This window comes from Xiphias gladius, chromosome 6 (assembly GCF_016859285.1).
Source record: "Xiphias gladius isolate SHS-SW01 ecotype Sanya breed wild chromosome 6, ASM1685928v1, whole genome shotgun sequence".
In the NCBI taxonomy this organism is placed as follows: domain Eukaryota; kingdom Metazoa; phylum Chordata; class Actinopteri; order Istiophoriformes; family Xiphiidae; genus Xiphias; species Xiphias gladius.
Window position 1 is genome coordinate 20,594,047 of NC_053405.1, and position 106,087 is coordinate 20,700,133.

Genomic DNA, 106,087 nt, shown 5'->3' on the forward strand with positions numbered 1-106,087 from the left:
CTGCATCTAGAAGTAAAAATAGCAGAAGTGCTATCTGATCATTGCTGGAAATGTTACAGCAGTTTCAGACAAAAGGTGCCATTGATGTTCAAAGGCAAATGTAGGCTCAGCCAAACAAAGCTGGCTGAGTGACAATGTAATGAAATGGAGATAATCTTCGACGGGGCATAAATAGTGTGCTGATTAGACTGTAGGTTTTCAGATGATTTTCATGGCAACATGCACATGCAAATGCTCTTCCTATCATATGACACACATGAGATGTGACTTGTGAATTTGATCAATATTTTTGTAAAAATGAGCTTTCACCTTAATGACATGATTTTAAAGTGAAATCTTCTTTGAACATTGTTTTTCTTGATCGATGTGCTCTCTGTGAGAACCGGCCATTACTATAGCAAAATTAGACGTAAATTCTCACACGCTGAATACAAATGAGAAGTTTGAGTTTGAAGGGTTTGGTTTCTCACCTGATTAGCGTTGATAATATAACCCCATTTTCATTTCTTGTTTTCAAACGTTTCAAATATAAGCAGACCTTTAATGGCACCAGAAAGCAACAATAATTTGTATGTTGTTGTTTTATAGTTAGAACGGAAAAGTTTGACATTTTTATAATACGCTTATTTGCTTTCTTACAAAGAGTAATTTAAGAAGATATCTCATATCTTTACGCTAAATATGCAGCCTGAGGCTGCAAATTTTAGCTGAGATTTGCATAAGCACTGGAAGCACGGAGAAATAGCTCTATCCAAAGGTAACAAAATCTGCTTACCAGAACCTTTAAAGCTTATGAATTAACATTTTATATTTTGTCTGTATAATTTTAATAAAAACTGGTTTAAGGGGGGGTTATGTGCAGAACTATTTCTTGGATGGGCACAGTAGCTTCCATGGCCATAGCTGGATTTTGTCTCCAGGATAGCTGTTATACTGTTTCCAATCTTTAAACAGTGGTCACACCGCAAAGTAATATTCTCTTGTCCAATGCGAGATAGTTGGGGCCAAAAGCTTGTTAACATAGTGAACTGCTGTAGCTGGCAAACTAACTGTTAACTAGCTAGCTAGTCAGGCCAGCCTGGCATCTCATTCAGTAAAAAGTTAATGAAGGGGGAAAATAAATCTGTCAAAGCAAAAAAATTTTGCTGAATGACCGATAGCAAGCTTGTTAGCTCATTAGCTACCATTTATATTCATGAATGGTGCAACACAGCTAGCTATAAAAGCTTCCTCCATTTTGGACTCTACAGCTCTTTATCCGGTCAAAGGTCAGTACAGTAAAGGTGGCTTGCTATTGGTCGAAAGCGTAAATTCATGTGTCAAAGTTCACCAAAGTTGAACTCTACACATAACATTCAGACCAATAAGTTTCTCCTCCTCTGGTCGCGGCGATTCCAATGGAATTCATGGATTTAGTTTAAGATTTTGCCGTGTTAAATCCTGCTGTGTCAAGGCTTTTAACTGCCAGTGGATTTTTTCGTTCGATGCTACCATTTTTACGTGACAGTGTGTGTGTTACTGACTCAGTCAACTGAGTGACCCTAATACTGAACCTCCTAACGTCTAAATGGTAAAGCAAATAAGTCCAATGTCTCCTTCCACTAGGCACCGTCCCAGCATGTCTCTCCTCTTCCCTCATCTCTTTGAGGCCTCTCTACTGTGAAGTGCTCTCAGGATCTCACATACTTAACACATATCACATTTCATTTATTTCTAATTCATTTCTGACAATATATGACCTCTGCCTGAAGAAAAAGTTCTGTACTAGATGACCTGAGCTCAGCACCCAGGAGGGGTCATGGGTGGATGAATGGATGGATTGGTGGATGTTGAGGGTATAAGTAGCTCAGTCAAAAGCTGTTACTCATGCCAGAGGGAGAGTTGAATGGCTATGAATTAGCTTTAAAATACCGATGCTGCAATACATACAATTGTGCCGCTTATCGCAGGGTTACTGCGGAAAGGCAGGTTAAGGAGCAAAAACACTTAATGTCTGTTTTTGTTGGGATGGCATGCGTGTTGTTGGGGGTAAACTACCGCTGACTTTGGCTGAGGGGGTAAACATGATATTGAAGATGTCCTTACAGCAAATTGCAGTTGCTGTGTACCTTGATGGGTCTACCTCACTTTCCCAGGTGATTCCAAGGATGTCTGCTGTTAGACCTCAGAGCTGCAACGGTCCAACCTGCAGTAATGGAGAGGAAATAGTCAGATAGCTTCCATTATGAGACCTCTCCAGAGATTAACGTCTTTTTGATGATGATTTTGCATATGGGAAATACAGTATACAGTGCAAAGGTGATGGAGGTGGGGAAAGGCGTGGAATATAACTTACACGTTGTGTAATGCTATCACTCCTGTGCATCTCCTACCTATTTAAAGTTTTCTTTTCCACTTTCACTCCACGTATCCATTTTTTATGCCTGGCAGATGGATCTACCTCTGAATATGCTGATGTCATTTAAACAGCAAGATTTATAAGGGTCCTTGTTTTACAGTCATTTTTAAGTGAACATGTATGAAATGCCTACCAAAATAAAACCCTTAAGTTCTTAAGTCCTTTGCAGTGTAATTTTAAAGTCTCTGGATTTGCATAAAATGTAATATAATGTAAATTCAATCATAATGTTCAAGGCAGTCAGGTTTAGATTGGATATTTATTTTTAATGTGACTATTGTTGATTGTGGTCTTGGGTTGTCTGTTTGGTTCTGTATTTTAACATGCCTCCATATGTTATGGCACAATACAAGAAGAGAAGAGATTATCATAACTACTTCACAGTATACTACAATATCATGATGCTATATTAGATTTTAAGTTGTATTAAAGTTAAATTCCCTGTTATTTATTAATTTTTGATTGAAATACACATTATGCAGGTTTAAACAATCTAACAAAACAATCTTAACTCAAGGTCGACTTACTAGCTTTTTCTAGAGCTTTAAAATGCATCTTACAATCTTCATTAGTAGATGGAGTTTGTTCAGTTGTTACTTGCTGATAAAGAATGTGGAATACAGTTGACAGCACTGGAAATTTGCCAGTACCTAGACCTTGAGTTGGCTCAAGGTCTAGGTACTGGCAAAAAGCAAAAAGCTAGTATGTGGACCATGAGTTAACATTGTTTTGTCAAGCTACACTTTCCAAGGTCAAGAATGTCAAGGTCAGGGAGGTCAAGAATCTGGAAGCAAGGTTTTTAAAAATTGCCTAAATGTGACATAATGAGCATTTTTATCACTTGATAGTTTAATTTCCTCAGCCAATAGTGTACAGACAATTCATGAACATCAGTTTATGAAAAAAAATAATGTTTATTTTAAACTTCCGCTGGGTTTTGGGTTGTGATCCAAACATTAAATAAATCCGCCACGGCAGGTCAGTTCAGATCACTCAGCTTCAGTAAACATCTGCCATCAGGGTAGAGAGCGTGACACAGACACAGGTTGACTTTCAGCACCCTGGTGGTGAATTCACTTGATTAATAGTCGTACTTTTCTTTACTGCTCCTCCACTCTGGAAGAGTCTGGGTAACATCTCGCCATTTTGCTGTCACGTTTGCTGTGTTTTCAAGAATTTCTTTGATTTGAATTATTCATTTTATTGAATTGAAAGTTGGAAATGAAGAAGCAGTGTAACTAAGTGATGCCAGGTGGTTGTTTTTCTGTGTGGAGTTACGTTGTTCATCCAGCTGGACATGCGTGAAGTGGAGGCTCTAACTTGCTCATAAGTGTGAATGTGACTTTCCACCTGTGATATATTCAGGGCCACTCAGGGGTGTTTCCCGGCCTCACACCCAAAGCATGCTGGGATAGGCTCCAGCCCACTCTAACCAGAAATAGAAACAAACTTGTAAAAATCATGTACAGTAATGAATGAATGAATCCGTCAGTAAAAATGGTTCCTTTCAAAATCCTTAAGGTGATGAATATTTGGCATGGCAGGCATATAAATATAGAATATGGCTTGTTTTCCATTTCAAACACCCTACTAGACCTCGAATGACATGTTTGCTGATATGATAAAATGTGAATGTACTGTATGTCACTGAATGATGCCACACCTTCAGAAGTAAGTATATCACATTTAGCATACACAGTAGTGTGGGGCTTTTAGGGAGCTCTTTATTCCGACCACAGGACCATCAGAAAGTGGACACTATAGAAGTGCTGGTTGCTATCTGCCAGGCATGCCAGAGCTGGAAGCCACTCTTCGATAGCTGGACCACTCACTCTCACTGAGAGCACTTTGATTTCTTTGCCAGGCTCCCGGGCTCTCCTGGCCTATCTCCTGCCCCTTGGCCACATGAGTGGTCAGCACTCAGCAGCACAGACAGTCCTGGTAGGGAGCAAATGGGGCCAGAGCTCTCTGACAGCAGGGGAGAGGAAGCAGGAGGCAGCACAGTGAGGAGGGAGCACTGGTGTTTGGGAGAGAGAGAGAGAGAAAGAGACAGGTGGTACAGTGTTGGCAGGTGTGTGTGTGTGTGTGTGTGTTTGTGTGTCTGTCAGGTATGTCAGTATGAGTTTCCTTTGTCTGACCTTTATACCGACTGACAGGCAGGGATGGGTTGATTAACAACCATCAAACACATACAGTACAAGCACATCTGCTGCCTGATGCAGGGGTGCTTCAGTGAACTGGAGCTCCTTAAAAAGAAAAGGTGCTGGTGTCATTTTTTTTCAAGAGTGCCTTCCTTTAGATGTTTAAATCGTGTTTGAATTGAATGCCTGTCCTTTTTTAAAGTAAACATATTAATTTAAGAGATAACTTTGTGTGGGTATGGACTTCTATGGTGGCATTATCGGCAGAAAGTACTAAACCTACAGAGGCCTCTTTAATCCTCTGCACTGAAACCTTGGCAAAAACCCACACAGTCGTGTCTGAAGTCTTTTCAGGTTACTCTTTGGGGACCATCTGTCCCAAATGTGCAGGAAAAATCCTGCAAGATCAGCCACATAAAAACAGAGTTGCATTCTCTCAAACACCTTACCAGGAGTCAGTGGTAAAGTTCTGTTTTCTGTCGTTTTCGAATTATTCTCATGTTTCATTGGGGTGTTTATGATTTTTTTTGAAAATCCAAACTTTTAAAGGTTGAAAACTCAAACTTACTAAATATTAAATGCACAAGGGAAAAAAAAACATTTTCCAACAAATCCCCTGATTTCATTCTTTGCACATTTATTCAATTTTGATTATGATTCCAATTTTAGTTATCGTTGGAGAAATGATTAATTGTGTGATTGATTTTAATTCTAATTCGAATCAATCAAAAAAATGTTTGTCCACTTGTGGCATATTATTTGAACAAAAAAGATATTGGGGCACGCTGAAAGCAAAAATCACCTTTATTTTCAGCAGATTTCAGCTAAACTCAAAAACAGTTTATTGTCATATATGACAAGCTACTTTGCTATTCTTAAGTGTTTCCTGTTCCATCAAGTGCCCACTAATCAATCAGTAAGCAAACATCTCTTCATATCCTCTGTGCTCTGGGTAATAAGGTTTTTTGTGGAAAAGCTTCAGTCAGATGTAACAATTAAAACTTCTAAAGGAGCTAGCTTTTGTTAGGAGGGAAGAATGATTCGAAAACAGGTGCAAATTGGGAAGTGAGATAAAAATCTTATGTTACCATCCAGATGGTTAAAAGAGTCTTTGAGGATTCTAACAATACCTTCAGTAAGTGTTTTTAAACAACCTTCTGGGTTTTGCGGGTTTATCGCCAGTAAATTGTTTTTTAGATAGACCGATGGTTACCTCTGTGACCTGACTGTATGCTAATAAATGAGGGGCACAAACTGGGACTGGACTAAATGCAGAGGTGCATCTGACAGGTGCTTAGTGCGGTTTGTGTGAACATGAATGTTCCAAAATGTCGCAAGGTAAATGACACCTGTTGTACAGAGATCCACTCAAGTGGGGAATGGTTTGCTAGCTCGTGCTATCTAACCAGCGAGGCAGCAGGAAGTGTAGTAGATCTAGACTTCACATTCATGAATCATTAACCGTAATCAGAAGGCACATTTCTACAGGAACCTGGATAAATGGCCTAATGGATGGATAACCGTCAGATTACTGTATATAAGAAATAACCAGTTGCATTTTAAAATATAAACAACTGCAACTGCAACTTTTTTAAAGTAAGCTTTGAAAAATGCCATATTTTAAAATGAAAGCATTCAGATATTTAACATATAAATCCAATATTTCACGCAAGAAATATTGCAATCCATTACTGAAGTTTTATCTATTTTTGATCACCAAGTAGGTAATCAAATAATATTGAATCAGTAAGAATGTAAAAAATTAACAACACAGATCCAGAGGCCATCGTAACCTTGACACATGTACAACATCATGACTAACAGAAGGGAGAGGCATTCACCATCACATGCCTTTATTGCAATAAGAAGTTCTGCTTCTATTAAGAATATGCATATTCATTAACTGATGATCTCTTTGTGCTTTTCCAACATGCTAACCCAAAACGAATGACCTAAACATGAAGCAGTGGAAGCATACTGTATTCAAATACAGTTTATTGGTTTTCCTTTTTTTTTTTTTTAACATGTATTGCAGTGGGATATAATCGACGATGATGTTTGCATTGTGAGGATTGCATTTATTTTTACAGCCACACACACAGAGAATATAATACATGTATGTGGAGACTACAATATTTGCTAGGCACTAGGTATGCACAGTACATGATAATGGGATGTGACAACTGTAGAGTGGCTCAATAAAAGAAAATCAGGTCCCTGACACAGAAATGCTTGCACTGCACTGTAAGTGTGTGATTTGACAGAGAGTGACTGCCTGATATCGTCTGTTTGCTTCGAGGGAATTCACGGTTACTGGTGACGATCTCAGTGTATGTTAGCTAGCCTACGTTTGTCTGTAGTATTGATTGGTTTGGGTATTGGCTTTGTACGCAGTCTCTGTATTATTGAATGGTATGACTCACACTAAAAGGTCTGGGATCTAAGAAAGAAGGTATAAGAAAGAGTTAAGCCAACAAAAAGCAGGGGTGTAAGGGAAATAACAAATAAATGCTGACTGATTGCTTTTTGGTAATGAATCGTATTGTATCCTGTAAAATACAGAAACAGCTAGTGTAAAAAAGTGCATTATATATTGTTTTAGTGTTGGTGTAGTAGGTATTGGCCAATAAGAGAGAAAAACTCTGAACTCATTAGTATAAATGTACATATGTAACCAAGTTACAGACACAAAATCACATCCTTGCTCAATTCAAATGAACAGCCCTTGTAAGTAAACATTTTAAACACTCTGAATCTCCATGCTTTACTGTCACTGGTGAACCCAAAGACACATCTGAATAAAAATTGGAATGGAAAATAGTGTTGACTCTGGAGAAGCTGTAGCATTGAAGACAGGAGAAATGAAGAAGAAAGTCTTTTGAAAACAGCATTTTAAAAGCACACAACTTGGCAAATACAGATGCTTGTGTTGATGCTGCTGCTGCTGCGACTATGTGTGTGTGTGTGTGTGTGGCACAGATGTCATCCTTACCAAAGCCTGTAGGGTGTACTGAAAAAGTTGAACAGCTGAGTTGTTGTAGCATTTACATAACACTAAACATGTTTGTAAAGTTGCAAAAAAAAAAAAGGGAAAAGGGCATTTACAAAGTTCTGGGCAACATGCTATTTAGGTAGCAGAGATAACAGCATAGAAAGAGAAATAAATCAGAAAGCAGCATTGGCCAAAGGTACAGGATTTGCAAATGGACTCAGGTTTGAGATTAGATAAAAAATAATTAAACAAATAAAACATACACAAGAGAAGAAACCATGCAGACCTCACAGCAACTGGCACAGGATTATATACAGTCTGTGGGTGGTACTGTGAGTGACTGTAGAAAAAGAAGTGATACAGTTCCTGTAATGCAAATAGTTTTGTTCGGCTTTAATTATTATGTTCAAGTAATATCGGTTCATACCAGAATATAATATGCATTTTGTCATAGATTAAAAAGATGTTCCTTTTTCAAACTTTTTTTGGTTTTATTTTGTATGTCTACAGTTACGGTAAACTAGGCTAAATAAATAAGTAGTCTGGTTTACATGATGCACACTGTTTATACGTAGAAATAACAACCATGTCAATCTAGTCACTGTCACTGAAAAGTGTGTTTTAAAACCGGATACCTGCTCAAGTTCTTCCAAAAACAGACTAATCCTCATTAAAGTTTTGGAAATCAATTTAAGACGAGAAATATTGCATCTCCATTAACACCTCAAGAATACAACAGAACATCATTTGCATATAGTGACCACACACTCTTTTTCAAACAGTTATTGCTTTGTACGCTAAACTTCACTTTCAGACAAGGAGTATAGTGTATTACTCTCTAATTTCTACGTTTTGTCAGAGTTCAGTCTGTGATGTGTCATTCATATCTTAACATCCTGAAATATTTGCATACAACAAATCTCAGGCCTTGAAACTTTGGTTTCACTCTTTTCAGCTTTTATTAAAATTACGGGGTTGATTTTGCACCATTGATCTTGAGTTATTAATATTTGATTGTGATTTGAATTCAGCTCTTGACCCGTTTCTGTCCCCTCTCTTTCTCCTTTCACTGTCTTCCTTTACTGTGTGCTTTCCAAAAAAATGTCTATAAACTAATTTTGTCACTAAATGAATTTGCTGTCCTGAGACAGTGCCCCCAGGACACAATGTGAAGTTCAGTAAAACACTATTCTCATAACAAGCCTCTATATTAATTAATTTTTTCAGTATCCAAATAAGTTCCACAGGGCATAATTTGGGTATTAGAAGAAAAACAAACAGACCTCAAAAACACAGTATAAAAATACTTTGAAACCTTCAACTTTGTCCCATTTGGAACTCTCAAGGTAGAGGATAACAATGCAAGGACTGAAACTAAACAAAATGAAATTGAAAAATGCTCATAGAAGAGGAACTCATTATTGGCACTGTATTATGAAATCCAATAGAAGGAGAATAGTAACAGTCCGAAACAGACCCAAGGGATTCCAATTTCCACTCTCATTACCCAGTAATGGTTCAGGTATTACTGAGATGGGGTGAATAGAATGTCAGGTCTGGGAGAAACGGTTCCCTTCCTAATGCTTTTGGACACAAATCAGCAGCATCTGATGAACTCTTATTGAGGCATTAATGACAGAGGCACGCTGCAATATACATCCTGCAAAGTATCTGCACTGTCCTTGGCTGTTGATCTAAACTGTAGTGTTTAGAGTAGGGTTGAGCTTCACGGGAGTTTCATTATCTCTATGAATTGACTTTGGCATAGTGACGCATTTCCCAAACTGCGGCTGCAGGAAATTTGAGATTCAGGGTTAGAGAAGAATGGATTTACATTTTGATAATGTGAGTTTGAATGATTTTACATTTTAACTGGTATAAAACTCTTTATAATTAACTGGCAGTGAATTATAATTTCTAAGATACTATATCATACTTTCACAAAGTGCGGGATACTACTACTCACATGACAACAGACCATAAACCACTACTTCAGAAATCAAATCTGCTGTCATTTACTCAGTTATATTTTTTTATTAGATCCTGTTTCTCATGAATTTTAAAGCTGCATTAATCAATTGTTGGCCACTTCAGGGCAGAACTCCTAAAGAGGCTAACAGAGAAGCAGCCCTGACAAATTATCACCTTGACAGTCATCACAGAAAAAGTGTTAGCAAAAAACTGCAAACTTCCATATCCAGCAGACATGAGTAACATTATCATCCCATTAGGAGTAATTTTGCTTTCCACCTGACAGACCAATTACCCTGGTTTGGTGTCTATCAACTCCTGAGAAAAATATCTGGCTTAAGCTTTAGCTTGCTAAATGTTTAGCTTTCAACATCTGTTAGTTGCAAACTTCATCTTTCTGCTGTTGTTGCTGTGCAGGTCGCAGGTAACTCATTATAATTTACAGTAGCTTTTTTTTCGCTGAAAACTGCCGCTTGTTGAGGCTGGAAACAGTTGTGACGAGAACTGAACTGTACCATAAATTTGACCAAAACACTGAGCTAAAAGAGGCTAAAAATCTCCATAGAGGAGTACAGTTGAATGATAGTTCTCTATCGGTTCATCATTCCCTTCGCATTGCATTTAGTCAATTGATTTACTGTTAATATAAAAGATATTGATTAATGCAGCTTTTACATTAAACAAACATGCAGACATTTCCTGTAGAAATTGATTGGCTTGGCTGGAACAAGACAATTTGTCCCACAGCTGTAATTTCAGTTTGACGGATATTCATCGTCTGTGATCTGAAGATCCAAGAGCCTCACATATGTATCTGTGGGGACTATCAGAGGCAGGGAAGACTTACAAACAAGGTCAACTAGATTCTGACAGTGCCAGTTTGATTTATAAATATATTTGTTCATCCATTCATATCAATAATCTGGGGGGAAATATGGCTTAAAACACTGGAATAAAGATAGTCAAAGAAGAGTGTTTTTTATATTGTCCAGTTTTGTGCTTACAAATTTGATCTAATGATCTTCTTGAATGGAAAAAATGCCAGGAAAACACCAATTTTTTATGAAACAACAATTATTATGCGTTTGTGAGGAGATTGTCTTTTACAGCCAGCCAAATGACAAAATATGGTAGATACAGTTGTTAAATCCCATTAAAGTGCCAACTTCTGATATCAGAAGCAGGTCCCTGATTTTCTTTTAGTCCCACCCAACCCCATGTTTGCATTAAATGAGTTGAATGGAAGGGGAAGTGACGTAGATATGTCCGTATGTTGTTGACTATGTTGTGAAATGCAATAAATAAAGGAGGGGGAGATGGGCAGATGCTACTTTACCTCTGCTGTTCTGTGCATCTACTATGTCTGTGAGTAGAAACATTTCAATGCTGCAGATTCAAAAGTCACCATACAGACTTTATTATGTTAGAACAGTCTCCCTTCAGAGTCTCCTTGCTGCCACTCACTCAACATTCATACATTCGGATAGTCAAACTGGAGTGGGTAGAGAGGAGAGGAACTGTAGGAGGGAGAACAGAAATCCTCCCATGTTCCTGCAGTCAAGCCCCTCATTGAGTCACTCCCCCAAAGAGTTTAATTAAGATCACAAATTTGAGGACAGCCTGGATCTGACTTTGATATGGTCTGTCTCAGGAAGGCTCACTATAGAGTCCTTCTTGGGTTGTCCCGAGTCCCCCAGACCTGTTCCCACACCCCCTGCTGCCAGCCCTGCACCAGCTCCAAAACCCTGCACAGAACCAGGCAGGGATGCTACAGGGAAGGCCCCCACAGACATTTGGTGGGGCAGTACCACCCTATGTGGTAAAGCGCTCCGAATGCCTGTGTGACCTGATGGGGTCTGAGGGGGTCCAATGGAAGTGGAGGACACTCGTGTAGACTGGGGTGGACTAGGGGCACCTGCTTGCACCCCCTCATGAGGCAGTGAGGGCTGAGAGGCTGACAGGGCCCTGGCGTCTTGGCTCAGACTGCCCATTTGCAAGGAATGGGTGCTCTTATGTGTGCTGGGCTGGTGTGCAGGACTGGCTATGTGCTGCTGGGCTAGAGAAAGCTGGGAGCCTGAGGTGGGACCAGCCAGGGCACTGGACCCATACTGGAATGATCGTCCTACAACTGCCAGAGGGCTTTGGACAGGGGGGCTGGACAGGACTGGAGCAAAGGCACCAGAAGCAAGGAGCTGAGACTGCAGGGGAGAGGCTGAGACAGGGCTGGACACACTTTGCATCACCTGGAATCTCCTCACCATCCTCGGGGACTGCAGGTTCCCCACTCCCACTGAGTTCCCTTGCATGGGGGGACAAAAGTTCATGGCTACGGCCTGCTGCAGGGTGGCAATTGCTGAATTCTGAGGCTGGGTGGAGGAACCTGGAGGGGTAAAGATCCCACCATGTAGAGGAGGTGTCATGGACATTGCCCGTGGTCGTGGTACATCCACTTGCTGAACCATCTCCCGATCATATTTAACTATCTCCTGGATCATCTCATTCTCCCGGTTGTTGAAAACACCCGAGTTCAGATCATGCTGAACTTTGTGCATCAGGATTGAGTTCTTCTTACCTACATTGACAGAGACAAAAAGGAGCACTGTTGCTGAAGTAGATTCCAATAGTGCTGAAAAAACAGACTTAGTTTTACAAGTAAAGTTTGGTTCCCTTGCATTCTGCTACTTTATTTTTAGTCAATTTGTACTAAACATAGAAATAACAACCTTATTGTTTACCATCATTCTTTTTTATACTATTCCTGGCCATGCTGGATACTGTGCCCTATGCATAATATATATTTATGTCATATACAAAATCCTTCACTAATAAACACATATACACAAAGAGAAGGACATAAAGAGCATCTTATCTTTTGAACTGAATCCCTGTCATGGGGATAGGCAGCCACCTCAGCACTGACGGTGTGGCAGAGAGCATGTCTATTGTCAAAACATTTGCGTATTTGTGCTTCTATGTCTATGTATGAAATATCTGTATGTGACAAGGTGATGCATGTATGTGTGTGTGGTCATCTGTTTGTGTGTGTGTACTTGCACATGCCTGGTACTCAGCATACACTGGCCATCCAGGAGAAAATAATAGTTACCTATGTACATGGGTGTGGCCATCTAACAGGTCTCACTATTGCTTAAGCTCAGTAGAGTAGCCCTTACTTCAGAAGTGTATGGGCAACTGACGTGAGGCAGAATAGAGACATAACCATATTTGCCTTGACTGTGGTTAATAACATGCTTGAGTAGTTGCTGTATTTGAGGTTGATGGCATAACCCAGGCATGAGATAGGCTGCAAATCTAGAGCCAGGCGGAGTGAGGCTCTGAAAGCAGATGCGCATTTGAGCAAAGAGTTTGGGTCTACCCACAGTCACATTACTACTGCAGAGAGCAACACGAGGGAGGCTCATGAGGGGGGCTCATGAGAAAGGGCATAACCATAATCAGTAAAACCCACTGCTTCACTCTCACATCTCCAAAGCATTGCCCACAGAGGCATGTTTGAGACATCATAGCAGGGAAGAGTGTGGGAGAGTCCTCACATCTGTCCTCACATGGTTTATCACTGACTGTGCCAGCCGAAGAAAGTGGTGTGTGTGTCACAAAGCGTTGAGATTCAAACTCACTGGGATGTCTCTGCTGTCAGGTTAAGTAAGATGAGTTTGTCAGAGGCTGTTGTGTCTGAAACCTGCTGAGAGTTGAATTTACAAGTTCGTGCTCTCTGACGTAATGAACAAGAACGGTGATGGAGGAGGTAAACAGAGACATATCTCTCGTTGAAGAAGAGAAATAGGGAAAGTCTATTTGGGAACCAGCCTCATTTTGCAGCTGTTTTTTAATTCAGTTAAGGACAAAAGTAGAAATCCCAAACTAGGTGGGGTGCCTAGTGTTAGACACATACAGTATAACATTGCCACAACCGAATCAGGCTGCGATTCAGATGGTGAAGTAGGACATGTAGGAGAAAAAAAACTGTTCCTTTAAGGATGCTGTAATTTGTTGGTTAACACCCCTTTTCATCCAATTTTTACTGGACTTTCTGCAGGATGGATGGGGTCAGCACACAGCTCATATGAGGGCTGAAATTTTGCAATATCTGGAGAAGCCAGCCATTGATGATAATGATGATGCTAAAGGCCAGTCACATGGTCACTTTCTGCTCAACAAATGCTGTCGGGGAAGAAGGTTGGGACCAAAGACGAGATTTCCGCTGTATCCAGATGATCCAACATCTGTTGTACCTTGGGGACAAAGAGGGACTCATGGGACCCACGTAACAAAGAGGTGAAGAAGGCTGGTCATGAACTTGTTCCTCTCTAACACAGTCAGCCACCTCACCAGAAGGAGAGGTATGGAGGAGGCAGATGCTAACTGTATTGACTCTTGTGCCTTCCTAGCATGTTGCATGGGTTCCATCTGTGTACCAAAAACACAGAGACAGTTTGGCAGTCTAGGCTTGGTAACGAGATTGTCTCTCAGGGTTTGGAGGGAGGTGGCTAAGAAAAACCCATCTGCTGTGTTGAACCCTAGAAAAGCACGGATGTAACTTTGAAGGAATTCTTCCATGAAGAGCGCCACTAGGACTTCCTCAATGGTATGGTAGGGGCTGTTTTCTTTTTATAATTCCTGGGTGAATGATCAATGTCAAAAAGATGGTACAAGTGACACGTGAGGGTGATAATAACTCGCAGATGGCACATTAGGGTAAGCTGAAAGAAAAGGGGACAGGGCAAGCAACAAAAGCACGATAGGGAGATAGGAATACAGGTTGTTTCAGGTGCCAATGTGGAGCTTCATTGAGGGTCTCATAGCTCTGTAACGGTCAAAGCCCATAAGAAATTGAAGCAGTTGATAAGCTGAAGCTGCCTCTCTAGCAGACCCAACACAAGCACCCACAGATATAACACATCCGCTATAATTACCAAGTAATTACAGATTCATCTGCTGATCTTAGGCGACAAAAGAATGATAAAAACACTGTATAGAATAATGATAAAAGTAAATTTACCCTCCATCCTCTTGTTTTTAACAGGTGAGCCTATATAATATGATGTATTAAGGGTATGAGGACAGCTGGCGAGGGATTAGCCCCTGTCTCTGTAGAAATGGCTCATAGGTCAGAGACTATTTTTAAGAAAATATATGGATAGCTGTAGCAAGCCTGGTTCCATCAATAATGTGAGTAACTATGGTCTGTCAGGCTGAACTGATCCAAAATAAGCACTCCTGGTCAAAGATGTGACAGAACAGAAAAGTGACTTTTGTTCATTTTTTCAGAGCTTGTTTACATTTCAAATTCTTAACACGGCTTCCGATAGTCCTCTGTGTGTTTGATCCAGATGCTTTTTCTGACAAAGACTGTTGATAAAGCCAAACAAAAGAACAGATTATAAGTGATTAATATTTAGCAAGTGCACATGGATTCCAGTGGGAGTATTTGGTTGGTGGTTAGGTCTTGAAGCAGACTGGTCAGTCTCCCTCCAAATACGTGAGCTGACTGACTGAAGGCTGCTCATGTGTGGAATCTGGCTGCTATGGCAACAGCTGGCAGGTGGCAGATGCAGGGCTTTTGCAAACATGTGAAATATGGTCATGTTGACAGGGGGATGTGACATCAGCAGCACTGCTGACTTTAGTGGGCATAAATGGCAGGGGAAAGTTGTTTGCATTGTGAAGAAAAATTACATGATTCTGTTTACTCACTAAAAATTTTCTCCCAGGGCTCCGGTAAGACAGAGCAATCTCTGTGTATATTTGTGTGTGTTTGTGTGTTTGTGTGTGTGCGTGTGTGCTCGGCATTCAAACCGAGGATGTTCAGACAGAGTTATTGCTGAGCAATCATTTTAACAAATCAGAAAACTAATCTAGAGAGAACAGAAGTACAAAAATCCAAGTGATTTTGCTCAGCAGATTCTGTCATATTTAAAGTGTCACATACAGTATGCCAAATGACAATGACTTTTTTTTTTTGACATTTTCACCTTCGATTCCTTTCCTCCAACCCGCACATCGCCCCTGTTAGCATCATTAATACATCACATCACACCTGTCAGATAGTGCAGTATTTTGACCGAGACATCATGTTGATGAATGCATACATTTCCCTTATGCTTCATTTTGTCTTATGAATGACTCATATGCTTAAGAAGACACCATAGCTCCGGCTTGTATCTGGGAGGTGTAATGCTAATTATCTAAGACTAAATCTCCATGACACATTTCATACATTAGGTCTTTATAGAAAGATTAATTTGTTCCATTTTCATATTTTATTCCAAAGATTCCATAAAGGACTTAAAAATAAAATCCTCATGGACTCACACAACATTGTTGACTGGGCAAAGAATTGATGACTTGTCATTCTGTGAAACTAAAACAAATCTCCATGGTTTTATCTGTGGAAAAATGTATCTGGCATTATGTTGAAAAAAAAAATCAACCAAATAATGAGATAATTGCTGATAATAATAATGTTACTTAGTGTAAGACGGACATGTTCTATGGTAACTCTGGTAGAGTTTACAAATCTTTCTCTTGGCGGACTTACCTATCCTGTCCAATCTGTCAATGGCAACCGTCTCAAAGGCCCTCCTCATCATGGGATACTCTTCCAGCACCTCGTTGAAATTGTCCACAGAGAGAGAGTACAGGCGACAGTAGGTGTCCGCTCGCACACTGGCCGTCCGCCTCCCTCGGGTCAGCAGACAGATCTCTGGTGGGGTGAAAGAAGAACCCACACAAGAGACGGACGGTTCGATCAAAAAATGGCAGACTCACAGACTTCAGGTTGACAGACAGTGACAGAGAAAAGAACAAAGTTTCTATAAATAAGGAGAGATTTGTTGAGGAGTCTGAAATGGATGCCCAGCCACAATTAGGTTACAAAATAAAACTCAGATGTTAAAATTTGTCTGGGTTGTACAAAACTCAAGGCCTTGAGCAAATGTGTGATCAGAACGAAACTGGTTTATGTGCGCAGTTGCCTTGTGTGGTCAGTATGACCACTGACAGTAATACTGAGCACTTCCTCCAGCACTGGCACCGCACTGACAGCTATGTGAAGGAAGTACACTCTATATTTGGAGATGTGCAGCTAAGCTTAAGTACATTCAGTTGTTCCCTTCCCCTAGTATCTTCTCTTCTCTAGCTTTCCTCTGCTATGGGCTGGGGCTGACTGTTGTCCTGACAACCATATGCTCTCCTTTTCCCCCGCCTGAAAGGTCGACCTCCTCTGACTCTCTGTGGGAAAGGGAGAAAATAACAAAACATGAGGAGACTCCATTAAGAACAGGCATAGGGGCACTGCACTGGAATGGAATGTAACAGTCTGTTCATGATCATTGGGTCTTGGGGGGGGGGGTCCAAGTAAAATTGCAAATACGTCAGCGTCACTGAAAAGGAACAACAGTTACAAGCATTATATGGATAGCTTGAAATTTTGGTTATTTGCTTATTTGCTTTTTTGCTGAGAGTTAGATGAGGAGATTAATACAACTCCAATGACTATCCATTCAACATGAAGCTACTGCTAGCAGACAGTTAACTTAGCTTAGCACAAAGACTGGAAACAGAAATAAATAGCTAGCCTGGCTCTCTCCAAATTTTAAAAAATGCCTACTAGTGGCTCTAAAACTTGCAAAAACACAATAACAAGACTCAACATAAGATTTTTTGCACATCAGTTTTTGAACAGATTACAAAAATCAGAAATAACATGTTATTTGGTAAGCTTTTGGAGATGCTGGTAGGCAGGTATTTTTTTAGGCTAGCTGTTTCCAGTCTTTATGCAAAGCTGGTTGTAGCTTCACATTTATTGTACAGACAAGAGTGGTATCGATCTTCTTGTCTAACTCTCAGCAAAAAAGTGAATAAGTATATTTCCCAAAATGTCAACGTCTTTTTATTTTAAAAAAATAGTACAATTAGCCATACTGATAGGATCCAGGCCACAGCTGCTAGACATTTTCAGTGTGTCTTCCCTCACAATATAAACAAATATACTGTTTCTATACTATAGATGCATACTATACATACAGTACATTCACTTAAACCCACATAAATTCACTGACTATGAGTCAGGACACAATAGTTTTTTATTCAGAGGTTATTTAAGTGTGACCTTGAGTTTGACCATGTTTTCCAACCTATCTGATAAAGGATTTCTATTTCCTCGGTAGATTAATGATAATAACCTAATTGTAATATTCCAAGAAAACATTCTGAGATTTGAGTCATATATATATGAGAAAAAAACTTGAATATTTTCTTACATCTTGAATTTCTTTTTTTTTAAATTTACAATTGCCCTAATACACTGTCGTAGTTCTAAGATGTTCAATCACAGCGCAAAAACACATTTTCCACCAAAATACCAACAACTGTATGTTAGTGGTAATGTCTTTGCTGCACAATCTCCCACCTGTTTTTTCAACAAACAAGACAAACATAAACCAACATTTTATGATCCCATAAATTTGATTAGTAAAGAATTGTGACCAAAATATGTACCGAGTGGGCCACTCTGTAGTTCAGTGCATTTCATTGGACAAACTGAGATCCTATTTCCAAATTATCTCAGACTTACTTTTAACATTTTTTCCTTCATAGACCTAGGGTCAATAATTAGGTTCAACCACGGGCCAGTTATTACAGTATCGTTCGATGGGGAGAACAAATAATTTATTTGAGAATAACTGATTGTTCGTTTCATTTTTTCTGTTTATAAGTGAGGACCAACAGATTCACAGAAGTTTATTATGTTAATACATGTGAATGTATCTTCTATTTTCCACCACCAGACTGGAGATGTAAATGATAGGCTATCCACACAAAATAAAATAAGTGGCCTGCTTTATGGCTGAATGAAAGATGTTGTATTTGTTGTTGGTTTTGTTTGAGGCCCACAACCTGCTATTTGCTGACCAGTTTGAGTCTTCACACCTTATGGAGGTTTTGTGTTCACAGATTTGTTGTATGTCTTTAACAATGTGGGCCCAGGATGTGTAAGTGGTAATACAAGATACTGATTGAGGGGTCAGACCAGGAAACACTGTATCATCTCCACTTTGACAATATACTATCAAGAGAAAAAAAAAAAGTTCACTTCTTGTTACCAATAAAAAGATGTCGGCATTTTTCCGTGTTTGAACTTATTAAACAAAAAAATATAATGATAGTATTTCCCCATAGTGCTTTTACCATAACTTCATGAATGTTCATAATTATTCAGATGGGAGATGTAAAGTGCCATCGAGAGCTTTGTTAGAACCTTGATGATCTAGAATACCTGATGAGAATGTTCAGTGTTCCATTCCATCCCATGATCGCATCATTACTGTAGAACTCTGACACAATAATGAACATCCCGGCTGGAACCTGTCGCTGCAGAAAAACTTTCTCATTTGACCTTGAGAAACATTATTCATCGCTGTGCCTCTCTAGGCCTACCTACTTTTATTCATTTCTTCATTCTAATTTCTTCATTTTGTCTAAAGCTTCAGTACATTTCCATACAGTTTGTTGAGTTAATGTATCACATTTTCAACAATTTCTCATGTCCAGTAAGTCACATTGAGAAATACAGTGCTTCTAATGTACTTTTGGTAAAAATACAAATTGAAAAGGATGACAGTATGATTGCTGTAGGGTTTCTTGGGCAAAAATGTGCCTAAACTATGCCTTTTTTTCTCTCAAAATGCCAAACTAGATTACTCTTACTGTCAGTGTCTCTAATCAATCGGTTAAAAAAGGAAAAAAAAGGGTGACATTTGCCTTGTAACTTAACCAACTAAGCATGTGTGTAAGACCTGATTAAAAACCTTGACCCAAACATTATCCTGAAGTTTCACCAAAATTATCTACAGTAAACCAAACCTAACCCTAAACAAACTCAACTGAAAGTGAAAATAGATGCGGCAGCATTTCTGTGGTAGCACAGTAGCAATGAGAAAGAAATGTTGCTGATCAAATTAGTCTTAATGCCCTAGCAGAGCACTGGGTCGGCACGGTTTACTCTGTGAACGAAGAGGGTCAAAAGTAAAATATAATTTGGATGACCTGATTAAAAAAGCCCTTTCTCTAATGGTGACAACCTTAATCAACTGCGTTCACTCTTCTAGAAAAACTTCTACCTCTGGCCATCAAATCTCCCAAAAGCAGTACACCATAAAATAACACACCCCTGTCCACATACTTTTGACTACTACCTTTTAGTTCAAATTAAGGGGAATCTTAATGCTACAGCATACAATATATTGTAGACAATAATGTGTTTCCAACTTTGTGGCAATGGAGACAACATTACCTGTTTCAACATGGCCTCATGCACAGGTAATTATTTATCCTAGTTTGATGTAGATGAACTGGACAGGACTACAAAAATAATTATAATAAAGGCAATATGCCGTAATATCCTCACAGAATGACTTGCACCTGCAAAACTCTTTCCCAGTGCAATGCCCTTTATCAAACACCAATCACTAACCACTCCAAGAACATATTACTGTGAATTTGTGTATGCACATGAGGATGGACCAAGTGTATTGTCTCTGTTAACTTTCCAGATAGAAAAATAAAGATAACTTTCACTGTTAAACTCATAAGACAGAGGATAAACCTTTTGTGTTTATACTGTGGCCTTTTCTCTGAAATCTCCTTCAGGACAAACTTTACAATTTTTGCATCACTTATGGTAAAGTTGTCTCTTCATTTTTTTATCCAACGAAGTTTTCTCGTGTGAATTTATTATTATTATTATTATTTTTATTATTATTATTAACAAAAGTTATTTTCTATCTTAACTAATGCACCCGATTTCATAAAGGTGGTCAAACACAGTGGATAGCCGTGCATAATGGCACTGTGCTCTGGCGTGTTAATTCTCAAAGCAGAAGCTGCAGATTTATCATAACATACTGGAAACATAGTGGAATGACATCTTGACTACAAAAAAAAACTTTATTAAGTTGAGTTTTGTCCAGTTATGTTTAAAAAAATGAAGGTTAACATTTTAGATGCTCCAGTTTTGTGAAAGTTTTGGAAAAACTCCCTGCAAAATGCCCCAGACGTCCTTTCATAAAGTGTCTCTCGGGATCTTCCTGGTTATACATAACACAAGCATTTGCATATTTCTAGGATCATTACTGTGCAGTGGTAAGTGCTGGGGGAGGATAATAATCCTAATGAAACCACTGGGGCTGCATTAAAAAGCTGTTCAAAATCACTCTGTAACCATATGTAGCTTGTGGATAGGGCAATTGTCATCCTAAAATATGATGAAAACTATAGAGAAATCCAGGGTGGGTATATTAAATTTTAGCAGTTATTTGAATATTCCTTGCACTACTTGGGATCATGACTGCTTTAACCTTTTCCTGTAGCCTGGTTGGCAGTGTTTCCTGTTCCCATTAGTTCAACTAGTGCAGTGCCCATCAAGCTCTCTCAATTCAAAAGAAAAACATGGTTACCATGGTAACAGTAAGTGCGGTTTAGAATACATATAGTAATCGTCATTGATCTTCTCGAAAACCACTCATCCAGTCAACACTGCACTTCCCTGGGTCCTCAGCAATACATTCGCTAAGTTTGAAGTCGATTTGATGTGCAGTTTATAGTTTGATATATATAATGTCCAAAATTCTCTTTTACGGGTTTATTGACAGATACAGGATTTTCACAGGGAAGCTCCTCCTGTTTTTAGTACTTAAATGGACACATCCTTTCCTATATCCTTGTCTACAGCTAGTTAGCTTAGTTTGTTTAACTGTCATCTCGAAGTTAGCATAACGACCCCTGGTGGTGACAACCATTACTTCCTCAATTAATGGGAGTGGCTGCCCGCGGAACGCTAATTTTGTATTGTCACAAGCTTTGTGTTTTGGAATGAGTACCGAGCCTAAGCAGCCAAAGAAGAAGGCTGCAGCCTTCCGCTGTCCTCCAGGGTGCAGCTTCTCTTTACACAACAAGGACCAGCACAAAGCATGTCCCGTCTGTCTATGCATTGTCCACGGAGTTTTCGGTCGAAGTCCCTGCTGGTAACTGGGCTGACCACATGGAGTATGTTGAGGGGTTAGCCGAGTTTCAGCCTTTGGCCTTCGAGAGCCAGCCACCGTCTGAGCTGGCCGCATACCATGACGATGATGACTTGCTGGACATTGGCTTTGGACATTCATGGTTTGTCGGAGGATGACAAGGACGTTCTGTCTTTTTTAACCCTTGTCAGCTCAAGTGGAGGGAACAATCCTGCAAATCACGATGGTATGCCACCTCCAGTTTCTTAACTGCACGGCGGCATACTGAGAAGAACGATGTGTCGTCCTGACTAACTGACGCATATTCCAGTCTGTCGCATATTCAGACCCAAGTGTGGTGAAAATGATCCACAGTGCCAGGCCCACTAGAGGCCTATATGCCTATAAATGGCGGGGTTGATCAGTGATGTCTTGATCGAAATGTATTCCCATTTCAGTACTCTATTGTTGACACTTTGATGTTCCTTCAGGAGCTGCTGGATAAGGGTCTTTCAATTTCCACGATTAAAGTCTATTTAGCAGCTGTATCTACCTGTCATGTTGGCTTTGATGGAGTGACACTAGGCGCTCACCCTCTCGCCATGCGTTTTTAAAAAGGGGGTCTGCCAGCTGAGACCTCATCCTCCCAAGCATCCCCACAGGACTTGATTTTGTTGATTGAGGCTCTATATGGTTCCCCATTTGAGCCTACTGAGTATGTGGATATGAAATTTCTTTCATACAAAAACTACACTGCTTCTTGCATAAACCTCCTTAAAGCGAGTGGGTGACCTGCATGCTTTGTCTGTGCATCCCTCTTGTACCCAATTCACTTCAGATGGCTCCAAGGTTACATTACACGCAAATGTGGCTATCTCTCTGGTTTACAACAGCAGAGGCCTTGAATAACAAGGGCACAATCGACCAGGGGCATGGCAATGTCGTGGGCATTGTTTAAAGGGCTAGCTGTGAGTGATATCTGTGCTGCAGCTAGTAGGTCATCACCGCCCACTTATGTTCGGTTTTATCGTTTGGATGTGACGACCCTGTGGTAGCTCATGCTGCCCTTTCTCCTAAGTCTGCAATGCACTAGAGTGCTGGAGGTTCGACCCCGGTTTGGTGGCTGCCTTGCGAGGCGTGAATACATGTCCCATACTTATGTTATATGTATTATACCAAGTGAATCAACTGAAAAGGAACAAAATGTAACTTCTGTTCCCTGAAGGAGAGGAACATGGTACAAAATTTTGGTTGCCCCGCTCTGCAGCTGGGCTCATTGAAGAGCGGCTATCGAACTTAAGGATGACCTTGTTGATGGATGTATATATGTGTAGGCGGGGCCTCACATACACAGTCACTGGTCGCCTGCCCTAAGGCGTGAATAGAGGTGTCTTCAGTTAGGCCATGCGGGGGCGTGATATCCAATACTTTATGTGTTGTACCTCATTCCTCTCCTTCAGGGAACAGAAGTTAAAGTCGTAACATTTGTTTTCTTGTCATGGGAAGTACAACTAAGACTGTCAAAATAGCTGCATAATGTCTTCTGTGGCTCTGCACAAACTTTGTCAAGCTTGACAAAATAACTCTGATAATGTCACCAGGGTCATCATGGGCATATGAGTGATGGGTGGGCATCTGCTAGCCACAAAGGATCTAATGAAAGATTGTATTGAGTTGCGTAATGGGAAAAGTAGTATCTATTGTTTCTTAATCTTAACCCATGCTGCAGTCTCAAAGTCCGGACTCGTCGACTCCGCTGCTTCAATTTGGATCATTCTTTTCTTAATCTGTCTCCAATAAGCACCTCAACTTTATGTCTTACTAAATTGTTGGAGTGCCCTTTTAACTTCCTAAACCCTTCCATCTGTACTTGCATCCACTATAAATAGTTTGAATGATAAGAAACAAAAGTGACTTTGAGGGACATATTGTGAAAGCTTTGGCAGTTCCGACAAGCTACAAGGGCTTCACCACAAACCTATTCAGACTGTATGAATATGCAATTATGCTAAACTTTGCAATATTTCGTACACATCCAATTTAGGATTAGATAAGATGCATTTACAGCCATAGAAAAAATGACAAAGCTCTTTCTTATTTTAAATGTATTAATGTGATAATGGAGCCAATCCAGCCAAGGTTTGCCAATGAGTAATGTGTACAAAAATGTGGACTGATATGACAATAGTAATGGGCCAAGAAATGTAAACAGGTGATAATGCCTATCCAACAGTAAATAGTCTAACTCCAACTGTCTAACAGGAAATCCTGATGTCGATGCTTGTATCAAACCTGAGATCCTATGTCTCCATTAACTAAAACTAAAAATAGCTAAATCCTATAAAAATAAACTCACGTGTTTGGCTTGACATCACTAGCTACTTGCTGCTACCTACTGATTCAGAGATTCTACCACAAATACAAACTCCTGTGGTAGTTAAACCATGCTCTCCCTCCAATCAAAATCCACTGCTAGTTTTGTGTCTGCAGGGAGACCTGTGATTTCCTCCCTGGTGGCAGGGATGGCCTTGAATAGTCTGTACTTGGCATTACAAATAGCTCCGTCATCACTGCTCTGCTGTGCTAATCAGCGTGTGTTGTGCATGTGTGTGCCGTGCATCTGTGCCACTCCTACAGTGCACTGGGCTGCTGGCACTTAAAAATTACTGCCAGTGAACTCTGGACTGCTGCAGAGGGCACTGGATTTTGAAAATGCAGCCCAAACCATCAACCGGGACCTAAAAAAGTGCGTTTGTGTTTGTGCACGACTGTGTGGGTTTATGGGTGGCGATGGTGGCAGGAGCACCACATGTTTTTCTAAACAGACTCAGAGGAACAACAGCCTGAGAAAGTGGGACAGAAGTGGCTGTAAGGCAAGACTGCACAAGAAGTCCAAGTAAAATGTCAGGGTGCATTTTTTTTTCTTTATTTGCTTGTTGCTACGATTCTCATTAAAATAGTAAACACAATCTGTGATTTTACTGCAGTGGATTCTGATGAGATTTATGAGGTAAATAACACTTGCCTGGAAGCATGGAATAGAACAAAATAGAATAGAATAGAATAGAATAGAATAGAATAGAACAGAATAGAATAGAGAGGTAAATAACAGTGGATTTAAAATAAACAAGTCAGAACAGACCAAAGTAGAATGGAATAGAGAAGTAACTGATGATCCTACAGTCACAGAGACAGTGACAAACCTCCAAAGTAGGAGCCGTCCATCAGCTTCATGCCAATGTTTCCTTTGGTCAGGACACTGACCACCCCATGCTGGATGAAGTACATCTTCTTGCCGATGGTGCCCTCTCTGATGATGTAGTCTCCGGGCTGGAAGACTTCAAATCTCAGTTTGGTCAGCATGGCGGTCACAAAGTTGGGATCAGCGTTGGCAAACAGTGGCATGGATGCCACCAGCTTGCGACAGTTGAAGTTGACGATTTCCTAAATGGTGATAGCGGACAGGATTTGATTTTTTGGGGGGGATTTTTTTGCATTGGCATTTGAGGAATCACAGCTAATGATACAACTATCGATGATGTTGGTGTCATGGATGTGGGGTACATGTATGATGGGTAGAGTTCATTATTTTAATTCTTTTATGTAAATAAAGTAATTTGTCTGGTTTTTTTTTAATATTTAAAAAAAATGAAAATGCAGTAATAAAAGGACCCTTTTCAGAGCAAGAACTCTGCAGGTTAGACAATGTTTGTTTTTTTAATTACCTTGAGGGACCCTGAAACAGCTCATATGAGTATTCTCCTTAGTTTTTTCTTTACCTTCTGTTACCTGAAGCGTGTTCTGAGCTGTCCTTGAAGCAAGAAGACATTGTTTACTGTTGAGCTCAAGTAGGCAACAGGAAAAACAACTTTTGGGTGTGTGGTAGTATGAAATCCATGTGAAAATTACTTTAAAACCATCTGTTGCTTTCTTTTAAAATTTAGTCATTTTTCAGTGAAGACTAGTAGAAACTTGGTGATTTTACTGACTACCTAGCAAGTAACTAAATTAAGTACAATTAATATTATAAATCAATACAGAGGCTGGAAATTATAACTTTGTTTTTGTTGATAAGAAGCGTCCACAGCTGCGCTTTATAATGAATTGATTCCAGTTCACTTACTTGGCGGAGAGTTGGGAAGTGTGTGCATTTGTGAGTGACTGAACAAATTATAGTGGATGCTTGAGTGTTTCCATACCTCACGCAGAGGCTCATTAAGCTCCTCCAGGATGCTCTCTTCATCAAACATCTTGCCCTGGTATCTGTGCTCGTAGTAGTCATGGATTTTCTGCCGGAAGTCAGCCGGTAGTTTGTGGAAGGACATGTACTGCTCTACTTGTTTGTACTGAAAGATGGAGAAGAGAGAGATAGAGGTGAGGAAGAACAGGGACTCAATGAAAACAGGATTCAGCAACTCTTTTGTTACTTGTGACAGGCAGAGGTTTGAGAAGTCTGTCCAATTTTGTGATAGTAAAGTATTAGTGGCAACAATTTCACAGCGTCATGGTTTCACTTGACAAGCTGAAACACTTCAACCTAGTGATTCCTGCTGCATCATGGTGATTTTACTAAGAGGCTGCAGCTGTGTTCTCATTTTTACTCAAGCTGACTTTTTCTCAGATTGTCTTATCACTGGCTCTTACTCAGTTACAGTAAGCGTTCATGTCTGCAGTTAATGAGATGTACAGCTCTCCAAACATGAAGATCCTGTGACCCATTTATACCTTGTAGCTAAACTGTTATGAAGCTGCTAAGGAAACATGAGAGCTCGGTAAAGCCCATGAGGATTCATCATGCTCCGCTGTGTTTAGAGAGGAAAGATGCTAACATGCTAACACTCCAGAAAGATGTAGAAAGAAGAAAAAACGTGTACACAAAAAAGCCAAAATCCCTAGCAGTGATAGAATAGATCTCGTTAGGGGAAAAAAAAAAAAAAAGAAAAAATCCATGTTGGAGTTGCTTAAGGTCTCACTCTCTCTCAAGTGTATGTGTTTGTGTGTGTTAAGCAGTGTGAGTCATCCCTCTGTGGACTAAACTGTCAGTTGGATGAGTAGTAGAATTTCAAGCTGAAGGTCAAGGGAGAACCTCCCATGTCAAACACCACCCTTGAAAAATTCAATTGGCATTTCAATCCCATTTTAATATATCTGATGTATAGTTGGCGGACAAATTAATGCTGATGATTTCATACAGTGCACAAGACCTCCCTGAATGGTTGAATGAGTATGAAAATTATGTGAAGCATAAACTAAGGGTAGGATTGTACAATATTAATTAGTTCCAGTATCGCCTATATGTAATTTTATATTTGTGTCATGCTCGCTGTCCCGGGTGCTGAATTTGTGGCTGTGCTGGGCAAGCTGAATCTTAGAAATGCCACCGCTAAGCTCCCTCCTCTCTCCAGTCAGCTTGACCTCATTAAGAGAGTTATTTGTTTACTTAGTTAGGATAGGAGTCTGTTTTTGACTAATTCAGCAAATATCAGACAAACCAAGGCTCTGCATAACACTACCAAATAAATAAATAAATAAAAATCCAATATTACCAGAAAGCGGTCCCGCTCAGTGAACTGAAACATTTCCCTCAATGTCCTAAAACTACCAGAGATATTGAATGGAGAGTATTAAGTGTATGAAAAAAATCTTTGATGTCCGACAAATTAATTTTGTCTAACAGCATATATCATCATATCACACAGCCATAGCATTGGCCTCAACTGTCACTATATCTCAACCCACTGGAACCAATATGGGAGATTTTGGAGGACATCTGAGAAAACGCTCTCCACAACCATCAAAACACCAATGAGAGGATATCTTTTGGGAAATGTCGTTCATCTCTCCAGTAAAGTCCCAGAGCTTTGGAGAATTTGAAGCTGTTCTGGAGGCTCGCGGTGGCCCAACACCTACTAAGGCATTTTATATTGTTTTTTCATTCGATTTGTCACCCATCCTAATCTTATTAAGAGACTGGGTGGCCAATAGAAACACTGGAAAACTATCAACTGAGGGGTGGAAACATTGTAGTAGATATAAAACGGGATGATCTTTGGCTGCTTGTGTGTGTGCATACTATACATGCATACTATACTATACAGGGGCATTCCAATGTTTTAATCATCTAGAGTGCCGATCTTCCTGCCTCCGATGTTCATGTATGGAAGAACAGCGAGGGCACTGACAATGACCTTGCTTGTAACAGTCGATGACACACGCATGGGATAGGATGGTACGCTCTCTGGGAAATTACATTTTGTCACACTGTAAGGTGACACATGGGTTAGAGAAGAAAATGGAGGCTTGACCCTAACAGCTTGGGGCCACGGCAAATCACAATATCCTTAATACAGCACATACTGGCTGTCATGGTAGGATATCATTAATTTTGTTTCTCTACAGGAGGATTTTCTTTCTATATATAAAGCGCAGAGTGGTTCTTACGAAAGGGAAAAACTTGGGTTTATGTAAGAGTTGCAATGTTGGTCGAGGAGACTGACATTTTAGCCCTAGTTTCAGGAACATATAAAATTTTAGAGGCATTTTTGCTGATGTGAATTTCGTAATTTCTACTTGGACTACTATTAATCCACTCTTTCTCCTATAATCTCATTCTATTTCTGTTTTTTATTCCAAAATTTCCTCACACTCTTTCTTTCCCTTTCCCTGTTTCTTTCAGGCTCTTCTGCCCAATTACTGTCTAGTAGGAGACTGTTCTCCAGTGTGATGTACATCCTGCAGAAATAGACCCTATATACACATACATCCAGTATAGAATGACCTTATGCATGACAAAATGATAATTGGACTCGATCACTTACTTTAGTGAACCACATAATGAAATTACATCTGCAAAGACATTCGCTGCATCCTTTTCTTTCTTGTGTAAACAAATTTTAATCTCAATCTCATTCAGTCTTAATTAATTGCCTCGGATCATGGTTCATTTAGCATGAAAAGCCATGGTAGCATTAAATGAAAACCTCACAGGATTTCCTCCTCAACCATCTTCTCAGATTTCTAACTCATCCTGAAAGTTATCACATAATCCAGACAAAATTTGGAATTTTCTTTTCAAATTATAAAGATATAGTTCTTTAGGACATATGCATAACATACCCAATTAAACAAAAGGATTGAAGCACTCTCACTTCAACTTGATAACAACCCCCCACCCCCCACCATTTGCTGTGTGTCAGTAACAATAAAGATGCAGCCGACTTCTAAAGTATCCAGCTCATTCAAGCAACTAGGGGGATAAACTGGGAGGCTCCCATTAAGTGTTTCCTGCCCCAGGATTCAGTGTGTGACAGTCTGAGTTAAATTGAAATGACATCTCTCTCTCTCTCTTCCTAGTTCTCCCGCTCCTTTAAATGTGGTTGTTGAAGGAGCAGAGTTTTATTGACTTTCTGATTTTCTCAGCATTAGACTTAAATTAGTGGCCATGTCACTCAAAGTCAGTGGAATGGGAGTAAGGTTCAAAATTGACTCATGCTTCCAAAGCACAATTTAAAAAATCTGATCACTTCTTAACTACAAAATAGGAGTGAGACACAGTTGTCTCATGTAATATCCGGTTTTGGAAATCCATGATGCACTCTGTGTTACCACATGGTCATGTTTGTTGCTGTTTCAGAAGAAAACAAAAGGGAAGATGTGAGGGAAGCTCTGAATCACACTGGATAACACACACAACACATACACAAACACACAAAAAAGAACCTGTATATACGAAAAAAATGTATGTGTGTAGCCAGATACATACTTCTGTGATGAATATTTACCATCCAAGACAGCAAGTTTTCAGTGACTGAACTTCAAAATATTCTACGAATTCCATTATTTTTCTTTTTGTTTTAAAGTCCCAACAGAAGCAAATCCATTCATGTCTGGTACAGCCATCTTCCTAAATTGTATTAATATTGCAATGTCATCTTATAAAATCAAACTTTATGGCCAGGGATGCAGGTAAGACTAGACTTAGATAATTCCTGCTTTATTTGTATAAAACTAACAAATGCATTACATTTATGAAATCCAATCTGTTCCTCTTGGCCAGTGGACTTAGTTGAGGGGCGGCCAAAACAGCACAGAGTTTTTTTTTTATGGAGCATAAAGCCCCTAGTTGATGGCTTGAGCACATGATGCATGGCTGTCACTGTAAGCTGCGACGGAGGGAAACATAAATTGAATTGGCCCTCCTACTAATGGGCCATGTCAGGATGCGACAAGGCTTATACCGTATCTGTGTGTGCGTGTGTATGTGGTGTCCTGAGTGTATAGATCCTTGAGTTGACTTCAGCAGCATCCTTTAGCTCACTCACTGAAGAGCGGAGACAGATGTAGAGATAAACATGCACAAACAAACGCGCACTCACACACCCACAGCATACAGCGTGACGTGTGCATTAATGAAGGCATGGAGGAACTGAAGGGAAAGTCAGAATGGTTTACAACAGCAAACACGGTATTTTATGTCGTATAATAAATATTGCATGACTACAAAAGCAGAGACGAGGAATGTTCACATCGTCCATATTATAAAATGGATGATGTAAATCAGCATTTTTTTAAAAACTTGGATCCTGACGTCATTATGATTCACCAATAACACATCCTGTTTTCATTCTTGACCCTGGAAGTACTGCTTTCTTAAATTCTTAAATACTTAAATACTTCCGGCCATTTCTTACGTTCAACTATGAAGTGTGGTTCAGAAAAGCAAGTAAGTCAACCTTGAGTTAAATTTTATTTTTTGTCAAACTTCAGAGGATATATTTAATCTAGCAAACCTAAGTGTCCGAGACCCAAGTAGTCCAGGTCAGGCCTCAGTGATTGTCCAGGTTATGAAGTGAGCAGTTCCTCAAGTCGCTGTTTGATGTGTCAAGGCCCGGTGGATCAGTGCTCATCACCGAAGGCCCCAGGGGTCACAACTCCCTCCTGTCAAATCTATTCGGACATGCTGCTCTATTGCGCTTGAGGGGGAGGAAATGATGGGGGAAGGAGAAGCGGGAGTGCAGTTACATAATGGGTAATGCCCTCTGTCCATGTGCGGTGTCCACTGGCACATGGTGTATTGCCAAACAGTCAAGGGTGAATGGACAGATGAGGAGGGGGTGGGGTTGTGGTGGTGGTGTGTGTGTGTGTGTGTGTGTGTGTGTGTGTGTGTGTGTGTGTGTTTGTGTGTGTGTATGTGTGTGTGTGTGTGTGTGTGTGTGTGTGTGGGTATATATAATCAAAAAAAATATCCACATATTAGTGTTTAGGAGAAAAATAGCCATCCAAACAGGATTACAAACTGGAGTAAATTTGTCGCATTAACCAGTAAAGCGCTAGCAACAACTATCTGACTCCACAGTACCACCCACCATCCTGAGTAAGTTGTAACACCTTACCACCACGTGTTACCATTGGGAGCACATGAAAAACCAGTTAGCAAGCCAGCAGAGATAGTTAGCTAAATCTAGTTGGCTAAAAGTAACAATACATGGTTTATATACTGTAGATAGCTACAAAAGGACACATTTGGATAAATTAGCTGTAAGTATAAACCATTGATATAATTACCTAAAATTAATGGATAAACCTGTGAAATAGTTCAAATTATTAGCTAGTTAACAGTTAAAATAATTAGCTAAACGTACTAATAGATAAATGATTGAAATAGACAAAAGTAAAGGAGGAGAAATAATGAGCTAAAAGTAATGGTTAAACAGTGGTTTGTACTTTTGCCTCATAGCAAGAAGGATGCTCCGGCTTCCTCCCAGAGTCTAAAGACATGTAGGTTAGGTTAATTGGCGACCCTACAATTGCCCATAAGTGAGAATTTGAGCGTGACTGGTTGTTTTTTCTCTATATGTCAGCCCTGTGATAGACTGCTGACTTGTCGAAGGTGTGCCCCTACTTTTGCCCAGTGAAAGCTGAGATTGGCTTCCAACCCCCCTGCAAACCTTTGTAGGATGATAAGCGGTATAGCTAATGGAAGGATAGCTGGATAATGGTTAAACAGTTTAAATAGTTATCTAAAAGTAAGTAAGTGGCTGAAATAGCTAAAGTAGCCAAAGTAGCCTAACGGATAAACAGGAGAAATATTAGCTAAAACTAATCAATGGATGATTGAACCGTTTAGCTTCTGACAGTCCAAGCGGTAGTGGTAGGAATTCAAACCCCACCGAAACACTGACAATTCCATTGTAGAAAAAAATATCATAACAATATCCACTTTTTCTAGTGTTACTTATAATCCACTTGTAAATCAGTTGAAATGAACACATCTGGAACATGATGGGTGAAGTCGATGAAGGGGTACCTAAGTTAATCTGACAGGAATGTGGCAGTACATCAACGGTTGGGAACCACTGCTCTACAGTGTTTCTTATTAACATGCAGCATCCCTCTCTTATCTCACATTTACTGTATTTTCCTCTATTCTTGTCCCTTGACCTGCCAAACACACGGCTAACCAAACAACGTGCCAATTCCGATTAAGCAGAAAAAATACCAGCATGCTTTGTTTAACTCTTGAACCCACGGTAAACAGTTTGAATCCACATCTCTCTTTGGTCAGTAGGGTCTCTGCATGCCCTCCCTGGAGAAGATGCTTAGCGGCAGAGCTATTATGACATTTCTGTCTCAACACTGAGCACGATACTAACTGTTTACTCTGTGTTAGGTCAATATAAATTCATGCTGTCACTAGCATTTAGACTATCTTATACACACAATCTGTTTTGTCAGTGAGCCAAGTTCCAACCCATAGCTCTGTCTCCAGTCTGTTATCTGATGGACGTATTGCAGGCTGCAGTGCAGCACGGCTCAATTCATTGGTTAATGATGAACAAACAGTCAGGGGGTACGGGAGAGGGACGGGATGTTGGATGTGTTATCTTAGTCAAGCCTAGCAAGGTGTCGCCACACTGTTCATTATTTCACTGCTGTGAATCATGCAAGGAGAGGAGAATGAGAGCGATAGGAACTGATTGCTTCAGACGTCACATCACTGACAAAATACAGCTACATGTAACTGACACTACACAGAGACTCCAGCATAGTGAGTCTGCAGCTCATTTGCCCTTTCTCTCAGTTCTTCTCTTTAGTCTCTGTTTGAAGCAGAGCTGTGAGATGGCTTATGGCATCAATGCTACATACCAGATCTGGTGAGGACTGGAAGACATTTGTAGGAGGCGTGGTTAAAAAAATTCAAAATGCTGGAACATATGTTAAGACAGAAATGGACCTGGCCTTTACTGATCGATTTGGCTTGAACCAAAAAAATTCAGGAAACTACAAGTATTCTTCTGAGCCTTAAGGTTCAGGAGTTAAGAGGCACAATGTAAAGTGTTTTATAAATGGAAGCCTGGCTCTCCTATTGGACCTTGATCTAACTTTCCACCAAATTCCACTTTAATCTAGTAACATTTTTGTGATATATCAGCAGACTAACAGACGAACAGGCACAAATGGCACTGAAAGTATTACATTTTTCGCAGAGGTCGTAACGACCATAACAATGAGAAACATTGAAAATAGCAATTAATCAAACACAGTTCATTACAGGCATGCTTAAGAACAAGAATGAAATAATAAAAGACAAATTATCAAAGAATAAAAGGCAACGAAGACAAAAATAGAAAACATGATCAAAAGAAAAGTAACTTTAAAAATGAAATTAGATTTTAAAAAATGCATGGGGAAACAACACAAGGTTAAAAGTTGGCAAGATCAAAAGGCAATTACATAAAAAGCAAGTCTATGAGAGTGTGTCTGAGAAGTGGATTGAAGATATGGTGCTGAATTAGTGAGGCTGAGTTCTTTGGGCAGGGCAATCCACCAATCTGAGGTCGCCGAATGAAAAAAAAAAGAGAGTCAGTTGGATGTCAGGTAAAAACCTATTTAACAAGTGAGTAAAACTCAGGACAAAAAAGACCTGTTCATTACTGGGTTATTTAATCCAAAATACAAATAAAGAACTTTGTTTGTGGTGCTCCAAAGACTGAAAAATGACATTTAAAAAGTCAACATCAATATGACAGAACACGGGGACAATGGTTTTGAGAGGGACTATCTCTTCAGTAGAAAGTAGTTCTAGTCTATGGATTAGCCAGCGTGACGGGGTCATTGTCCCTGGAAGGAGATGTTTCAGTTGAATTTGTAAATGTAATTTATTAATCCTGTGAGAAACACAAAGGAAGTTCCATTCACCTGCTTTGTATTGTGATGGTGGAATAAGTATTTATGTATTTGGAGTGAACCGACCCTTTAAATTGTGCTTTGTCTTTGACTAACATCACTGATGTGAAACGGCGGTCACACAAAAGTGGCCCCTTGTTATGTGTTTGTGCGTGTCCACCATACACAATTATAAATGGAATTCAGTATGCTCAGTGATCATGGGGGGTGAACCCCAGATCCACTGAAAATGTGCCAATTCCCTGCCGTGTTTACCATGCTCATAAATCATACACATACATATAGTAGCTTCATTATAGTTTAAAGACCATCACAACCCTTCCCACAGGAGATCGGGTCTACTATAAACTCAACATCATCATGGATGGTCCCTGATATCATGACCTAGAAAATAAAGCAAGATGATTATCTCTCCAACATGATGCACAACCAAGCCACAAGAGTCAGAAAATAAACAGAATAAAACTATATTTTGACTACGACTCAGAAAGAGAGAAGAAAACCTGACCAGGCTTCAACTAGACAACAAAGCTTGACCAATCATTCTGATGTATATGTGTGTGTCTGCATGCATGTATATGATTGATATTGCTTAAGATCTGCACATCACCCAGGATGTAAGGAGGCTAACAAGACACAGAGCACCATGGACACTGTGGCCTTGTAAAGTGGGAGTGTGCTCCCCTCCCTGGCTTGCAGACACCCAGCGCTTTGATCTGCTGTTGTACGGAGATGACAGAGGGGCTGAGGCCCAGCGCGCTGCAGCCATGAATATCGAACTAATAGAACAGATGCCATTCCTATCAAAGTGTCTTGGAATCAAATAAGAAAACCCTCTCTGTTCATATCAAATGTGATAACATTATCCACATCGTTGTAAAGGACAAACACTGTAGACTAAATCTCCTCATGGAATCTCCTTCTGGCTTGTTGCTTGGCCATCTGGGTACAGGTAAGGTAATCCTGAAGATAACACCCTGATTTATATTACCAGTGATCCAAAGATAGACCGGAGTAAAACCATCTCTCCTATTTTTTCTGTTTTTATTTTTCCACAAAGCAACAGAATTACTAGCTATCAAGCTGTACTATTTACTCAGACACTTTGATTTAAAGGGTCGGGTCACCCAAATTACAAAATAAACCTGATTTGCAGTGGTATCTAGCCATGCAGATAGATTAAGATTAATATGTTCATTTATTTTTGAGATATCCGCCTCTGAGATTTTTGCCACCACCCCAATAAGATGGAGGTGTTGCAATTAAATTTTGTTTGTGGTGCCAACACAATTGAAAAATCAAATCAAGAAATATTAAAAGCAAATTCTCTTTCCAGAAAAAGTGTCACGGTAACTCCACAGAAAACACAGCCGGCAGTTTTCATAGGGATTATTTCTTCAGAAGAAAGTAGTTCCAAAGACTACAACACGGCCTGTGGATTATTTGGAGTAACTAGGACATTGTTTCTGAAAAGATATGTTGTTGTTGGATTTATTAAAAGAATGGTTTGATATTGGGAATTAACCTGAGTTGCTTTCTTGCCAAGAGTTGGATAAGAAGATTTATACCCCTCTCATATCTGTCTATCAAGTATGAAGCCAGAGCCTGGAGCAGATTACTTTAGTTTAAAGACTGGAAGCAGGTGATAATAGCCAGCCTGGAAGAAATTGTTACCGTAAGTAACACCCTGTGAAAATACAACTTGTCATTGCTACATTTTTGTCAGAATACAGATAAAACAAACACCATAAAACATGTTAATTAGTGAGCCTTAGTGGTGCTAGAAGGCATGTTTTTTAAAACTTTGTACAGTGCTAGCTGTTTCCCCCTGTTTCCTGTGTTCATGCTAAAATAAGGTAATGGCCCCCTGGCTCTAGCTTCATACTGAAAGCTCACACACACGAGAGAGGTATCGATTTTCTCATCTAACTCTCAGGAAGAAAGTCTCAGATATATACAGATATCCTACTACAACCTGGACAAATAAAACACAGTTATCTGCTTGTTTACGAACTACAGGGGTAAGAGAGAAAACCTTTTTTTTCCTTGGTAATTTGTTTGAAATGACCATTAATCTGCTATCAGTTTGCTGATTTAGTCTCAAACATAACAGCTTGATTTCGGGTGGTAGACATCTAGTGAAAGAAGGCAGTGCAACAAAAACGAGACTAACCTTTTCCTGGTATTGCCGTCTAGATGAGTCCAGAGACTGGATGAGTGCAGTTGCGTGGCCAATGAACATGGCATAGCAGGTGGCCCCTACGATCATACTGAGCATGGTCAGCCAGATGTCCGACATGCTCTCTGGGGCTTGTCTTCCATATCCAATGCACAGCATGTGGCTCATGGCCTTAAAGAGGGCGAAAGAGTAGAGCTCGCTCCACGAGTCATTCTGTAGGAAGAGAGATGGAGGGAGGGCAAAAAAATGAGAGAATTGGTGAAAAAAAAAATTGGGAAAACAAAATACATGGAAGGAGGAAGAGATGGGAGAGAAAAATCAGGGTTATTCTGTTCTCCTAGAATAGCTCCTTACTTTTGTACTTTTACTTTTATGCTACAGTGGTTTTGACCTGATGACCTGAGCCTGTCCTCTCTGTCAAAGGTATACTGTTGAGGCACGTTGCAGTGAAAATTTATACAAGTTAGAGTGTGACAGAAGTGGTGATAGAAAGAGAGAATTAAAGAATGAGAGGGCTAAAGAGAAAGACATTCCTTAAAAGTATATGGCTCTGTGTCTGGTGGTGGTTACGAGTTTGGTGGAGAGCCTATTCATCATCACTGAGCAGCCTTGCCTTATCTTGGCCAAGGAGAAGGAGATGAGGAAAAAAGCGAGTGTTAATGAGCAGCCCGTACATCTGCCTGCTCCAGTCTGCCTTTGAGTGGGGCTCACACACTCAGTAAACTCTAATTCTCCCAGGTTAGAGTCATTCAAAAGCCCTTCACAGACTCCGCTGAACCCTCACATTCTCCCCTCAAACAGCTCTGGCTCACACACTGTCAAGAGTTTACCACACAATGTGTGTGTGAGTGTTTCTTGTGGGATGAGTCTTGTCGCCAGTCACTGATGGCTGGCTGGATTCTTATCTGATTTGTATTTTTCCAGGGTCATTTGCATTTCATTTGAGATTCAAATTTGGTTGGTTTTGGAGGAGGTGAAAAAGGACGAACTGGCAAGGGGCTGCTGTCAGATGTTTGAAAATTAGTGTTTAGAAAAGTGATTTGAAGAACCAAAGAGAAAGAAGATGAGATTTTAAAGGCACTTAGCCTTCAAGAGGCAGGAAACTCAGCCTTGGTGTCAGGCTGTGAGCTTGGCTCCAGTCTCGAGCATGGTCCAATTTTTTCAATTTTGCTTTGAGCTGTCAGCTGGATCAGTTGATTGGATTTGTTGGAGGAGATAAATTGGGCCTTCTAATCTCAGACAAAAGACAGAGAAACCCATGACAACAGTTTGAAACATTTAAGATTTTATGCGCCATCATCATATTTCCAGTTTTGTTGTTATTTCTGTAGGATGTAGCCTTGCAAATGCAGTCCTTGTCTCACTATTATCCAAAGCCCTTAAGCCCATTAATAATAAATATTTCCTACAAGTCGTGAAAGAACATTTTAGCACTCCAACCTCAGTCTGAGCCTCATTCCCATTGCCCCAGGTGGTGAACAGCCCTGGAGCTGAATCCCTTCAGTCAGCCATCAACATGCTGGCAACATTGCTGATGGATGAACAGCAGGAGTAGGAGGCTCTAACCCAGAGCCGGAACACAGAAATAAACACCTTTTTACACATGGCTACATCTGTCTGTCTCTGATTGTAGCTTACTCACACACACACCTGATCCAGATAAATATACAGTACATACAGTCTTTCAGTAGGCAGACACGGCACCACAAAATACCCTTAAGGCACAGTACGATGCGCTAAACAAAGAAAAATAGAACAGAGAAGACAAATAAATTAAAAAATTAGTACTAATAAATCGATCCATTCATACTCCTTGGGTTGATCAAATCAAGACCACACCCTTGATAAAATCAAGAAATAGCCCTTAGCTTGTCCGTCTGTGATCTATACAACAACTCCTGATAATAAAATAGGCCACTTACTACTGTCACATGCTGTTGTGTCATTTATAAATCATTGCCGTAAATCTTTGGCAACCTGCCTGTGGACTGTTGACTATCTTGGCATAGATACAGGATGAGACAGTATAACTCATCTGTGGGTTTCAGATGCATTACTATTAGTCTGTCTGTGTGACTGTGTGAGTGTTGGTGAAAAAGCCCGCAGGTATAAATCACCTCATCCCCCATGTATTCCTAGAGATGTTTTTGTCCAAGTCAAAGGTGAGTCTCCAGTTTCTGCTCTGATTCCCATGCATATGTGTGTGTGTGTGTGTGTGTGTGTGTGTGTGTGTGTGTGTGTGTGTGTGTGTGTGTGTGTGTGTGTGTGTGTGTGTATATATATATATATATATATATATATATATATATATATATTGAAACAAGTGAATGCATTTGTTTCATACAGTGTTTACATATACAGATATGATATATAAAAAAGTAAAATTATATACATTGTGTCTAGTGATTTTTACATATATGCTTTAGAAATAGTAGAAATAGCTTAGCTTAAAGACTGGAAACACAGGGAAACAGCCAGCCTACCTCACATGTTTTTTCTCATTTGTTTTATCCATGTAAGTAAGTGTAAAAACGACAAATTTTGGAGGGATTATGAATCAGACTATTTCTTGGCCTGGTGCAGTAATTTTGTAGACTTGTACTGGTTGCCTAGCAACCTCACTAGGACAACAAGACTCTAGATGTAAAATGATAATTAGTGAGCTTTGGAGGTACTGGTAGGTGGATTTTGTTACCGTTGGACAGAGCAAGGCTAGCTTTTTCCCACTGTTCCCTGTCTTTATGCTAAGCTAAGTTAACCGTCTGCTGGCCATAGCCTTATATTCAACGGGCAGATATGCAAGTGGTATTGTTCTTCTTATTAAATGTCTAACTCTCTGCAAGAAAGCGAATAAGCGTATACTCCATAATGTTGAACTATTCCTTTGCATGTGACTGCATAAGCAGGATAACCCACACTGACCAGCTTTAACCAGTCTGGGTTTAAGTTTGAGATAAATTCTGAATAACACTGACACAGTGTACAGTTGTCTCCTACTGTTGAAAATTACAACCTTCACAGTAACACAATAAACTAATTCTACAGAGATACCACCCTGAATGAGGAAAGGAAAAAGAAAGAGGAAACAAATGAAATTATCTCTTGTGTTCATTTTATTTGCCACTGGTCTTCACTGAGCAGTGTGGATGATAGCTAATCGTATATTATATATTTAAGGAAGAACCCAAAGGGAGTATGGGTCATCTGTGATGCATGATAGCCTAATTATAGAATAGCGATTGTACGTGCACGCTGGCACACCGATCTGGGTACACATGCTGTCTGACTTGTATTTGTGTGTGTGCTTGATTTGTGCCAGTCACGCCATTCGGCATTTGTTCTGACAGTGTGCAGTCCCTCACTGACAGTCTAAAACTGACATGGTGGGGTTCGTTTGAAAGGACTCACATTCAGAATTCTAATATGCAAACTGCCATAAAAGAGCTTGTTAGCAACGTTAAGATTCATTATTTAGAGCCAGTGGGTTTGTGTGTACATTCATTATTTAAAACTAAATGAGTACAAAAAGTTGTAAGATGGTTTGGTGTCTGCTGGAATTAATGTTAACAATGTTAATGAAGAATATAGCATATCATCTTCTTCTCTTTTTCTAAACTACTAGCTTTTAGTCAAACTTAGGCATGGTACCAAATACTTTTTTCAGAGGCTTTCTCTGAATGTAACTAGCAGTCTATTAAAAGGTATATTTCAGTCTGTCAAAGTGGTGGACCAACCAACCAACTTCGTTATCCCCTAACCGCTAGCATTGCTAAAATTAAGCAGGAGCACTTGTATCATTAATTGACTTCATCATATGTGAAGTGGATGCTATTAAATTATGTGTCAGGATTTGCAAGATTGGGTTTGAGTTCATTAGCTTTTAATTGGTATTTCTCCTTTGACATATCAAGAGGAAGGAGTTCAGCATCATGTGCTCAAGGAACTACTTCGACATAATGAAAAAGATCAGATAAAATTATGTGTTTAATTGTTTGCTATACTAACAACATTTTATAAGCTGTCTGCATATTTAGGTCATTTCAGTCCTCCCTCTTATATTCTATTGTACTTTAAATATTGTTAACTTCTGCCTCCATCCAAAACAAATGTTAAAGATCCAATGAGAAGTGTTGCCTTGTAAATCGTCGTCACACCCTTCCTAAAAAGTTCAGGCGTACAAGTGTACCTGGGAGTCATTTAAGTTTACGAGGAGAAACTCTTTTGCAGAGGAGGAGCAGGTTCAGTCTGGCCCTCAGGTCCTCTGAGGACAACACCATCATGGGCTGTGTCCTTCAGAGGATCCAGCCTCTGAACTGAGACACAGCTGTAGATTTCAGACTGCTGCTGGTGTGTACCCATGTGCATCCGGAGAATGTGTCCTGTTGATGATGCAAGCTGTGGCCACATGACTGGAGCCCAAAGCATCTGTTCTGCTATGGTCTTGACAAGTATGAGGCCAGTCTTTTTTGTAATACTAAAAGAAGACGATATTAATAGTACTGGGAAGAGCTGATTGCTTTTTTAGCCATGCTAACAGCGTGACTCGATGGATGGTAATGTCGATCTGTGGCCCTCACCTCTGCATGGCCATGATATTCTTTACAGGTATTCGTGTCCCCCTCAGGTTGAATTGTAATAACTTTGGTAATCCTGTGACTTGTCTTCTAGCAACATCATCAGGTCAAAACCAAGTATCTTAAAAACTAACATTCCCATCAGCCTCAGCTGTACTTTGTATTTATTGCTAATTATGTTAGCAGTACCACAAAAAATTTTACCATGCTAACACTTGCTAAACTAAGGTGATGAACATAGTAAACATTACACCTGCTAAACATTAGCCTGTTAGCACTGTAATTGTGACCTTGTTAGCATGTTAAAGTTAGCATTTAGCTCAATACACTGCTGTGCCTAAGTACAGCCTCATAGAATCACTAACATGGCTGTAGACAGTCTTGTTAAAAAGTGAAACACAAGGTTTCATACATTTTTCCATCCTAAAAAGATTATATTTAAGAGATAAAAATTAGTAAAACCGTCTATTCTTTGTCTGAGTCAATCGATGTTTGAAAACAGTATTATCTTTCTTACTTTTTACAGAGTTTGAGTTGCTTTTAATTCTACTAATCTTTCAAAATATAAAGACAAAACTACATTCACTGCATCTCACTGCATAGCAAAATATGACAAGACAACTTTCCTTCTTAAAATGGGGTTGGTTTCACAGGGGCAACTTGCCCCACAAAGATGACAGCTCCGACCAGGTTGTGAAGCTATTTTTTTTAACCACCTACCACATGGTTTGACCTAGCAAATCAAAAATAAGTTCAGATTGGAGCTAATAATCCTCTTTGACAAAAATAGATGTATATGGATACCCGCAACATAGTAATAACCCCCCTGACTTAGTTTGCTTGGATTTAAAATGCATTTTAATTCATGAAGAGGACATAAAATTACTTTACCTCAAAGTTTCATTACTCTGCAATAAATAGACTATGTGAGGCAGCATAAAACATTCATTCCCTGAACTCAACCAGGATAAATGTGCATGAGCAGTCTCTCATTAAAGAGACACAAATATCCTGGGACTACCTGAATAAATCAAGGATTCAATCAATTTCCACACGCCAGCTCCACATCACACACAGTACTGTATCACTCACTTTAATGTTTCATCTCTGGAGAATGTATTTAAGAAATTGACTTTGTGTTACTGAGATCGCTTTTTACTACACGTACAAAATTAGTCCTGAAAGGAGCTGTCGGATCATAAGAGGACACAAACACACCAACACCTCCACACACGGATCTCAAACAGCAACTGTCCATTACTCTTATGGGCGCAGACAGGCCTGCCTGCCAGTTAGTTCGCTTCGGTAATTGAACGAATGGAGGATATCCTTATTGACTTTCAAAGCAGGAGGGTTTCTTGAAGTGCACATGTGCACGCGTGCATAGATAATAAAGCCACATAGATTGGTGCACTATTGCAATTACAGCAACTCTTCTTCTTCTGGGAGACACAGTTAAATGTCTCCCAGCAGCCTAAATACTAAATACAGAAGCAGAGTTCAGACTGAAGCAGAGAGAAGTTGAGAAGAAGAGAAAAGCTTCATTCTAATGCCACTGATTTAACAGCCAGTCAGGCTGAGGTAGATGGGACAAAACCACCTGTCAACCACATAACAGAGAGTCACTTACATAACATGCTACGATGATGTGGTCTCTTGTGATCACGATTCTGCAGGAGCCTGATTGTCGGGCTTATAATAAACACCTCTGTCTACTGCAGGCACATCTTTTACAGGTCACAGATATTGTTCTTGAGTGTTTGGACGCAGAGCTGAATACATTACAGGAGGGAAAAGAGTCGTAAGAACGACTTTGGTTATCGTCTTTCACACATTATTACATACCGAAAAGGCTCAAACAAACAAAAACAGACACACGTATACATATGAAAGCACGTATAAAGGTGCATACAACATTGCCTCTGAGCAAGTGAGGGAATCATGTGTTGTTTCTATACAAAGGCAATCTGGCTGTATTTCCATAGCCTAAGTGCACGGATGATGCAAAAAGGAAAGTACAGTGGGGTCCAGTTAATGTCCAGTGCAGGCAGACAGCCAGTCAGCCTGAAGTGAAGCTTGAGGAGGAGGATCACTTAACCCTGCATCTCTTATTCAAAGCTGCTTTGAAAGGATCCCTGATCTTGATTACCCAAAGATGGCAGCAGCACAGCCCACCAGGCGGCCACGCCCACACGGGTGTTCACTGGCATTGTGGTATCGAGCTTGGAAAATGACAAACAGGCATAAACAACAGGCATCAAGCTTAGGCATGAAAGAGAAAAGTGAACATAAACACAGCGAGGAGCAAAATGCGAGACAAGCAATGAAACAAGTCAGGACATGTGGTGGGATGGGGGGGCAGGAGGAATTCATGTATGAAAGCATAGAGAACATATATTTTCTCTGCATTCATACCCTTCGGTGATAATTAACATTATAGAAAAAAATTAGCTTTATAGAAAACCGCTTGTTCTCTGAGAAATCGGAAAACATCAACATCAACACAAAATGTCGCTTTGAATTGGAGTTTAATGCTAATAAGAGACTATCACCGCATTTATATTTGCGACTGTGAACTAAGAGAACAACTCCAGATGCCAGGGGAGCAGGCATGTTTGAGCAGAGGAAAGTGGGGGTCAGTAACTGCAAACTGCAATAGCTTAAATCAAGTTTATGATATCTCTGATGTTTACTGCATCTAAGTCAGAAGTGATTTATGGAGTTGGCGCACAGCAGTGGGCTTGTTGCTGGCCTCCACAAACATAGGAAAGACATCCCTGTGTGTAGAGAGCGGGAGAGTGAGAAAAAACAAAGATGGCCAGAGATGAAACCAGAAATGGAACGAGAGAGAAGCAACAGTGATGTCCCCCAGGGTCAGTGGGTGTGAGATCCATCTGTTCCTGGAGATCACAGACACCCGAACACCCATACACACACACAAACACACACAAACATCCCCCCACACAAACACACACACACACACACACACACACACACACACACACTTATGCACGCAAGCACACACACCAGTGTGTCATGGTACACAGTGTTATCAGAGGACTATTTTCAAGGCCTGAATGGCACAAATCTATGTGCCAAAATTAGAAAGTTCGTTCTCAACATATTAAACTTTTTTTTTAGCGACAGCAGCGTTGGGTGGCTAAGGAAAAAGCCTGCACCTGACAAAAGCATGAAGAAGGAATTATTCAGTCTGCTAAAACTCCTTAGACGCAGCAAAGATATGATGTGAAGTTCCCTCCAATAAATAGTTTAGGCAATCTCGCAAGCCAGTTAAAATTATTTGCACCTTCTGACCCTACAGCAACAAGTAGCCGTCAAGCAGTAGCATCTTTGTTGATTGGTTTACAGGTCAGATGATGTCAATGTCGATCAGGAAACCGTATTTTCCCCACTAATGACAACTACTTCTCCACAGCTTTACCCAATCAGTTTTCCACATTCTTCCAGCAGTTATTCCCTCTCCTGTCAATGCAACCTGTCCTCTCCCAGTCCCAAACCATTTATCTTATTAGTGTGATTCTGTTTCTCTGTGGTTACACCCCAATCATGTCACCATTGTGTTTGTTCCACTCTTTTCGCAAAGATACGCCCAAACTAATCATAACCTCTTTTTCAAATGTACAGTGTAAGAAGCCTATACATTCTGTGTAGGTCACAGCCCTTCATTAAGTTCTCACCAGCCCTTCTCACGTACATGAACTCTCCTGCACCATCACTCTCACTGTTATAACATGTAACATGTTGCAGCCAGTTCTAGAGTTTAAGCCTAATTATTCTGTATCTGTATATAATTAACATAAATAGTCTGTGATGCTGGTCTCTTTTGGTTGAATTAATAAGAGGCCTATCACTCTATCAGCAGTCTAGACAGTGAGATATTTTTCTGCATGCACAAACATACCATATGTGTATATACAGTATGTGTAAAATACAGTATAGAAGATAAAAAAAAACGTATTGAGTGATAGGCCAAGCAAGCACACGTGTTACACTGCTCATATCCCCTGACTTTCCTGTGCCTCTGGCCATGTCAGTCACCAACTCCCACTCTGTTATCTCCAATACAGAACGTAGAGTCAGACACGAAGGAAATGGTTAAGTCTGAAATGATAAATACCCAAAGAGGGAAAAATGTTACCTGATGTTCCTCAGGATTTTTGTGTGTTTCCTCAGTAGGGTTCAAAATTTTCAATGAATGTCCCTCAGGTAGTCAATGGTTTATAAAACAGCCAGTAATTTCAGATTATTCCATTAATATGAAATGATGTGAACATACTGTTGGCACCAGTCCTTGTCCATTTTTAGGGAAAGGTCCTAATTCAAAAGCAGACCACAGCAGGGGTGTTGAGGCACAACCCTCTGCATCCCAGTAAGGATCTTTGTGTTTGCCCCACAGAACTTAATTTTGAAATTCTACGCAGTTTTGGGCAAACTTGTCTATAATGCAAAGCCTCTAGATATTCTTCATCTGATATAATGTTGCAGCCATAACATGTATCTTGAGTTTGGAATATTTCCTATATTATGAATATCGTACATCTTCAACATAGTGCTGTAACAAGCGGATAAAGAATGGACACCCAGTTGTGGGTTTATTAGGGACACCAGGGTAAAACTGATTCAGTCTCATACAACAGTGCTGCAAGAAATCCCACCTTCATGAAGGTTATAATGTGTGAGAGGTACTGGGTCAACTTTTGGTCATTTTGGAGGCTTTAGTTTGTGATCCTGTTGAGCTGTATTAATTGATATGTTTCTCATATTTAGTCTACGGTTATTAATGAGCTAGGTGTACCTATAAACTGGAAACTTAGTGCACATGTGATATTTATAATATAATGTGAAGTATTAGGATTCAAGAGGTTAACTGAGCAAACAACGCTCTTGTTTTGCAAAATCCTTGTTGGTCATTAAAGGTTGCAAGTCCAAAATGAACATGCTTTTAATACTGATTATTCATTAATTATCTGGTTAGATAATTGTTTTTCATGCAGCTTGAATGTTGCCATCACTTGATCTGCGGAGAATTTTCCTTTCGTGCCAACAATAATTTGGGAGAAAACCTCTCCTAATGGTCTTTCTATCAGCAGATGGCCAGAAGCTACCTGCCAGCTCGGAGGAAGGAAGGACATCTGGAGAAATAAACGAGAGGTAAACAAAGAGAATGGCTAAAGAACAAACCACATGACGTGCTGTATGAACCGAGTCAAAAGAGGCTCCCTTTTCATCCTTCACTCCTGCTTTTTGTACACTGGCATGTCTCCTGGGTTTAACTAGAGAGGGTTTAATTGAAGCCAGTCTTGTGTGTGTGTCTGTGCATGTATGTTTGCAGACTCTCATTTATATAAATCCCAAGTTCCCCATCTGCCCACAGATAACACATATTTGGGCTCCATGCTGGATATGTTTTATGCTCTGGTTTTGCATTCATTGTTCTGTCGAACACCTTGGCATACATGCAGTATGTTCATGTGATTGTGTGACTTACGAGTACGTCTGCAAACACACATTTATACAAACACAAAAACACGCTGAGCATTTTGCTTACCACCATCTTGTTGAGGGAGACCCAGCAGTCAGATGGAAAGTCCTGTAGCATGGGAACAAGGAACTGGAGACAGCCGTCCCAGTGACAGAGCAGCAGCATCATACCAATCAGGTTGAATATTCGCATCACAGCACTGGCCAGGTCATAGGTCATGTGGAAGATCTGTCAGGAGGAGAGGAGATGGGCAGACAGGGAATTACAGACGTGGAGAGGAGAAGAGGCAGGGACAGATGTGTGGAGAGAATGGCAAATCAGTGGATTCAGACTGAATTCAAATAAACACTGAATCTGTTTTCACAAATAGTAGGTCTACATCCAGAATATTGTGTTACTCAGGACAGAATTTTAAACAGTGACCTTTTCTGTATGTCTTTCATCAAGGGAATTTTCAGTAGATATAGCTTTTAAAGTGGCTATAATCAATGTTTTTATAAAAAACAATGTATCAAATGACAGTGTGAAAGTTGTCGCTTGCATTGATAGACCCTCCACGGAGCTTTAAACAGACTTTCAGGTCATTGTTAAGCTGTCATACCTGCGAATTTACTGTTTACTGGTTCACTCTCACTGCTCTCATAGTGTCATTTGGGGCTGTAGCAGGCAGCTGTTTTCAGCAGAAAGCTCTAAAAACCCACATTACACTACCTGTTAGCGGCTAGCTAGTGAACATAATGAAGCATTTAGCAGCTAAAGAGCCAAATATTAGCCTCAGTAGTTGGTAGAAAACATATGTAAAAGTGAGTGAATTTGGCATCATGAATGATACTGTTGCCCTGTAACTGCTGGAAGTGTAAATTAGCAACTGTTTGCTAACAAGTTCACCATATCCACTTAAAGGTGATAACATGTTAATGTTGTGTTAACAACTTGTTTCTGCTCCCCCAAGTGACCAACAAAAAATCAGTTATTTCAGATTTAAATTCCTTAAACCAATCAAAGTGAGATTTCATTCCTTAACATCTCACTAACTACTAGCTAACAAATACAACGACATTGCATAATTATTCTTCACTGTTATCTGAAGCAGATAGTTTGGCTAGCATCCCATTTTGAATCAGTATTAACTGTTTTTTTTTCCACTTGGGAGCAGTGGAATAAGCGAGAATATTCAACCTATGGTTAATGCTGTACATAAATATGATTAGTGCAGCTCTAAGTAAAGCGGCAGCCTGGGAGGATGAGCTACAGGGATAAAAAACTCAATAAAACTAGTGTTTGAGTTGTGGTGAAACACTAGTTGGGTTTCCCAAGCTTTTTGTTAGATGTGATACATGTCATTCCTCCTCCGTCAGAGTCAAATAATGTGTCCGGCTGAGGTTCTAAATTATAACCAGGTGGGAAAAATGAACAAGAACAGAGTCTGTGGTCTGTATTCAGTCATGATAAAACCTCATCAGGCACTGATGAAGCTTTGATCAGCAGCCCAGGCCGGCCCCTCTCTGCTGTTTCTTAGCATTATCCGCCTCAGGTAAGGAGGCTCATTTGTGTGGAGCTGGTATTGTTGTCACCACCTTGTAAACACCACTCACTGTGGCTTTGTTGGCTATTGGCCAGGCCTTGTTACCAACTTGTGTGTGTGTGTGTGTGTGTGTGTGTGTGTGTGTGTGTGTGTGTGTGTGTGTGTGTGTGGGTAGTTTTACATGCATGTGTGTGCATTGGTGTGAAATCCTTGCCTTATTAGCTGAACCAAATGGATGCTTTGCTAAATCAAAAGCATATATCGCCACTTGGGACAGGAGAATAGTCGTACAAGGGAAGTGGGTCGGATACTGTGTGCATGTCTGCAAATAGTACATATATTTATGCATATTGGAAAGCCCTGTTTTATGCACCAATTTGATGGTTTCTTATATCCAAAACAAAGCCTTATTTCTCACTTGAGACAAGTGAAATCGTCCTACATCTGAAGTAGGCCAGATACTGCGTGTGTGTGTGTGTGTGTGTGTGTGTGTGTGCGCGTGTCTGGAGACGTGAAAGAGCTGCCTCTGTTGTGATTTCACAGTTTGGGAGCATACTGGTCGGGTGGTTTTGGCGACTCATCCCGTCACCTCAGAGGCCTCGCTGCTATCAACCCGCAGCTCACTTGTCAAAACCCGCTCTCCTACTAAACCCCGGGGTGCAAATGTCTCTTGTTAGTTACAGTGCCAACACATGAAGGCCAAACACTGTAACGTCTTACTCCATTGCGCCTGGCAAAAACTAATATTATACTCCTCTCGCTAATGTAGATGATTGTTGCTCATGTAGGTCTGGGCCTACAATGACAGGTTTACCAAATCCCATGAATTTCTGTGACTTTATCCAATGTGTAATTTGCATATCAGGTATATGAAACAACTTTAGCATTACGTGTCTTAGCTGTCTCTGCATTAAACATCTCCTCATTATGCTCCACATTTAGAATATCTGCATATCTTCAGCATTGGGTTTTTGTTTCTACTTGGTGGATTACATCCTTTTCAATTATATGTCGAGAATGGCAAAGACACTACGTTCTTAAGGTTTTCTGAGTACTGTATCTCCTGTAATGGCTAACGGCCTTCGCTAATTTGGAAAAGGACAAAGGGAAACACACTGTGAGGCCCTGCCCTGTGATTAGGAAGCATTCCCATCATGATTAATGAGGCTCCAGGACTAATGTTCCCCCCGACACCAGAACAGCACCTGGCCATGTGTCACTGTCAGAGCACAATCTGGGTCAAGGCACAATACTGTGACCACGACTCACAGCCTGAAATACACAGATAAAATACTTTCTGCCTCTGTCTGCTGCTGAGATTTGATCCAGACGATTCAGATGAAGACATTTAAAGAAAAGTAGTGAACTTGATGGAATTTTTACAGAAACCACAAATCTCCACCCTCATGCATACACTCCCACCCATTCACCGTCATTGTCTACCTCATGAAAAAGGTATGCCAGCAGGTGGAGAGCCTTGATACATGCTTCCTTCCTCAGGAAATTGCTCTGGTTATTCCCGACAGCGCTTATCTCCGCTGTTGTGTCGGCCGCAAAAAAAACACACACTCACACCAGTACTGTTACTCAGCATCATTTTGAGCCAGGTTGTTGTCCATTATTCTCCAGTCGGTTGGCCTACAGCCTGGCTAAACAGTGAAATCATCACAACTCTAAGATGCAGTGAGCTGAGCTAAGCTGAGCCGAGCCAAGCTGAGCCGGGAAGTGGGAAACCACAGCCAGCCACGTCTGGATCGAGCTGAGCAGAGCAGAGCTCAGCTCATCTAAGCTGATCAGGGCAAGTGCTCTGTGGAGGCAAAGGAGCATTCAGTTGTGTGTGTTTGAGTCAGTAATTAGGGTTCTCATCGAGCTCAAATTACCACTCTGTAATCAGAAGAGCGGTGGTTATTTTCAGAGTGAGGGAGCACACACATTTGATTCATAGATGCTTGGTTAGGCTAAATAGGGATCCTTAGTTTATATACAGACAAAAAAGCACACACAGACAGAGTAGACCGGGGGTTAATTGTGTTAATGTAGCAGAATAGAGGTATATGATAGATGATAATGCATCTATCTATAAATAAACATTATTCCCTGATGTGTAATGTAATCAGTGAAGCTTGTGTTCTTGCATTAGCCACTCTGTCAGAATCCATTTAAAACTGTTTGATGCAATTATTTGTCGAAATGCCACATTAAAGCAATGTGGAAAAGGTAGCTCTCCTAATGAGAAAAAAAAAAAAAGAAGACAATTAGCATCCCAGGTGGTTGTGTTCATTGCCTGGGAAATCCCTTTTCAGTTTCCCACTGATAAGCACAAATTAACTTTTTCATGAATTCTTAGCTGCGTCAGTACACTGGTTTAGGATGAGCTGTTATCCAGCTATAAAGCAAATTGCTGTACAACGTGTTAAAACCTTACTTTTTTCTGTGTCAGGAAGTAATTACACAGAGGAGGACTGTTTAGATATACCAACAGAATAACTTGTTTTCTGACATAAACCACTGTCCTGGAATCCAGTATGGTGTTATTATTAATGAGAGCACAGTAAGACTAGTTCCTTTCCTTTTTTATAAGCCAACACAATTCAAAGTGGTGGGGCAATACTTTGCCATAATATCCAAACCTGCGGCTTACTTCTACACTGAAACGTCAGTGATCATCAGTACAGCTCTGAAGGTAGAAGTGGTGATGATGAGCCTTTTGTTAGACCCGAAAATTCATCAGCAGGATTCATAATAAACATACTCCTGTGTGAACACTTTGTTATGATCTGCACATTCCTTCACATAAGAGTGAGCCATCATGATGTAAAAGTAAATGTTGAAGAAATGGCAGGAATATCGTGAGCAAGGGCAACAGACAGTATCTTATATGGCCTCAAAATGCTAGGTTTTTGAAGCTTATGCCCATATCAACATTTGCAAGTTTAAAAATAACCAGCTCTATTTATTTTCATAACAAAAAAAAGCAACGGGAAGAGACAAAAACTGTTCGTTTCATTTTCGGTGTCATTATTGTTTTATTGCTTTGCGCAGTAAAATTAGTTACTTTGTGAGATTTCAGTAAGAAACTAAAACCCTTTTCACTGCACTTCAGCTAAAAGAATGGAGAAAGATGTGATTGGAGGCAGAAATGATGTAAACAGATTAATATATTCTCATTTAGTCATTCATTCAAAGGTAAAAATTCTAATATAAATTGCAGCATAAAAATGTTTAAAATAGTGATCATTTTTCAAAGTCTTAATAGTTTCTGTGTATTTCTGTGTTTCTGTTTTTATTGATGGTTATTATGGTCTCAAATTTTAGTGCGTGTTACAGTTAGAAAATTATTTTTCAGCCGCTAAATATAAAAAACATTTATGACAGGTCTTGAAAAATCAAATTTGATGCAGTGTGGCCCAAAATGTCTGTTTATGTTCAGTGTGTTCAGTGTGGACAGCTGTGCAGACGGCTTAGATTAGTGCAACAATTACCGCTTCACAAACACGGCGCACAGCCTAAGACAGAGGTGTCCATTGTGCTTCACGTGTGTAGTCTGTGTTTCTCATAGTACAGCACTAATAGGATTTCCTCTTATTCATTAAAATGTGTGCTAGGCCCATACGCTTGTTTCGTACCCGATCTAGCTGTGACCATCAGGATAAAGTCATCAGTAATTATCCAACCTAACTGTTCCTCCCTTTAATGGTCACAGTAAAGTAAACCCCAAACCCTCCTTCTTTCCTTGTGATTGTATCATAAATGTTGAAACTCAGCCTACCTCCTCCCACTGGTGGATGTAACGGATGAGTCTGGACAGCCTCAGCAGGCGCAGCAGACTGAGGATCTTAGTGAAGCGGACAATGCGGAGCGCCCGGGCCGTCTTGTACACCTCTGAGTCAATCCCTTTCTCCACGATGAGAAAGATATAATCCACAGGTATGGAGGAGACAAAGTCCACCACAAACCAGCTCTTCAGGTACTTCGTCTTAATCTTCTTGGGGTCCAGGATGATCTCGGTGTTGTCCTCAAACACGATACCCGTCCTGAAGTTGAGCACCAGGTCCATGAGGAAGAAGGTGTCGGAGACCACGTTGAAGATGATCCAGGGTGTGGTGGTCTCGTCTTTAAAGAAGGTGATGCCCACAGGGATGATGATCAGGTTGCCCACCATGAACATCAGCATGGTGAAGTCCCAGTAGAACCTGACCGGGTGAAGCAGTGGGGACAGGGTGGTTAGAAACAGAGAGGAAGACTATAAGAAGTCAGATGCCAAACACACTCTGAAACCAAAGGGTGAAATAACACGATAGTTACACAGTGAAGTGCATGTTCTGAGCCAGTTTCAGCGTCTATGAACCACGTCTAAAACTGAAAAACGGATGTCTAGACACTCACAGTGTTGCTCTGTGCTGTGCATATCACATGCCACCAAAAACACTGATGGCACTTGATTTATGACCAGTGGTACAGTATTTCTAGCTTCTTCTGTATCGTGAAGCAATGCACTCTCAAGGGCCACACAGGCTTGGAAAACAGCGCCGCCCCTCAACCACGGTGAGCAATGGCTGATGTTTTATGAGGTGCCTGTATCGCCTCCCGGTGAGACAACCTATATCATCTGACTAAGGACAAGGTCAAACCAAGGACAAGCAGAGAGACAAGAACATTACGGGAAAGACAAGCTGGCTTGCCGAGTTCATTTCAAATCAAAGAACATTAGCCACGGATGAGCAGCTCTGAGCAGTGATCACAGCCACAGTTTTACGCTCCGTCACCCATATCCAGTGTTTAGTCCCTGTGACATTTATTTGTCTAAAACAGGTGTTGCGCAATAGCCAATCGTGCCACACAACTGACCTGTGATTTAGAATTGTAAGCACTGATTTATAAGAGTGACACCTATGTTTTTAGAGCTGAGACGATTAGTCGATTGGTTGATCGACAGAATTGATCAGTAGCTCTGTTCTGATCATTGTTCTGTTTTTTCAGAGCAAAAATGCCAAACACCCTCCAGTTCGATCATTTCCAAATGTGAGGACTTGCTGCTCTTATCTTAGGTGATGGTAAACAGAAAATCTTTAGGTTTTAGACTTCTGGTCAGACAAAACACGACATGCGAAGACGTCGCATTTGGCTTTATGAGACTGTGACTGTGGAAAATCTGAACTTTCACTATTCACTGACATTTTAGGAGCCGAACTGTTAATCCAATAATCAAGACAGTTACTGGCAGACTAATCGATAATAAAAAATAATCATTATCTGCAGCCCTGCTTGCTTTTGACGTTCTTGTTCGGAGAGCCTAAGTTCCACTGCTGTCCGATCAGCTGGAAGAGAGGTGGGAGACCACAAAGCAAAGGGAGGAACTGACCGAAGTGCGTTGCTGAGTCATGAACGTCCTATCGTTAAGCTTTAACAGTTACCGGGCACAAAAAAAAAAAAAAAAAATCGCCAGTGTGTTATGTGTTATGTGTTAAAATATTTTGATAGCAAAGCTGGGGTTGGGGTCTGGCCTCGGACCAGTCCTGTCTTAGGCATGAGAGAATTGGAGGAGCTGTCCTCGGTGCTGAAACAAATGTTCACACGCAACTTTTTCACCCTGACGAGTCAAGTTCAGCCTTAAGGCGCAGGTCGGTAAAGGAAGCCTTTTCTGAGGACACTTGCTTGTTACAAATACACTTTTTTCTTTTTCTTTTTTTTTTTTTTGCCAATGTAAGCAAGATTTTTTTTTTTTTTTTTTCCGGAGACCCAACTGGACTAGTTTAACCCGATGGCGTGCAACTCAGCCTCGACGTTGAAAACAGTATTTCTGAGAGAAACACACCCCCTTAAAAAAATGTGGAATATTAATCATTATCTTCCTGAACTGTGGCGACACGCGCCATCCTTTTTATGCATGGCTGAGATCAGGAGCATTTGCTCCTATTTGGACAAGTGTAACCTCTTTGGCATCAATTATTTAAGCACAGCAATAATATATATGAATAGGCGCATTTGTTTTAAATTTGATATGTATTCATTCGTACCACTGCGTTTATCCTTCCGGGGGTGGGGTGTATTAATAAGCATAGCCTGCTGTCTATTGCTAAGGCACAATCAATGGACAATATTCTACCTGCCATTATAAGGCTTCGTACTTCCTCGTATAAAGTTGTTTGATATCGAGAAGGGGAACCAACGTGTTACTACTGTCTCAAGAGAGTCACGCGGACACCGTATGCTCTTTATCGTCCATGCGGACCTCACTCAGTCTCCGTTGGACCCATACCTGAAGTCGCTGTATGGGTGGATAATCCAATTACCCGCTGACTTTACGCGCTCTTGCTCCTTTTCCACCGCCTTCTGGCTGCCAAACATGCGCAGGGAGAACTTGTTAACTCCGGGCTGGAGCATGGAACTAAACTGCCGCTGCATGTACGTCTGGTTCCCCCTGGAGTCTCCATCATCCGGCGCTATCTGCGAGCCGTCCTCAGCTTTGGTGAAGGTGACAGAATTTCTCGACTGTTGACTCAGTGTCTGTCCTTTGCTAGTTGGGGCGCTGGAGAAGGAAACTCTGGGGTCCTTCTTCTCCATCGCTGCCGCCGTCTTGACCTCGGCCCCCGGCCCCCGTGTCAGGGACCCCGGTGAAGTAACAGAGCCGTCCATGCTCGCAGCCTGCCCCTGGCCGTCTTCTTCTGCTGCTGCTGCTGCTGCTGCTGCTACGACTCCATCTGCCTGCTTCTCCTGCCTGGAGATGAGAGAGGAGAGGCTCCCTGAACTGGTCGGGTCCCTTCTACAGTCTCCGTTTTTGTTGCATATCATGCCGATGGCTCCCTCTCCTATCACGCCTACCTGTGAGACTGTGTCCCCTCCACTCCCGCGGTCTGACTCTGAGCCGTGTCGGCCGCCAGCGGCATCCCTCTGGCGCAGCAGAGCGGAGGATGTGCTGCCACTGGCACTGAGAGGTGCGGAGTCCTCGGCTTGCAAGAGCCAGAGCTCATTGTTGTTGGAGTTTTTGCGCGCCGCGGACGCGGCTCCGCCTCCTGGCGTAAATTTCTTCATCTCGGTTCCGCCGCTGCTCCCATGATCCTCGCATCCGGTCGAGCTGGGTACTTGGGGGTGGTCGGGGCTGCCGGAATGTGGGCTCCTCCTCGCCGATTAGCGGCAGACGGAGACAGACGGACGGACACTCCCGCACCTTGAACCCGGCGGCACTGGGCGGCGGCGGAGGAGGAGGAGGGAGCGTGGAGTTCAAAGCAGCAGCAGCAGCCCTCTGGTTTTGCGTTCACCGCACTTTAGGATAACAGCGCACCGGTGGCGTTGCTATGGCTGCAACCTGGCTGCTGTTATTGTGTGTGTGAGAAAGAGAGAGAGAGAAAGAAAGACGACAGCATTACCCTGGGTCTACAGGTAGCTTATATCAGAAGAAAATATCTGAACAAAAGAAAGCGGCTTTGTCAAACCAGGACACACCCGGCCTTATAGTGCAAATAGAGAGAAAACTCTGATCAGCTCATAAATAAACACATCCATATATTATCAATTACATAAATAAACTCACCGCATAGGAACAAGGAACGTCAGGGCAAAGGTTACAAATGAAGGTCACGAGAAACCGCCGAGTTCACCAGCTTTTGCCCTCCACTGGGCCCCTGATCTCAGATAACTGGATCCGAAGGGCTCATCGGCCAATGATCCGTGCTGCCATGGCCAGGTGATCGATAACTAGTGTACTACTCCACGTAGGCTTTCTTTACTGGACTGCGAGCCTCTATCAACAGCGTCTCGCTCCACGAAGGCTGTAGTGGCCGGGGCTCCCTCTCTTGGTTCAAAGGCTCCACCTTGTGGAGAAATCGACGCACTGCACTCTCTGAGGCCCCCCCCGTCTAACCGCAGAGCCTGCTGCCTGCACCAGCTCCCTAAGAGATGCATCCACCGTGTCGTTCTGCAGGCCTGATTGAAGTTTTTACCATGGTTCATAGTCATGCATTGCACAACTTCTTTTCTTTTCTTTTTTCTTTTTTTTTTTAGAGAGACTCAATATTCTGCTGCAGCTTTACATTTGGCTGAAGAACATTCCAGTGGGGCAATCATTTAGGCTTTTAAAAACCAAGATAAATCTGTTTCACACTAAGATAATCAGACATACCCACGGTACTACTGATAAAAAGGGAGACACAGTCCATGCTTTCTCCTCAATAAATCCTGATGGAAAAGCATGGCTTAGGACAGTTTTGGTAGAACATTTAAAGTCTTGTCTGAATTAACTGTAAATTTTGTTTTCCTAAAAGGAGATTGAGCATGTTTTTTTTGTATAGGGCTGCAGTGTGTACATTAACGTGAAAAGGTAGCTGCAGAGGAGTATCACATTCTAAAAACTAAAGCTTGCAGGGAGTGATTGGGTTTGTATGCTTAAAGTACAGTTTTCATTTTTTTAGTCTATTGTGAAACAGTAGTGAGGTGCACATATGTACACTGTATACAGTTTTTGCTTGCTGTAATCATTCCTCCTGTTCAAACAAGCTCCCTTCCTAATGCACTTCCAATGGAGGTGATGGTGACAAAGTCCGCAGTCCAACTTCTGTGTAAAATCACAATTCTCAAGTTAATCTGAGGATAAAATTAGCAGCTTCAGCAGTTCGAGTTAACTAAATCAAGTGGAACTCTACTAATGTTTGTCTTTTTCGTATGAAATTGCCATTTTGTGTTTCTATTCCTCAACTACTGCCCAACAAGGAAACACTGTCTGGGAAAACACAAAAGGGGGAATTTTGTACTGAGACTGTATCTTTGGAAGTCAACCACTTGACTCATCTAACTCGAAATGCTGAACCCAATATTAACTTAAGCTAACTTTTTCTAGCAAACTACTGCGGCTTTTGCCCCCTATCGCCTGCATTGGAAGCACACTAATAAGGGATATTTTGATGAAAAACACTGACAGGAGAAATGATTACAGCAAGCGAAACCAGTTTCAAGACAGACTTGAAAAGCTGTGAAGCTATCCTTTAAAAATATCGGTAAACATTTCAATAAAGTATGGATCGGGAAACAGCAAACACAACCTGAACTCTTTGTACGACTGTGTTGGGTATGCAGTAGTCTATGGAAATAAAGCTACTGTTAATGTTCCAAGCCTCAGATCCTCAGTCCAGTCACTGTCAGCTACAGACATATGGTAGCAGGCACTTGGATGTCGGGCTTACAAAGTCAACGCACCTTTAATTTTCTTCTCAGAACATTTTTACAAAGGGCCTCTTTTGTCTTATTTGTATTACCTGTGTTTTTGTAAGATGTATTCCCTGATAAGTCACCCTTTCATTTGAGTATAAGTTGAGCAAGTAAGCAGACATGTAAAATCAAATACCTTTATTCAGTTTGTGCAAGTTGTACAGCGGATGGTGTTCCACGTATCTGGAAGGTACAACAATTTACACAATTCTGGCTAGGTCTTTTTATTTGTGCAACTCTGAAATGGTAACATCCAATCACAATACTACTCAGGTTAAATGGTACATATGGCTTCTGAATCATCTACACAGTGAAGGGAACAGAGGCTACGGTCGAATGATTGCACCGAAGATGATTTTTTTTATTCAGATCACATGAAGTGAAAAAGAAAAAAACAAACAAACAAAAAAAAAACAAAAACCATCTTAATGTTTATCTGCCGTTTTAAACATCAACACGTAGTATTTACGTCAACAGAAGTTACATCTCTTGCACTTGGTCCTTAATAGATTTTCACTGTGGATGTGACAACAGCAACCAAAAAAAAAAAAAAAAAAAAAAAAAAAGATGACTGAAACTTCAATTTAAAATACGTGAATATTAAAATGAAATATAAGCATGATTTAAAAGGACAAAAGCTTTCCTACTAAACTAATTTCTTATGGCAACAAAACCTAGCAAACATAGAATTTTAGTAATTTCTGCATTTAATTATAAGTGTCACATTTAAATCTTGTTACAGGCAACAAAATGCAAAAAAAGACAAAAAAGAAATGGTGCTTGTTAAGGCGAAGTTTGCAACTCTGCTAAGGGAGGTTTGTGGTGGTGTACAGACAGATCAAACGCGTGAATTCAAACGCACTCCAGTCATTGCTATAAGAATGGCAGTGATGTATCAGGATCAAAAAATGTTTCAGATCCTCTAAACTGAACCTGTGTTGCTTTACAAGTCACCATTCCTAATTAGAGAATATAAAAGCAAAGACTGACAACTGTGAGGTCAGTGTCGGAAGCATTAGCAAGAACAGAAAATAACCACAAACTAAGCATTCCTCACGTGAACATTAATGATTTTACAACAAACACGCACTTTGCTAGAACAGCACTTAAACTCATGCAATATTTGCCCCAGGGCCTCAAGCAGAAATTATTTCACACTATGTTCTCTGGCTGCACAATATGGAGAAGAATATAGAAGAAAACAAAACAACAGGAAGTCATTTTCTTAAAACATTAACGCCCAAGCACAAAAAGGTACTTAAAATTGCAGGGTGCACAGTATAATGTGCCAGACAACAGCTGAATCCTGGACTGCCATCTGCCCGTCCGTCTAGGAAGGAAAAAAGGGGCATCAGTGAAGTACAATGCTTTTACCTTAGATAAAAACCTTGTGTTATTTTCACATGCAGGATGCAACTATATGGAAATAAAATTTGACTTTGTTTTTTATAGTTTTTTCCTACAACAACTCATGAATGGATAGTTACCCCGTCTTACATACGCACCTATTTCAGCTTCTAGTTAGAATTCCTTTGCCTCACATTCTTGTCTTTGTGGTTTGCAGTGGAATTGCTCTTCCTGAAAAATCACACAATAGAGCAAATATGAGTTCTGTAACAAAAGACAACATCCAAAGTGACAATCAAGGTACTAAGCTGCTGACAGTACTTACAGTGGAGCAGATCCTGAGTCATCATCTAGAAATGATCAATGAAGGAAGGCAAACAAAAACAAGAGTCAGTTGATAGCAGGTTTCATGTCTGTGACTGGTGTGAGTAAAACATGCCCCCTTTTCCACAGATGATGGAAGCAAATGTTATAACGTAACATCCTCGGCAACATGAGTCCAATGAGGTTATGATCAAATCCGACTAAACACAAACCGAGGCATGCCCACCTGTTGTGTTTCTGACAATGAATGATACAACAAAACCCTTAGAAGATCATTTATCAAGCACACAATCATTGTTTTTTGTTCTACAAAAAAAAGACATCACTAAATTTCCCTTAATGGACTACTGTATGTTTCTTTAGTACATCTGCAGTATCACTTGAAAACTGCCATTCATGAACATTTTTGTACACTGTCCAGAGGCAACTCTTAGCATCACAGAGGCTCATGCAATACAAGCAAAGGACACCAAAGGAACACTGCAGTGGCCATGTTGATATAAAAACAGTAAAGATCTTTAAACTGGCAGAGCTAACACACAACCTGGCATATATAGTGGATGTCTGAACACCAGAGCAAGAGCACGTATTCACAAGGTAAGGCAAAGTAACCTATCTCTGTGGATCAATGGTGAATGAGACAAATGGTAAATGGTATACTGCTCTTGAGAAGAGGGTTGCCTGTCATTTATCATGCATAAAGTACAAGATGCAGAAGGCATGCAGACAGAACGCTGAAACCTCTCACTTTTAAACCTATCCAATTCCATGTCAAACCATTACACTAGTTTGAGGGTGTCATTTGACTCTTTCATTGGCTCAAACACATGATTTTAAAAGGATCAAGAAATTAAGTGGTGAGAAAATACTTGAAGTTTTCCCTTAATTCAGATTGCAGGGCCAGTGAAAGAGTGACCAAATCTTTGAGCACATTCCTCTTAGAAGTGGTGACTACGAAAGCAGTTCATTCAGGCTCCCCATAGTTTTTTCCACGTGGTCATCTCAGCCCAACCACTTCAGTCCGACATGCAGTTTTGTTTCACTTACCAAAATGCAAAATCAGCAGCGAACAGAGAAGTAAAAATGTAAATAATAAAAATAATAGTTTCTATCACAGATTGTTTATACAGGGGCAAAAGCTAATTGCTGATTTTAATTCTTAAAACGTAAATAATATCAAAACCAAAGACAATAAGGGTTCATATTGAATCCATGCAACTACATTCCCTACATCTTCACCTAAAGACCAATGCTCAGCCTTAATAGTCTCCAACTTGCTACTGGAGGGCACTTAATCTTCTGAACTCACAGTTCAATAAACTAGGTCCACAGTTTAATGTGTTTGTATCCTTTTAGAAGTTAAATGGTTTAAAACAGGCTTCTTTACATTCTTTTAGCCACACATTATGCCAGAGGACAAGACTAGCCCACAAAAAGTTGAGTGCAAGTTGAGAAGTGGCCATATACACCTTAAAAATGTATATGTGTTTACTTTCTGGTGGGTATTTTCAAAGCCACTTTGGTAGCTAGCTATTCATGGTGTGAGGGTATTTTTTTCCTACTAAAACCTGTGATCGGTAAAATAGCAAAATGGTCACTAACTTTTGTAATTTACCAACAATTGTGGCCAGTTGATAAATATAATTTTCAGCTCGAGGTGGCTATTCAGAAAAAACAACAACACTGTAATAAAAGAAAAGTAACAGTAATAATAATACAGCGTTATTGGCAAATAGCACTACTGGCAACGTCATTGTGCAAACGCAGTGGTCTCATTGAAAAGAATGAGAAGGCAGTATTTTAATCACACAGTGCGGAGGTCGGTCTGAACACAGCCTAACAGTTGATCTAATACGTGGTGGTGTAGGCAACATGGCGTACGTACCGTCGTTGACCTCATCAGGCTTTCTTCTCTTCTCATAGATGAAGATGATGGTCACCAGGATGATGACCTCGGCCACAATGCCAAGGAAGGGCCAGAGAGCAGCCAAACGGCTACGGACGCGCAGGTGGATCTTGTCGCTGATTTTGCCAAGTTCATTGGTTCCATAGCAGATGTAATCTCCAATGTCATTTTGGATGCTCAGGTCATTAACGGTCAGAGTGGTCTTGTTAGGGGTGCTCTTGATCTCATATTTGTCATTAGTGCCATTGATGATAGGCTGAGGGTTGTGTATAAGCAACAAGTTTGTTAGACAAATAAAATGACAGATGTAACCATTCTGCATTATTTCATTTTAAAATTGGAGTACCCGACATGCATCATTTGCAACAAACAAACCGTCACAATATTAAGAGCGATTGAAATGTTTAGGTTCATGTTTTTTCTGGCATAGAAAAAAATATTCTAAAAAATTTTAAGATAATCAAAATGGCAAGCTCGAGAGACACATACCGTTTGGACACCATCTACCACTTTGGCCCAAGTCCAGTCAGTGGGCAGTGGATAGCCATGGCTCACACAGGCCATCACACCTTTGTCCTTCTCATTGCCATGCTCAGAGTGCTTGTAGGCCAAAACATGGGGAAGTGCTAGAGCAAGGACAGAAACACATATTCAAATTAGAATATGAAAGTTTGTGAATTAAACAAAAAAAACCTTGATCTTTTATCTCAGAGCAAGAGGCACCTTCACCTAAGAATTTGAAACATAATTCAATTACATAAAAAGGGGGTGATATAGGTTATTTAAATAACTACCTTCCAACATCAAAATTACCCTGCTTCGCAAAAATCCTGGAATCTTTGGTAAGCTACTACCTCACTCAAGTAATTTCTTTCAAGTCATTCTGTATTAAGACCGCATCAATCTGGATTTAGAGCTAATCACAACAACATTTCAACTATTACATTGGTCACAAATAATATCATCTGCTCTAGACAATAACAAATACTACGCTGCCCTTTTTGTGAGCCTATCAAAAGCATTTGATACAGATGATCATCCCTTCTTTTAAAAAGATTACATAGTATTGGTCTGGATGGAAAGGCTTGTGGTTTCGAAATGATCTGTTTGGGAGGCTTCAATGTGCAAAGTTGGTAATCACCCAGTCTGAGTTTTTACCAGTAACAAAGGGTGTGTTACAAGGATCAATTTTGGGTCGAGTTCTCTTCACTATTTATATTAACAATATCCATCCTTATGCAGATGACACTGTTGTGTATTGTATTGCTGACTCTGTACAACTCGCCATTGAGAACCTCCTTTAATGTTCTTCCCGAAGCTCTTACCGGTCTTCAACTGGTACTTAATGTAAATAAAACAAAATCCATGCTGTTCACTACTCAAAAATATTGATTATACTAGTTTGCATATATCCACTACAAATGGATGTAACATTGAGAGAGTCACTAAATATAACTATCTCGCCATTTGCCTCAATGAGAAATTTACATATTACATTAACGAGACAACCTGGTCAGCAAACTGTGCCAAAAAAAAAAAAAAAAAAAAAAAGTGCTACTTCTACAGAAACAGAACGTGCTTCCCTATGTTTAACAGAAAAATGATTGCAGAAGCAGCTTTCCTGTCTGTATTAGATTATGGAGATAATTTATAGAAATGCTGCACCCTCCACTCTCAAACCCCTAGACACAGTCCATCATTCTGCCCTCAGATTTATTACTGGAGCTAGCTATGGTATTCATAATTGTGTCCTCTAAGATAAGGTTGCTTGGTCTTCTCTGGCCGAGAGGCAAAACGATAATTTGTTTCTGTATATTTATAAAGGCCCTTGTTGGAAAGCTACCACCTTATATTGCAGTGTAGCTTGATTGGAACTCTGGAATTTATCAAACTCTCTCAAGTTCCCCGGGTACAGTCTGAATTTGGAAAAATCAGCCTTTTGTTTTAATGCCCCAACCTCTAGAAAAAACCTTCAACAAACTAAAAATTAATTCACTAATATCTTATCGGCAATTTAAAACCATGAACACAATCCATCCTGCTTCAGCTTGAAAAAGTAACTAATTAACTAATTTTATTACTTCGTCTGTATCTTCATGTTTTATTATGCCTACTTGCAACTGTTTTAATCTGATTTTATTTGAGTCTTGTCTGTATTTTCTGTCTTTTTATTATATCTACTTATTTTATTGTGTTTTATTATATTTATTAAGTATCTATTGTTTTACTGTTTTGTTTACTGCCTAATGTAATCTTGGCATCATTGAAAATGAGGGTTACTGTCAATGTATTCCCAAGGATTACATCAAGGTTGAATGAAAAAGTGAATGAACAAAACCAGGAGCTACATGTGTAAATGTTGTTTGTTATATTGACTTCCATGACAAATTCCCAGTTTTTTACTTTTTAAACATTCCTATGATGTTAAACTTTAACTTAAATTCATTATCAAACTGTCACACCTGTGATTATTCCTTTATCTGCCATTTGTGCATGCGAGACCCTGATTATCTCACTTTGACTCAGAATCGTTTTCCATAAAGCGCAAATCAGAACAGAAATTAAAAAACATTTGATGAGATCAGAGCTCATATCCCTTAAGTATCTTACAGAAATAGTCGTCACTCTCTTCACTAACCACAATTTTAAATCAAAATATTTTTATGCAAACTGGTCCTTCAGTTTTTCAGTCAGGTTGCTTAATCTAGCCCCAAGTGTACGACAAATGAAACGTATTCCATGTAAATCAGGAGTTCACTGACAATAGTTTATGGATAAATAATCCTTGATGTTGTTAACAAATGTGCACACCCAGATCATGGATCAGACCACCAGGATAGCCAAAGCATCACCTTAAATATTATCAGGACTTACTGGTAATAAAAACACATGATATCATATGATGCTTCCTGGAAAATGGCTGCCTAAACTTAGAAATAACCTAAATTATATACTTTATATACACTAGTTCCTATTCTGTAACTATTCAAAAACATTAAAATTGCAACCATGTTAGGTAAAAATCCAATGTAGACATGGACATGAACTTTGAAATGACCGAACTTACTTTTGACTTCAATTGTCTGCTTCACTTCTGGCTCAGTCAGGAAAACACATTCATACTTCCCACCAGAAGTGTGGGTGATCTTATCCAAGCTATGCAAAGAAAAGAATTCAGAATCTGAGAAACCCATCCCACACTCAAAAATAGAATAATGTATATTTTTCTATGCAGATCTAGAGACCTAGCATCTGGCAGGTATTGTAACCAAGTCTGCTGAGGACACTTCATTGACCGTGATTAGTTTTCCACTTAAGTAGAAAACCCACAATAGAACCTTGTTCATGCTCAAGAGCTGGGGGGTTTAAAATAAAGCTTCTTGTCCATGCAACAAATAGTTCAAATTTCCCCTAGTAATCACAATTGCACTTTTGTTTGGTGCTGCTGTCCTGTAGAGTCCTGCCTGCTCTCTCCAATGGGGAATTAAGGTCAGGGCAAGTGAGCACACTGCTAAGGGCGCTTATCCCTGCTGCCAAGACTACTAGCAAAGCTGCAAGTCTGCACCATCCATCTCTCTGCTAATCAAGAGCAGTGAATCCCTGAATGGCGCCCCTAGCTCTGCTGCTGATGGAGGCAGCCAGGGAGGAAGGGAGGAAAGTAAGAGGGGGAGGGATGACAGGCAAGCAAAAGGAAAAAGCGCAAGGGAGAGACCATCAGAGGATAGAGATAGCAATATACTGTGGTAACAGAGATAGAAATGGACAACATAGGAATCAAAGTAAAGGACAAAAGAAGGGAAATAATAAAGGCTAGCGCAAGTCATGTAAAGCAAAGATAGCTCTCTTCTAGGGTGAGGAATGGTTAAATTTCTTCTTCTGTTGTTCTGTCCATAATTCAGTCCATAAGACATCTAGAAGTACTAAAGCCAACTGGGATTGTCATTTTCTTGTAAAGTTCATTCACTCAGAACTAAAACATCACAGTTAATTCCTCTACTTTACCAGATAGTGGGAGTGGGACAGATGGACACACACACACAAAAAAATGACATATATATTACTATCGGAGTATGAGTGCCTTTATTGTGCCATAGTAACTGCAGGGCAAATGTGCCCACATGACACACTCGGGTGGATGCAGCTACTTACCGGAGAGATGTGTATGAAGTGAACTCAATGGACTTGGATTCGTCAATGAGTTTTCCATTGTGTAACCATTGAGATCCCTTGCTGTGGAAGCTAGACTCTGTCAAGTTGCAGCTCAGGACTGCAGAAGTCTGGTTGCTGACCTCAGAAGGTTCGGTAATGATGTTTGGGGCTTAAGATAAACAGAAGGGGAAAAATAAACAATTAATCATTCTTTTCTAAATTAAAAAGAATTCAGATTATTGGCATTAAAACAACATTTTTGAAGGTTTAGACATCAACCAATTCGTGTTTTAAGAGGCTTATACGGAATTACTTATCTCAAGGTATTGTAGTGAAATGTATCATCATCACTGGGGGAATAATTTTTTAGCTACAGTCCAATTTCCATTTTATCTTATGACACTCAACAGTTGTTTTCAAAGAAATTAGTGTTTCTATAGTCATGGACATACCATGTACATGATAGCCCTATGTCCTATGCTCACACTCACTGATGAGCAAAGAAAGAAATAAAATGTAAGAAGGGTGGAAGAGGTCAACTATGAAATCCCTGCATTTAATGGTTTTTCAGTTATCCTTCCTACTGTCACCAGGTTGTAAATATGGGTTGGGATACAACATGTCATTTTTTTTTGTTGAGGCAATTGTTGAGTGTTGAATTGTCAAGCGGAAAGATTAATTATCAACTATGTCCTTTGGATTTTTCATCAAAATTTGAGAAGTAAAACAAATCTGTTCTCACAAATTAAACAAAGAAATCAGTGTGACACAACTACATGCTCTGTACTACTGCACAGCACTTTCCAAGACAGGTGGAAAGATCTCCCCAGAATGGGGAGATCTTTTTCCAGACACTAGAATGCAGGGAAGTATAGGAGTTGTACTGGAAGCTAATAGATACAGTAATCTACAAAAGGTCATAGGGAAAAAGACTCTTTAATAACACGTGCAGAAGAAGCAACAAGTGGGGGGTTGACAAATTGTTGGCTTTTTCACCGTCAATCACGATAAATTGTAATAATGAAATGTTTGCTTCAATCGGTAATTCTTCCAAAATGATAATAATAATACTGGACCAAAAGGCAGAAAGATGCCCCATGTCTGAAAATCTAACCGTAATATTTAGTTGCCATCTTCTGTGCCTACAGTTCAGTAGGCTATAAGACACAGGAATGGTCTACAAGCATAAACAAAAGGGGTATTGCCAGTGTTAGTATCAATTATTGAAAATGGTAGCAAAATGAACATCTAGCAAGAAGAAATACTAATCAAGTAATCTGACAACCCTTTTTTGTTTTTCTTTAAATGAGAGAGAGATATATATATATATATATATATATTTTTTTTTTTTTTAATTTTAATTTTTTTTAAAAACACACACACACACACACACACACACACACACACACACACACACGCACGCGCACACTTTCCTGCAGGAGCCATTTGCAAATTTACAACCTTATGACCAGTATTATATACACCTAAACCTATCATAATGGTACCTAAGCCTTGGAACAAGGCAAAAAAAGGCATCAGATTGAAGACATGTTCTGTGTCAGGGAATAAAGGATTAGGGGGCAGCCCAGCCACGCTTTCAGACCAGGATTATACTCTACTGCAGGACAACTTTGGAGCTTCTGAGGAGAGGAGAAGGAGAGTGTATACTGGGTGAAGCAGGACGGAAAGGGAATTGGACCGGGAAGCATGGGAGTTGAGCGTAACAGGAGCTGAATGTCCAGGACGTCACTAATGAGGATAAAACAGCCAAACTACTTTGACCGGCATCTCCTCATGCTTCCTCTGCCACTCACTTTCAATCACAATAATGTTTGCCTGCGAGCGGATCCACTTGATTTTTGGCGTCTTCTTCAGTTCATTGCGGTCAGGGTCGTTGGAAGCGCGGCACTCATATGTGCCTGAGTCGTCAAAGGTGAGGCTAGTAAGGTGAATGGTGCTAGTGGCATGTGCTATATATGTGGCATTTATTTGTACACGGTCATCCCGTGCCCCGTCAAAGAGCTGGGTGAAGGTTTCATTAGGCTCTTGACCCTCTACAAACCACCACTGCACCTCAGGGATGGGGTTCCCTATCACCTCGCAATGCAGTTCTGCACTGTCATTGATCAGCTTCATCTGAGACAGAGGAGACTTGATAAACCCCGCTGAGCACCATTTACAGTCAGCCCAGCAGTCAGAGATTTTAAGAAATTTTGAATGTGGTGGGTTTAAAGCAAGCCAAGTGATTTCATGGATTGGTGATAAAAGGCAGCAATGGTAGAAAGACAAGCAAACAGGAAAGAGAAAGAAAAAGAAACAAAGTTAATAAAAAACAAATGAAATGAAAATATGAAAGTAAGCACATAGAAAAGGTGCACATCAGAGCAACATTTTCAGCCAATTACTTTGAGAAATGTTTTGATCGTTTCTGGTACCCTGACCTATAAACCAAAAATAAGAAATGGAACATGAAATGTTATTAGGGATGACCCAAGTCTATTTCAGAGTGCAGTGATAAGACATACACTCAGGTTCCAATTTATTATGGACCTCTAGCTCATACAATTTTACTCTGGCCCCGCAATAAACCCTACCTTCATGAAGGTTATAATGTTTAGTTTTTAATTGAAGGAAGGTGATGACTCTGTGACGATCATCTTGGAAGCTGTAGTTTGTGTTGCAGTTGAATTGTATGTGTTAAACTTGGAGGCATTTCTAATATTCTTTCCACCCCATTCATACAGTGGCTCTTTATGAATGTTTGTTCCGTGCAAAGGCTTACTTAGTATTGGCACTTACTCAATAAGTGCCAAGACTATTAAGACTTTTGAGACATCCCTAAAAGGCAGCTATAGCAAAACAACAACCACAACAAAAACAAAAAAAACAAAAACATCAGAAAATTAAAAGCATATAAGAGCATTCCCATGAAATCAAAACAATGTGGAATGAATGAAACAGAACATGAAAAGCAGATGTATTTGAAATGAAAAACATTTCACATAATAAAATTAAATTAAAAATCCATGAAAGTCTTAGGACATGCACCAAGCATGGGCATATAGGCTTCTCTCTGCTTTACCTAGTGTCACCAAACAGCGGTTAGTGCGTTAAGTTAGTCGAACACGTCACTTGCACCTATTTTTCAGGACATTCATGCTAATGATTTAATGGAGGCCATGTATATGACGTCAATGTACACTGAGGTCACCACGGTCACTCTCCAATGAGCATCAGCGATCAATGCATTCATATGGGGAATAACATCAAAAACACTTGTATTTTAAGTTTTGCACAACTGACTGTACCAAGCAGATTTAGGAAGGGAATACGTGTATTTCTTTTGAATGAAATATGAAAAAGCTAAAACAGTCTGGAAAGATGAACTTATGGAAAGATGATAAGAATATCCTCTGACATGCTGGTGATTTTGATTAGGCTGTCAAATCCTGCTTTAGTGTGGCTGTTTCAGGAAACTTATTTTCTGGCTACGATTTAATGCTCACAAACCACTGCCTGTCTTGTACATCATACAATGTAACTTTTCCGATGGCTTCACTTCTTTAGATATTCGGTGCCTTCCCAGTATTGCAGTTCTCTGCATTCATAGCAGGCAGAGTGGATTTGTCTGGCCACTCAGTGGTGGCTGGCATTATTGATTTAGGTGGCTCCAAGGAAGAATAACATTCTCACACCACAGGCCAGAGCACCGCGAGGATGTTCCCCTCCTCTCAGAAACGTTTTTTACCTCAAAAAAATAAATTTAATTAATAAATAAAAAAATGCACACCCTTTTTCTAAATTCCCTTCATTAAGATATACTTAATTTTGTGTTCGGGATGATCAATTTAAAAAAAACACTTCTAATTAAATCAAGACAAAACAAAACAGAATTGTGAACTTGTCAACAAGAACCTCAGTTACTACATGTATATCAAGTAACGTTTCTAGCTTACAGTGGCTATCCCACCATTACCAAGGTCACCTTCATAGCACATGCTGTATGAAAGTTCAAAATTAAATATAGTCTGGGCCCCGGTCCACACTGTGATTAGATGTAAACCACATGAATCTTGACAGTGCAATTTACTGTAACCCTGTAACACTCTGCTCTATAACAAGAGAATCCCTCCATGTGTTCACAGCCCTTTTAAAAGAACAAATGTCATCGCCAGTATGCTACGCTTTACTGTACAGTAAACAACAGGCTAAATAGCCTGCAACAGCCTGAAAAATCAATAATTTTAGCATACAGGAAAAAAAAAAAAAAAGCTTAAATATTTTATGGAATTCAGAGATAGCGTTAAGCACAAAAAAGTAGAGAGGAGCAAATAAACCCATACCGTGTGTATACATGCTTTATCTTCTTCATTAAAAGGCTTGTTTGCATTTTTCATTCAACACGCTGGTTGAAAATTAACAACTACGATAAGAATTTAATCAGCCTTTCGAAAGGAGAGAGGATATGCGAAGACTAAAACTTCAGGCCATTTTCAACACTCCTATAACAAAGTATTTTGAAATGTTCATGCTGAACAGGAAAAAGTAGTACAATGAAAATGGCCTTTCCAATAGAAGATGGATGCAGGTGGTTCCAACATGATCAAAGAAGTGAAACACTGGGAAATGGACGCATTGTTTAAAGAGGCCATTTCAAGCTTTCATATCAGTCCTGCATTTTTCAGTCAAGCTCAATGTTTGGAAATAACTAACCTCTGATGAGAGGGCAAATACTTGTCACTTTCAGCCAATATAAATATATTTGATGTGACCTCAAGTTTTAAGTCTTCTTGTCCGTATTTGTGGAGTGCACTAATCAAGTAGTAGTAAAAATTCAGCTGTGGTGACCCAGCACAGAACTGTCACCACTGTTGGAAGGATATCAACTCACACACCCAAAAAACAAAAAAAGGACTGTCACTGCAGGTTTTTATCATAAGAGGATAATTGAAGTGAGAGCAGGTTAAGCAGCTTGAGTCTCAAAATGATGGTCAATAGCAAAATCAGTCTGTATTCAACACCTTTTACCAAATTGGGAAAAAGATCAAGTACTTAACATATGTGGGGAAAAATGGCTTTCCCTGCTTTTTTCCTCACAAAGTAGCCTTACTTACCTGTCTGCCTCGTAACCTACTTTTCATGCCAAAGTTAAGCTACAAAAGAAGCTGAAACTCTAGGGAAATCTAATTTTACTTCTGATCTACCCCGGAGCTGGGTTTACCGAAGCGGAAAAAGATCAAGTAGCATGAAGGGTCCTCATATGTGTTTGGCTAATGTGCTCATCCATGTAACATTCATAAACAGTCTGGTTGCTGGTACAAACCCTCTGCAAAACTAAACTTAACCTAATTTACCCATGGTTTACGAATAAAAGTCCATAATTTCACAAGGTATTATATCAGTGCATGTACTTGCCTCTCTCTCTTAACTGAGTTGGGGTGATGAAATACTTAAGGGAAATGAATTGGTTTGGGTATTTGTAAGTGTACTTATAAGACTGTGAGTGACTCTTTCACTGTTTAGACTCAAAAAGGTAGACGAATTAAATTTATTAAAGCAATTTCAACATTGCTAACGTTAAATTAGCAACATTTTACATAAAAAACACACATTAAAATCCTGAATCAGCAACCTACGTGTAAATATTGTATAAAGTGTGCGTGGACTATTATTATATTTTAAGACAAGCTCACTCGGGTGCTCATTCTCAGCCAGTCAAGACAATAACTGTTAGGTAGCTTGATAATATAACCGAAAAACTGCCACCACTTGTTTTCCTAAGATAAAATAAAAAATAAGTCATTAAAGTACTCCTATGAATACTGCATCCACTTAATGCCTGGGGACATTTCAGGTGTTACCACTGAACATTCACTAAAGAGATGTGTTAACTACCAGTTATTAGCCACAACAGCTGTCTCCGCAACGCTGACGCGCATGTCCGGTGACCAACCCATCGTTGAACGGAGTATGATCGCTGTAACCAAGCAAAGAGCTATGTATCAATAACATTTAGCTCTTTATCGAGCAGCCTTGGTCAGTGGCGACCCGATTCGACAAAAAAAACCTACCGGAAGCAGAAGGGCTAGCGACGGGTCATCTAATAACGCACTACAGCAGAATATTGGCAGGAAGCTCAACATACTGTGTTGTGACAGCTAATACACATGACCCTGATGGGGTCAACTAGCTCACTGAATCGGACAATTTATGACCGTTTCATCAGAACGAGCCACCAATTATCGTTACGTGGGTGAAGCTGGTAATTCTAGCGTTATGAGCCAGGGATCCGGTTCCTTAAAGTCTGTAAAACACGCACCAAAGACTTAAGATTAGGTTACCAATTCGATGGTTTTGGGGGGAAAAAATAGCCTCGTTTGATGAAAACGAGAGTTTACGTTTACTGCTAATGGATAGCAACCGTTCGTAACGTTACGCAACTGCGGTTGGTACAAAGGTTACAACAAACAAACGTGACTGGACCGCCACACATTTCTAGATCAACGTTAGAGCTCACATGATCGATCACATTTACTGACATTTGTCAAATACCGACAACACTTTCTGGAACATTTACAGACGAAAGTTATTCAAAAATATCCCATTCAGTGTTAATGCCGTTTAAACGCCGCCACGAAACGGCCCGAAAAGCTTTTGAGACTGCAAATTAGCAAAATGTGCCGCTAGCATTAACGCTTCGCCTAATGGAGCTAATGTTAGTACGTGACGGTGTCTTACTGCCACTGGATGAAGGCCTTTATGTTTTGTATTAGCAGCGGCTGTAAAAAGGTATTCGACACCGAAAAAAATATCTGTCGCAACGTTAACAAAACGGGAGTCGGAATACACAATGAATGTTCGTCGTCGGGGCAAAGTCTACGTCTTCGACCAACATGGCTGACACCAAATTCTCACCTGTGGACGCATTGGCTCTCCAACAGCTCAACAGAAGGGCACTGACAGCCCACAGTAACTTCATGGCTCACAATTTAGAATTTACTAAATCGTGGAAGAAATGTCAAATACAGCGGGCTGAATCTTCTTCTTCCTCCTCCTCCTCCCCTTCTTCCAGCAGGGATGTAAGAGCTGAATGTCCGGCACTGGAGCCGATGTAGTTAGCCGTCCTCTACTTGCACCGAACGCACACGCCCTGATCAGCACGTACACATGACGTATACTTTAGAGGCGGGGTCGCGTCAAATTAGTTACGTCGGTCTTCATCTGAAGTCTTTTAAACTCATTCAGTGATCATATTCTTGCATGATTTGGCAAAAATATAGAACCAAACGGGTTTAAATTACCATTTCTTTCTGCAGTCTCACCAAATTAGAAGCAAAAATAATGATGAGGTCAAAAATGAATCATGATGTCACCATTCAGTAGCGTTGGACATTTAAGATTATCCACATTTATATTGCATATTCACAGGCCTAACATACATGTCGGCCGTCTCAGTATTGTTTTTAAAGGAAAATCGCCCAGATGTCAGCGTCCAAAGAGCAAAAACTGCCAGTGAGTGCAGGGAAATGTCTGCAGTATACAAAATCTGAATTATGAGGTTTCATCTCCTCGGGTTAAAATAAATAACTCAATTCTAAAGCGCTGATTGCTCACAATACTATACAGTATAGGTTTGATCCCTGTAAAACTGAGACAAAAACAGATTACAGCAAGCCGTTCTTTGTCATGTAATTCACTGGGTTAGAAGAAGTTCATTCATCAGGGATAGGGCATTACACTCGGCACACCATTTAAGAAACTTGCGGTGACAATTAACCACATGGATCACAACTGGAGTTTGTAAAAAGTCACATTAAGACATGACACAATTGAAATACTTGCAGAAGACATGTTGATAACAGAAATTGTGCAGTGGGGTTAGTTGTCACGAAAATGGACACTTGTAGAAGGAACAATGAAAATTAAAACACTTAAGACAAATTCCTGATAACCTATTTTAGTCCGAGGACAGCATGAAAGCCCTCGAGTGGAAAGACCTCATTCCTGTTAAAATTCTGTGGAAATTAGTGAAGATTACTATCCAGATATTCCATATAAACTCGAGCAAGCCTGAGTAAATGTAAAACTATGTTAGAAAGTCCCCAAATCTCTACGTACCATGCTGATGGAAGAGGTTTCTGAAAAGATAAAGTGTTGCCAACCTGTTAAAATCTGTGTTTATATATTCCATGTTTTCGCTCTGTCAGCAGATATTTTGCATAGATTCACAAAACCTGAATCCATTTTAACTTCAAGCTACAACACTCAAAACAAAAACTCAACCCATCTACATATTCACAATTTTAAAGAGCTAAAATGGTAGCTCTAGATACTGATATGTAGTAACTAAATATTAAAACAACATATTTGTCAAGGTGCATAGTTAAAGGGGCTCAAATACTGTATTTCCACAAAGTTAACAATAAACTATGACTATGAAGCCGCAATTTCACATTGTAATGTCAAACTCAACTCAAGTGTACCCATTTGTCTTTTGGCTAGACCAATGGACAGAATGTCCATAACAACGACCCCCCCCCCCCCCAATAGTAAAGGCCTTTGAACCTAATCCCCAGAGGAGTGTAGACGTACAATGTGGAGGAAATACACCCATATGGCTAAACAATAAGAGGAAGCTGAAATTATTGGCTTATTGATAACATTTAGCAGGCAAGTACCCCGTCAAGGGATTTAATACAGACTGTGCATGCCTTTGGACCAGGCCTTACTTTGAAAGTACAAAACAATCTCACAGCCGTATTATGCATTGAAATCACTTCAAGCAGTGTTCGCTAATGATGCTATTGTTCGCTGCTTTGTTGTTCTAGGAGCCTGCAAGATGTCATTGAAGGGACAAATCCTTTAGAATGGGAAACACAGACCAGCACAGCTCATTTTTCACTTGTATGCCCAAAAATGTTTACTATACTATTTTGTTTATTTGGTATTAGGACAATTTTTGCAAATCTGCTGTACCAATGAACAAATTTTGGAAAATTTCCTGCTTGTTTTGATTACTGCACTCCCATCCAGTGCCTAACCACAGCACCACACAGTCAGTGCAGGGAGAGAAGAAGAGAAAATAAGAAAAAAAAAAAGAAAAAAAAAAAACAAACAGATTTTGCCTTGGTGGTTTTTCACACAAAATTAACATATGTTTGTAGCTACTGTCAGTTCTTGAAACAAGAGCTTAAGGTTACCTTGGAATGTCTCCAAATCCATTTTAAGACTACAGCTGCTCATGAGACCTTCAAAGAATATCATATATACACACACTGAGAATGCTTTACATATATTTTGTGTGGTAGCACCCAAACATCTTTATTTTCATATCAGTCCTTATTTTTTTTTGTACACGATCATACTGCAAATCAATTGTTTTTCAACTGGCAACTTTAAAAAATATTTAATTTACCTTTAAGTTAAAATGCACAATTGCACTGAAATGTCTCTAAGTGTATATTGTGAAAAGCTAATCCACATTTTATGCTTGCGGATACACTTAAAAAAAAAAAAAAAAAAAAAAAAAAAAGTGTGTAATTTAGTAATGATTATCCACATCACTATCCGAACAGCACAAAATTACTGCAATTTGACACATTGTTTCAAGAGCAAACAATGGCACCTCTGTGGTGTCAGATAATCTTAAAACCATGAGAGGATCTTGACTAAAAAATTATTCTATAAAATTGTTGTCATTTTCTTTTCAGAGGGAAACAAATGAAATGTTATATGTTTGCAAACCATGAAGCTTAAACAGTGCACTACAGTGCACTTCAGGTCATTCTATATGTGAGTTATGACTACTAATTATAAAAGGAATAACTGTGTTTTTCTTTTCTTTTTTTTTTTTTTTGCTTCATTGGCAAAAGTGGATCATTTTCAATCATACAAGTCTGGTGGAAAGAAAAAAAAAAAAAAAAGAACAGTAACTGTCTTGTTGTCCCGAGTCTTCTAGCATTGGATTCCTTTGTTTTCTCCTCCCTGTATGAGGTGATTCAGGCAGATCGAATATCTTGAAGTTTCCAATCCTCTCCACATCCTCCCTGGCAGAAGCTGCACTCCAGGGCCTCCAGCCTTCCTTTGGTCAGATTCCTGATGAGGGTGGGAGCAACAGGATGGACCTCATGTATCACTTACCCCTGAGTCAGGCTCGAGTGCTCCTGGTGAGATGCACCCAGGTCTCTACCCTAGGACAGGGAGAGACTGGAGGTCACCGCTCTGAAGTAAAGCAGCCTAGGAGCTATAAACAGCTCAAAGGGCGGTAAGGACAGAAGTCTCTCTAGGAGTTATCAGTGGAGTTCTCATTGCTGGTCGAACTTGAGGACTGGGGGGTAGAGGAGGATGAAGAGGATGAAGAGGAAGAGGAAGAGGAGGTAAAGTTCATCCCTGATAGTTCTGGAGGGTTTGTTGCTGTGTTCTGTCCACTCAAGCTTTTCCTGCACACTGGACAAGTGTCATGCTGGAGAAAAAAGAGGGGCAAATATATTAGGCTGTTTTCATGCTTATTGCTGATGTTTCCCCATTGCACCATAGTTTCAGGTAGCAACTGGGGTATATTTAAGTGGAAATAGCATTAAACAGGTGATGACTAATACCTGTTCCAGCCAGGGTACTATGCAGTCATTGTGGAACATATGATTGCATGGGAGCTGCCTCACATTTTCTCCTACACCGTAATCTTCTTTACACACTGGACATTCCAGTCCTGAAGCTGAAACGACAGAAAATTGTTAAAAATGTAACATTTTAAATATGATCTCTCAAGTGAATATTGACATCACATTCTGGACTATCGATGGTATTTAGCAAAGCATAGTCTGATCATCTGCTAATTTCTTTAATGGCCAACATCCCGGTGTATAAAATTCAAATTGTATGAGGAGATCATAATGGTTGTTGTAACTACATTTTAATGTATGATTCAGAATCAATGTAACAGCTCTTTTCCACAGTGGTCAACAGGTGCAACATGCCCCTGTTCTACCGTACAAAGGGTGAGAACAGCAACTGCAGAAAAGCTGAAGTTGAGAAAAAGGACTTCACAGTTTTCAGGCTTCATTTTGTGTCTCTTTAGACTACCTTGGAATTATTTTACCAAAAAAAAAAAAAAAAAACATCAGACCTCTGGAAAAACATTAGGGAGCATGGTAGGAAAACAGCATCCACAAGCAAAATGTGCTCTTTATCAGCTTTCCATCTACCATTCTTAAATAATCACCTTGCAATTAATATAAGTGATTAATTTACGCTTAGATACATTTAAGTAAAATAATAAAATTGGCACACCAAATTGTGACTGCAAGAGATGGCAGTTAGACAAATTAAGGGAAAAACCTGAAAAATGAGTGGATAAACAGGATGAAAATGCCTCTATCCATAGGGCACGAGAGGTCACTGAATGGTTTGAGTATGAAAATGATGTTAATCACAGGCTATTTACATTCACCAGATCTCAACCCAATTGAACACCTATGGGAAATTTTGGACCAACGTCTGAGATAGCGCTCTCCACCACCGTCATCAAAACACCAAATGAGGGAATATCTTTTGGAAGAATGGTGTCCATCCCTCCAGCCGAGATCCAGAGACTTGTACAATCTATGACAAGGAGCACCGAAACTGTTCTAGCGGCTCATGGTGACCGAGCACCTTACTAAGGCACTTTATGTTGGTTCTTCTTTTAATTTGTCACCTGCCTATAGTTTAGCTGTTTTTACTCTCCATGGCTGGATTTTTGGATTTGTATGGGATATCAAACTAAATTACTAAAATGTTGGTGTCAACAAAACTGATATATTTCAATTTCAGGAAACAGTTTGTCTCTTGCTAGCTTTAATTGGATTTGGCTCTGTAGTCTTAGATTTGCATTTAAAAAAAAAAAAAAGGAAAAAAGGAAAAAAATCACAGAATTATTTATTCCAACTTACCAACATGCTCATCTGTTATTTGTACTGTAGGAAGACTTTTTATTTTATCTCTATCAGCAGGCGGAGGTCCCGTGTTCTCAAACTGGTTTAATAACTAAGACAAGGGAAGAGAAAAAAAAACAGAAAAATTGTGATATAATTTGGACTATATGTACCACATATACACAATATATAAAATATGTAATTCAAAGTTTAAAATATAAATCGATTCGAAAAAAAGGTTGTTTTTTTTTAATATGAGTTTAGAAACCAGTTGAATGTGTTCAAAAGTACCTGTGTAATAATTGCATCTAGTCCATTAGCACCCCAGGCATAATCCATGGGATTTGAATGAAGAACACCCCTTTAAAAAAACAAAAAACACTGAAACATTTGACCAAGCGTATATTGTTGAGTAATTGCTTTCTGGTTATTACAGCTCTGTTCCAAAAACTCACCAGGGTCCAACACCAATATTTGGCATTGCAGTAGGTGCAATTATTCCATTCACTAGCTGCTGAATGATTCTACAAAACAGAACATACAGGTATAATACAGATATTGCAAAGGAGAAATTAAACAAGTTTCTACATATTAAGACATGTAGTTATTAAGGAAGACACAGATGAAGCTAAGACAAAGAGTGACTAGAGACAAATGCCATAAACCAAGTACAAGTGGGATTTCAGTCCCACAAATCATTGAGTATATTTCTTACCCTTCTAAAGTGGGAACTCCTTCATGCCTCCCTGCTTGTCGTCTAGAACCATGACGACTCCTCGGCTGCCTGGCACCATATCGTTGCCGTGATGCCGTTTCCCTTTCCCTCCTGTTTTCAGCATCCCGGTTGTCTTCTGTTCCCAGTCCAGCCCCAAAGTCAAAACTGTCATCGAAGACACCCAGGGCAAACTGACCATAGCCCGAAGGGAATGTAAATAAGTGCTGGTCTGCATTCTGGGAGACACAAAGATAAAAAAAAAGACACACAGACTAAACTGGGTGTTGTAATCTTGATGGTAGAAATCAGTACACCTCAGTGACTCCTCCCCCACGGTATATCCTCAAGCTAACAGAAACTATTTATGATCAATATGACAAATATGTTAAGAGTTTTGTTGACTATCAGGTCAAATTTCACCCCAATGGAAATATCATACATTGCCTGCTGACATACAGTATTTCCCTATTTAATGAGATGTTATTACATAGGGAAACGGTATTGTATTTTGCAGTAAAATGTCTCCTTACTGCACTTAAATAAACTACAGATAAAGCTAAGAATGGCAGATTTGAATCGGCAAAGTTAAAAACAGCCAAATCCCCCAAGAGAATATTACTTTTAAACAGCTAGACTGCAGATGGAAAAGCAGAAGTGGAAACCGTAAGATGATTTCCATCATGTCCATTGCCAGATCAGCAAAAACGTCAATGGTAACAATTTTAAGAAATACTAACTCTATTGTGCAACAGTGTGGGAGAGCAGAGATACGTTATGTGATAGCGAGAGACTGAGTAAAGAATGAGTTAGAAACCTCAAATGGTTGCTGGTTCTGGGGCCCACTGGAGATGGAAGACATGGAGCCATTGTCAGCACTAAACAGGGAACAGATTGTTGACAGGTTATATGTAGACTTATTAATGTTAAAAGGAAATTAGTTCTTTCCACCCTGTGTCATATTTTCCATCATTCCTAGTAATTACGGTAACATGTTTTGCTGTGTCCGATTTTTTCCCCCTATCCTCACCCCTCCACCTCCTGATGTCACATCTGAAATGTAGCGGTTGCACTCCCAATTTTAAGCATAACACCATGTAATACCATGACAGTAAATGGGGGGGGGGGGGGGGGTTAAGGGAAGTAATGCAATGTTAATCATTTTGCAAGTAGCAAGTTAATTCTCCTTTTTTGAAGAGTACTGCAAATTAAAAAAAAAAAAAAACAGGGACTCTGCCATACACAGCTTTACAAAGCCATCTGTTAATACAAGCAATAAAACTTAACTAAAAAAAACAACAACAAAAAAAAACAAAAAAAAAAAACACATGATCTAAACCCCTGATTTGAGAGTCAAATCAAATGTAAATGGTTTAAGTTGTCATTACAATCATTCATGTAATGAATGACTGAATGGAAGCAAAGAAAGCATCACTTTAATTGAATGTATTGCAGGTAGGACAGGGTCAAAGCCTGTGTTGGCAGCCCTTACAGGTGATGGTATAAAGCTAACTTTTGCATAGTGCTTCTATCCTAAGTGTGGCTAGTGAGTGACATACAGCAACTGTTAGGAATGATAGCCATACGTATAGAGATAAGACCCAGGTTAAAAAAAAAATTCTTAATGGAGATTATTTGAGGTCTTTCTTCATCCATAATAAATAGTGGCAATTGTGTTGAATCTCTAAAACATACACTATATATATAACAAAATACACACCTTCTCTCCTCCAGCAGCTCCTCAATAAACCCTGACTCACATCTTGGACATGTATACTCCTGTAAACAAACAAACAAAATACAAAAACAGTAGCTTAGCCAGACAGTGGGATAATGAAGATGGTTATCCTTTTTGTGTGAGAACACCTACCTCTGACCTCGAAAAATCACAGTATAAGTAGTGTGAATTTGGCATCGAATTCAGTTGATTCAAACTGTTACAGCTGGAGCCAGTCTGACTAAATACAGGCTATTTTCGGCTTGAGAGTCTGACATCAGTCTATCTGGCTAACAGACACATGGAACAGACAATTTCCGAGGAAGGAAGGAAGGAATGCACAAATGTCCACCTAATTGTGACACTACAACACCAGATTTTGTCGGAGTGCACATCACCGATGATCTCTCCTGGTCCTTAAACAAATCTATTCAGGACAAGAGGGCTGAGGAGAGGATGCACTGCCGGAGAAGACTTTCCTTCCCCCAGCCTAACCACCTTCTGTTGGAACTGTTGAAAGTGTCCTGAGCAGCTGTGTCACTATCTGGCATGGGAGCTCTAGTCTGTACGCACATAAGCCCCTTTAGCATACACTGAGGGAAGCTGAGAGCCCACAGCATCCTAAAGGACTCTTCCTACTTCTTTACAGATTAGCTGACCCCCTGACATCATTAGCCCAACCCGCCAAAATGAGCAACAGTTTCTTCCTTCAGGCTGCAAGACACCTTACAGCAGCACAGCATTCAATACACTCCTTCGATAATTGAAACCCACACACATAAACCCTATCACCTCACATATTTATTTATTTATTTTTTAAACTTTATACATGGTTGTATATTTTTTTGTTTTGTTTAGGTTTTGTTGTTTTTTATAGCCTGATCCTGAAAGAAACAATATGTCATTCAGCTGCATTTTTATAGTTGAAATGAAAAAATAAAGTCTAACTATTGCACTGTCTGCTCCATTCAGTAAAAGCAGCAGTTGCACAGTTGTGTGAGGTTTTAATGGGACCACAGGTCATTACCAGCACCCTACAGAAACCTATGGCTGATCTTTTACAATGTGAAGAGCACATGTACCCTTCCATGACAGATCATTCTAGCCTGTGACAGGCAGCCCACTTGTGTACCTTCCTGAATGGCAAAACAAGAAAAGGACGCAATGGCATTGTTTCCGCTGGATCATTTACATAAGTGTTTAACAGTCTAGTGCACAAAGTCTCAAGGGCAACTAGTGTTAACCGCGTCTCATTAATGAAATTAATTGCTGAAGTCGGTAATAAACGGTGGACGCGATCACAGTGTTGCAGTTAACGTTATCACTAGTGAATATAGCAAACAGTTAGGCTAACAAGCCTCGTAAACCCACAGTAATCAACAAAGGATCCCACCGAGCCTCGTTACAAATTATGCAAGAAAAGTATCAGTATTCTGTGTGTAATGACTGAGAAGCTCGTGTTTACATACTGTCGGATCTACTACTTAGATCACAAGCTAACTAACACTGAGTAGCGTTTGCGAGATAAACGGGAGCTCGCAGTAGCCAGCTAGTACTGTTAGCATGCTAACAGTTGACGCCGCTGCTACAATGAATTCAACTAAAGTAACAACAACATGAACCTGTTTTTAATTCGTCCAGCTGTTTCTACCTCTACTTTCTGTCTGTGGTACTTACGGGAAGCCGAGGACTGATCTCTGCTGAGCATCTGTGACAGAAGAACCGACTGGGCCATGGAGGAGCTTCAGCCATCTTTAGCTACTAGACAGGTAGAGAGGGGGAAGGACTACGGAGCACCCAGAAGGACAATGTTAAGCTCCTAGAAAATACCACCACCATGTGATTGAAATGGCTGCATTGCATCATAGATAATGTTTAAATGTAATATAGAAATGAAAGTAATGTCCGCTTTACCAGAAAAATTAAAAAGTGGAACATTGCTGGATGAATGATACATAGGCTATACAATTACAATCTAAGATTAATTTCAGAATTTATAATGGATTATATTGAATTAAGTAATTGTTTTACAAATGGTTTAAATAAAAAAAACAGCTTGTTTCACTGTAAAGAACTAAATTGTATTAAAATATTAACTTGTCTTCGTTTGACAACCACAGACAATGATGTGTCTTATAAAATACTGCCACATGGTGGTGCTTTTGTGTATCAAGTGTCGAAGAGCATCACTGTAGTTCACATTGTAGCCAGTGGATGAAGATACAATGCACTCCTGGTAAATTTCCCATGGAATTTATGACATCTTTAGTCAGGTTATCATATGTTGGGAAAACGGGGTTAAGCTGTCCCTCATTCATGCTCACATGCCAATACAAAAGCACCAGGGAAGTGAAGAACTCAAGACAATGTACCACCACACTGTGTTCTCCACTGAACTCATGTCTTATCCCTGCAGGTTCAGCCCCCCCACCCAGTTCTCTCTCTTCACATGAAATCCAGAGATGTGTTTTTGCAATCTGGCATCGCACTAGATTTATTTTGACACGTTACTTTTCCATTGGATTCCTGTCAACCCCCTCTGGAGCCCAACAAGCACACTATAAGTGTTTAAAAGTCATGTAGCATCTGTTTTTGAGCATCACATCTCGTCAAAGGTGGATTTGGATTTTATCCTTGATTATTTGACTGCTGTTGTTGGAAGCATTTTATCAAGTGTCAGATCTGAGACGTAAAACAGTAAATAAGTAGCCTCTCACATGGGAAAGACATTGTCTCTTTTTATGTGAACACAACCAAGTTGTCGTTGGCGGCTATCTGGCAGCCCTGAGATAGCAGTGAAGGTCTCAGAGATCACTTAGTTACATAAAACCTGGGGGGGGGGTGATAAATTTTTTTTTTTCAGGTCTGTTTTTATAGTCAAAGTGATAAATTAAAATTTCCACCATATTTTTTTTTCACAGTTATTCTTAATGTGACTACCATAACTGCAGATTGACAGCTATAAACAAGTCACACAAGTCTGGAGTACCTCTAGTGCTTGGCACAGCATATGGAGAGTAAGTAGGAGTTCCCATCCGACGGCCTGCCAGCCAATCACATCTCTCAAGCCGCCTGGCCTGATTTTTATTCACAAATGTCCAGTTTCATGCTCTTGAGGAGAGTAGCCCCGGATGCAACCAGCTCCTGTGGTGTTTTATGGGTGTACTCTTTTGAATGAAAAACATATGGATATAGCCATACGTCCACATTGTATCCAATGTCAGCCATTAAGACTGCCAACACATTGCTCTGTATCAGCAAAACAGTCTTTTTTGTTACATGTGCAGTAGGACAACTGCAAATTTGAGAGAAACAATGACTGAAGATCCCAAGCTGCAAAACATAACATAGATATGATTAGTTACAATGAGACTGGACGTTTCCAGACAGCAAAACTCAGAGTGTAACCTAGTTAGGTCCTCATGTCCTCTCTGGGCCAGTGTTGTGTCTGATGTGGGCATGTGGGAGCAGGAAAGGCACAGCAGTCCCATGGGCTGAGATTAGAGAGGGTCTGATAGCACTGAGGTTTGCTATGTCTGCCTGGCTGAGGTGGGCTATTGTCTCTCTGCGCACCACCACCGCAGTCGAATGCTCATTGTAGCAATGCAGTGTGGGGAGTGAGTGACTGTGGGTCAGAGACAGGTCATGTGAGCAGCAGAAAACAACTCTACCCACACTGAGTGACCTTCCGCATCATGTAGTTTTAGGTCACTACTAATCAGGATTTTGGCTATGTTGACTAAAAAAACTTTGTTCTGCACGAGAACTGCACTGCTTGTAAGGAAGTATAGCTTTATTAGACTTTTGCTTGCTGTGATGTGGATTAAAGAACGGAACACGTGCCGCAAAACACTGCAATGGTGGAAGTAACTAATTTTGTTTCTTCCTGCCACTGTAATTAAGTAGCTTTTAAACTGCACACGCATGTATGTGCACATGCACATGTACAATGACTAAGAAAGCAGAATGATTGGTGTTTTCTCCGCCTCCTTTTTACAGTTTCATTTCCATTACGCTCTAAGAGCGAACAAAATGTTGCAGCCAAAGCAGCGGACAGATATGCGGCAAGGGACACTGCTGCTTTTGTCACTCCAGAGAGTGTTTCCAGACACTCCAGCCGGGATTGCCGGTCGCTCACAGTCCCTCTGGGCCCCCGAATCACGCTCACATACACACATAAACGCACACATAGACACACACTCAGCAATAACAGCCGCCTGCTGGAACTTCCTGGGCCTCTTAGTCATGCGTCACTCGTTCCCAGTCCCACCCATCGAAGACTCTGTCTCCTCCAGACACACTCTGTCTGACGCCATGTGTCACAAGACCTGCGCATCGGACAGACCAACACGTACACGCATGCACACACATCATAAGATCCCTGGACAAAACGGCAAGAAGGCTGTGAAGATCAACATTAGCGATGGACAAAGCTGTCTTTAAAAAAATAAACCTAACACATCCGTGAACATGTATATACTCATATCTGAATCACAGCAGGTATCCCTTCTGTTATGTGCAGTGTTTTTCCACTCTGCTTGTGTTCCAGAACAAAATCCCGAGGTACTACAGTGGTACATAAGTGTTTGGGATTACATCACTGAGCAGCTAACAAAATATAGATGCTGCTAGAGGAACATATGTGCACAATTAAGCAGCCTAGTTTAAACCATCTCTGTTGTAGTGTAGAGTGTTTGCGGTCACTCACTGCAGATGTTTCAGCCGATCAGTTTGACTTTATATGTTTTTACTGACCCAGTGTTTCATTACATTGTGGCAATATGTCCTGATCCCACGCAGTGCAGTTTTTCTTACGTTTCACTCTATCAGGGCCTCCTTGTATTTACCTTAACTATGCTAATGCTGTTGCCCTAAGGATGGCAAATCCCAACACTTTGGTTTAGACCGAAATATCTTGACAACTATTGAGTGGACTGGCGCAAGTTTTGTACAGACATTCATGGTCCCCAGGGATGAAACCTACCGACTTATGTGATCCCCCGACTTTTCCTCTAGCGCCGCCATGAGGTTCACATTTGCGGTTTTGTTAAAAAGGTCTCAAAAACTATCAGATGGATTGCCATAAAAGTTGGTACAGATATTCATGTGCCTAATAGAATGAAATGTAAAAACTTTGGTTACCGCTTAACTTTTCATCCAAAGGCTATCATCAGGTGAACATTTTTATTTGTCTAATTCTTTGGTTGATAACCAAATACCTCCACCCTCACAGAGCCCCTAGCATGGCTGTAGACTTCGAGTCTTGTTAAGTGGTAAACACTCACTGGTTAACTAGATGTCAATGAGAAGAAAATTTCTGAATGGCCAGATATTTGCGTGTTGTATGAATACAGTGTAACTAACCATCAAACAGTCACAAAACAGAATGATACAATACAGTATTCAGTCAAAGAATAAAACAAGCGCATAAAGCACAAGGCGCAAAAGATAGCATGTTGGAAAAACAGTGTTTTCTGTTCTACCCAGCAAATCCTACATAGAAACACCACCCACGAACCTACACAGGGGACAAGAAGGACTCACAATAAAAAGAACAAAACCTATAGTATTTCAAGACCTTCCCCAGCAGGTGGCTGAGTGTGAAATGAGGACAAAAAGAAACAATTGCAAAGTGTGTATGTGCAAGTGTGAGGAGAGGACTGTGTAAAAAAATTCCCTACTGGAGTATCTGGAGTATTGTTTTTGGCATACATTGTATATTTGTGTATCTGTTAATGGGTGTCTGTTTGTGTGTGTGAGAGTATGGGTGTAGATATGTCCGTAGTCCCTCTATGTGGGTTCCCAGAGTGTGTTGTAACAAGTTTCTTGCACACACACACAGTATATACAGTATGTGTGAGTGTCTGCATGTTTATGTATTTTCTCATGCGGTTGTACAGAACATCTCTTAGCATCCACAGTCCGCGCAAAACAACACTGGAGCTTCTAACATTATGCATGGGTGCAGTTACCCCTCTAATCTAAAACTGACCATCAGTCTGTTTACAAGAGGTGCAGCTCTGTAGTCCTGGGGAATAGATACCATATGGGCCCCTTGAGTTCATTTGTGCTACACTGTCTTATTTCAACAAGCAGAGGATCTCGTAACGGATGATTGATTTAAGTGTGTCCTAATGGCTATTGTAGCTGTTCAACTAAAAGAAGCTGTTGATAATGGCCGCTCAAAATTGAATGGAAATCTGAACCAAGGAAACTTTCCCACCCTCATCTTTGCGTAATTTGTGAGGCATACCTTAACGCATGACAGCAAATTAAATGCTCAACCAACTTTCCATGATAAACAAGCCGATATCTGGGCCAAGGCTTATAAAAAAAAAACAAAGGTATTTCTGTCTCGTTTCTCTGCGAGAGCCACCTGCAAAACTGATGTGAAATTATGCTCATGGCCTGGTAATCTTCCAAGCCTCAAATTGCACAATTGGCTTCAATTTGAGTCGAGTTCAGGGACTAAGTGCAGCACAATTATCAAACTTCATTGACTTTTTTTTATCAGTAATGCAGCTTGATATTTCAACATGAACTCAAACCAAAGTTAATTCAATGACACTGTCTGTGCCGAATCCAGGAGGCAACAGTCTCATATATTATACTTGACTCAGGCACATGTTCCCAAACAAACCGCGAGGAGTCTTGTATCATACCTAAATTTTTACTGAATACCATCGCAAAGTGAATTAATCAAATATTAAAATCAATATTTTGCATTAAAAAATATATATGTACATGTATATGTATATGTATATGTATATGTGTATCTATTTTTATAGATATAGATATAGATTTATATATAAAAGATATTTCACAAAGCTTTAGAGAATATTTTGTTGTTTATTGGATGTACATTTTACTCCTGTTAGATGTAGCACATGTGGGCCAGACCACACACAGAGGTAGCAGAGAAGCCGTCCCAGGGGTCATGATGAGGAAGTGAAATAATTCACCAAGAATAGTTTGGGACAATTAGCACTTGCACAACTTCCTAACTCTGATGATTTGTTGTTGATGATCTGATCACTGACACTGCTCATGTATAGTAAACCTGGTTGTATTTTCAGTTGTTGCTTAAAGTAGCGATGAAGTAAGCTTACTTAGTGAGCTGAGATTCCCACTGCAAATCTTCTTTGAGCAGTTTTGTTGCCAGATTAGCTGATGGACCTTTTTTGAAAGCAGTGTCCTTTGCCTGACATCCGCCCTGAGGCTCTGGAAGCATGAACTGATGTTTTTTTGTTTCAAATTAGCACTGTACAGATCTATGGTGCACAATTAAATTCTTAAACGTAACCTAAAGAGGTTTCTTTTCCTCTATAAAACATTGTGTTCTTCATCAGGTCGAAAAATTAATGAAATGAATATTAATCTGTGATGACTGCTGATTGGTAATGTTTTACGCCTCCATAAAGCATACATTATCTCACATAACAGAACATAAAATGTAAAAAAGCATTTCAGAGAAGTCCGCAAAACGTCATCTGTTACAGTATAAACAATAAGACTGGAGTGTGGGCTCTTGTGTTGGTATAGTGATGAATTGTCAGAAGTTAAATATCATGCACATGTGGAAAATTAAAAGACTTGCTGTGTAAAGAAAGCAAGTCTGGGAAATAATGTCAGAGGCAGATATATTCTGATGAAATGATGGTTCTGATATCTATTAGTTTCAGCTGTGGGACGGAGCTGTTTACAATCCAATGGCGTGATCCAGAGAGTGGGTGGTCTCTGAAAACACTCCACAGCGCCTGGTTTCATCACAACATAATTTCAGATCTCAATGTTGGCTGTTAACTTACTGGAAGTAATGGAAGTAGTATGGCAAGTTGGCGGAAATTATACCCAACGGACGTCGTTGAGAAAGAAGCTAGACGTATCAGAGCAGGAGGATTTCGCATCCCTGAAATGTCAATGCATCACATTACAGCCCCATGTCTTGTAGGGACATAAAAAATTCAGCAAGAGGTTGTGATGTAATGTGTGTTACTGATCCCATTCTTATTACGTGTAGGTTCTAGCCGGAGAGATGCACCCCCATTCACACCCTCACGCTCAAACATACAGGCGAACACACATACAAGGCCATATTTCGGGTGGAAGTGAGGCTCCCTGGCCACACCACAAACCATAACATATATAAAAAAGGATGAAATATGGAGTCAAGTGGGCAGTAAATTCCTGAGGTCTCGTGTTGAGTGTAATTAGAATAGCTCTGAAATTGCTCATAGGTTAAGTCTGTGGTCATGTTATTACAACCACTGGTGTGACATAGGCGCATCATATCCTACATCAGTGACAGGGCTGTGGGGTAATGATATGAATGTTGTTTCTGGTGAAGGTATTACACAGTCATAATGACAAGACCAAATGGGATTTTATTTGTCTTGAACAACATTCATCTAATGGGACCATTTGTTTAGATACATGTACCAAAACTGCTTATTTTTCACTTGTGTATTTTACTGGAAGACTGCGGCCATGTCAACATATGTATCCACATTTGTGGCAATTGCTTTATTTTAGTGGGTGCTCATTGCAAATTCCTGTGGCATTGCCACTTTTTAAACTATGGTGAGAAACACTGGTTTGGTGAGTTCATTGTGTGGGTCGCAGAAGAATTCATAGATGGCTCGCACTCATAAAGGTGTAGGAACAGTTGGCTTAACATACCTCTTACATAATGAGGTGTACATTTTGCAGTTAAGTTTTGAAATGTTCTATATGTTAATCAAAAAGACAAAACACTACACTGGCTTGAGGGGATTGTTGGACTGGGGGCCTCCGCTACCAAGACAAATCCACTGGACCACACTGAGCTCATGTCTGCATGCCTGATGATGAAATATGACCAATACGTTTGTGTGACAGTGCTTGTGTCAAAGTTTCCTCACAAATGTCTTTGGATCATATCAGTCATGTATGATTTTATACACAATATACAGACAATAAAATAAATATATATTTCTGAAAAAGACAATTTTGTGTGTTTTATGTGTGGGCACAGCAACAGCCCCTCAGTGGCATTGTTATTTGCCTTGTTCGAACTAACAAAACATCTAATTCCATTCCCAGTGTAATAAAAGGGTACTTGGACAGGAATATAAACATCTCTCTAAAGTTGAACCAGATGCTGCTGCATGGCGGAGCGTAGGATTCAGAGACGAGAGAGAGAAAGACAGAAAAACAAGGGAGGTGCTTTACACAGGAAAGTGAGTCAGTACCCAGGCCTTAGCACTTCGAAACATTCATTCCTGAGCTCCTTCGCCTACATCCCAGACCCCTCCCGCCTAATCCAGAGCAGGGGGCTATCCTTGAGCAGACAGGGGGGAAAAGCTGCCTAACCTGGATTTGATTCTCTGCCGTCTCTCACATGGACCCTTAAGAGGCCTGTAAGAGAGGCAACTAAGCCACTGCACGCACAAGAGAGGAGGTCTAACCACCGCACACATTAACTGAGTGCCTGGCTGGCTGCTGGAACCTGACCCACCACACTAAACCCCAGCATGAGAGGAACGCTGTCCAATTCCCTGAAGGGTGCGAGTATGATCTCATTTTGCTGGAAGTGGCTATGATTAAGACTGTGACACAGTTTAGAAAAATCCAAATATTATAAAATGCATGTTAGATACAGTTTCCCAGTAGAGTATTGTGTGTATTGTTATTAAACGTACTGTATTGTCTTTCAGTTTCAGTCAAAACCAATATGTGGAGGTGAATTGAGATATAATAGGAAAAGCAGATAGCAAATCATAGCCTGTGGCCAAGAATCAAGTGTGTTACTCTTCTAAAAAGCTGTAAAAGAAGAAAGAGGACGCATTGTGACAAATATTAAACTTTATGTTGTTTTGAAGTGGCAGTACAAAAATACAAAAATATGTTGATGCATTTATCATTCAGCTTTCACAGTAGGTACACAGGTAGGTACACATGAAATTGGTATTTACAGGAGAGTCATTAAAATGTTCCATTATACACTTTAAAGATTATTTAAAGTATTTAGATATTTTCTTTGATTTTTTAAAAGATTAAACTGGATCACTTGACCATTTTTATTGATATCTACCAGGTTTACCAGTGTCAACACTGGAGAGATTGACTCATCTCTGATGGCGGTATACTCAGGTATGCTCAGTTGGCCTCAATTGCAGTCCATTCCCAGAAATAATCAATTTTCCTTTCAATCAGATGATGCTAATTACATTTGTCTGTCTAATAAGTTCTTTAAAAATAAATTTCCAATCGAGTCAGAGCAGCAAAAAAGCATCGAAATGAACTAGCATGACCTACAAAAACGCATTTACAAAACAGAGGAGGTATTGTAGAGGACTTGGGGTTGTATGAACAGTCTTCTGAGACGACTACAAACACAACCAAACTGTTAACATTCGTGATCAGCGGCTGGCCAAGAGTTTGGATCAGGATCCAGAGTAAACATGTGTGGGGGGAACGCGGGAGAGAGACTATACAGGTTTGTTTAGGCTGAACCCCTTCCTCAACTCCAAGACAAAAGCTGAAGTACATGCAGTACAGCTGTAGTTGCCCTGTTCTTGTTTGTGGTGGATTGAAACCACACTGGCAGGCTATAAAGTGGTATCAATTTTCCAAACAAATTAGCATTGCTTTCCATCAGCTTAAGAGGGAAAACTGTTTGTTTGTGGGGAATTGAGAGCATAAAAAATGTAAAAAAAAAAAAAAGTTGTAAAATGCCAATGCCAGTGACTGCTATTGTACATACACAATAAACAAAACACAATAAATACTTTTTTTTTTTTGCATCAGCTTTCCCAAGGATATATGGAGTTGTTACTGAGATAAAAACATAAATAGAGTTTGATACCTTCTCCAATAAATAGTAGTGGCATTCTATTTACAATATGCACACATCTCCCAAAGAGCTCATGAGATATTTCTGTCTCGAGACACATGCTTCCCTCTGCCTCTAACTTCCGAACTAACACAAGATCAACAGAAATTGCTCACAGGTTTTTTTTGCTCTTTTTGAGGCAGTTACGTTAAAGTGTGTCTTCCAATAGCGGTCTTCCCTATTAAATTGATCGTTGTTGTGTGTACGGGGGGGGGGGGTTGTCAAAGACAGAGGTCATCACAGGAAGCTAGTGGTGTGACGCTTGGAAACCAACTCATCTCTTGAAAAGGGCTGTGTCAGGAATTGTCAATCTAGACTGCGTTTTCTTCACTGCCGTCCAAATCGTGATCTTTCCGAGGGGGATCTGCACGAAAGACAGACAGAGAGTCAAAATGTGCCAGTGTCATCATTATTGTTTACATTATCACGGGTAAAAGCGGGTGGGGAAAAAAAAGGGGGTGACAGGTGTTTTTGTAGTCTTACTGTTGCAGTTGCCGTAGTGGCGTACTCCTATGGAGCGGCCGAGGAAGCAGGTGGCCCGGCGGAGGTGGCAGGCGCTGGGGTAGGTGATGTTGTCATTGCCACAGATTGGCTGCTCAGACGGCATGGGTATCGGGCAAGGTGTTGCGCGGCACATGACACAGTGAGCACTGTTGGTCTGGTCAGTTACGCAGGTGTGAGTTCCAGGACACACCACGTTGGAGCATGACTCTGTGCAAGGCACGAAGAAAACGAGATCATTAGTAAAAGAGAAAGACATTGTTTCGCTTCTGTGCAAAACACCGTAGCGCGGAAATCTGACAGACTAGATAAATGTAAAAATTGTGCTTACTTTTGCACTCTCCCTGGTACATGACCTCCAGGTCTGGGTGTCCCATGCAGCGGGCCATCAACAGAGCACACTCATCCTTATACGTCTTTCCATCACTGCCGCACACAGCATTCATCAGGGAAATGTGAGAGCAGTCTGGAGAGCACACACACTGAGGCCTTCCCGTCTTCATCTTGCAGACCTTCCCAGGACTGCATGTGACCCCCTCACAAGTCTCTACAAGCACAATAGCAAGTAGTTTCGTATGTGTGTGAGTGCTGCACCATGTCAGTGACTGTATTAACAAGTCTGCAGACATCAGGTGATCCACAGGCATTTTCATACAAAACAAGCTTGAAATCTGGGGTTTTCCCAGACCATAACACAATTTTCACCTTGCACAATATTTACAATAATCACATCCCTTTATTGACCGTTACACACAGGGGTGTCTCGGCTGGTGGAATGTGATTGTGGCGTGTTTTCATAACAGATCTATCTGTACGGCTGCACACAGAATGGGCTAAGCTCCTGTAGAGGGATGGAAGGGCTCTGAGGTAGACGGAGTTCAAACAGCTGTCAGAGAAGTTTACGGACTAAAGAACGAGGAAGCCCCGGGCTCCTCTGTCACCCCATAATGCCAGAGCTCAGGAGGAACTGTAATCCTACACAATGTAAAGTCAACATTAGGCAACCCATACAGGTCTCTTCCCAGGACCTTTTTGAGTCTTTAGAGATGATGCCTGATCAGCTCTGATTCCAGAGGATTCTGTAAACAATCAGGGACTTATTTCGTGCCTCTACCAGCGCTTCAATATCCTGTTTTATTCCATAGCTGGGTTTCTGCTTGGACTCTCCCGGTCAGTCTGCTGCTCTCTATCAGTGGCTCTCTCTTTTTGTCTCTCTTTGTCTCTTGCAATAAGGGGACATCTGAAAACAAACTACTGTCTCATGATGATGTTAGTGTCTTTCTCTCAAGCCTTTATTTACGTGACATTTATGGTACCGACATTTTCCTCCCACAGAATTCCAAATGATCAAGATAGCGTTGCACATTATGAGTCCCAGACATCTGGGCATGTGGCAGACATTTACTCCAGCCCGAAGGACTGTATTTTCTTATTTTATTCATGGACGCTAACAGTGCTCCTTTTTAACTAGCTTTGGAAAAAGTTAACACATAATGAAAGAAGTGAAGGAGAAGGAACAAGGAGGGTTGGTTCTGATTCTACAAAATACAATCATTTTCCATGTGACGCAGCTGTAAACCTTTATGTGAGAGTAATTTTTATGAACCTGTAGGCTACCTTTGACTGTGGTCTCTCGGCTTTTTTTCAAGTTAATCTCAATACAACTGACCTTTCTCTTAACCATGTGACCAGGCCAGAGTAACATGTGGCTGGGTCTGTTTTCCAAAATTGCCAGTAGCTAGGTTTTTACTGGAACTTATCACCATGAAGAAATTCACATTTTTGGCCTATGATGAGTGCAAGTGCTGCTTATGAAAACAGAATTTATCTGCAAGTGAACCTGAATGAACCTGACAGAGATTCCAGGGGAGGAAGTGTCTCAGGGCAGCTGGGTGGAGTTATGTTGAGCGCCTCTCCTTGATCCACGTCTGCATTTTGTTAGAAAGCTACATCAGGATCTCATTGTATAAATATCTGGATTCACAAATGACATGGTTCAAATTAACTTTCACTGACTCTCCAGGAGCTACAAGAGTTATTGGATGTAACGGTATAGCCAATTTATCAATTATCAGGTTGCGAATGATATCTAAGCAGTGAATAAAACTCCCAGTACTTACCCAAAAAATATCATTATTTATCATTTGGAATCTGTCTGTCTGTTTAAATGTGGGTTTAAAGCATTTTTATACAGCATTTCACTTTTGGGTTAGATGCAATGGCTGATACTATGCCTCGCAGAGATCAAAGAAAGCAATACACGAGTACCTAATTCTTTCATTCTTTTTTTTCTTTTCTTCTTAGGGTTTGTTTGTTTACCTTTGCATGGTTTACAGGAGACGATTCCTAGGAAGCCCAGCAGGCTGACCTCATTCATGGGCAGGCTGGTGTTGGACCACGCTGTGTCCAGGCGGTCCCCGGCACAGCACTCCTCTCTGGTCACCCCTCTCATCAGCACCATGTCGCACCTTTGGTCTTGACTCTGTTGCAGCCAGCACATCCCAGCTAAAAACAGTGGAATAAATACCCATGAAAAACAATTTAATTTACTTTAACACATACAAATTAATATATAAACATATAAAAAGTGTGTCATATTTTTTCTGAATTGTTGTAAATTGGACTTCTTCTAGTCAATATCCATTATAACATCAGTCAGGCTGACCAAAAAAAGCTCAGTCTAAAATGTCTATCTCTCTATTATAAAAGGCTAATATATAGCACCTGTCTGCTAGGATGTTTTCACAGGTACTAAAGTTGTATATACATATTTTAATAACTATACATCCAAACAGTAGATAACGTATCTCCTTTTTGGAAAACGTATTTCTTTAAACCAGAGTGATACACTATTTTTTTCAAAAGGCTGAGGTAAAGACAGTACATAAATATGAATTTTGGAGAAAAGTACCTCACTATGATAACCACAAGATGATTCATGCCATTATTCTAAAAGCATGACACACTGTGGTCAAACTTTTTCAAAATACAAAAAAAGTCCACTCACCACTGGCTGGATTACTCCCAATCTGATACAAAGTGAGAATCGTCCCCAAAAAAAAAATCAAAAACCTCATTTTGTACTCTGGTTAGTACAAAACCTTTTCTTTTTTTTCTGAAAACTTAAGTCTAAGTAAATACCAGCAAGAAGAAGTGATGTTCCTGTGGCAAACAGAGTGGATCACTCTAACTCAGCTCTGGATGTAGCCCTCCCTTATGTGAATGAATGTGTTGTGGATAAGTGATGTCGTTCCCCCTCTGTATAAATATTTAGCCCAGATGGAATTATGCTGCTGGGATGGGCGATCCTCTCAGCCAGTAATAAGCCAGGGCAGGACACAGTTTGACTCTGACTCAATTTTCAGAGTCGGGAAATGATCCATGCCCTCCAGGGCCAGACGCTGGGCACTTATATGACCTCACAAAACATTTTCACACCATAGTAGACTAATTAAAGGCTGATTAGGTCCTGGCAAAGACTTTAAGTGGGCTTTAGATGAGCTTCTTTATTACTAAACTTTAAATTAAGTTAATTTTTTCACAGTCAGTAGTGTTTCTTCATGCAGCTTATTGAACAGACGGAATTTAAGTTTTCTTCACTGTTCAAGTATCTGGGAAAATACTTTATTGCATAATAATCTTTAAACATGACCTTATAAGAAGCAGTTGAAGTCATTTTTTTATTTGTCTGGTGGGTCTCAGATGTTTTTTTTTGTACTGTCTCATCTCCCTCTTTAATGTGGCATAGCTCAGAGGTATTTTTTCTCCTAACAATTCATATACTTTTTGATCATGGTATTTTTCCATCTATAGACTGATCTATGTGGTTTTGGAGGGAAAAGCGACCTATAGGAATTACATACTTATTTCCTATTTCATTATCGTTTTTAAACAATAATCTTTTGAAGTGATGTGGTCCAGCAGTGCTTCTTTGTAGTGTAAATGCAGAAGAAGGAAAGGGCAACCGCAACGAAGTGGTTAACTTCTAAGATTTTTCCAAAGGGGTTTCTGGCCATATTCTGCTAAATCAAATTAATATCAAGTGCCTAAAATATCCACGAGTGCAGCACTTGGAGAAATGAAGTCATTTGCCTCTCCAACAATGCCATACCTCATTTTGTTGACTGTCTGGGCTTATCAATGAATGCTGATATTTCACTCTACAGCTGCGGTTAGAATAATGCCGAGAGAGGGGAGGAGTGGTAGTGAAGGTGGTTTGCCCTTGAGCAATATATCGAGTACAATAAACAACGCTCTGTTAGAGCTTATCAAGCACATTCATGTCTGCCCCCTTATTTTTAGTCTATGATCAAACACAGACAGCCACAGCAAGTGAGACTGAAAACACTGAAATGCTGTGGATATATATATATACAGTATCTGTCAACCGTAGGGATAGGCATGTTTGTGTAACACCATCCAGTCTTTAAAAACAACTCACTAGAGGCGACTAGAGGCTAATCTGTATTATTATCCTGTTTGATCACAACATCTGCACTGCTCTTCTCTTTTCCTGCACTCATTCACCCCTTGACACTGAGAGGTATGCACTAATGCCAAAGTAATGTGAGTCTGACCATCTGTCTGCCTGTCTGTCATAGTTTTTTTTTTTTTTAAATGTTCCCTTTTGATAGCTCTGGGGTTGGGGGTGAAGGTAGCGTATACTTTAGTATCTTTTAGAGTCTTTGTTAATTATGTTGCCTTCTTCAGCGGAGATCCCCAGGGCAGCGGAGGAATGCTGCCTGACCTGGGAGGGGAGGAAAAACGAAAAAGGAGAGCAGTGTGCGATGGCTGTGGGTGGCCTGCCTCTTCACTGGGTCTCTGCAGATCCACTGAGCTCCTCATATGGTTTGGATCATCACTGCAGAGCCATACAAATGAATACAGCATGGTGGGCACTTTGGAGCAGCCGCTAATGTATGATATTTATTAGGGTGCAGCTCACTGTGTCCCATCTTACTGAAATATTGGTCTCTTTCAAGTGGCTGGGGTCTGTGGGGTTGCATGAAATTGAAGGAGCACATGGTGGACTGGCGAATGTGAAACAGAGAGAGTGTATCTCTGACAGGGCAGGTGTGGAGCTCAGTCTGTCATACTGTACATGTGGCTGGGACGAAAGGCAAAAACACTACTGCCATCTAGTGGAAAAAGTTGGCATATTTAGTTGGCGTAGTGCATTAAGCCTTAAGGATCAAACAAATCATTTCAGAAAAGTTAAACTTCAGTTGAAAACAAGCCCGGTGGTTTGTTAACGTAACCTCTTAACCTAAGCATACTTGCCTTTGGAGAGGCCACATAACCTTTTATTTCTACTCCGTTTTTTTTTAGTAGCATTAGAGTTTAAACCCGACGTAGTTTTAGTTAACAAACTAAATTGAAGCTTCAGCGTCGTCTTAACGCTTGTTATAACTAGCAAAGCTAAGCTAACTAACGGTTGGTAACTAAGTTAACATTAACTGGCCTTGTTAACTGCAGTTTAGTAATTTTATTTGGCTGCATTTAGTCGGAATAATTACCTAACATAAAAAAGTAATGGTAGCGTCGGCTGACACAACATGAACTAATTTAGCTGGATGGATAAGCTAGCTAAAAACCTACAGCATAATGAGGTTGGCTTAAGCAAGATGAGCAAGGCGCATTTCATCAACTGCTCGCAGTTTATAGGGTTACATTATACTGTAAGTAACAACCTAGTATATATATAAAGATAATGGGCAAATACCGGATATTGACCCGTTTGGTGGTGGTTTTAAGGAGAAACGGTCACTTCTTATGTCCTATGTCCCTGATAATTCATTCACAACATCTGCTACTATTCATACACATCTAACACACTGTATTTACGTAAAGGTGTTGAAATGTTGCTACTCCGTACTGCAGTCACCCTCTGGGTGTCCCTGCTGTGTAGCTGCAATTGACCAAAAAAAACAGACGAGGGCGTCCCTCGCCCGTGTTTCAATCTTCCCTCAACTCCTTTCTGTAACCAGTGTTTGTCACATCTCTGCGGCCTCCTTAAGTCGCCATACAGTACGTCCTCACTTCATAAAAAGGTCCTTAAGCCTTGGGTCTTTCGACATCATCCAGTCCCGAATGTACACGGTTCTGGTCATCTCCCAGACGCATACGTGTATGCCATCCCCTAGACACACAAGTGATGTCTGTCACAGTGCCTGCCCTGAGGAATGGCCGCTGATGTTTCAGTCTCACTGCATATTAGGAGCTGAGCCGGTTACAACATGAGAGTTAGACCCTGAGGATACAAGTCACGTGGTTTTCCTTTTGGTTGCCAAGCCACACCAACATTTTTTTATCCGTTTCTCCGAGGATGTCCAGCAATTTTCCCATCAATAACGCTGCGTTGCATCCATTGTGTGAACTTGCACTCTTGACCATATGTGACTATTAAGTCTATATCTTCCTCGGAGCATGAAAGAAAGCACTTGTTTTATTGTTTGCCACTGCAAGTATCAAGTCAGTTAAAAGACAGAAATAATCTCAATGCCAAAGAAAGAATTACTCCCACCCCATTTCTCTCCACCCACTGCCCTATCTTAAGTCATAGCGTTGGTTTGTACGTCACGCAGCCAAACAGGGCTCACTCGTGGTAATTGCTCTGGCTGCCCAAGACTGGCTGAAAGCAGCTGCATCATCTATCCACTCAATTTACTCCTAATGTGTGTTACTGATTGAACCGGCAATGAGGGCCGGAAAAGTGACGAGGCCGGATAGAATCACCCCCTCTGTCCCTCTGCACACAACTTTCCTCCTCCTCCTCCGCCTCAACCTCAGCCTCTCTGTCCCCGCTTCCTTCCTGTGATTTGTCGTTGCCCATGAGAAGTCCCTCCAGCAGTTCATTAATGGGGAAGGTTGATGTCGGCACACGCGCTGCTCATACAAACAGCGCCCCCCCCCCCACCAGCTTCACCTTTCTCACCTTTCTGCTCTCTTGAGCCCTCCCTTTCCCCTCTCACTCTGCAGCCAGAGCCGGACACTGACACGACGGTGACTAAGGGTCTCCCTCGGTGTAAAGAGTGACTGTCATTTAGCTCTGTCTGTGTACTGCTCTGGATCTCTCTGCTCTTTCCTAGTGGGTTGGAATAACCCCAGGTGTTCATCTCCTCTACAGACGCCTCAAGCTCCCGCATTTACGAAGACTTGTAAAAATGCTCTCAAGTGCCTTTATTTAACTTGAATAACAGACTTTCATGACACCGGTGTGACCAGACTTTACATGTAGATATATAATAAAATACAAATGTTTTGGTAGAATTTCTCAGTTTTAAGTATGCTTTCAACTAAAGCTAATTTTGCCATTGATGCCACTATTTAGTCCGTATATTAACATCCATATATTCAGCACATTGGACAACAAATATAATCTGTGTCAAATTATTGTCATATGGGGTGATGAACGTATCGAATTAGCCTTTTTATGTCTGATGACTGGAAGTGAGATTTCCTTAGTCAATTCTTTTGGTATGCTCTTTGCAATGTGTCAACTGGTAATTTTCTTAACCGTGTTATGTAGTGATGGACTACTGAGTGTGAGGGATGCAGGACATTTCGGATATTTTTTTCCCAAGAAAAAGTTTCCTGTTTATCGACTTCCTCGGTGTGTAATTACTTTATTACTTTACTATATCAATAATTGCCACCGCATTTTCATTACATAAGCACTGTAAACAGCATCAGTGCTCAATTGAAAATGCCATAGTGTGTCTCATTTTGCTAGTTATTTCTGCATGTTGCCAAATTGATGATGATCACAAAGGGCGATGATCAGAAACACATGAGGCGGAGCAATCTGCTGCTGATCACAGACAGACAGCTCAAAGTATCTGACCTGGGTGTTGCAGAAGAAAATGTCAGGAGTAGGTATTGACCTTATTTGGTATTGATCACTGGTTTTGAAGTGGTTTGCAGCTTTCTCCTTTATAGAATCTTGCTTTAGGGGGGTTTCAGTTTTATGATCTGTTAAAACTCTAAGTCTGATTTGATATTTTCTGTGATACAATACCAGTTCTACTGTCTAATGATCCCAGGCTAAAAATGTAATTAAAAACGTTAATTTTTAATTACAGTTAGTTGTTTTTACACGTCTGACGTAATGCATAACAGTGAAACACAGTTTATTTCATTAAGCAACAATTTGATTATTTTACATCATACTGTATCACTCAGCCCTACTGGCTCAAATAACTTTACATGAATAAAATCAAGGACTCAAAAGCAACATTGAAAGTTTTACATGAAGAAATTTTCTTTACAGCCAGTTTTTGCATTACAAATGGTCAATTCCAGCTATTTCCTGATAGCAGTATAAGGGATACCACAGCCTTATTGGTCTATATACGCTTGTTTGTCTTGTGATTGCGACTGATATGCCAGCAACCCTCTGCCGTCTTTACACTTAAAGGTGCCTCAGGTTGCCTTGGGAATTCACTCATAGAGTGTTTGTCGGACTTCATTTACAGCTGCCACACTCTGTACTGCTAATTGGTATTCAGCTGGTTATGACTGTAGGCAGGCAGCTACTACTTAACGTAGTTGCTCCCTGGATTGCTGGTGAATCAGTAGCAGACACTGCAAAATTATGTAACGTGGCAAGGGAAGAAGTCTCAAAAGTCATGATGATGTATACCAAACACAGAAGGTGTATTAGAAAAGAACAACATGGATCACAAATAGGCTCTCTGGCTCTTTCTCAGCACTGACTGAAGGACACCTCACAAGCTATTTCCTCAACAACAATACATACCTTCTCCTTGAATCAACCCCAAAGACAGTTTGTAGAAAAACAACTTTTTGAGCTTTTTGAAATGTTTATGTAATTTTGTCCACTCCTTAATAAAGTGGGACATTATTTTTAATGAAACATACAAGATGCTACCGTCTTATGAGATGTTTCTCAGCTGTTTTTAACAGTTAAATAATATAGCAAGTCAAATGGAGTATAAACTAACCTGTGTGCTATGATTCTTTCAGACATATGACAACCAATTTGGACTCTTTTGAAGCAATAACATTCACAACCCCCTTGAGAAAATGGGTAAAGGAGAATTGAGCAACCCCGAGGAGAGAGGACTGTAGCTCTGACATGCAGTAAGGAAAAGTTATCTCTTTGACTTTCCTAAAGGTATAATATGTAACTTTTCCTCATTAAAATGTCTAAAAGCAATTAGAACTGCGTTATGTATTTTGTTGAGTTGTGTACTTACATCATCCCAAATGTTTTCAGCAATTTTCGAACCTAGAGAAATCAGTAAATTTTATCAAGGTAATGGTCTGTTTCATTTGGTTGCCTGTCACTGGCATCATATCCACTTTGCAGATGCATCAGCGTCGTGGTTGTCTGCCTGAAGCAGTAAAAACTGAGTTGTTTTTTTCAACTCGCATGATCCCCCACTAATGCACGATGACACCAAACTCCATCTTTTGTTATTGCTTGATTGAGAGACCCCTAGTGGCAGACAATTACATATTGTGCGTTCAATATCCCCCTTTTAAATCAATTCTTGGTAAACCAAACAGAGATCAGGCGTATATACATCCGTGTTTTAAAGATAATTACTTCCGGAGGTGGTCAGAAATAATGCAGCATAAATAACTTTTATGGTTGGGTGTCACATGCTTGGTAGTCAGCATGCAGGTGAGAAAAAGTTTCAGCACGTATCAGGATTGTATTTGATTCAAGTTGTGAGTATAGTCTAGCAATGTTTCCCCTAGGTGCAGTCAGGATATGAGTCACAGGTGTGAAACAAGTGTTTGTCAGTCTTTCTCTTCTGAACGCTTCACTCTTACTTATGTTGCATCATTTTACCGCCAAAGGGTTATATAAAAGTACATTTTGAGATACTGTTTCCCCTTGAGTATGCAGCAGGTATAATAGAAATGTTTTACTTTACAAAAACAAGTATAAAAAGGTAATGTGATCCTTTACAAAATGTGTGTTGAATATTGTTGAAAAACAGTGTGTCTGATAGAAAATATTGTATTACACAGCTGTTTGACCAAATTCTGGGAACAGAACATGTTTGTTTTTTGTCCTTAAATTACACCAAAAACAGTGTCCCCTTTCCATTGGTCCACGATGCTTGAATATGAACCTGGAGAGAGGTTCTTGATATTACACATCACACAGCATGAGAAAGTAATCATTCTCCTATTTGCCTCTGTATAAGCAACTCACCTTCATATAGGCCTGAGAGAAAGTGCTCAAAAAAATAAATTGCAGATTGTTATTATTTTTTTTAAATGGGGAACACAATTAATGGTGTGTGTGTGTGTGTGTGTGTGTGTGTGTGTGTGTGTGTGTGTGTGAGTGTGTGAGTGTGTGAGTGTGTATGCACGAGAAAACAAGCTTTTGTTTTGTCATTTGCATTGGGCCCCTTTTTTGTAAGCTAAGTGTATTTGTTTTAAGCCTTTCATCGTCATCTTATGTGTGTGCCTTGCCTGTTTTGTCCAGAGTGTTTCGTTGGCAGCACAGTTTGAATTTCTGTGAGACCTGAATGTACAGGATCACATAGCTCAAATATAAAATTATAAAACTATCTTATCAACTGACAAAAAATACCAATACTAAAATATTTTTAAATGAAACTTTCATCGAACTTTTTCATTCACTTTTTCATTGAGAAAGAGCTAGTAAGAAATAAATAGGGAGAAACCGATTTCATTATAGTATATCTGTGCATATCTTTTTTGTGAAATGTTTTCAGATGCTACAGTGGAACATCAGCTGTGGGAATAACAACAGTTGCTTCAGCATGTTCACACTGAAAAGAGATACTCATATTTATTGTCAGACTAGTCGGACCTAAACCATCATCTCTATACTGTCCAACTCCCTCCAACTTTCCAGCCGGTTTTTCTGCGAGCTAGCTCTCGACTGCTGACAATCAATGCTGGCAGCAGTTACCAGGGCAACAAATGACAATGTGTACTCATTGCCGCTTTTACATTGAAAGCTGTCAGAAACAGGTAATAAAACTAAACAGAGGAGGGAAGGTTTTGAATCGGTCTTTCATGTGACAGTTCTGAAACCATGTGATTTTGATTCACTGCATTCAGGCTGAAAATGAATCAGTCTGACATGAAAACAGTCATGTTAATGTATCAAGTATTCACAGACTGAAACTACTATTGATTACTGTCAGTGCCATCATGGTTTTACATTGCTAATCTTGATACTTGTTTTTTTGGTTGCAGAATAGTGTTTTACAGGCTGATTAATGAGCTTCCTTTGCCTACCTCTCTCTGGTCATTGACATTGATGAATTGTTCCAGAGAATTAAATCAATCTGTCTGCCATGTTTGGTAGCTGTTTCTTTACAGTGCTAGGCAAAACAGGCGACAGTGGATGGGAATAAATGGTAACTGAAAAAAAGACTGACTGCAGTATAAATATTTAAAAAAGCAAAAGGGCAGATGGGTCTTTAGAATTAATTACACCGCTCAGTGTAAATATGAACATTAGGGCTGATTTACAATGAGTAGAGGCACCATGCTGGAGTTGATGCAGTATTAATGACTGACAGCAGAAAGCTCCTCACCTCTTAAAGTGGAATATGCTCACTGGACTACGGATGCAAGCCTTGTAGGGTTAGTATTGCTATCATAAGGAATGCCATTTTTAATTCACAGCAGTCTTAGTAAAGTAAGAACCTAAACCTTTGTCTATAGGTTTGCCTATACCGTTGTGTTTTCTCAGACTTGTGATCAGGGTCCCATGTGGAGTTGCTTTATATTCAGAATATCTCTCAGAAAGGGTTGCAGAACATTTCTATACCTAATACTATATATTGTATTAAAACCAACAGGTGTATGCCAGGTGTGTTTGGGGTAGTTTAGAAACAATGACATTATTACATAATTTGTCTACTTGAGAGCAGTTTCACATTTTTTGTTTGTTTTTTTGTTTTGTTTTTTCAATGGTAAAATGTCAGGTTTTGTACATATCTTTTTAAAAACAGTTCAATGGATCCTTATTAAAATTCTTATTTTACACCTCAAAGAGTCTACAGCCATTTTAGTAGTTCAGTGGGGCTGTACCTGGCCACAGCAGTGCTTTGAGCTAAATGCTAACATCAGCATGTTAACATGCTCACAATGACAATACTAACATGGTAGTGTTACGTAGGTATAATGTTTACCACGTTCACCATCTTAGCATGTTAGCATGCCAAGATGCTAACATGCTAAGATTGTGAATTATCTTAGCATGCCAAGATTATTCACAATAAGCACAAAGTACAGTGGAGGCTGATGGGAATGTCATTAGTTTTGCAGGTATTCATTCATAACACAAAATGTTGGACAAAGTGAAAATTTAACCTGATGATAGTGCTAAATGAGAAGTTAAGGGATCACCAAAGTTGTTACAATTCATTCTCAGGGACACATAAATGTAGGTAAAAGAATTAATGGCAATCCATCCAATAGTTGTTGAAACGTTTCACACACATAAAGAACAAAAAAAACTCCACACAAATATCAGCTTCATGGTGGCACTAGAGGAAACGTCAGGGATTCACTGATCGTCATTGAGATACATTCACTGGGGACCGTTGATATCACTACAAAATGTCAAACCATCAAATCATTGTTGAGATATTTCAGTCTGGACCAAAGAGCTTGGACCAACAACATGACCATCCTAGAGCTAAAACCATGCTGCTAGAATGGATAAGAAAAAGAAGAAAAATCTGCCAAAATACACCAATATCAGATTTTTTTTATTAAATTTTCCCAAATATCAATATAAATGTGTAAGGCTACTATGAGTATTTGTTAGATGTGAGCAAATAAATACATGTAAAAAAAAATCTGTGCTCAATCAGAAAGAGACAAGGTGCCAACAATAATAAATCCATTTGGAGCTCCGTCCATGCTCGTTAAAATATAATCAACTTGACCACTCTAACTGGTAGCATCAGGTATTTTTGACCATAGAATGAGCCAGAAACGGTGGAAAAGCCATTGAGCAGCAAAGTGTCTGAAATAGTCATTTAATAAGATTTTCAAAAATGACAGAACTCTAAACCTTAAAGCCATGGGTACAGCATTACATAAGTCCAAAAATCACTCAACTAAAAACATTTTGTGTTCATTGTTGAACTTGTTGAAAGTCACACATAATTGCCCCTTTTAATGTTTTTTATATAACTGCAGTGGTGGAGGTGGTGGAATAAGATGAGCTGTTTAACGTTGGAGAATGGGAGTGGGTAGAGGAGCTCTTAGAAGCAGGCAAATGGAAGAAAAAGTTATTTCTGGAAATAATGGAAATTGACGATTGCAGGAAGAAATAAAGCGTGGACAGTAACAGGGTAAGCAAACATGGACTGTACATGTGACAACAGCACAGTGTGTATCTCCCACGCATCACACACTTGTGCCCACACATACACAAATACTACTTCACACAGTTATGATGTAAAATCGCTCTCCACACATACATGTGCGTGCGCATGCACACACACACACACACACACACACACACACACACACACACACACACACACACACACACACACACACACACACACACACACACACACATAAATATCCACACACTCAGTCACTCACAGCTACCTACTTCATGCCCCTGTGGCTCAACTGGCATCACTCATGCTCTTGTGAGCTGTTACAAAACAAAAGGTCCTTATCCCTCCATTGCCAAAACATTACTCACCGCTCTAACAGAGAGGATACTGTGTGTGTGTTACATGTAGTGGGCCGCTGTATTCAATATTTCTGGCAATAGGAAGGACATGGGGGCCATTTTGTCTCATGGATGAAACGTAATCTTAACAGAAGTAAGCCACCTACTGAGGACACTCTGAGTATTACTTTATAATGACAATGAACACAACTGTTGTGAAACCATCTATTATAAATTCTCCCTCCTCCTTTTGTGTGAGTCCTTGATTTTTTTTCTATTGGCTCAAGGCCATGTGAAAGCCAAGTTGTTTTTTTATATAATTTTTTATCACATAGTGTGTTTCTGTGTTTTTGTCACAGGTAGCTCAGGTGCATTGGAGGGGAAAAATCACATTTTTTTGTGGGTGACAGTTGACTATTCATCAGCCCATATCTGTGCCAATATTGTCAAATGCCATTTTGTGGCCACTAAATCGTAACTTTTGATGCAGGGAATGAACGTCTAACACTGCTTTAAAGTTGCAGCTCCACCAATATTCTGAATTTAAAAGGTATTTTGATATTCATGAATGACAAACTTAATATTCATACTAGTGGGGAGGGTGAATTTGGATGGGTGCCAACTGTTTCCACCAGGCCATAATTAAGACAAGAGAAGCCCTATTACTCGGTGTGTGTGTGTGTGTGTGTGTGTGTGTGTGTGTGTGTGTGTGTGTGTGTGTGTGTGTGTGTCATGAGTGGACTGATTGAAATATGTGAAAGAGAAAGGACACACTCCATAATGAGATGACAGCAGTCACGAACCCCCCCCCCCCTTTCTTTTTTTGTCTAAGAGCGCCTACACACGCACACACACTCATACACATCTTTGTCCCACATTTGTCAGTATGTCCTTTGTAGATGTGTGAGCTTGTTTCTTATCTGCTAACAAGCTGTCAGAGTGTTGATGTATTGTCTTTGTCCCCGCTGCTGAGCTGTTGATTTAAAAAAAATTATATTTTTCAGGATAACACTTTATAATAGACTGTGTGGAGAAATTTTATTTGAAGAAAGAATGACAATCAAGATATAATACATAGTTAAACTTAAAAATAAATCAAATAATCAAACTAAGATTTTCTTTTTCTTGCTGTGTGCTTTTCTCAGAATGCTTGCAGTGTTGTGAGGAGGAGGAGAATAAGATGAGTCCATCTCTGAGGAGAATGATGTCATTTACCCCCAGGTAAGTATGTGCTATATAAAGCCGAGCCCTGGAGAGTAATGAGAGGACAAGGGCAGAGGGGGGACTGAAACACCTCAGATTGACACAACAGATATTAGTCGGTGACTAAAAATAAACACCCCTTGTAAATTATTAACAAAACTATTTATTCAATACAGAAAAAAATTGATTTCAAGATCAACTCTGTTATAAACACATTTGTGCATAATAACCTTTTATGATCTATCATTATGTGCACTTGCATATTAGTGAATGAGATTGCTCCTCTTATGTTTCTCTTGGACATAAACACAATCTGCAAAATCTGTTTTATAAAAAAGGATGTCTCAATGTGCATTCGAACCCATTTAAATAATTGTTTTCTGAGAGTGCGATGGACCAAATTAAGTCTTCATTTTATAGCATCCCTTTAGGAAATGCCACTTTGTCTTACAGTACATCAATTAGAATATCTTCAAACATGTAAAAGATGAATGCTGAGAGAATATTTGGGAGCAATTCACAATATTAACAGAATATCAAGAGCGACTGTTACATAACATGACCTTATTTTAGCTGAATGCTGTCTAGACCTGCTGTTTGTGCGGAACATTTTTCAGGTATAAATACAGCAAATTAAGACTCTCTCCAAGTGGGTGTCTGCCCGCCCTCATTCAGCTCCCTCATTCATCTTTCACTCAGCTGTCACATACACAGCAAATACACCTCCTCGGCCCCTTTTCAGTATTCCCTGACTCCTCTGATCATTTACATTGCTCTTTACTTGAATCTTTTACTCTCTTCCACTTCCTCTGCCCTCCCACACTTCCCTCTGTTCAGATTGAACCACCTTTGTTCCTTGTCACAGACTCCTTTGGGAAAATTGCTTTTTTCCCCATTTGATGCACCACTCCATGATGGCAGGGTTGGGTGGTACAGGATGATGATGATGATAGCCCCGTAATGATGGTCTATTCCATTTATAAGCCCTGGAGAACTTCCGTTTTGGGGTTTGTCTGCCTCTTTGTTTACTATAGTATTTTCCTGTTTAATTTGATGCAGCTACATCAGACTGATAATATGAGAGAAATAGGGA

General features: G+C 40.1%; 4 protein-coding genes across 4 annotated transcripts; all 4 read right to left on the reverse strand.

The window, feature by feature from the left end:
• Positions 1-11,103: 11,103 nt before the first annotated feature.
• Positions 11,104-54,545, reverse strand: hcn2b (hyperpolarization activated cyclic nucleotide-gated potassium channel 2b). Its single transcript, XM_040128381.1, has 8 exons — positions 53,749-54,545; positions 51,259-51,682; positions 46,031-46,192; positions 35,882-36,100; positions 25,722-25,868; positions 24,726-24,966; positions 16,062-16,226; positions 11,104-12,074 (listed from the first exon to the last, which is right to left on the reverse strand). The coding sequence occupies exons 1-8, from the start codon at positions 54,519-54,521 to the stop codon at positions 11,104-11,106; spliced, it is 3,102 nt and encodes a 1,033-aa protein (XP_039984315.1). The 5' UTR covers positions 54,522-54,545.
• A 2,268-nt stretch (positions 54,546-56,813) lies between these two features.
• Positions 56,814-71,575, reverse strand: bsg (basigin). The gene is made up of 8 exons (XM_040128382.1): positions 71,332-71,575; positions 64,417-64,585; positions 63,335-63,423; positions 60,757-60,893; positions 60,247-60,523; positions 58,363-58,387; positions 58,196-58,268; positions 56,814-58,020 (listed from the first exon to the last, which is right to left on the reverse strand). The coding sequence occupies exons 1-7, from the start codon at positions 71,393-71,395 to the stop codon at positions 58,208-58,210; spliced, it is 822 nt and encodes a 273-aa protein (XP_039984316.1). The 5' UTR covers positions 71,396-71,575; the 3' UTR covers positions 56,814-58,020; positions 58,196-58,207.
• A 2,768-nt stretch (positions 71,576-74,343) lies between these two features.
• Positions 74,344-80,548, reverse strand: LOC120790897 (E3 ubiquitin-protein ligase RNF126-like). Its single transcript, XM_040128869.1, has 9 exons — positions 80,435-80,548; positions 78,761-78,819; positions 77,858-77,918; positions 77,044-77,279; positions 76,784-76,852; positions 76,620-76,689; positions 76,347-76,440; positions 75,015-75,130; positions 74,344-74,878 (listed from the first exon to the last, which is right to left on the reverse strand). The coding sequence occupies exons 1-9, from the start codon at positions 80,507-80,509 to the stop codon at positions 74,699-74,701; spliced, it is 960 nt and encodes a 319-aa protein (XP_039984803.1). The 5' UTR covers positions 80,510-80,548; the 3' UTR covers positions 74,344-74,698.
• An 8,032-nt stretch (positions 80,549-88,580) lies between these two features.
• On the reverse strand, positions 88,581-93,367 carry fstl3 (follistatin-like 3 (secreted glycoprotein)). The gene is made up of 5 exons (XM_040129519.1): positions 93,139-93,367; positions 92,451-92,636; positions 90,463-90,678; positions 90,114-90,341; positions 88,581-89,994 (listed from the first exon to the last, which is right to left on the reverse strand). The coding sequence occupies exons 1-5, from the start codon at positions 93,206-93,208 to the stop codon at positions 89,942-89,944; spliced, it is 753 nt and encodes a 250-aa protein (XP_039985453.1). The 5' UTR covers positions 93,209-93,367; the 3' UTR covers positions 88,581-89,941.
• Between the last annotated feature and the right edge of the window lie 12,720 nt (positions 93,368-106,087).

What these genes read in the sequence shown, in the direction of transcription:
- hcn2b (XM_040128381.1), bottom strand. Translation starts at nt 54,521, where the DNA reads ATGAAGAAATTTACGCCAGGAGGCGGAGCCGCGTCCGCGGCGCGCAAA. An exon ending in ACATCCACCAGTGGGAGGAG is followed by an intron (nt 46,193 to 51,258) that starts GTAGGCTGAGTT and finishes TCCTCCTGACAG; the next exon opens with ATCTTCCACATGACCTATGA. An exon ending in TGACAGATTGGACAGGATAG is followed by an intron (nt 12,075 to 16,061) that starts GTAAGTCCGCCA and finishes CTGTCAATGTAG; the next exon opens with GTAAGAAGAACTCAATCCTG.
- bsg (XM_040128382.1), bottom strand. Translation starts at nt 71,395, where the DNA reads ATGAAGTTACTGTGGGCTGTCAGTGCCCTTCTGTTGAGCTGTTGGAGA. An exon ending in GAGAGCCAATGCGTCCACAG is followed by an intron (nt 64,586 to 71,331) that starts GTGAGAATTTGG and finishes GTTTATCTTAAG; the next exon opens with CCCCAAACATCATTACCGAA. An exon ending in GCCTGATGAGGTCAACGACG is followed by an intron (nt 58,388 to 60,246) that starts GTACGTACGCCA and finishes GATCATTTCTAG; the next exon opens with ATGATGACTCAGGATCTGCT.
- LOC120790897 (XM_040128869.1), bottom strand. Translation starts at nt 80,509, where the DNA reads ATGGCTGAAGCTCCTCCATGGCCCAGTCGGTTCTTCTGTCACAGATGC. An exon ending in AATATTGGTGTTGGACCCTG is followed by an intron (nt 76,690 to 76,783) that starts GTGAGTTTTTGG and finishes GTTTTTTTAAAG; the next exon opens with GGGTGTTCTTCATTCAAATC. An exon ending in AATAACAGATGAGCATGTTG is followed by an intron (nt 75,131 to 76,346) that starts GTAAGTTGGAAT and finishes CTGTCGTTTCAG; the next exon opens with CTTCAGGACTGGAATGTCCA.
- fstl3 (XM_040129519.1), bottom strand. Translation starts at nt 93,208, where the DNA reads ATGAGGTTTTTGATTTTTTTTTTGGGGACGATTCTCACTTTGTATCAG. An exon ending in TGGGAGTAATCCAGCCAGTG is followed by an intron (nt 92,637 to 93,138) that starts GTGAGTGGACTT and finishes CACTGTTTTTAG; the next exon opens with CTGGGATGTGCTGGCTGCAA. An exon ending in GTACCAGGGAGAGTGCAAAA is followed by an intron (nt 90,342 to 90,462) that starts GTAAGCACAATT and finishes TGCCTTGCACAG; the next exon opens with AGTCATGCTCCAACGTGGTG.